Source organism: Columba livia, chromosome 2 (genome assembly GCF_036013475.1).
Source record: "Columba livia isolate bColLiv1 breed racing homer chromosome 2, bColLiv1.pat.W.v2, whole genome shotgun sequence".
NCBI lineage: Eukaryota > Metazoa > Chordata > Aves > Columbiformes > Columbidae > Columba > Columba livia.
In genome coordinates, this window is record NC_088603.1 from 137,194,720 (window position 1) to 137,338,898 (window position 144,179).

The 144,179-nt window shown below is 40.4% G+C and overlaps 4 protein-coding genes and 3 long non-coding RNA genes across 13 annotated transcripts in view; 3 read left to right on the forward strand and 4 right to left on the reverse strand.

Moving 5' to 3' along the window:
• Positions 1–4,335: 4,335 nt before the first annotated feature.
• LOC110355530 (uncharacterized) lies at positions 4,336–11,275 on the reverse strand. Its single transcript, XR_010470672.1, has 4 exons — positions 11,137–11,275; positions 10,743–10,801; positions 8,983–9,096; positions 4,336–5,937 (listed from the first exon to the last, which is right to left on the reverse strand). It is a non-coding gene; the product is annotated as an uncharacterized LOC110355530 (long non-coding RNA).
• A 33,786-nt stretch (positions 11,276–45,061) lies between these two features.
• Positions 45,062–68,240, forward strand: CIBAR1 (CBY1 interacting BAR domain containing 1). The gene is made up of 8 exons (XM_065053973.1): positions 45,062–45,196; positions 47,771–48,005; positions 50,676–50,744; positions 55,890–55,991; positions 59,630–59,734; positions 60,874–60,987; positions 62,522–62,641; positions 67,432–68,240. Exons 1-8 carry the CDS (start codon positions 45,165–45,167, stop codon positions 67,534–67,536), a joined length of 882 nt encoding a protein of 293 aa, XP_064910045.1. The 5' UTR covers positions 45,062–45,164; the 3' UTR covers positions 67,537–68,240.
• A 3,666-nt stretch (positions 68,241–71,906) lies between these two features.
• On the reverse strand, positions 71,907–78,447 carry RBM12B (RNA binding motif protein 12B). 3 transcript variants are annotated; one of them, XM_005499452.3, is made up of 3 exons: positions 78,190–78,447; positions 75,349–75,394; positions 71,907–74,619 (listed from the first exon to the last, which is right to left on the reverse strand). In XM_005499452.3, exon 3 carries the CDS (start codon positions 74,589–74,591, stop codon positions 72,495–72,497), a length of 2,097 nt encoding a protein of 698 aa, XP_005499509.1. In that variant the 5' UTR covers positions 74,592–74,619; positions 75,349–75,394; positions 78,190–78,447; the 3' UTR covers positions 71,907–72,494. The 3 variants fall into 3 exon arrangements, with proteins under 3 accessions (XP_005499509.1, XP_021136946.1, XP_064910044.1); XM_021281271.2 differs by having other exon boundaries at positions 78,202–78,385; XM_065053972.1 differs by lacking the exon at positions 75,349–75,394 and having other exon boundaries at positions 78,190–78,299.
• Positions 78,448–79,628: 1,181 nt separating this feature from the next.
• TMEM67 (transmembrane protein 67) lies at positions 79,629–113,546 on the forward strand. Of its 2 annotated transcripts, XM_065053969.1 has the most exons (28): positions 79,629–79,856; positions 83,662–83,750; positions 85,283–85,376; positions 86,891–86,990; positions 87,433–87,502; positions 87,683–87,757; positions 88,985–89,047; positions 91,312–91,466; positions 91,586–91,694; positions 92,639–92,725; positions 95,448–95,513; positions 96,900–97,056; positions 97,421–97,544; positions 98,699–98,804; positions 100,768–100,824; positions 100,920–101,018; positions 101,471–101,569; positions 101,925–102,011; positions 102,741–102,840; positions 102,936–103,075; positions 105,688–105,828; positions 106,292–106,372; positions 107,528–107,644; positions 108,938–109,054; positions 109,137–109,241; positions 109,604–109,706; positions 111,700–111,842; positions 112,381–113,546. In XM_065053969.1, the coding sequence occupies exons 1-28, from the start codon at positions 79,640–79,642 to the stop codon at positions 112,459–112,461; spliced, it is 2,982 nt and encodes a 993-aa protein (XP_064910041.1). In that variant the 5' UTR covers positions 79,629–79,639; the 3' UTR covers positions 112,462–113,546. The 2 variants fall into 2 exon arrangements, with proteins under 2 accessions (XP_064910041.1, XP_064910043.1); XM_065053971.1 differs by lacking the exon at positions 100,768–100,824.
• Positions 113,547–128,417: 14,871 nt separating this feature from the next.
• Positions 128,418–131,184, reverse strand: LOC135578852 (uncharacterized). Its single transcript, XR_010470998.1, has 2 exons — positions 129,649–131,184; positions 128,418–129,535 (listed from the first exon to the last, which is right to left on the reverse strand). It is a non-coding gene; the product is annotated as an uncharacterized LOC135578852 (long non-coding RNA).
• A 7,740-nt stretch (positions 131,185–138,924) lies between these two features.
• Positions 138,925–139,759, reverse strand: LOC110355521 (uncharacterized). The gene is made up of 2 exons (XR_002408254.2): positions 139,545–139,759; positions 138,925–139,384 (listed from the first exon to the last, which is right to left on the reverse strand). It is a non-coding gene; the product is annotated as an uncharacterized LOC110355521 (long non-coding RNA).
• Positions 139,760–139,891: 132 nt separating this feature from the next.
• PDP1 (pyruvate dehydrogenase phosphatase catalytic subunit 1) overlaps positions 139,892–144,179 on the forward strand; it is an 8,266-nt gene continuing 3,978 nt past the window's right edge. The window contains exons 1-2 of one of the 4 annotated variants that reach the window (XM_065053974.1): positions 140,320–140,475; positions 140,926–140,960. In XM_065053974.1, coding sequence (XP_064910046.1) covers positions 140,930–140,960 — 31 coding nt within the window. In that variant the 5' untranslated portion in view covers positions 140,320–140,475; positions 140,926–140,929. Of the gene's footprint in view, positions 140,045–140,288; positions 140,476–140,538; positions 140,782–140,925; positions 140,961–144,179 lie in introns of those variants that run through there. The other 3 variants (XM_065053977.1, XM_065053975.1, XM_065053976.1) reach the window with 3 other exon arrangements.

Here is a 144,179-nt window from a genome sequence, read left to right on the forward strand (position 1 = left end):
TGAGACAAGCAGAAGCCACTCCAAATGTGCGAACCTCCCTGTTCTCATCACACACACCAAGTTATTATAATAAATGGGGAGTGATGAGGCTTAAAAAAAAATAAATAAATAAAAGAAAAAAAGAAGAAGAAGAGGAGTAATATTGTTACAAATAGCAGCGTCATCCCCAGAGTACCACTGCAGCTCAGAGAACTGTTATTCTGGGAATGGCTCTGCTATTAGTACTAAAAATTAAGCAGTCTCACTAGATGCAGCTAACAGTTTTTAAACTGTCAAAGTGCTTCATATACAGCATCTCTGTTTCCCCATTCCATTTCCTCATTAACAAAGCCAGGAAAAAAATGACTGCAGTAATTAGTTCTCCTTTAGCTTATCTTTTTTTTCTTCTAATTACACTGGCTCCCCTCTCCCTGCCTGTATACATCAAAAAATACTCTCCAGCCTGGGGTGGAGATTTACGCAAGCCATGGCTGAAGAATCAGGACCAGTGTTGGAGCAAGGACATTCTTTTTCCTACACAATAGCAGCATCAGAGAAACAAGCCTGTTTCTTGAACACAGAAATGTTGATTGGAGCCAACACATTGGTTCAGCACCGCTGGCCATTTGTACTGGTTTTGGTTGGGATGGAGTTTCTCCACAGTAGCTGGTATGTGGCTGTGCTGTGGATTTGTGATGAAAACTGCTGGTAACACAGGGATGTTTCAGTTACTGCTGAGCAGGGCTTGCACAGCATCAAGACCTTTTCTACTCCTCACACCACCCCACCAGTGAGTGGGCTAGCGGTGCACAAGGAGATGGGAGGGGGCGCAGCTGGGACAGCTGACCTCAGCTGATCACAGGGATATTCCACACCATATGACATCGTGCTCAGTAATAAAACTAGGGGGCTTAAGGTTGTTGTGGGCTGCCATTGCTCAGGGCACCAGTTGAGAAATTGGCAGAGAGAAATTGTTTTATTTTGCATCATGTGTGGTGGTGTTTTGTTTGTTTGCCTCTCCTCTCCTCTCCTCTCCTCTCCTCTCCTCTCCTCTCCTCTCCTCTCCTCTCCTCTCCTCTCCTCTCCTCTCCTCTCCTCTCCTCTCCTCTCCTCTCCTCTCCTCTCCTCTCCTCTCCTCTCCTCTCCTCTCCTCTCCTCTCCTCTCCTCTCCTCTCCTCTCTCTCCTCTCCTCTCCTCTTCCTTTTCTTTTCCTTTTCTCATTAGTAAACTGTCTTTATCTCAACCCATTAATTTCATCACTTTTACCCTTCTAATTCTCCCATCCCATCCTGCTGGGGAGGAGTCAGCAAGCAGCTGTGTGGTGCCTAGCTGCCTATCAGGTTTAAACCACACCACCATTCCCAGGGCTTAGCTCCTTGCCCCCTCACTCTCCTTGCTCCCCCAGCCACACTCTGCTGCTGCTGAGCACAACAGCCACAGTGATGGACGCCAGTGCAGAGTGTACATCGGCGCCTCCATGCACTGCTCCTGCCTTCCCACACAGCTGCAGCAGCAGGTGTGCATGGAACAGCCGCACACCAACACATTTTTTGCACGCTGACTCCAGGCTTGTTAAGGCTTTTGTTAACACTGAGGTAAATAAGGATAATGTCCCTTCATCAGTGTTTTCCCTGATCTTTCCTTCTATTCTGGCTCCTCAACCACAAAAATGCCTGTTCTTCAGACACTACTTTGTCACTCAGTATTTCCAGGGGAAAAAAAAGAGAAAGGGAAGAAAATATTATTTTACAATTACCTTTACAAGATAGTAAGTGCATGCAAGGTGACAGGCTGAGCAATGATGGCAGTACAGCTGCTGCCTGTGCCTCACATCCCCTGTTCAGCCTGCACTCAGCCTGTTCATTTGACTTCCAGAAAAATACCATTTAAATAATTATGCACCAAAAAAAGCTCATTTGCACTGCACAATGCTAGATGTCATTTGATTCCACCAACCTGAGAGTTTTGCTGCATTGCATGGGCACCTATGCACCTATTCCTCGGATCAGCTGACTGAAGCCAGCTCTGCCGGAGCCGGGAGCGAAATCTCGAAGCTACAGAGGTAAGAGAGGGTAAAGAGAGGGGTTTCTGGTCGCGTTTTCGATTCCGCTACCCGGGAGTCCCCAACCTGATCTCCTTCTATGATCAGGTGACTCACCTGGTGGATGAGGGGAAAGCTGTGGATGTGGTCTATCTGGACTTCAGCAAGGCCTTTGACACTGTCTCCCATAATATACTCTTGCAAAAGCTGGTAGCCCATGGCTTGGACAAGTGTACTCTACGCTGGGTTAAGAACTGGCTGGAGGGCCGGGCTCAGAGAGTGCTGGTGAATGGGGCTGCATCCAGCTGGCGGCCAGTCACTAGTGGTGTTCCCCAGGGGTCAGTGTTGGGTCCAGTCCTGTTTAACATCTTTATTGATGATTTAGACGAGGGGATTGAGACCATCATCAGCAAATTTGCTGATGACACCAAGTTGGGAGGGAGTGTCGACCTGCTGGAAGGCAGGAGGGCTCTGCAGAGGGATCTGGATAGACTGGAAAAATGGGCTGATTCCAATGGGATGAAGTTCAATAAGGCCAAATGCCGGGTGCTGCACTTTGGTCACAACAACCCCCTGCAGCGCTACAGGCTGGGCGCAGAGTGGCTGGAGAGCAGTCAGACAGAAAGGGACCTGGGGGTGCTAATTGACAGGAAGCTCAACATGAGCCAACAGTGTGCCCAGGTGGCCAAGAAGGCCAACGGTATCCTGTCCTGTATCAAAAACAGCATGGTCAGCAGGACAAGGGAAGTGATCCTTCCCCTGTACTCTGCATTGGTGAGGCCACACCTGGAGTATTGTGTTCAGTTCTGGGCCCCTCAGTTCAGGAAAGACATTGAAGTGCTGGAGCGGGTCCAGAGAAGAGCAACACGACTGGTGAAGGGACTTGAACATAAGACCTATGAGGAGAGGCTGAGGGAGCTGGGGTTGTTTAGTCTAGAGAAGAGGAGGCTTAGAGGTGACCTCATCACTCTCTATAACTACCTGAAGGGAAGTTATAGCCAGGTGGGGATTGGTCTCTTCTCCCAGGCAGTTAGCAATAGGACAAGGGGGCATGGGCTTAAACTCTACCAGGGGAAATTTAGGCTGGATATTAGGAAGAAATTCTTTACAGAGAGAGTGATCAGGCATTGGAATGGCCTGCCCAGGGAGGTAGTGGACTCGCCGTCCCTGGAGGTTTTTAAACTGAGATTGGACATGGCACTTAGTGCCATGATCTAGTAAACGGACTAGAGTTGGACCAAGGGTTGGACTCGATGATCTCTGAGGTCTCTTCCAACCCAGTCGATTCTGTGATTCTGTGATTCTGTGTGAAAATGTCCACCTCTCACTGATACATATACATGATGTGCACGTACAAATCTCCATCCCTTCTTTCTGGAATAAATGTATAGCATTAAAATATAGGTGTCTCCCAGAATTTTTAGAAAGGCCTCAAGTCCAAAAAACTAACTAATGAGATGATGCCTGGGTAGAAAATCTTCGGCGCTATTTCATTACAAGTTTTATCATTGAGAGGAACAACAGGAGTGCCAGTCTGCACTAACTGGGTAAATCAGCTTAGTGGGAGTCATGTCCGTACACTCAAAACTTTCACACAAAGTACTTTCACGGAGACTGGCCAGGCACTGGATGGTTTGATGGCTGTTTAATTGATTGAGACACTTTTCATCTGGTAACCAAATAAGGAACAGTTCCACATGACATTATTAATTCTCTGAGTGCCCTATTAATTTCCCTGCTTTGCCGTCCTGAAGTGCTCAGTCCTCCTCTCCACTCAATAAATAAATGTCTGGAGAGCAGAAAAATTGCCATTGCTTGTGCAGACTGCCAGAGGATCCAGGGACCAGAGCAGAAGTCCTCTCTGGCATCTTCGTCTGCGTGTGAGGGCATTTCTTTCCACCTCAGCGTGCACAAGGGTGCACCTGAAAGCAGCCCCCTGTGCAGAGCAGCTGCAAGACACGGCTTTTGCTCTGTGCCCAGTTGCTGCTGGGAGGGCACGAACAGCCCCATTTCAGCCTCCGCCTCCGGTTCTGCCGTCTTCCACTGGCCTTGATCCTCTCTGCCACGGCCTCTCACCCCAGGAAAAGGGAGAGGAAAAGATGGGGGGGTCACAAAGGACATCTTCAGGGAACAACAAGGCAACCCTGCGAGCATGCCCCAGCCTGAGCTAAGCCCTCCTTCCGTCCCATGCCGGGGCAGCCACCGGTCATTCACTTCCACTGACAGTCACTGTACATGTCTTCTGCTGCCCTGCCTCCGGGTATGGTTTGCCCAGTCCTCAGTCTTCGGGAAAAGATGTGACAGAAAGCATTAGATTTTAATATAAAAGCCTCTTGACTGAGTTTATTGTGAAACTTTTAAAAGTTTTTGGAGGAACAGTCATACAAATGAAAGAACTGACCTCTTATAACATGGAATATCCTCAATTTACCATTGTCTTTGTAAATGCCTTTCTAGGAAGGTCACAGATCTGAGCTTAAAAAATGCAGACCTTTCAAGAAAAATACATGTTTTATTTTATTTTCTGTTTGTATCCCAGTTCTACAGACTGTTTCAAAAAGACGGACCTATTTTGAAATCACTATATCTTTGCAACCACAAACCACCCGTTAATGAAACTCTTATAGTCCGTACAGCACGTGGAGGGAACATAGAGCATTTATAAAAAGGTCACTAAAACTTGATAACTCATTGAACCCTTTGTAAATCTTTGTGTAATTGTAACATGCTGGATCTTTTTGAAACATCCTGTATTTAGGCAGGGTCTCATAATAATACTGTTGCTTTGAAACACTAGGTATTTTAAAGAAACAGTATTATACACATACTGATACAATCTTTTAACAGTATTTAGTTCAATTAACAAGAAAAAAATCTAAGATCCCAATATTATTAGAAGCATATATCTGCACCTGCTGTGCTCCAGGCTCCAGCTCTGTATGCAGAATTCTGCACAATCAGGATTTTCTAAGATATGAAAACAGAATGTTTTTCTCTTCAAATTTTGGTATCATAAGGAAGGCAAAAGATTTTTAAAATGTGCTAGATTTTGCTCTTCCTTGCACTAGTGAAAATCTAGAGCAACTTGAATTGAACTTTGTCATCCAGGACTTTCAGAGCAGCTGGGAGCAGAATGTACCTAGTTCTGCATGTTGCTTTGTATCATCACCGAAGAACTTTCAGCATTTTTGCACTTGTCTGTTTTGCAAAAATGTGCTTTTCTCTTTTTGTTTACAAAAGAAATTTAAGTAACACCATTGCTGAAGTTTCTTTGCCCATTTAGATGCAAGCATTATCACTGATGGTATCCGCACTCCACCAGAAATAAGATGTTTGGTCAAGAATAGAGGAGCATAAAGAAGATTGCTGGGAACTACAAACTCAGCTCCTTCCCCTGGTGTGAGAACTACAAAGCTCTCCAACTGTGATTAATGAGAGGTCTGGGCTGGAGCCTGTAGGGATGACAACAGGTTAGTGAATAACAAGGGAATGAGCTTATGAAGTAGAAAAGTAATTCTTCCTGTGCATTTCTCAAACTGCATACACCACACCTAATAAACAGCTAATCTATTTTAAGTGAGAATACTTCAGGAGATATTGCCTTTCTAATCACTAGGATGCCAGGCATCTTCACAATATCTTATGCTCCTTAGTTGTTCACCATCATTACACTTTCACTATGAGATTTAACTTTCCTCTGTCACACCAAGCAGTATTCTGAATTTATCTATATTTTTCGCTTTGCATCACTTGCCATTCTCAATAATCCAGTCCTCAAAGTCCAACTGGCAGCTTGTGGCTCAGGTTCACTCCACAGGTTTTTTCCATCCAACCTGCTATATCTTTCCTTAGGCAAAACAGGGATGGAGGTTCAGGCAGCAAATACAGTCCAAACAGCCAGAATTCTCCCCCTGCAACTGCCAGAAAATGATAGAGAGTGTTAGAGTGTGAAAGCATTTGCCTTTTTTATCTCTATGTTTCCTACTGGGTCACGTAATGTTTGGGAGGCAGAAGATTTCTGTGCTGTCTAGGCTGTACTAAAGCATGGTGATAGCCAAAGAGAGAAATTTGTGTACAGATCCATAACCTCCTATTTCCCTTAGTGGCTTTTGATAGTGACACCTTGTCATACACTTATTTGTAGCAAATAAATAAATATAAAATATTTCCCTTTTTTACTGCAGTTGCTTTCTGCTTTGGACAAGTGAGTCACTAACTTGAATTCTTCGGTCTGCTTGCCTGTGGGCTTCGAATGAAAAATGGTAGCTCAAAGAGGAGACTAAATTCTGATTTTCATAACAGAATTCTGAAATTAACCAAGATTTGAATGTGATCTGTGGGGTTTTTTTATTTTATTGTATTTAAATAACACCCTATTGCATTTCCATTCTACCATATTGACTCAGAATTGCCACCTTTTCTTTCCTTTGTCTTTTCCTAACCCTCAGCCACAATGACTCCATATTCCATCTGATGTCCTAATAAAATACAACTCTGTCATTTCAAATGTATTTCCCATTCCAAGCAGATGCTTCTAGTTTCAGTGATCTTACTAATAAAGAGTCTGACATCTGCATAAAACTGCCTATAATACATTTTCCTCCTCGTTTTCCTTTTAGTCACAGGTAGCATTTGGAAAAGCTGGACAATCCTAACAGATTTTGATAGTCAAATACCCCTCCCATGTCACTGTTTGAATACTGATCTCTTTAAACTCTTATATACATCTTTATCTATTCTGCACTTAAGCAAAGTCAGCAGTGCTTCCCAACAATCATGCAATAATGAATCCCATTACCTTCATCAAAACCCTGCCTTTCTGTAACTTTTGGAAGTCTCTGAAGCCCTTCAAAAAGCCATATTGATATTTCATTTGCTTTATTTTGCAGGAAAAATGCTAGACCTACATCTTGGATTGTTCATGCCCCTTTCCCTTTAATTTTTTCTCTTCCTGTTTTAATTTCTGCCTCCTTTTCTGCTCTCTAAGTCAAGTCATACAACAAGATTCAAATTATGTAAGCAGTCAAAAAGATCACACTCATATCACCTTTATTTTATGAGGCAAAATGGTTGTATAATAGTACCCAGTCGCTTCCTCCCATCATCTGTCTTTTACGTGACTTTTATCAGCACTCATCAAGTGCACCAGAGCCATCATCTAAACCCTGTACCAACTGCGACAGCTAATAACAAAAATCACTGCAGTCACCTGTTTTATGTTTGGGCTCAGGCGACAGAAATAGGTAAATTTTACATTGCATTTGTGGAAGGCAGGATCTGTTAATTTACACTTGTTCTGATCTACGATGCTGAAATCTCCCAGTCTTAGAGCTGGATTGGTGACACTGCAGGTTTGGTTTTGGGGTTCCTTTTTGTTGTTGTTGTTGTCGCTTTAAAAAAAAAGTTACACAGTGTTTAGCTTCATTCTTTTAACTCTTGGTCACTGACACCCTTCCAGTTATTAGCCTCTCCTGCAACACTGTGCCACTCAGTTGGCTGTCTCTCCTCCCGGTTTTATAGTTACCAACACAATTTTCAGCCCATCATCATCATACATTTATCTCTCTGAGAAAATCTACTTCTCTCTCCAATCCAGCTGTGAAATTTAATTTTCTAACAGTACTCACAGAAAGAAAAAAAAGTTGCAGGAACCTTTATAATCTTGAATATTTCTCAATATGTACAATAGCTTGTAGCCCATCAGTTCCAGCTGCAGTGTGCAGATGCCTAGACCACTCACTTTCCAGTTAAACTATACACTTTTTCATTCCTGGCTTGCTTATTTTCTTTCTCACCTTTGTGATGCCTCACTTCTGGTGTAGAGGCATCTTATGCATTTTTATAACTCTTGCAGAAATAACCTTTGTGCAGTTGCCAAGCCTGTTTTCCAAAATCACCCTAATCTGCAATTGATACCTGTTGGTTTTCACAGCAAAACTTAGTCACTCAAAAATAGTTTTAAGTACCCAGCTTCAGAATTACAATTAAAAAAAACCCCTATCATGTCTCTTTTTTTCCACACTATTACCTAGTCTGCAAGTTCAAAATTACATTGAATCTACTCATACTCAATATCGTGCAAGTACCTTTATGCTTTTCCTGGGTTCCTATTTGAAGAAAAAATCTACAGAGTGGCACAATTTATTAACCTCGGTTTACTGACTCAGCAATAGCAGTGAGGGTTCAGATTCTTACTTACTACTTTAAAATAAATTAATAGATTTACTCTCAGTTACACCACTTTAACACAAATCACAAAGCCTGACCTGATGTAGCATCTCAGGAGAATCTATAACACAAAAAAATCAAAAGATGAGCTGGCTTTCTTCCAAGAGGGAAGCTAAATGCCAAAAGAACAGGCAAAATTACCAGCATTAACATGTTTATAGCTTTTTATACTCTCAGCTGTGCCCAGGATCTGCTGGTTGTAGCTAAGGAAAAGCTGCTGCATAGAAATCAGTTTTCACTCCCTGACTCTGGATCTATTTCTACCCCACTCTCAGTTCCATCTCTATTAAAAAACACTTAGTACCACTCCAATTTTACATTTGCCGGCCTAAGACCTAAGGGAACATCTGCTAGTAAAGGGCAACCCCAGCAGAGCAGAGCCTCCTGATTCACAGAGCCCCTGTGATCCTGGGAGAGGGGAAAGGTTGGTGTGAAATCAAATATGCTGATCCTACTCCTCTAACATTAACGCCATCCCAGGAGAGGGCCACTTTCTGTGCTGCAAGGTGTTTTACTCAAGCAGATGCTGGAAACAAAGAAGAACCAAGGGTAGAAGCTCGATTGTTCCAGATCCTCACCAGGGGAGGCTGCATGTCTCTACAGCACAGTCACTGCTGGCTATCACAGCAAGCCACACTACACTTACTTACAATTATGTAAGCAGAACCATTTTTCTTTTGTTTTAGTTAGTTCTTTATCATGATGGAAAAAAAAAAAATAACTATTGTACTTACATTCTCTTTTATTCAAGAATTGGGTTCACAATTTCTGAAAACACGTTTTTACTTCATCCTCACATGGAAAGTTTACCCATAATGTAATAAAGCAAGCAGACACTTTTGAAGACTCTGTAAGGGTTTGAAAAATGAAACGTTAAAATTATCTGAAGTTTGAACTGGGATAATCTCTGAATTTAAAATTCCTAGTTATGCCATTAGATAACTTAAGACCATTCAAGACCTATTATCACCTATTGTGAACACAACAAAAAACTGGCTTTTAGGTTTAAAGCAAAACCGCAAAACCATCAAATTCAGATAGAAAAGCACTGCCCTTCCTCTACAGTGTGGGCAAAGGCAGGGAAGGGTTCCCCACAGTAGTCTATAAATATACCTTTAATCACAGACATAATGATGGCAATAAGGCTTGAGAAGTTAAACCAGTCTGTCTGCCAGCCAGTTCTTCCTTGCTCCTGGACATGCCAGCAGGAGTCCTAATTAGACAACACTTGTTAGCATGAGCCTGTGCAGGAAATGACATAAGGTGATCTAATGTTTCATGGCTGTGTGACTATAAAAACTTTCAGTCATCCAGATTCTGGATTTGAACAGACCTCCAAAGTTTTCTTTACTCCTTAATTCTCTAAGTCACCTACTCCCCCAGCCAATTTTAACAAGGTGTGTACTTTCACCACCTAAATTCAGGTTAACTCCTATTATATTCCATGGAAGTAAATGGGCTCTTCAAGAGAGTGATTTCTGAGGAATAAGGTTTGATTTATATCCATTTACAGAAATAAGCATTTAGGCTTTGAATGCTATATTCCAAGCCTAAATTGTAAATATTCAACAAAAGCTCTAACAAAAGGTAGACTACCTTGGTACCCTGTGTTGTTACAGCGTGAAGTAGGTGGGGAAATTCTGTGTCAACTAAAGGCAATAAATTCCTCCTGCAGTGCACACAGCCTTTCACTCAGTGAGCTTAGAAAGTTGTCCAGCCCCAAAATCTGAAAACCAGGGTTCAGGACAGGCACAGAAGCCACGTACCTGTTATGACTGCATGCAGTTCGATAAAATTGTAGGAGAACACAGATTTGTAAAAATTTTCCCAGAGAATAACAGAAAATTCTTAAAAATTATTCCAATCGTTTTCATGCTTGGATGGTATAAATTTAAAGTAACTCCACTGGAATTCATGGAGCTCCAGGGCTGTAAAATCTGTATCAGTGATCAGAGACTCCAATTTATTCATTTTGTGGCATATCTACCAAGTTTACTTCATGTATCTGACTAGACTTCTAGGTGTAATTTAACCAAGAGAATAAGCATTTTTTGAATTTGTAGGCTAAATTATTGCATGTCCTGGGAAATACTTCTGCCAGGTGCACTTTCATCTGAAGCAGATTTAGCTGTGGCATCACTGCTATGATTGTTGGCACCTGGCTCTTTATTGTATAACAATCTAGTAAGAGTTATGGCAAAAGAGAGAAACGGTTTTGAAACAGGTAGCATGCATTAGACTCTGGGTATGTGTAAACCCAACATATCCAGCTGCATTCTAGATGTTATAGAGTTATATATACCCACTGGAAATGTACCACAGTTCTGGAAGAAGTTCAAGAATCTCTGAACTTATATAAACCACAGAAGACTTGTTTAGTAACCAAAGTGGGGAAAAAAAGGGTTAGGATATCAGTAAATTTTTTTTGTTCTTATGTAACAAGGCCTTTTGTAAGCAATGAAACTGAATTTTCACTATGAAAGCCCTAAATTACCTTTCAAAGATGAAACTTGCAGAAAACCCATGCTGGAACAATCCCAGGAAAAAATTGGTCTAAAAGGCAAAACAGAGAGTTAATGAGTTAAAGAAAAAGAAAAATACATATTAATGGATATCTCAATTATATTTGAGAAGGGACATAACCCCAACAGTATATCAGAGTCTGTAAAACCGACAGCAGACAGAAAACAATTAAATACAAGAGAGAGTAATAATTCATTTGTGCATCCAATAAGTAGATAAGTACTTTATTGGTGTAAACTGTCCATTCCCAGTACATTAATTGAAATGAATGCATTCTATGCTGAAAACTCGTGCCACTTACAATGTCCTCTTCATTCCATAAAAGTTAGTAGAGCTGATGCAGCTCAGATTCTGATATGACTTACTCTGTTTTGACTTTGTATTTTTCCACAAACTCAAGTGGTTTTGAGAGCAGAATCAGCTCTTGTTGCTGAAGTGGTAAATCACACCTGAGATAGAGACAGATTAATTTCACAAAAGATAGATTAATTTCACAAGATACATCCACAACTATGCAAAGCCAAGTGCTGTTTTGTAACAGATCTCACCAATGTCTTACCCAAACATCTTGGGAGTCTTGGGGGCCTGGCAACGGTCACCTGCAAGGTCCCATGTGGATTCAGCTCCTTTAATTTTAAAGTTCACTGTTTCTTCCTTCTGGACACCTTTCAGCTTTCTTCCCAGTCCTGTCTTTGAGGCTCACTTCAGCAGTTGCTTTTACTTTCTCAGCTGTCACATTAGTTTCTATATCTTTCTAAGGACATTTTCACTGTATTTCCTGTTTTGTTCTCTGAGTTACATAACAGCACATGCCACTACCTATGCTTGACTTTTCAAGAAAAAAATGCTCAAGAAAATGTTATTATCTTAACTATAGCCCATGACAGCTGCCACCTGTTTGTCACACCTTCCTTGAAGGCCCTCTTGTAATAAATGAGACCATTATCAACGTCAAGGCCTGGCATCACACATGTCTGTGCCATTTAAGGCTTACTGGGTGGTGGCCAGTAATGGAGCCAACACTTCTTGGTGGCCAAGACAGAGGCTCTTTGGCTAAGACAGGAAGCACCTATCCAGCCCTGGTCCATGCAACAGGCTGTCGCTCTGATGCTTTGCTTGCTACAACCAGTAACGAGACATTTTTACATCAGTAGAGACGTTATTAGCATTATTAGCACTATTAGTACTGTTAGAAGGACCACAATGAGATCCTACAATGATATATTTGACATTCCAGCAGCTGTGGGTGATCACCCAAATAAAACCCCACTGGTGACACTGGTGACACTCTTCCATCTTTCAATTCATTTCAGTATCTGCCACTGTGATACACAAATATCAAGGCCATTCTGGCTGCTTCCATAGCATTTCTAATAGTTATTGAAAATTTTCATGTTCTAATATTTCTTTTACATGAGACAATTTTGTATCTGTTGCATTTGGGGTTATATTTTGATACTGGGTACAATATTTAGTGAGTAATCAACTAGAAAACGCAGGTGGTTTATAGAAAAATTGTGACATCCAATAACAGCTACACTGGAGTCGGTAAACATAGTTTGATTGGAAATGTCATTAATTAAATCATATTCACACATTATTCTGAAACACACATATCCTTTTCAAACATAAGCTAATGCTGTTTTCTTACACTTTTGCAGAGTGATCTCAAAATGCCATACCAGGCAATCACTTAACTGAGGACTTGATCTTGGATAAAAGTGAATAGTTTCCACCAGTCTGTACTTGCTACTCTTTATCCACAGCCAAATGCAACACAGTCCTTCTGATCTCAGTGGGAAGGACTCTGTCTCCATCTCAGTGCATCTGCTGGAAGTGCCATATGCCACAAGGAACAAGGGAGGTTTTTTTTTTAAAAAAAAAAAAAAAAAAATCTAATACTTTCAGTAATATTTGATCTTTTCACTTGTTTTGTTTTCCAGACAGGCAACACATCTCCTACTAACCACTGTTCCAGTACTATAGTTGGCTGTTGTTCAGTCAGGAGGCCTCAGAGGTCTTGTACAACACTGCAGCCTCCAGCTGATTGGCAAGGTCTCCAGCATTCATGCTCCTGGCTTGCCTGAGTTCCCCAGTTCCTGCTCTTCTCAGTGTCATGGCCAGCAAGTAGGATCAGCCAGACTTCATATATGAAGCAGGTGTGCAGCCAAGTCACCTATGCTGTGTCTAGGGTAGACAGAAAAGATGTGTCATGTAGCCTGAGTGCTGAGCATTGGACAAGTTTAAGCTTTTTAAAAAATTTTACTTTCATATTTCCAATATTTTTTCATGTGGGTTTCATACCTTGGCCAATCTGTGCCTCTATTTATTTGTCTTTTATTTAAATATGCACTAGGCTCTGACTCCTTTGTCAGTGTCGTTTCAACTGGGAACTATTACCTTTGCCTCTAAACTACTCACAGATGTGCAAGTTTAGTTAGGTGCATCCTATACTCCGTGCTATTCATCTACCAGCAATCAAAGGAAACCCTGAAACCACAAAAGTACTTGTGCTCAAACACTGCCAGAGATGATGTGAGGTTTATCATTTTCTCAGTTGCAGTCAGGCTCCATTTTCATTTTTTTGCAAAACAAAAGTGTAATTCGCAGCTTCACTAAAATATTTTCCATGCATTTAAATTTGAAAAATCGAACATTTTTTTCCTAGTCTTTCTGCCCCTTCTCACTTTTAGCTGGTAGGGCTGGCCTACTTGATATTTCTAAGTGGTCCCATTCTCTGAAATATCAGCATGTGTGTTTTTCCTTTGGCTCTCTGTTACTTAGTCTCCAACATTTCATTCTACCAGGTGCAACAAGCATTCTACTTTATCCGTCTTTTGAACATTTGCTTCTAATGTATGCCTGGCTACCTGGTGGTGTCTAGCTGACACTGTCTCTAACATGCCTTGAATCCATCTGTCTGCTAGACCATATGGTTGTAATTTATTTGGCAGCCACGCTCCTAATCGCAAATGGAGCATCCTCAAGCCTCTTCTGTTCCAGGAGATGCAGCAGTTCCTCATTCCACCATTAGGATTATTGGGAGAATCATATCTCAGGCTTTCCCTTGCTGCTTTACAGCCTCTCTTAGAGCCATCCTCAGCATTCAGCAGTTCTCTCTTGGGGATGTCCAGCCACATAAAGCCTTTGTGCGAACTCTAATGCCAGATGCAATCACTTATAATTTTTTCTGTGACATACAGATTCAAGTCATAGCCAGTTTCTGTCTGAGAAACATCTGTCCCATCGATGCCTGAGCAGCTGTGCTGGCTCTCCTGCTGTAAGCTGGAAATACTTCTGTCAATTGGTGAAACTATCACAAGTTTGGAATAAGAAGGGTCCATTTCACAATCTGTCTCATAGTCCAGAAATCCTCTTTTATTTTTTTTTTTATACAAGTTTATTACTTTTGTATGAGTACTACTAGTCATGGAAGTTATATTCTTTCTAACACACATCTCTACATCTTATCTTACACCATCATGCACAGCTCTGTAATGTCTGGGCTTTGTTGATTCCTGAATTTCCCTGTGGATGAGGTTATGCTATCAACCTGATTTGTGTGTGTTCAGGCACTGTCCAGCTTTTATATGTCTATAGACTTGTAACACCCTGCTACTTTCCACCTTAAATTTTCCCCTTCTTCCTAAATCAGAGAGGGTTATATTTCGTGCTTGCAATTCTGTCTTATCTGTGCTTCTTACTTGAGATGATGGACCAGGCTGTCTCTTAAAGACCTTTTGGCCTTGCATGCTGAAGCTAAAGGAAGTGTACTCTTTGCTGACTGCATGGCCTTTTCTACCAGATCAGGAGCCAGTTCTCACTACACAGTCTGAAAATAGGATTGTCACCATGGCTGATCCACCAGTGTGTCTTTCAATGCTGCCACCTGTCAGCCTGAGCATAAAGTGACAGCAACTTACCCTTAATCATTTTGCTCGTACTTACACTCACCATCACATGCCCCATGTGAGGTGTTCCCCCTCCATAGTGATCTGGCCCACCTATGAACCAACCAATGTACCTTCTGCTATTTTTGGCTCTGTCACTTTAATGGTGCCATCCAAAAAACCATGGTTTCTGCAGTTTTGGTTTGGGTAGGATGCACTCATGGTCTTCCATTCCTTTTGCTTGATCCATTACCAAGTCAAAGACAGAGACAGATTCAGAGACAGATCCTGACCTCCTGTTACAACCTCTATGTTCAGCAGAGACAGAGACCACTTGGTTAGCCCAGGGTTTGATGCATGACCCGTTTTATCTTCTCCTGACAACAGACGTATCACCAGGTATGCCACAGCTATGCCTCCTAGGTCACCACATGGGAGGGATATACATTTGAAGCATGAATTGCTAATTTCCAGTTATTTCCAATATCTTTTATAGTAATGTATGAGATAACTTCTCCTATTTCAAAACAAACTTATCTTAGCACTTGCACCTTCCTCACCTCCACAGAAGGAAATTGTGACTCTTCAAACCTCTAGTCCTGGAAGGTTATCTTGCTCAGTGCACTCAAGCTTCAAGCCCACCCAGAAACGGCCAATCCATTGCCAAAGTGATAAATGTGGGTAGTGGGCAGTCAACAGCTGAGATTAAAATGTCCATCCTTTAACAGAGAAGTTTTACTGAAACATACACAACTATGCAGAGCTAAGCAGTAATACATACCTTCTGTTAATAAAATCTCACCAATCTGTTGGCCGGATGTCCTGTGAGTCTTGAGAAACTAGAGATGGTCTACAGCAGAGATCATGCAGATTCAACTCCTTTAAGTTCAAAGCATTCACAAATTCTCTGTTCTGGTCACCTTTTCTATTTTTTTTTCCAGTTCTTTGTTTAAAGCTGATAATGCCTCTGCTTACCTCAGCGTCACTTTTCCTCCCTCAGCTGTTGCATTCCTTTCTTTATCTTTCCAAAGAGGCTTTTTTTGACTTTCCTTATCTCCTCTTTTGCTTAGGGAGTCTTAGATAATGCAATGGCAACAGCTACTCCTCTTCATTAGGGGAGAGGGAGGAAGGTTCAACCATAAATTATGTGAGCTGTTGCTTATGCTGGCTATAGGCTACTTGGCCTACAGCCTACTGACATAAAATGAATTCTAGACTAATTTCAGTTTAACTTTTAATTGTTTGAATCTAGTCACACTAACTCATTATTAACAACTCTTTGCTTCATCAGTATTTCGATAGACATCAATAGCTTTTAAAATCTAAGCAAATTGTGACTATATATTCTGTTTATGTGTTTTTCTGACAAAGTGTTTAAAGGATTCCTACTCTACAGATGCAAGAATTTCCTTTTATGTACGTGTCATTCATGTTCTATCATATCATATCATATCATATCATATCATATCATATCATATCATATCATATCATATATCATATCATCTGGATGCTTTATAACTATTTCTAGCTAGCATTTCATCCAGTTCATCTAATGCAAGTCTTATTGACTTTCCCAGGCTCATTCCCAAACTTGTTACTATACTCTTCCTTTGTGTGGTGGTTCTAGTTAGTGGCAGTTTCAATGTGAGTCACGTGTCAGTGCTGGAAGCTTTAACCAATACCCTCATTACTGGGTGTCTTCGCAATTCCTGGGTGTTCTCTCACACAGTCCTGCAGTTTTTTCACCTCTTTCTTTGAAAAAATTGTTCCCTGACAGTATTCTGTCTTTATTTGACATGAGTAAGATCCATGCAGTGAACTAACTCCCTGACATCTTCTGAAGGGAGGACCTATACAAAAAGTTATTCAGTTATTCAGCCTGTTCATCTGTCATAACCATTTGTTTAACTCTTCAAAAGCTGGTTAAAAACATCACTTCCTTTATAGATTTGTTATTCCTCATATAGGTTTCTTGTTGCTTGTGCTAATGGCTCGTCAGAGTGATTTACTATATATCATTTAAATAGGGGGGAAAAAGGTAAATCTTTAATTAGTATGTGCTCTAGACAACACAAGGAACAAATTCAAATATGTAAACACATGTTCAAAAACATGGAGAAGAAGAACATGCCAAAGAACAGCCAGCATGGATTTACCACAGGCAAATTCTGCCTGACTAACCTGATAGCTTTGTATGATGACATGACTGGTAGGGTGAGCAAGGAGAAAGCAGTAGAATATTAATAATTTATACCCTGACTTTAGCAAGATCTTCATCACATTTTTTTATGGGATCAATAGTGGGGCCAATACTGTTTGATGTGTTTATTAAAGACCTAGAAGACACTCTCAGTAACTTCACAGACGTGATCAAACTGAGTGCAGCGGTTGATGTGCTGCTGGTAGAGCTGCCATGCAAAGAGACTTGGACTGGTTTGAGAAAAGGGCTGGAAGGAATCTTAGGAAGTTCAAAGAAGCCAAATGCCAAGTCTTCCAATGGAGATGAAACAATCTCATGCAGCAGTACAAGCTAAGAAAAAACTAGGGAAAAAAGCAGCTTTGTCAAAAAAGACCTAGGTGTCTTGATGGGCAGTACATTGAACATCATGAACAGCATGGCCTTGCAGCAAAGAACAACACATGCCACTCTGTTCTAACAGGAGTGTATGCAGGAGGTTGAATCAAGTGATTTTTCCTCTCTTTGGAACTAGTGAGATCATATCAGAAGGACTGAGTCCCTTAGGGGTTCCCAATAAAAGAAAAAAATTGACATTCTGCAGGAAGGCCAGTGAAGGGCCGTTGATATGGTTGCACCTGGAGCACAAGATTTAAACAGAGAGGATAAGAAACCTGGCTTTGTTCCACCTAGAGAAAAGAAGGCTCAGTGAGGCATCTTACTGCCATGTTCAGCTACCTAATGGGAGGATACAGAGGTGAATGGTGATGCAACCAGAGGCAACAAACACAAGGTGGAACACACAAAATTCCCATTAAAGGTTAAGAAAACCTTTTCCACTATAAGGGCAGGTAAATACTGGACCAGGTTATCCCAAGAAGTTGTGGATCCTCCAACTCTGGAGTTGTTCAAAACTTGACTGGATGTGATCCTGAGTAACTTGATCTATTTGGACCTCCTTCAAACTTTCATGCCCACCTCCATCTGTAAGTATTATACATCCACCTTGGTAAGTCACAGACTGTTTCCACTTTCTCTGAGATCTTTCTTTCCAGTCCAAAACTCCCAAATGACTCCTATTCCTGTAACATGAATTTTTTTGCAATGGCAGGTGTGCTAGAAAGGAACTGGAAGACTGAGATGCTGCACCCCATTAATAAGATTCAACACCCCATTAATAAGATTCAAAAGTTTCTGAGAAGCAGGTGACTTCTCTGAGTCAGCAACTGAGTGCTTCTCAGCAGCTGTTTGTTATATATAGTCCCTATATATATTGTATCTAAGCTAAAGATGGATCAGGCATGTCTTTCTCCAAAGCAATCTTATTTCCTGCTAATATTTATGCCTAGCCTTCATCCTCTCCCATTACCATGATGGGTAGCACAAGGGTAGTGGGATAGTGACATAATTTTAGGAGTTCTCCTTTACACAGTTCAGATCTCATTCAGATCTCTTGTCTTTTGAAATTTTCCTCTCAGGCAATCCAGCACGATTTCTGAGTTACTCTGAATTTCCACTTTGGCAAATGAGAACAACACCGACTCTTCTACTACATCCATTCTCCCTCTGTTTTTATCATCACATTTGAAAGGAGAGAGAGATACCAGGTAGCTCCAATTGTTTACACAAGTTGTTATTTTTCCCCCCAGAAAAAAAAAAAAAAATAATAATAATAATTATATTAATACAAATCCTGTTAATCCAGCTACAATTCTTAAAGAAAAAAACATTCCCATTTATAGTCACACCTATAATGAAAAAAATAGCTTTCCATATCCTCAACAGTCCCTTTAAAGTTGGCATTACAATTAGCAAATCAATTCTCTTCTGACATGAAGAATGGATAGAATTTATCCAAATAGAGTAAACAAGTAGTTTTCTCTGCAATGGAGGCAGTAACCTCCTACTGATGTATATATCTCAAGGGGGGACACCTTATATGGGGATTCTTTGATGTCTTTTAAGAACAGTAGCCTTCCCTTTGGTCAGGTCCCTAAAAGCACTTCTTTCCTCTACAAGGATTTCTGTTTTTTTACAGTAGGTATAAGAACACAGTGACTGTAAGACTTCTACCCCTTTATTAAATTTGGAAGGGCTTGGTCACTAGATTGAAAAATTATTTGGGCAGACAAGCATTGTGACACTAAGGCACATGTATTCATACAAACACATTTATATGCCTGTTACAACATCTCATTTTCCTAAACAAGTAAAATAAAAATACCTTCACAGAAATGCACACAAAAAGTCCAGTGAATAATACTCATCCTCAATGCTTTCATTAGAGAAGATTATTTTCAACAAAACAATAATTTAGATATGATTATTAACATTTCATACAAGCAGACTACCCACCGCCTACTAACAGCAACAGCACGCAACTATGTTATAAAACTCCAGGAAACAACAAGAAGAAAGGCAAGGTAAATCTCCACCAAAAGTCTGTTATATTATTTAGTTTGTTATTTATATTATTTGTACTCTTCCAATTATGAAAATCCATTTAAGGGTTGACGAACCCAGCAGGTTTACAAAGGGTCTGTGTCAGCACTTCCAGCTACTCCTGCCCTCCCTGACAAACACACACAGTCATTCCTCTGAATTCTCGACTCAGCACTCATCACAATCACCCCCACTTCAGCTCTCCATCTAGCTGGAGAGGACTCCAGGCAGTAACATCGTCCTCTGCCCCCATGACCTAGGACAATATGGGACAGGCCACGACACCACCTGTGCCTGCTATCAAACTCATACTTCTAGCTGTACCCGTGAGGCAAGCATTAAAAATAGTTGGCAACAGTGACAGGTCTAAGTCAAAAATACATGGGAGGCTCGTTAAGTTTGCTCTGCTGTGTTTTCACTCAGTAATTTCCAGTCTTTCCTATGTCTGTTCAAATAAGCAGCCCATCAGCAAGTTTGCTGAGGATACCAGACTGGCAGGAAGGTTTGATGCACCAAAAGGCTGTGCTGCCATTCAGTGAGAGCTGGACAGGCGGGAGGACTGGGCAGAGAAGAACCTGATGAAACTGAACAAGGGCAAGTGAAGGGTCCTGCACCTGTGGAGGAATAACCCCAGGCACCAGTACAGATTAGGAGGAGACCTGCTGGAAAGCAGCTCTGCAGAGAAGGACTTGGGAGTTCTGGTTGACAACAGGCTGACCATGAGCCAGCACTGTGCCCTTGTGGCCAAGAAGGCCAATGGTACCTGGGGTGCATTAGGAAGATTGTGACCAGCAGGTTGAGGGTGGTTTTCCTCCCCCTCTATTCTGCCCTGGTGAGGCCACATCTGGAGTACTGTGTCCAGTTCTGGGCTCCCCAGTTTAAAAAGGACAAGGAATTACTGGAGGGAGTCCAGTGAAGGGCTATGAAGATGATCGGGGTCTGGACCATCTTTCTTACGAGGAAAAACTGAGAGAGCTGGGTCTGTTCAGCCTGGAGAAGAGAAGGCTGAGAGGGGATCTTATCAATGCTTGTAAATATCTCAAGAGTGGGTGTCAAGAGGATGGGACCAGACTCTTTTCAGTGGTGCCCAACGACAAGATGAGGGCCAACAGGCACAGATTGAAACATAGGAGGTTTCATCTGAATATGAGAAGAAACTTCTTTACTTTGAGGGTGACAGAGCACTGGAACAGGCTGCCCAGAGAGGTTGTGGAGTCTCCTTCTCTGGAGACATTCAAAACCCACCCGGATGCATTCCCATGCAATCTACTCTGGGTGAACCTGCTTTAGCAGATGGGTTGGACTAGACAATCTCCAGAAGTCCCTTCCAACCCCAACCATTCTGTGATTCTGTGATCATGTCCAGCCACTGACACATCTTCCCCACTGCCTGCTCACCGACCTGACCTTTTTGCTGCTGGTACCTTTGGGCAGTCCACATCAGTCAATGGAGACTGTGGGTGGTGACATCCATACAAACCAGACCTAGTCCTGGCACCGGGCTGAAAGGTTACCTTCTGTGTGTAAAATGAAAAAAGGTGAGGATCTTGAAGCACATTTCAGCAGTAAAACTTAAACCGATGTAAAAACTGATACAGGGGAATCACTGCAGACGTGTGCTGTGAAAGCTGTCATATCCACTTAAACCTAGCTTGCATCTTCTTTGTTTGTACCGATATCTACAAATCCTACCCAAAATTTAGTCAGTCTGAAAGTATATTTGCAGATAGATTTCTGCAGATTATGTAACAGTGCGACTTAAAATTGGCTTGGTTAAACTCATGTAGGTTTTGAGGCTAGAATAGGCATAAATTGCTAGTATGATCTTTCCAACTGCCAGAGTAGAAAAATTATATATTCTAAAGAATACTAATCATCTAAAAGAATTCTAAAATTATTCTAAGTGGAAATTATCATCTCTCTGGGAGATGAAAGTTATAGAGGAAAGCTTCATTAAAATGCATAATTAGGTACAGGAAATACAAAAGACTGATCATAAAGCAGCACAAACTAAAGCCCTGAACTACTGAAGGTATTCCTGAAGGATTATCCCAAAGTCTTAAAAAGGTGATTTGTATTTGATCAAGAGATTTTAAACCAGCAAAGAAAATGAGTAAAATTTAGGCTGCCGTTATGCCAATGGGAGCTTGGTAATTTAAGTGTTATAAGAACCTTGTTCTACATTTATAATATACAGTGAAATTTGCACATTGGCATTCAGGTTGAAAGCAGTACATATGCAACTTGAACTTATATTTATCTGCTTTCCTATAATTTCATAGCATGAAGGGTGTTCTTCCTCCAACCTTCCCTCAATCCATCAGCTCCCTCCTACTCAAGTCAACACTTAAAGTTCAATTCCATTATTTTTCCTTTGAGAAGTCTAGGGCAAGAGAGGTAACGAGAAGACACTGCACTGATGTATCTGTACCTCAGAGCATGCCCATGTTGCCCCGTTACTGTCCTTCTCTCTCTTCTCATGCATTCCCTGTTCTCTAGCATTCTAGCATTTGACAGGCATTTTATGTCATTGTGAATCCAGCTCTTAGGACACGGATGTGTTCTTGTTCTGGAAGGTGCCTGCAATATTCCAGATACTTACAAAATATGAAAGAAAATATTGTACAGCCACATCCGGCCACTTTATTTTAAATCCTTATCACCTGTGGCCAACAGTGTAAGTTTGGGAATTTAGCAGGGAGCTTAGTGAGTAAAGGAATTGATTAGAAATTAATTAGACCAACACACAACATAACACTTTGTTTGTCGGCCAATTAAAGTAAGTCCAGTTATTAGTTAAGCTGTTTACAAATCTGTAACTTCACTCTGAGTTTAGCTGAAAACATCTTTTACCATCAGGCTAAGACAAAGCCTGCTGAAGTTAATTTGGACAACAGCAGCACAGAAGAAAGACTGCAATTAAAGGAGCAGATATCACTTCCCAGGCTAAATTAAATACTGAAAAGATACCTGGGACAGGCTACTCATAACAGATTACTATTTATTTCCATCTTCAGTTTTTTCCTACTAGAATAACAGTGGTGCAGTTAAACAGACCATGGTCTATAGACATTTTAGCCCATCTTGTAGATTTTTTCACTGGTAATATCACTGTCTTTTGCATTTTGTGGGTTTTAGAATAATTTCTATTAAATATCTGTTTGACTAGTTTGACCTTACTCATTTCAACTCCCAGATTAACTTCTCCACGACATTTCAGTAAGGAAAGGCTTATTTTTGAGCCGCTGAAAGTGAAGTTGTTTTTGCTCTCTGCATCACAGAAGTAATTGAGTATCTCCTAGAGTCCCCAGTGCTGCGTGGAGAGCAATATGGTTCAGATCCTACCCCAGGTGATCCATAAGGTATGCTTTCCTTGAGGCTGTGGAGCAGATGCCAGGAGCCAGGACGCTCTGCACATATCCACAGGAAGCTTGCTGAAATAAGAAGGTGAGGACTGGGTGATTAAACTGTAGGTTTAAACACTTTTACAGGACTATCTGGCAAGGTCTCCACACTCCTACATCTCCACCAACCAAAAAGGAACTGATCTGAGCTTATCTTTCTTTCTGTGTAACACAGACCTCAGAAAACATTGAGAGTTCAGCATGTGACATAATTTTCTCTGTGCAACTTCAGTAACACAGCAGCTTCCTGCTTCTCCTGGGCTACATCTACACATTCTACTCCAAAGTAGGCTTCTTTAAGTGGCCCTTTGCCTTCAGCTTCTGACAATCCCACTCACCCCAGCTGGGGCTGAGGTCACAACCAGGCAGGACCACGGCAGCATCAGGCAGGCAGGCAGTGGCCCTGACACTTGAGCTATGATCATAAAACATTTCAGTGTCTCTGCCACAGCCTGCAAACCCTCACAAAGTGTATCCACATCTGCACCAAGCTCTGAAAGTACATGTTTGGATGTTAAGGGACCACCCCTTTGCCATTTGTTACATTGCATAGAGAGACACTGTATTTGATTTAAATATTTTTTCCTTGCCCTCGGCCTAGAAATACTCACTATCTCTTTTGTTTAATATTCTGTCTTAATGAAACTATTTCTATTTTACACATTTCATCCTGCTGCAGAGTTGTCCTTTTCTTTTACATACATATATTAGGTCTAATTTGCAAGTATATATAAAAATTCCTTGGGGATGAAAATCAGTCTTATCTTAAACTACACAGTACACTCCACGTATAACATTTTTCTAAGAATTGGTTTGTACTTCCCTACCTATCATTTATTAATAGGCTTATCGCCTGTATTCATCTTCAAATTCCACCAATTAACAGACTCAAGCCTGGAAACATTGTGGGTACAGCTTTCATAATGTGCAAAATCTGATAAGCAATCCATTTTACACTGAGGAATTTAACCCAATACCAAAGAGATTGTAAGAACAGATTTGTTGCAAAGACTTAAAATAAATTGATTTAGTTGGATGAGACAACTTTCACAGGCATTCACTTAAACACTGAACTTCACTAGCTGCACAGAGTTAACAAATGTGGCACAAAGCTCTTCAACTCCCACACAAGCTGACTCACACAAGATAACAAAACTATTAGTTCTTGAAAGAACTCTATATTTTTCTTTATTGTTCCAATGACTTCCCCAGTTCCGAGGGGCACAATTTCAGAAGTGTACACTATGGAGAAAGTGATGTTTGGAGATGGATGGGTGACCAGGTTATAAATCAAGGAAAAGAGTTGTGGTGACAAGTGGTTTATGTCACCATCCCAGCTGCAAAATTCATCTGAAACTCAGTAATTTATCCAGCTGTATCCATTATTTTTCCCACTAGCTAGCAGCCCATTCCAAAGCAACCACAATCATTGCCGTTCAGCTCCTTCTTTTTGCTGCATCCCTCTCATCTTTCTTTTTTTGTTGCTGTCATTTCAAAACTTGTGCTGCACATCCTCAGTTAATTTGCCCACACTAGGCATTTGTGGGTCCAAATGTTATTTTCTGTGACTCACATGTTTTCTTCTAATACTTTTTATCTCAGTTGCTCCACAGTGAAAGACTTATTTTTTCTGCTGGATCAGTATGGACCTGTCAAACACAAATCCTGAAGTTCATGATTTTTAAATGTCAAATTTAGATCAGATATGTCTTTGTCTTAATTTTTCTTTGTTCCTATTTTTGTTGTTATTCTCAATGAGAGTGCCTACAGTTATTTCTAAGAACATTATTTCTTTGCTTTGTGCAATACATCTGAATGTACCATTACTAAAAGCAGCAGCTTGCAAAGCAGGTAACATGAATGCAGCCTTGTGTTTTCCTTCTTTATTGTCTGACTTGGGTTCAAATAAAGATAAGTAACAAGACCAAAACAACAAAATCCATGGGTGTTCTCATCTTTTAGGCTGTGCCAAGCTGGGGGACCTCGGAGCACTTCCACCCTCCTTGGGCTGGAATATGAGCTCTGGAAATTTGGACTAGGGCAAAGAACAGGCACACACAGCAGCTCCTTCACCCTGACATCCCCTGTATTCCCTGGGGTGAAAGCCAGAAGACATGAGTCAGATCTACCCATGACCTGAACCTTCAGGGGGCTACGACTGTAGGGTGCTGCTGTGCCCCATGCACCGATTTGTTTACACACAGCATTAGAAAAATAAACCAAATTATTGAACTATATCAGATGGATTAAGTCTTATACAGGTTGCTCAACGAGAAAGTCAGGAATGCCAAATAGCAGTCCAGAACAAAAATGCTTATAAGAGAAAACCTAATCTTTTCCTTTCATGAAAGGAAGGACAAAAAACTGCTCAAGTAGAGGTTTGTGGAAAACCAACAGAGAGAGCATCAGAAAGGGGGATCCACAAAATAGCTGAACAGAGCAACCCAGGTGGCACCTGATGAGAAGCAGGTGCAGAAATTCCCTAATGTGTGAGTCAGGTACAGAAAGAACTGGTGGTATGTCTGAAATGTGAAAAGAAGGAAAGGATGGAAGAAAGAGATGGAGTTTGGACTGAGGTTACACTTGAACTGAGAACATAATGTGAATTACTCAAGGCTGGATGTGGTTACGGGGAAATTGCAGAAGGGGAGGGAGGGTATGCAGCAGGTTTTTGGATCCATCTCGTCATCAAGAATGAGAATTCTTGGATCAGTCTTGAAGAGGCTGAAGAGAAACAAACAAAACTCTGTGCTGATCTGTACATTGATATGTAGAAATAAGATTAACTGCAACTACCACTTGATCTATTGATTAGATGTCACCAGATGATGAACTGCGAGTTAATGGCAAGCTATTACCAAATTCAGTGTAGGAGCAGTGGAGTAAATCAATACATAGCAGATATCTGACTTCTTTTGCTGGTTTTGGGGGAAGGAAAACCTGCACGTTGCTACATTCTTTTAGGTATGTACAATACAGACAGGCACCTTAGGAACTGCATTTTGATCTTAGATTTCAGAGGACAATGAAATGTTTTTTCTCTGCTGAGTTCAGTGGGCTGACTGGACCATCATTATAACAGCCTTAATCCCAGAAGTATCAGCAGCTTCATTGTTCAAGCTACACAATGGATTTCTGTCTGAGAAGTAAAAAGCGGAAAGTCTGTACAGAAGATGCAGATAACACCTGGAACTTTTCCATTGCTGGAACAGCCAGCTAAAGTCAACTGTGGAATTCTCATTAAAATTCTGGAGCATGTGGCTTTCATTCTGTCCCTTATGCAGAGATTAGACCTTGCTGCCCTTTAAATTTAATTAATTTTGACAATGTTTATGACATTATTTCTACAAGGTGGAATAAGATCTCTTTTTTTTGCAATTGTCACTTTGAATATTTGGGGAGTTATAGCACTCTTATGTTGAAAATCCAGATTGAAGAATCAGCAATATCAGTGACCAGATGTCATACACTTCAGTGCTGGGAATAAGTATGATCTTATTGTCTCTCCAGGTTTAAAAACTCATTGAGATGACAAATATGGAAAGGAAGACATCAGTTCAAAATTCTATGGCTTCAAAATAACATATTTAATTGCAATAAACAATGGAAAAACATGCACATAATGCAGCAAGGCCAGTGAAAGGCCATCAATATAGTCAGGGGCTGGAGAACAAGATGTATGAGGAGAGGATGAGCAACCTGATTTTGTTCTACATGAAAAAAAGAACCTCAGTGGGGCAGCTTACTATTAATACTATCTTCAGCTGCCTGACAGAGGAGCACGGAGAAGATGGAGCCACTCTCTTCTCAGAGGTGAATGGTGATGCAACCAGAGGCAAGAGACACAAGCTGGAATACACAGTATTCCCATTAAAGATTAGGAAAACCTCTTCCACTACAAGGGCAGTCAACTACTGGACCAGGTTGCTCTGAGAGGTTACAGGTCCCCCATCTTTGGAGTTGTTCAAAATTTGACTGGATGTCACTCTGAGTAATCTGATCTAATTTGACCTGATGTCCATGAGTTTGTCTAATCTATTTTTAATGTGCTGATACTGGCTCCACAGACTTTTGTAGCAAGTAAATCCAGCAGTTTCCTGTCTTTGAAATAAAAAATGTATTGTTTCTTCTGTTTTAAACCAGTCTCCTATTGGATTCACCAAGCTCCCTGTATTTCTAATACTGAGCAATTAGCTAAAAAGCAAATCTGCATTCAGCTTATCCAACATCTCCAGTTTTCTAAAGCTTAATCATACTCCTACAGCTAATCATACTCCTACATACTCCTACAGTCTGAAGAATCATGGAACATCGAGAATCTCAGTCTTTATAGTTTCTCCTCATAATGCAACTACTCCATCCTCCTAATCATTTTAGTTCTCATCTTTGTACCTTCTCCATTCTGTCCTTGATATTCAGAGACCAGAATGGCATTCAGAACCCAAGATGTGGATGCTACAAGGTATTATCTAGTGATAAAATAACATCCCTTGACTTATTTTGGAAAACTCTTTCTGATGATTTCCAATATTCTGTCAGCTATTTTTGCTGATGCACATCAATCAAATAAAGAAATAAAATTATTTGGTTGAGTCATTAAACAAAAAATTATTAATCCCACCATGGTATGTATTAGTCTTCTGAGCTACACTGTGATCTTATTGATTTATCTCAGCCTCGGTCTTGATACCATCAAAGAGTGTCATGTTTTGAATATTTTTACAAGTTTTTCATGACAATGAACATATCTTCCTTTATTGTGAAGTGTCTGTGATAATCTTGAGTATCCTTCAGGTCTGATATAGCAGGAATCAGAATAGCAGGTAAATATGAAGTGTGAATTACTGCACTTTGGAGCTAACAATAAGAATTTTTGTTACCAGTTAGTTTACTAATACCAGAAGGAGAGAAAAAAAAAAAAAGACTTTTTTTTAACTGATTATATGGTTGATACTAATCAAAGGTGTCAACCCTGGAGGTGATTTTGTTTTGACAAAACATGCTATTTAGGATTAATCGGATAATGCAAAAAGAGGATTGGCACTACTGCCAATGGCAAATCCTGATTAGGAATGCTATGCATCAGCTCAGTATCTGTTTCCACAAAAACTGGAAAAGATGCTGGGATGGTCTGCAAGAACAATTGAGAAAGGAAAGAAAAGAAAGAGTCAAAGAGCTCAAATTATTAACCCAGCAAAACAAAGTCTCAGCTGAGATATTATTACCCTCTAGGGATATAAAAAGGGCAATATCAGAGCTGGAAAGAGCTATATAAATCAAAGCAAAACATCAACACAAATGGCCATGAATAAATTTACATCAGAAACTGAAGACCAGAACCAGAAGAAAGGGGGCAGTGGGTCACTACAAGAAGATTTAATGTGCAGTGACTTTTTAAATATTTTCCTCTCTCTTCAAGATCGTGTAGATTTGCTTGAACAATTCCTGAGAGGAATCACCTTCCTCAGCCAGGGACAGCCCGGCACCTTGACCCATTTGTCTGTCATAATGACTTTAACAACCAAACAGAAGTTTCTGCTGGGGGTACTGGCCTCATAAAGAGACCCCAGCAAACATTAGATGTCTAAAATTCCAGAAACTAGATAGTGAGGAAAAACAATAATCTCCCATAAAAGAATACAAGAAAGTACAAAAGGCTTGAAACAAGATGGATATTTTTAGCTTAAGGACTATGGATTGGGTCAATCTGCCAGGCCACTGCTGCCTGTATTTGTCCACAACTTGTTCCTCCCTCCCTCTAAAAATGATGCTGTGGTAGAGGAATTTTTCATCTCAGCTAGAGAAATTTGTTTAACTGCCTTCAAATAGAGAGATTTCAGAAAGCAGGCATGCACACACATGTGCAGAGAACCAGTTTTGGGAAATATCCTCTTGTGAAGGACAGGAGTGCTAAGCCTGCCCACCGTGCGGAGAGACTCTGACATCTGCTCACATATACTGACAGCCAGGACATCATGGAGAGTTCTTAAGTTCTTCCTTCCAAGCAGAAAATTAAATGGTGAACTGCAGAATGTGATTTCTCAGGAATATGAGAGGCCATTTACAGAGGAAGAATCAAGGATCTGGTTGTAGCAGTTATCAAACTAGAGACTCGATACATACCAAAAATCAAGGTGAAGTTCTGCTTTCACTTTAATTATTTTCATATTGTCTGCAAAGTTCATTTTTCACTCAAATATTTCACACCTCAAGTATGGAGAGGAGCATAAAGCTTGCACTATTCCTCTCCACATGCTGCAGAGTTCATTCTGGAAAAAAAGGAGGACCTTTAAATGTAAATTTTGTTCCTTACAGCTCCTGATGATTTTACAACAAGTAACATTCTGGAGCTTCTAGGAGAAACCAATAGCTTGTTTGATTCATTCTGCTACCCTAATTCAGTACCTCTCCTTTTTGTTAGAAGTTGTTGCAGCAAAATTATTCCCACTGCAAAACTGCTTTGTAACTTTTTCAGCCCTCTGTCTGTGCTTTTTAGTACATACAGCAGTCCTAAAGAAAACATGGGAAGGCAAATATCAACCTAGCATATCAGTTAAAGCCTACAAAGTGGGGACATAACAAGATAAATCCACTTTGGAAAGCCCCATCTTCAGATTTTTGTTTATTCAGTATTGCTCCATTCATCCACTTCAATAGAGGATTTCAGATAGTACAACAAATCATGATTATACATCAATTAAGTGCTGAAACTGACTCTTTCCTCATAGCCTGAGCAGGAAATTATCATCACTCTACTAAGAAATTTCACAAAAATCCTGTTTATTGAGCAATAGAAACTTTTTTTGGGGGGGAGGAATGTGCAGAATATCCTGTGAATCAGATAATTCTGCCTCTTGGCAACCTTTCAAAAGTTACCAAAATCAGGCAGAAAGTCAAAGTGTTATGAACTGGATGAGTGCAAGCCCTCCCAGGGAAGGAAGATAAAAGCTTGAGGACACATGTACGTGCCCTACAGGGAAGCTTTCAGATCAAGACTCCTTCTGACTCATTTCTGGTGTCAGCTCAGTGTAAGTTAATGATCCCTTTGATTTTTCAATAGAAGCCAAAATTCCTCTCAACAGATTACTAAAGCTGTGCATAGCATAATATTAGCCACATAATGGCCTGATTCTGCCAGTAGAAGCAACCAGGCTTGCTGCTCTGGCTGCATCTCATAAAAAACATGGGAGTTCCCTGTAAGTGCAAAAGTCTGCTATGAGGACTGCATCCCATAGGATCTGGGTGCCTTGGTAGGATCACTGATCGCTGAGGGAGCCAAGCTCAGATGTGGGGTCTCTAGTCTTACCTTCCTGCTGCTACAGAACTGTGACCGACACTAGTCATACACCAGAAACCCCATGAAAAACAAAACCTCAACTTTCAATTTCAAAGTTATCCTTCGCTTCGTTGCCTTCAAAAGAATCCACAGCAGTTGGATCTATTTTCCTGACTGCTTTCAGCTCTAATTTCATCCATCAGCCTTCTTTTGCTACCCAGCATGCCTCCTCTGTACTGCACTCAGCCAATGCAAAGCTGGCCGGCTGCCCACTAGGTCTTGCCTTCAATCTGTGCCAGCCCGGACAACTTGCAACTACCGAGGTTCAAATTCACAGCTCTGGCACGACACGTACACACAAAGCCAGTGTTCAGCAGATGCAAAAATCTCAGGCCTAGCTGGCTACCTGAAAGGAGCCAAGAGGGCCCCCCACAAGCTGCTGGAGACAGATCTCCTGCTGCACTCCCTGGCCAGCTGGGGCTGCAGACTTGTGCCTGTCAGCCTTGAAAAGCAAAGCCCACGGGAGGCATCTCAATGATCCTTCTCAGAAATTTGATGGCTGACTGGGTCCGGAGCAGAAGAAAAAGGGAGTATCAGGTGACTCCTTGGCAGAAGGATAACTGGTGGGACCCCATCAGAAGTTTCCCAGCCTTGCACAGAACGTGTCTCCCCAAGAAACAAGCTGCGTCCTGGAGCCCTCCAGCACCTCCAGACCTCTACACCCAACCAAGACTTTTCAACCTCTCTTGCCCGCCCAAGCCTCTTGCTCCTTTACAGCCAAACTCCCCAGCATCTCACTGCGCTTTCTTTGTGGTCATTGAAGTTACTTTCCATCCACAAAGACGAATATCAGTAAGTGGTCATACAGCTGCAATTTGAAAATAAAATGTAACTCCCCCAAAACAAACTAAGTATACTGATGAAACAGGCAGTTAGTTTAATTCAAAACCTGAGTGAAAATACCAAGCTCCTACTCGGAGAGCACAAGGTTGGCAGAAGAAAAAATCCCGTCTAGTTCCATTTTCTTTAGCAGACGAGTAGACCCAGTGCATCAAGTATCATTTATTATAATTTAATTATTCAGAGAAATGCCCTCTCTACTTTTATTTGATGCTACCCCAATAAAAGTCATTGAATTCTTTAAAAAATTAAAGTTAAGAACTTGTGAGCTGAGATGGTCAAAAAAAGAAACAGTATTACCTCATTTAAAAAAATAAGAAATAATGCTTTATTTTAAATAACATTTTATTATTTTTTTTAGCATATCATGCACTTTCCTGTAAAGCATGCATTCTTGTTACTATCCAATATGAAGTTAAATTAACACAAGCGTCAATTTATTATTTAAATGATACTCAACAGCTGTAACATAGTTCGCTCTCTTTTGCTTTTCTGATCAATTCTTAGAACTCCTTACATATACAAGCAAAATTAACTTAATTGAAGCTCAGCTTTAGCAGAATCAGCCTTTAGCAGATTTCTGTAAACTGTCCAATTATGTTTGCATTAGGAACAGATCCTCCTGCTGCCATTCTAGAGATAAGAAGGGACTTTGTGACTCCCAAAACAAGCCCAAACACTCAGCTGAATCTCTCAGAACCCACCATATTTCCAACCATGCTCATAATTTACTAAACCATCAGCGTTTTTTTCAAAATCACTTTCCATTTTTTCCCTCTTTTTCCATGAAGTGTCATTTACATACAAATGCCTATGGCAAAAATGGTCACACTTTTTGGCGGAATTCACATTGAATTAACAAATTATGTCTTAAGCTTCAGCATACACAAAACCAAACTGTTTCAATTTTAAAAGTGTATCCATAGAAATCTTTTGGTATATTTTGAAAGAAACGTAAGTAATAAAATGTCACTGGAAATACCTCTGTGTTTTCCCTATTTTCATTTTCCTGGAAGGATATAAAATTGCAGTTGTACAGTTCGTACCTAACAGCAATTTATATGAGATAAAAAACATTTTGAGTTTCTTTCAATTGCACAATATAGAATTAACCACCTTGTAGGGACATGCTGCATTTTTTCTTCGTCTTTAAGCCTGACAAAATTAAATCCCCCTTGTAATTCTTAAGCTCTTTGACAGATGCAATGTAGTATATCAAAACTTAAATTACACAAGCTCAAGAATAAATAATAATGTAGCTATCACATGTATTCATGTATTATGTAGTACATGAACTAAACAATTAGTTGAAAACAAATAACTTTCCAATTTTCCATTAATCTGTATATACTTTACTTCAGCATTATCTGTTACAAATGATACACTATCATGATGATGCATTATCAAAGTTCAAAGTTTGGGTGTAAATCTCTTAGAGCTGGAGACCCTACTAATGGGGTATTATTAACATCTTGAAAATAATCATGCATATGGTGAATGATTCTGCTTTAAACTGTTTAGTTAAAAACAATTAGGGGGAACATTTTGGTATATCCATTATTTGAGTTCAAAATAAAAACACACCCACTTCAAAAGTCTTTGTTTTCTCAGTTGAAAAAAGGAGCTAATATACTCTTAACATACTAAATGTCTGCTGTGCCAAGATTGATCATTTTAGCTAAGATAATCTTAGAAAAGAATACGAGTTTGTCATCTATATCACACAATCTCTGCAGGTGACTTTAAGTACTTTTGTGCATTTTTTGTTGACTCTTAAGCAATAACCTTGCAATTTTATTTTTATAGCCCTTGAAAAACTTCCATGCAATTTATTTGAAGCCACACTCAAACTTTTAAGACCTGGTTTTGCCTCACATCTGCCAGTTAGTCCGCTACGTTTAACTGAGAAACTTCTGCAGAAGGTACAGCAAGCCTGCAGTGACACGCTCCATCTCTGCCTTCACTGAACCAAGCGGCTCATTTCTCCTTTCCCGCTTGAAAGAGTTGAGGGTTGAGCATTCAGTACAAGGGCGAGAAGGGGACAAGACCCCTGCAGCCAGGGTGACAAACGCTCTGGGAAGAGCACAACCTCGAGAAGGCCAGGCCCAGCCAAAACAGCCCTTGGTACCGCATTTCCAAGCCTTGTGCCAAGCACTAGCTGAACCTCTGCAGTAAGCGCATTCACACAGCCATTAACACACCTGTATTTTTATTGAGCAACAGTTCCCTACCTAAGTTTAAAAAAGCATAGAGGCCAGGGTTAACACCATTTTTTAAAAGGCAAAAATGAACAACCATTTATCTTTTTTGTGTGGACTTTATTGCAACCTCAGCTAGAGACAAAAGAAAAATCTTTTATCCCATTATTTTTAGGGTATGGCATTTTCTTCTTAGCTTTGAGTTTAGTTTTTGTCAAAAGATTTTGGTTCTTTGGACTGCCTTGATCACTGAAAACAAGGTTTAAGCAACAGTTCAAATGCTTAGTGCTGCTTTTCAAGGTTTGTCGAGTCAACTTCTACCTTAATCATATAGCAAACCAGAGTCTGTTAAAGTAAGGAACCTGTAGAAAAAGATAGTGTAGCATGACTTCTTCATTTGATAGTAACATCTCTAGTAGAATTTGAAATGAAACCTTGTAGACTGTATAAAATAAAGTTATTTTCAATGTAATTAAGAAAAAATTATCTATTTTAATAAGTTTCTTTTTTAATTAGGAGGGGTTTTTTTTTAAGTTTTATATGTGTGTGTGCCTGAAACTCCAGCATGTACACATGGATAGTTTGTACATCATGGATAAAGTGGAATGAGTTTATCACAGTTCATGTTACAGTACAGCAAGACTGCCTCCACATGTGCTCTGTGTGAGATATTGGATGGATTTTTTAGGAAACTCGAAGCAGCAACAAAGGCTGATATGATTTCTTTCACTCCTGTCAGTCTGAGGAGTGTTGGTTTGTTTTTTATTGGCTTGTGAAAATGACCAGTTTTATTAAAGTAGAAGAACTGGCTTCCTGCTTGTTTTCAGTTTTATGCAATAAACCGGGAACCGATCACAACCATTTCTCTGTAGGAAACTGAAGCTATCTCCCACCCAAAGAAAGGTGCCTGTTGCAGGGACCTCCAGGCGAGCTGCCCTGTGCACAACACACATGTGTGCAGGGACACCCGGTCACATCCATCGGCCGCCATGGCCAGCGCACACCTGACGGGCCAGCTCTCGGAGCCAGCGCCGAGCTCCACACCACCTGCTGCACTTGCAGCTCTAAGGCAGCACACAGCAAAGCTGTCTCTTGTGCCCACAGCACAGCTCTGCCCTGATATAGCCATAAACTGGGAAGGTATTGACAGCTCTGAACTTTTTCCTTGGTTATCTCAGTCCTTAAGTTCCCAATTGCTTTGCATTTGAGCTCGTGCCTGTCAAGCTGGCTTAGTCACCATCTTCTGTATCAAAACGAAAGCATGGCTCTTTCAAAAGGGCTGACAACAAAATCCTCTAAACTGAATGAAAGAAAGCAAAACTAAAAAAAACCCAAAGACTCGACCTCAGCATGATCGTGTCTCTACAGCACGAGAAAGAAAAAAGTCACAGCAACTCCCAGATTTTTAAAGTATCCTCACTGATTCATGTTGAAGCCATTGCTGAAATGTGAATAAAAGATTGAGTCTGTTTACTGAGATCTATTCAAAACTTTCCCGATAGTTTAACAAATAATAACTATGAAAAACTCAGCTGGGTGGCGGCAGACATCCCCAAAGGTGTCTTCTTAATAAGGGAAGAGTTCACAGAGCTGCCACTGGGCAGCATATTCGCCCTTAAATACACCAAATGTGATTCCTGCAGGGGGAACGATGAGAAAAGCACCAGCACAGGCACTGATTCTGCTGGTGCTGCCCCACTAAGAGAATGGCAGATACAGAAATTTATTTTTAGCAGTCTGTTACGATTCGACTAGCACAAGGAACTTATTTGTTGAATTATCTTAAAATCAACACAATTCAGAGTAGAACCACACTTTAAACACAGGAAATGTTATTCGTTGTATATGTGTTGTGTTATTAAGCATAATTAAAGTTGAAAGCCACAGAACCACACTCAGTGCTGCTGCAAGACTATAGAACATTTCTGTGGCCAACACAATAAAATACCATATGCTGAAGACATCAGCAGCCAAGAAGTAATACATTTAGTAGCCTAAACTACAGCATGCTGTGGGCCAGTATCTGTACAAATATTTCAGAAAAAAAGTAACAAATAATTATTCCTAGAAACAACTACACCGCTGCAAACATCATCATTTCTAGATACACAGACTGCCAAAAACTAAACATAAAACTTGGACAAGAACAAAAGCTCTCTTTTGACGAGTGCACAGTTCTACAGTATTTCTCTATTTAAGGCATCTCAAAGATATATCCAGCTAAAGTATCTCACTGTTCGACTTTTTCTAGAAGTCTTGCTGTGATTTTTTCAGGCACTAAGTCACACAGAATATTCTATGTTCCCTTTGTACACTTCAGAAGTAGACAACAAAAGCTTCCCTCCCTCCCCCTTATGTTATGTTTTATTCATAACCATTGAAAAGAAAAATTGAAACTATGGTGAGAATCACTCTTTAGACTTTACTTGAAAATTGAATCAGAACTGTAAATGGTTACAGACACAGACACCCAGTACCAGAACTGAAAACAGAGCAAGAACTGATGCAGACCTGGAAAAGGCAGTTCCAGCACAATTTTTTAACAATGCAATTAAAATGAGATCTGGCTGGCAGCAGGGTTGCCACTGCAATCATTCACTGGTGAAAGGGGTAAGAGCTATCTCCGAGACAAAGAAAATACCTGTAGGCTTCATTAGACTCCAGAAGAGCCACAGTTTACAGCACGCATCCTTCTCCCAACAGTTCAGGACCCCAAGCACCTTCAAAAGAACAAACTCCTCTAGGAAAGGCCATCATTGGCAAGGGTTCCGTGAACATGACCCACAGTGGCTGCCCCTCAAGCAGAAGTATCCAATCTGATGCTCTGGGATGCTCCTCAGACAAAAGGGTTTCTCAGTCTGCTTTGGAACAATCCCATTTCTTGACCTGCATAACACTGACATCATGACAGTCAGAGCCTGATTCTTTTATATTGACTGTTATTTCTTATACTCTGATAACTGGTAACAATGCCCTCTAGGCCAGAGGATATACAAGCCGTGTTCCCAGCCAACAATGCAGATTTTGCATTATCAGAATGTACCAAACTGTGGCTGTTTTCAGTCTTCTACGTTCATAAGTAGCCATGAGGAATAAATCATACCTTATAGAAGCTTCACAGTCTCATCAGCTTGTATCTGCAGCCAGATTGTTCCCTACGTATGCGGAGAACAAAACTTAAGTTCTTCACAAACAAAGGGCCAAGGAGATAAAGAAGTTGCCATCTGACCAGCTCCCATTCTTCTAGCTCTGCACAAATTCAAATAATGTAATTTTGAGAAGAAACTGTGGGTTGTTTCTATGAGAAAAGGAAATCTAACTGAAAGTATCACAGAGGCTACAAAGCTAAAACAACTTCTATAGAGACAGACCACTGACCAAGAAAAATATTAATGTAATAGCTATGAGATGTTTAGGCAATTTATCACCATTGTTGTTACACTACTGGTATAAGCTTACATGTGAATATATTAGTGCTATGGTAAGGAGGGTTGTAGAAAAAGCTATGCATAAATAAAAGTAAATAACATTTAAAATAAAACTTTTACCTACCATCTTTTTTTCTTTTGACTGAATTGAGCAATGCTTGTTAATTTTTCAGTGGTTTTTTTTTCCAAAAGAGGGGGCACCCCCCAATATTCTCTATTGTGTGGGCAGAGAAAAAATCATTCACGTTCCTTTAACTACCACAAACCAAAACAGATTAAAAAACCCTAATGAGCTAATATTTGGATAAATACTATTACAATTATGTCATGTACTTTTTAATATCAGATGAACTGTAGTCTCAGAATGTTAATAAAAACCATAACATTTGCATCCATAGTGCACTCTGCTTAAAACAATGACTGATAACTGAAGTCCTACATATTTTACGCATGCTACTGATCCACCAAAAAAGTGGCGGGTGGGAAGATAGCAAGGAAAGCAACAGGGGCCTGATCCTGTTCCCATCAAAGAAAACGGGAAGTTTGCCATTAACTACAAAATGCTGGATTGTGCCTTTGGTTTGCTGGCAGAATTGTATCTGAATTTCGTAATTTCTCTTGTAACTAAAACACAGTCATTTGCTGCCCTCTAGAAGAAGACTGATGCATATACTTTGGTTTCCTTCACTACAGGCTTGTTCTTAGCTGTAATTTTTTAAATGCATATAACAAACATGCAGAACAATATCGAAGGACTGGAGAGATGTGATGAACTACAAATTTTAAAGTGTTCTCTGAATTCACAGTCATTTGATAGCATGCCTGATTATTCTGGTGGAAATGTGGAATGCTCTCATGTATTGCTCCTGGGATTATCAGAGTTAACTTCCAAGAAGAAATTAACTCAGATTATTTATTTACTCTGTTTAACAAAACTGAGGATCATGACTGCATTTTTTAAAGCACAACGCTCACCATACCAATACAGGCCACAGAAAGGAATGAGAGATTTATTGGATTATGCTGAAAAAAATCATTAAATAAGTAAGCAAGTTTCAATTATGTGGCATGTTTTAATAGTTAAATAAGTTTAAGAAGTGCTGGGAAGTGTCTGGTTTCCACCAAATCTCTGATGACCTAGAAATGGCTAATGAAATGTCCTTTAAATTTAAAGAAGACAATCTTTTAACCTTAGCTGCAAGCAGAAGTCAAAAAATCCAGGTGTGAAAGCAATTAATAAGATTCAAATTTCATCTATCATTCAATTATTGTTGCATAATCAATTAGAAGAATATACAGTTTTCTTCGGTAATTTCTTTTTCAATTTCACTACCATAACAAGTGGATTTTATGGGTGAAATATTCAAAAGTAGAAATATTATTCTTGTCCCATTCCAAAAACTGCCAAATGCCTTTTATTTAGATCTCACACCATGCTCATTACTACGTTACGTTCCCCAAGGTGTCTCACAGACCAAGTCTCAAGCAGCTGAAAACTTATTGGTTCTCCTTAGATCAGACTAATACTATCAGAAAAACTGCCCACTTAAGGATATCTGCACTAAGCTACCAAAAACCTGATGTATTCATATTTACCAGCCATTTTTAAAAAATCTTGTCTTGCCTCTTTTCACACTACTTAGACAACAAACACAAGGAGGATGGGCTTACAACTTTAAACCTGTAGTTAGGTAGTCATGAGAATCAAATTGCATGAGATTGTTGTGCTATATATCATTTTAGAGACAGATAGAGACCTCCAAATTAAGATTTTGGTTGGTGAAATATATTGATGATATCTCATTTAAATGTCAAAATTAGGTAAAGAAGCTGTTTACATCTCCCAATAAACATTAAATTATTAGTAATGCTAATGTTACACACTTTCCAGAATGAGTCTGAATATTTTGCTTTTGAAAAGTGCAAATGCAAGATTCAAGAACTCATTTCAAGTACACTCTCCTCCTAACCAGATTGATGCTACTTTTGCTTCTAATTAACTCATCAAAAATCAAAGTTTGTTTTAAACTGAGGTACACAGCAAGGTCAAGACCAAGGGTCCAACAGTTTAAACAAGATTTCAGTGAATAAAAAATAGTTACACAGTCTTCCAAATAACAGGACAAATATAGAGCTTAATTACTTTACTTTGATTATTTGAGTCAACTGCAAGGTCAGTAAATGCGTATACTCCCACACTAAAATGCAAGCAGAAGGTGGGTCATGAACATGTCAAGCCCTGAGCATACCAATCAAGACTAGCGTAAAGTTAACTATTCTAAATACCCTTAAAGAATGTCAAGCCAGGAACTCGGAAAGTTTTCCCAGCTTGCTGGCTGTGGAGTTTTAGCTAAATAAAGCAAGGAGTGGATGCCACCAAGTGGTAGCTGTTGTCATTTACCAGTATCTTCAGCACGACCTCACTTCAGGCTGCCCTTCAGCTGCAGAAAAAAGTATTCCTGGTACAGCAGTTTGTTGGGAACAGAATACTATTATACTATTATAAAAAGTGCTAATGACAGAACTGTCACGGACTTAAACAAAACCAATATCAACTTCCTTTTGAAGCCTTACAAAATACCTACAATCTTCTGAGAGCAAATCCAAGGTTGCCTGAAAGACCAGATCTGCAGTCTATGTGGACAGTGAACCTTCAAGAGGGCTCCCAGGTGCACCTGGAGGTTGCAGACCTCTAATGGATTATTTGAGTATATCTACACTGCTAAATGTTATAGGCCCATGAGACAAAACCAAGTATTGCTACTACTGGTGCTTCCAAATTGTTCTCTCTCAAGCAAAGTACAGGCACGGTGCTGGGAACAATTTACTCCATGGAATGATCACAAAAGTCAGTTGGTTGAAACTGCACCAGGTTTGCTGTGTCCGCTCTGTGACTGACTCCCTCCATTATCTACCATCCTCCAACATTATTGCAGCAAATTTTGACCCTCAGATCTCTCATGAACCACATGCCAGGACATATATAGACTCAGTTCCATGCTATAAGATCGCTCAGGAGGGCTATCTCATGCCTTTGCATAATTTCAGCCACAGCGGCACCACAAGAGACCCAGAAGAGACACCCTGACACACAGTATGGATGCAGCCGGCCTGCTCTACTACCAGTACTGAGCTGGTAATTACGAGGGTGTAAGACAACCCCTGCCACTTGGCGTTGGGGCCTCTGGGAAGCAGCTGCTTATAGGAGAAGCAATTTAGAAACATGCCCTGTCTACAATCACGTTCTTGAAGAGTGGTGTAGACATGCTTCAGGAATCCTGCCACGACCACCAGTATGAGTCTGACATTGAAGACATGAAGAAACTTCCACTGAAGATACTGCACCTGGTAAATGTTGCAGACGCTTGGTTCAAACACGAGGACCATCCATCTCGCCACTCTTCCAATCTCACTTCAGTTGTGAAGGATCTAGGAGAAATTCCCTGTCTGATGAACGGGGCAACAAAGAACTCTTTACTCTCCGATTTGCTTCTCAAGCAGCAAAGTGACTTGCCACCAGCTCTATATTTTAATATTAAATTGAAAAAGAATAATTCCAACTTGCTTGTTCTTGTTGACTCATACTCATTTCAACAATAAAACATCCAAAAAATAACAATTTCCTAATTGAAATTATGTACTACATTAATAATACAAGTGACTATTTAATTAATGTGTGTATTATCACAGTTATCTGAAAGCAAAAGGCAGATCAGGTTGCTTCTGGCACTAGCCTGAGGGGAATGGCAAAACAGCCTGGCTTCACTTCGTTCATCAGAGCCCCGGAAAGCAGCGCGGGCTGCTCCAGCACTACTACCACTGAAGGAACAAGGGATGGTGCTGCAGAACGAGTAGCAGGCCCACTCTCCAAAGCTTCTTTTGCTCACTGTCTATATCCTAATTTCAAATAAATCTTTTGCTTCTTACTAAAGATCCCCATGGAGAGGTGCAATTACAGTCTCCTTCCAAGACTCCCCTCTGCCCTGTGCCTACACAGCTCAGGAACCTTGAGCAGCCTTCAGTAAAGCACTCTGACAGTCTCATCTAGGATTTCTACAGTGCAACCAAAAATAACTGGAGCACCATTTGTTGACACTAATGAATTTGAACATTCAGAATCATCTAGACCACAGATCCAGAACACAGATGTTTTCCAACATCTACCCTGGCATATGAACTAGCACTCACTACACATAACTGAGATCATGGTCTGCATCACAACAAATGTGATTACCTTAAATAGAGTATTACACATCATAAAACAGTGTTGAGACAGAACATCTTCATCTGTCAATATTTGAGCAGTAGGTTGGTATGATAAACCAGAAACAATGTGGACTGGGGAAACTCAAGCAGATAGGGTCCTACTACGTAAACGAGAATCTTGGAAAAACAAGTCTGAAAGTGTCCTATAAAAAAAGTGACAGTAAGACTGACACAAAACCTTTATTTCTGACAGAACACTGAAAACAAGAGACATTTAAAAAAACTTGTATAGCAGCATGTTTCAGACATATTTTGCATTTCACCCTTGAACTCAGTTTGCATAAAGAGAAATGCAGGAGCAGAAAACACCCAAAGGTTATCAAGGAAGCAAAGAAAAGAACTCCTCTTAGTTTACAAAAAATGTAACACCGTGAAAGAGTGAGTGCCTGTACTGAGCAAGACCAAGATCCCACTAGCCCAGCATCCTACCTCTGACAATGGCCAAAGTTCTTTCAAAGAACTGAGAACACAACAGGCAAATGCATAAATCATCAAGAGGCTTCTACACTCGAAACAATATTGACAAAACGAATGACAGAAGGCTATACCAGCCTACGGGTATTAGCCTGAGGTAATGATGTTTTACTGTTTTTCTAATTATGTTGTCAATTTTTTCTCTAACAAACTAGCTGATTTTTAATTAAGATATGCAGAACTTGGTATTGGAGACCTGTGCATCAGGGAAGGACAGTTCCTGTAGCCTGCCTCTTGCTCTTGGGAAAGCACAGAGCCAGGAATAAGAGCCGGTCAGTTCCTGCATTAAGTAAAGGAACTGCAGATCCAAAGAAGTGAAATAGCAGAAAGAGAGGAACTGTCACAGCAGAAGAAAACACTTTAAATTATTAAATCTCAAAGAACAATCCCCAGCCCCCTATGAGCTAAACTCATGTGCTAAAATTGATGTTGTTTAACATCCAAGGTCCACAGTGACTGCCTTTCTACACATGTAACGGGATTTGATAGCATAGGTGGGCATGAAAATGCAAAATTATATTTTAAAAAAAGTTTAAATATTGTGAAAAATATTCTAAAGTTACAAAACACACTAGGAGAAAAGTCACACGAACATATAGGTAGCTCATCAATTATATACAGAGAGTTAATCACATAAACTGTAGTGTACAAATGAAACTCTGGAGCTGTATGGATGAGTTTCTAATTACTAAAGCATATAAATTAGTATCAGTTAACTTAAATGAAAGTGACTGAAATTCTTTTGGTATTTTACACATTGATCTAGGACAAACTCACTGACAAAATGTGAAATTCCAACCCAGAAAAATGGTTCTACCTTACCAATGACTAAAGTGTTCCCTAAATATTACAGAAGAAATTCTATCTCCATTCATGTTCTTGAAGTTTCCACAGCCATTCATACCCTGGTTTTGCTACCCAGCAATAAGAGGCAATTCTTCACCATTGCTGAAGATTGCTGGAGTTTTATACTCTTGTTCAATACAACAGAGAACTTACCCAAGTTCATTTAAGTCAGGAGGACTTTGTTGCTTATGCTCTGGAAGAATATTGGAAAACACTGTCAATTGGATATATCAGAGCTTCCTTATCTTCAGAATTTGTGATTTATAAGATGTCATCATCTTTAGTATGTTATTCAGGAAACTTACTTAGAGGTAATGAGCAGGAAATTTGGCATTACTTTCAACATCATTCTCCATAATTATTTCTAAATCATAGTACAAAAATATTTTTCCACTCCATGATTTATGCAGCTAGTGCTCTTGTGCACTCTCTGATGACTCAAAATTTCAACAGGCACTCATGACAATTTTTCAACTTTCTGTGCGCAGCTGGAGCTGGTGGGCCAGACATTCCAGGACTATCCGCAGCATCATATTAAGAACTATTAAGTCATATGCAAAATCAGCACATACAAATTAAGCTTCTTTAATGTCTATGCCAAGTCTTATACTTCACGACTGAAGCAGGTTTAGTTTGCAATAGCTGAAGATGAGCTGTAATTCCTTTTTTGTGACTTGTTCCAGTGACAACAACAACTTTGATTTTAATCACAAGTAACTTTTCCTTATTTTTCAAGTCTTTTACTCTCTCATTAAGTATCAGTCTCTTTTTCTCATTGGCCCATAATTTGAAGCAAGTAACTTTGTACTTCTTCTTACAATATTTATATAGCACCTCATAAAATATCATTCTGCTGTTTATTAAGAATTTCTGGGTGTTCTGGTACTTGCTTTGCTTGGGCTTGCCTGGATGATCAAGTCTAAACATGCTCTAAGGAGAATAAGTGTTTTTAACTTTCAGAGCTCTTAAGGGTACAGAAATAGGCTATAATTTGTGTGCCAGAGGTCCTGCTGGAGTACAGGGCCTCCTGAAAAGACACAACCATGGCAGGAGACCAGGAGATTGTCCAAAGAACATGTCAAAGGCAATAATTTGTTATTAAGCATCTAAGAGCAGGATACTATGAGAGCACAAAAACAGTGAAAAAAACACATTTAACAGCATAAGTCTTGCTCTGGTATGTAAATTGTTTGCATACAGGATAAAGTACTTAGAGTTAATTGGAGCTAGGTAGAGGAATCAGGACTAAAATGGAATGGTACGTCTCAGAAAGTGTGCAAGGTAAACAATATGCAGACAGTATGAACCAGACAATTGAAGGGGAACTTGGGGGATTTTCTTGGAGGGAAAAAATTCAAAACAAAAAAATCCATTCAGAGACGGATCATATTGCACCCAATAGCAAGCAGTGTGACATGGCAGAAAGATGGGTGGTAGAGCTGTCATTCAGTGGTAGTTGTGTGTAATGAATAAGATTTAAGACTGATAAATTCACATCTTGTTCCAGTGTGAGAAATAACAGAATTGCACATTAATGACAGTGATGTCACTATTACTAGGTCATTTACCTGATCTATTAGATAATTAATTATGGATTGATTTAACAATAAACATCATAGCCTCTCATCTCAAGCCTGCAGGCCTAAGACTTTAAGGCCTTCAGGTAACAGTGGTCCTCTCACCCCAACAGCCTCTGTCTGAAGGACATTTTGGGATTAGATGTATTAGTCTGCTACGTCCTTAAGGGCTGCAAACCTCTGGGGTGAGTTTTACCATTTCACAAATTTTCTTTCAGGAAAAAATGGCACCACTTCGTTTTAGCTTAGTTGGTGCAAACCACTGAAAAGATCTAAATAGAACCTCATTATTGGAAGAGTAGTTGGCTTTACATGAACTAAAGCTTCAGCTTAAGTGATCTAAATAATCAACTTTTAACAGAAAAAAATTATGAAAGGTTAAAAAACGCATCTTAACAAAATCAGTTTATATTCACATGTTCAGACAAGCCTATAAAATCTTCCCATGCATGCTTACACTTGTCTAAGTACTTAACTCTTGTGCATTTTTTAGTATTTTTGAGCGTGTTTGCACGGGGCACAGCACAGTTCTGCCCTCCTTCCTCCAGAGCCTCTTCTGTGTTCACCCTGCACAACCCCTGCTGGGGCTGACCCCGCAGCCTTGTTCTGGCGTTGAGGCAGGGTGATAACCACACGGTCCCAATGCATTATCCTTACAGAGAGGGAATTTGGGATTTTTTTTAAGTGCTTTTGTTTGTTTGTTTCCTGTTTTCAAAGACCTTTCCTGGTGCCCCATGGGATGTTCCCCCACGACCGCCCAACCCCAGCACTGTCCCTCAACAGCCGCAGGCCGCTGGGCTGCTTCCCTGGTGCTTTCTCACTTGCCCAGCCAAGACGTGCCAGAAAAACAGTATTCACCAAAAAAAATCTGATTTTTTTTTTTTTTTTTTTTTTTTTTTTTAAATGAGACAGTCTCAGCCCTTCCTGCTTTCTGTCCTATCATGATGAGGGAGCCAGGGTCTTCTCCATGACAACCAACGAGGGGCAATGGGTTCAAACTGTAACACAAGAGGTTCCACTCAAATAAGAGAAGAACCTTCTTCTCAGTGAGGGTGGCAGAGCACTGGAACAGGCTGTCCAGGGGGGTTGTGGAGTCTCCTTCTCTGGAGACATTCAAAACCCGCCTGGACACATTCCTGTGTAACCTCATCCAGGTGTTCCTGCTCTGGCAGGAGGATTGGACTAGATGACCTTTTGAGGTCCCTTCCAATCCCTGACATTCTGTGACTCTGCTACTGCGGGACTTCTCCTGGGGCAGCCAGCTCGGAAACGGGACGGCTCAGCCCCTGCCCACCGGCGCGCTCGGGCCCTGACGACCCTTCGGCCGCCGGAGGGGACAGAGGTGCGTGTCTTCATAGCCCGGCCAGCCCCCCCAGCCCGCCACGAAGCCGCCCGCCCTTACCCAGGCCTGCGGGGCGGGGGCGGGGCGGGGGCGGGGCGCGGGGAGGGCGGTGTCCATGGAAACCGGGCGCACGCGGAGCGCCGCCCTCCTTCCCGCCGGGCTGCCGCCGCCGCCATGATGCTGCTGGGCCGCGGGCTGGACGCCAGGTAACGGGACGGTGAAGGGCGAAGGAGGCCCCGGGTTGTCGCCGTTTCGTCGCTTGTTGCGGGTCCCTGCCCGCCCCCGAAGGGCTGCTCCCGGGGGGTGGCGGGGCGGGGGCTGGCTGCGTGGCCTGGCCTCGCCGGGCAGAGGGGGAGGCCGTGTTCCAGTCAGGGTACCGGGGAGCGGCGTGGGGGTCTGGGGCGATGCGGGCCCAGTTCCCCTTAAGGCAGCTGAGCGCCGTAGGGGTGGGGGATCCGCCTCTTTTCCTCCGGTAGAGGCCGCAAAACTTTTCTAGTTTAACGGGCTGTGCAGAGGTGAAGTAAAGACTTGGCGATTTTATTGGGCCTCTCAGTGACAATTTTGTGGCTGCCTCTGAGCGGTCACAAATAATTAGGAGGGGAGAAAATAAAACCTTTTCACACCCTCATCTAAGGAAATGTAGTGTTTCATGTCCCAAAATTCATTGTATGGGAGTACTGTGAGATCAAAATTGTAAAGCGGGTGAGGAAACATGCTTGTGGCTTCCCCCTGGGAGAGGAACACTTTCTGACATGAAGGCCTTACAATAAAATAGGAAAGATGTACCATTTTTGAGAATTTACCACATAGTATTAATTTTGAAAAACAACTGGGCTGCATCAAAAGAACTGTGACCAGCAGGTCGAGGGAGGTGATTCTGCCCCTAAACTCTGCTCTTATTTGGCTCTGGGGCTCCCAACGTGAGAAAGACATGGACCTGTTGGAGCGACTCCAGAGGAGGCCATAAAGATGATCAGGGGGCTGGAACAACTCTGCTTGAAGACCGGCTGAAAGAGTTGGGGTTGTTCAGCCTGGAGAAGGCTCCGGGAGCAGCCTTCCAGTACCTAACAGGGATCTACAAGATCTACAAGAAAGCTGACTCTTGACAAAGGCATGTAGTGATAGAACAAAGGGTAGTGGCTTTATACTGAAAGAAGGTAGATTTAGATTAGCTATAAGGAAGAAATTCTTCACCATGAGGGTGGTGAGACACTGCAACGGGCTGTCCAGAGAAGCTGTGGATGCCCCATCCCTGGAAGTGTTCAGGCCAGGCTGGATGGGGCTTTGAGCCACCTGGTCTAGTGGAAGGTGTCCCTGCCCATGGCAGGGGGTTTGGGACCAAATGATCTTTAAGGTCCCTTCCAACCCAAACCGTTCTATGATTCTGATACTTAATGACACCCTTACTTTCCCACTCACTGGGTGAAACCTTTCCTGTTCAAATGGTTCGATGCTCAAGCATGCCCTGGAAGACTGAACAACTTATTTGGAATGTTTTTTCTTTGAACAAAATCTCTCTTCAACAGTCTTCTAGACTGCTTGCCATGAAGCAACACAACTGGGATTTTGCCAGTAGAAGATCTTTGTCCTGAAATATTTTTCCCAAAGAGGTCTTGAAGAAAGGTGTTCTTCATTTGAATTGACTGCATTGTTATTTAGTCTTAAAGTATTAAATTTCTTCGTTTTTTTTTCTGATTTTCATGTGTTATTATCTTAAGTCAATATTTAAATATTGGTCAGCATTTGGACTTGAGATACCTTAAGGATATGAGGGAAGTTTTCATTTCTGTCCCTCACCAAAACAGTGGTATGAGTGAATTCTATTGCTGAGAATTCTAGCACTTCACATGAATCACCTCATGTAGACCATGGAGACTTCTTAGGACCCAGTATCTGGCAGTTACTATTAGTTAAATTATCCTGTAGTTGATTCAGTCAGATCAACAACAACTGACATTAATTCACTGACACTGATTTGGTTTCATAGTGTTAATATCACTGAAGTGTAACTAAAGCAAAACCATCAAATTATGTAGGACCAGGAAAGCAAAATATAAAGTGATATATGTAATTAACATTCAGAATGACTTATCTAGATCATTAATAATGAAACATACAGGCATTTGGTTCAAATAAAAATGAATTAAATTAATATGATTTTTTAAAATAATTTGATGCTGTGATGAATGTCCTTTCTGCATGTTTTAAGGTTTCACCTCTGTACTTGTGTCCATTCACTTTTCTTCTCTAATTCTCAGGGATATTTATCGTCTGTAGTGCTGACCAGGAGCAGTTTGGTACCTGTTCACAATTTAAAAAACATTTAATACCTTCACAGATTTGCCCTCTACAACCTATTTTCTCCAACCATTAACTTATCTGTTGAGATTGCAGGCTCCTGCAGGAAGCTGTATGACCTGATCTTGTTTGGACTGGCAGGTGTTCCTATGTTGGTAATTAATACCAGCAGTAATAGTGAGCTTTTGCTTAACCACAGGAGGAAAACTTCCAAGCCAATTTTTGTGATTTGGATTTTCCTCTACTGAATCTTTAAGTATAAATCCTGCTTTTTTTGTTTGTTATTCATTAATAAATAAGCACATGTTACATATGACTATTAAAACATTATAGTTTTACAAATAGATTTCTGGTTTGCACTGAAGTGAGATGTCCAAATAATGTATAAATTATTAATAGTGAAATTATATAGATTTTCTTCTGTATGTGTTGTAAACACTTGTCCTCTCCTTATTTTCCACTTATTTATCTTTGCTATCCAGGGACAATCAGACTAGACAAATACAAGATGCTGTTTCAAATGTGGAAAAACATTTTGGTGAATTGTGCCAAATATTTGCTGGATATGTACGTAAAACTGCCAGACTACGAGACAAAGCAGATCTTCTAGTGAATGAAATATATGCATATGCAGCCACAGAGACACCAAACTTAAAAGTTGGACTGAAAAACTTTGCAGATGAATTTTCCAGACTTCAGGATTATCGCCAGGCAGAGGTACAAAATTAAAGCTGTACATGTTGTGTTTGCCATCTGAACTTTTCAGTTACTTATCTGTGATTAAAAGGGAAAAGATACATTCTGCAGTCACAAGAGCAACATAGGAGAAAACACATTTAAATATATTAGTTGCAGAGCAAGGTAGGCTGTCAAAACATTTATCATTTACTCTGCTCTGGTAGCTTTAGTGAAAATTCTGACCAGTCCTGTTGAAGTCAGTGAAACTATCCATATGAGCACACACAATTTGAGACAGAGCAAATCTTTTGTTGGTCTTAGACTTTAGATGATGACTTATGGTTAATAAAGTGTTTTTTCAGTTTTGTAACTTCAGTTGTCTAGCAGCAGCTGAGGTAAAATCATTTTCCTTTTGCTGAGTCTGCTACCAGAAGTATGGAACAGAATACTAACTGGAATCCTTCACTGGGCACTGACAGCTTCTCTGAGTTGCTCTCAGGGACCACTGTAGATTGTGTAAGTCTGTAGTTCAATACTTGAAGTACAAACTTGATTTGGACCACATGTGAGAATTATAGTCACATTTCTGCTAGATCAGGGAGAGTGTAAAGAAAAGTGTTTATGCCATTTATGTGCAGGGGCAGTCAAACTGTAACTTATGATCTAGAATTACAAATGCTGAGACTTAAGAAAAAAATAAATTCATTTGCATGTATTCAAACTAGTTTTTGGAGTACATATATTACAGTATATGGAGTACATATCTTTCAGTAGGGCTTAGAATATTTCCATTTATAGTTCTGAAAAGCTAAGAACCACTATAATTTTAAAAAGAGACTGAAGTAGTTGACATTCTTGATGTTTTCAGATAGCCCTTTTTTTTAAGAAAAAAACAGCATTGCAAGGCATCTTTTTATATTAATGAAGTAGGGGAAAAAAAAAAAAAAAACCTGCCTGGATGCCTTCCTGTTAACATCATCCAGGTGTTCCTGCTCCGGTGAGGGGATTGGACTAGATGATCTTTCGAGGTCCCTTCCAGTCCCTAACATTCTGTGATTCTGTGAAAAAGGAAACCTTTTAATGAAGTTAATCTATGAAGTATCCAGTCTGCTAGTAGAAAGTCTGAAAAACAAGAAATACGCATGGATCTTTAACAAAGTCTGTAGGGACAGATTTTTAAGAAATAATAAGAACTCCAAGGGTGTGGATAGTGCAAATTTTTTATTTTATTTTTATTTCCCATAAACTCTTAAGCACCTGGTTCCAGCTGAGCCTCACATAGGTTCTTATGCTTCAATTGATGTAATAGCAATTTATCCCTCTGCTAATAGGATAAATTATATTATGGTCAAAGGTGTATGTGGAGTGGGACTACATCATCTCTCTGTCAGTTTTCACCTTTAAACTATGAATCTGTAATATTGAGGTACCTATGTAACAACTTGAGTTTTTCTTTCCATTTTTAAGTCTGACATTTGGCCTACATCTATCTACCCTGCCTGACCCCAAACCAGCACTGCCGCACCACTGCCCTTTGAAGAAGAAAAGGTGGAAGAAGCAAAGGAAAAGAAAAGCTTTTAGCCTTTAAATCAAGTTCTCCTTTCCTCATTAAATCCAAATATATAATCTCAGCTGTATTTCCTTTGGGCATCAGGTTATATATATTGACAATGAGGGCAACAGAAAATTAGCTTATAAGGGTTGTCAATTTCTGCTCTCCAGCTGCAGTGCTAGATACATAAATGCTGAGGTGTGAGGTACTTTCACAAAATGTGGAAGGGTAAGCAAGCAAGGTGGACAGGTTATTGATATGTCCTTATCATGTGCTTCATTTAGAACCTTACTGCCCTGTTCAATCTATTCTACTGGTAGTATAAGTGAAATTGTTTGATGGTGCACTGTTAGAGTGTAGTAAAGGAGAAATATTTGCTCGGTTGGCATAGATTTTGCCTGACTGGTGACTGCCAGTTTAGAGGGGACTGTATGCACCTGCAGTGTATGTAGAGATGTGCACTTTGTCCTAATTTGGACATAACAGTGATGGGCCAGATAACTTGCTGGCTTATGCTGGGGCCACTCGGGCAGCATTGTCAATTTTAACAAGCAGGCAGGTTTTATCCTATTGCCTGTCTGACCATATGTAGCTGTTTTTCTAACTAGGAGAGCTGAAACAAAAATTTAGATGTGCTCAATCTGTGAGAGCATTCATGCATTTTACAAAACCTGTTGTTAGTATTTTTAATATTTTCAGTATCTATGATGCTGTTTCCGTTATTCTAAAGAGCAGAAGTGTTGCATTTCATACAGTATATTTGATAGCAAAGATGGCTTAGTCCATAATCTATCAAGAAGTGTAGAGCAGATACACTGATCTTTAGATACAAAGCTACGGATCTCCAGGATGCAGTTTTTGATATGTTTAGTACTCAGTTGTTAGAATCTCTGTGTTTTATTTATCCTGATGTATTACCAATGAAGAAAAAGGAATTCCACTAGAAATCAGCTTGAGCTCTTCAAAACACAAGTGATTTTCTGGTTAATTTAATTGACTCTGTTTTTTGCAATAATTTTAAAATGTCTATCCCACTATATTTTCAGCATATATGGACTAAAGTCATGATAAGATGAGTCAGTAGTAAATTAGTTGTTTCCTATTTCTGCACACCATAGACACGGATGATTTTAGTGACCTTATGATTTCTTTTGTAGGTTGACAGGCTTGAAGCTAAGGTTGTTGAACCTCTGAAAAGTTATGGGACCATCGTGAAACTTAAAAGGGTAGGTTAAACATCTGTTTTCTCACAAGGTACAATTTGGTGTTCTGGCCAAACAGTTGAAAACTTCTGCTTTACAGGGGGGAGTGGTTTCTATTTTTCATATTGCAGTACTCAGTCTAACTAAATTATATAGTAATGCATCTGAATTGAAGCTATATGTATGTTGCAGGAAAAAGCTTTGATGTGAAGACAAGGATATTCAGACTCTTGGAGCACAAGCAAATGCTAAAAAATATGCATTGTGGATAGCATTAAACTTCCTGGATAGTGCAAATTCATGAAGTTTTTCTTTATAAATAATGTCATTCTTGTTATTATTACTACTATTGTTATTGTTGTTATTATTCAGAGTTCCAAAAGGTGAATTACATGTTTTATTTATCCTGATATATTACCAATGAAGAAAAAGGAATTCCACTAGAAATCAGCTTGAGCTCTTAAGTCATCTATATGCTGCCTTTAACAGCTTTTCTAACTTCGAATTGTATTCTACATTGAAGCTGCTGAATAGGTAGTGGACTGAATCCCTCTCCATCCTGCAGTCATCAGGATAACCTGAAGAGACACCAAAAAAATGAGGTCTCTTCATTCACTATATTCTGGAAACAGTGTATATAGGTGTTTGAAATATTCCCACAAAATATCTGTAAATTTCTTTCCTCCAGGAGGGATAAGCTTGAGCAAGTAAATTTTAAACAAGCAAATACTAGTTTTAGGATGAAAGTAGTTCTTCGTAATACTTGGATATTACATAGAGGATACCTTCATTCTCTAAATTCAGTCTGTAATTTATGTATATTTCTGTATCATAATCTACAAATCAAAAGGTGAAATGATGATATTTTACATACAAAAATCTTACAGTGTGTTCATCATGGTTAATTTGAGCACATTGTGGCATTGTATCTCAAACTAACATTTTTCATATGTTCTCGTATCTTTTCAATACGGTGAAGAATGGAGTACAGTGTTTGGAACTACTGCACAGCTATCTCACATGGTTGTTAGAGAACAATTAAGAAGGAAATGCCTCCTGCACTTGAGTGTGGTAGTCCTTAGCAGAGTTGTAGACTATAGTGCCTGTATTCTAGAATTTGGTATTTAATAGTCACTCTGAAACACAGTTTGTGAGGCCTAGAACTGAGTATTGTATAGGTCATAAGGTTGAGCATGGACAAGAAGTTTCATGTGGGTGTGGCAATAGAGTTGCTGAAACACAGAGCACTACAGCAGTGCTTGGGGCTTCAGAAGCATTTATGGTGCTGCCTTGAGGTGCATGGCCAGTGACAGCGAGAAAATCCTGAGAACAGAAGCAACTGGAGCCAGGTCATCCCTTGCAAGAGTGAATGGCATTTCCTGTTGTCTTTGCCTTTCAGAATGCCAGAAACCATTACATGTTTATCTGAGCTACAGTGAGGGGTACAAGAGCATTGTTAAACTGTAGACGTGATTAACTGTTTTATCAACATGCCTTTGAACCAAGAGAGACTTCCCTAAAGATGTAGGCCATTAAATTATTTTATTTCTTTCCCCCTGCCCATTACCATAAACCTTGGTTAAAACTTCAACTGTCTAATCTTCAGTTATCATCTCTAAACACTGGGACATTTTTAGTGAAAAAGGAAGTTTTTTCACTCATGTAAAACTAGCACAGGGTGCTAGTTGTAGGAGCACCTTACCTGTAACTACATTAGCTGATGGAATAAAACCAGGGTGAATATGTCATTATAGTACTTTTTTATAACGGGGACATTCGCACTGGTACTTATTGGATCTGTTCCAGGGTGTACACGAACTATTTTAGTGCTCTTTCTAAAAGGAACTGTTGCTATTTCTGTGGGGTAAGACATCAGTGTCCCATGATAGTAAATGTTTTAAAGAGACCCGGGTCAATCAGAATCGTGTTGTCCTTTAACTGCTAATGCAATACAATTTTTCATTCACATGTCCTGGTTTACTATGCTGAGTAGCTCTCTGGGGCAGGATTTGGCAGCTTCAGCGGATGCTACTATACTACTCTTGTCTTGTAATTCAGCTTAAATATAGGATTTTAGGATTTCTTTCTGTTTCACTGTTCTATGTATAAATCTTCACTTTTCTGCTTTTTGGCAACTCTGTTCCTAGTTCCTTTCCTTCATATAAAACAGGACATCATAAAACCAAGGTGATCCACGTGCAGAAGAAAGGATTGGTTTGCTTTAATAACTTCAGTGACTAAAGCAGGTAACAGTACAGTGATGAGTATCTGCCAGCTCATTGTCTGGTAGATGGACTGTAGCTGTACTTCTGTATGGTTTGAAATTAGATGGCTGGCCAGGGTTCTTACATGTGACTTGAATTCATAGTTTAAAGCCAGTGGGACTATGAATAATGTTAGATTCTGTACCTGTCCTTTTTCTCACTAGCTGTTACATTCCATTCCAATTTTCCTTGTAATTAAAGCATATTTTCCAAAGACATATAAAATCTTGGTCTGAAGACACTGGAGGGGAATGTATGACTGTTTGTTGGTAGTTAATCGTTACTTGACGTTTGTGGTGGTTTGTTTCAAAGAAAGACTTCACCTAATCTTGTTATATGTTCCATTGAAATTGAAGAGCTCTGTGATGCTCCATTTCTTTCTGGATTAACATTTAGATGCCAGGAAAACCATTTTTTCTTTCTTTTCAGTTAGCTGATAATGTAGACCTTAATTCTTTCACCATGACATTTTGCTCGGTGTTTGAGTATTTTTAAATGTTTTTTTCTGCACCCTTTTCAGTTTTTCAACATCCTAGACAAAATATGTATGTAACTGCACCCTGTCATTGTACATCCAAAACTTGTCTATAACTTCACCGCTATAGCCACAGTAACACCGAATCTTTGTCAGAGAAGTAAGTTTGATGGCTGTTGTTGCTACGGGTAACAGAGGTAGAGGACAGAACAGTGCAGTCCCTGAATTTTATAATGGTAATTTTAGAGGTTACCTTAGCCTTCTCAAGTATACTTTGCATGAAAGTCAGACGCTTTCTAGCCACAGCGTTAAATCTGCCTGGCTGTTCTAAATGGGCCTAGAAAGTCAGTGCTGTTAACAGGGCCCAGTCATTAAATAACACTAAACATGCAGCTGTGACCATTTGATACAAAACTGCTTTGTTCTATGGCAAAAAGAAATGTTTTTCTTTTCTCTTTCTCTACCTTTAATTTAAAATTTAAAATGTAAAGCAATATTTTTTTTTCTATTATTGCTTTTCTTGCATCAGCATGGTTTTCATAAGGGAGATAGTCCTTTCCAGCAGTCTTTCAGATGGCCTTAAAGGTGGTGTAAATTCCTTTTTGAAAGAACAGCAGCAAATTAGTTTTAGTGGGCTAAAGATGCATAATTTTTTTTATTATCAGAAACCAGCCCTGTGTCCCAAAAGATGAAGAAAAATGACAGTCACATCCACAAGACATACAAACAGACAGTAAGGACAGAAACAAGGAAGAAACTGTGTGTCTTGATCCTGACCTTATGTACAGACTCATTATTGAAGAAACAGCACTCTGAAACTTGGCACACTTATGCTTGTCAGTGACAACTGGTCACAGGATCACAGAACTTTTTGGAACAGACACATTCTTGGTTGCATGTCTTTCTGTGTGGATGTCAGAATTCTGAAATCTGGGGAAAGAGCACAGACAGCGTCCTGAGATTACAGTTTTTAATAGCTGGTCTTTTTAGAGAAAATGATGGTTTGAAATGCATGCCCTGCTCACACCTCAGATTTTGTTAGACTGATTCTTTTGGGTTGCCTTTCCACTTGTTCTAAGATACTGTTTCTTTAAATTAGAGCATTTCCTACACCAGGGTCAATGGAGTGATAAATATCTGACTGACAATTCTAGATTCCATTTATGCCAAACTATTTGCAAAACACAGTTTTATAGCATGAACAAGAATTTCAGAGTGGTGTGTTGTCCTGGTTTTGGCTGGGATAGAGTTAATTTTCTTCCTAGTAGCTGGTACAGTGCTGTGTTTTGGATTTTGTATGAGAATAATATTGATAACACACTGATGTTTTAGTTGTTGTTAAGCAGTCAAGGACTTCTCGGCTTCTCACACATTGCCAGGTGCACAAGAAGCTGGGAGGGGGCACAGCTGGGGCAGCTGACCCAAACTGGCCAAAGGGATATTGCACGCCACATGACATCATGCTCAGTATATATTTTGGGGAAAGCTGGCCAGGGACTGGCCAGGAATTGGCTGACGGGTGGTGAGCAATTGCATTGTACATCACTTTTAAAATATATTCTTTTATTTTTGTTGTTGCTGGTACTATTTTCCCTTTCTTTGCTATTAAACTGTCTTTTTCTTAACACTCAAGTTTACATTTTTTCTGGTTCTCTCCTCCATCCCACTTGGGGGCGTGGTGTGAGCGAACAGCTGTGGGTGGTGTTTAGCTGCCAGCTGGGTTAAACCACAGCATATGTAAACATTCTTAAATTGTCTCAAATCTTCCTTGAAGTACATCCTACTTCTCCTTTGTAAATGAGGAGCAAAAATATTTCTCAACAGTTTCTGCCTTTTCTAGATAAATAAATTTTATCTTCACCACCTACATCCTCACTAGGATGTATTTTGTTCCAACACCTTACTAACTGCATATGTAACTATGCAGTTTAACCTTCTCAGCCACGGATTTTCTATAACACCTTAAGCTCTGTGTAGCAGTTTCACATTCCTCATAACTTCTGATTGGTATTGACTGCAGCCTGTTTTCGTATTTTTCTTACTGATTTATTTCATGCCACTTTTTATTTCTAAATGCCACCTTTATTCCATTGCTGACCCTGGAATGGGCCTGTCTTTTTACTGCTTTTGGGAATCTCAGGTTTTGACTGTCTACAGTAATTTTCTTGGAAAGTTGTAAATATATTTTTCTGGTTTTCCCCACATTTTAGATTATAGTGTGTTCTACAGAAGGTTGTGCAAGGTGCTAAACTCTCTTGGTTCCATTTGACTTCTGTTTCAGGGGATCATTTAACAGCATAAGATCAGTAAAACCTGGTTTTGTTTAAAACAGAGGTCTTGTTCATGTTTTCTAGGCAATGCATGTATGAAAAGTGCATTTTGTGTTATCCTAGCTCTATTTCAAACATGTCTAAAACATTTTATTTCCAGGATGATCTTAAAGCTACTTTAACAGCAAAGAACCGAGAAGCCAAGCAATTATCTCAACTGGAAAAGACACGTCAGCGGAATCCATCAGATCGACACATTATTGTATCCTATATTTCTAGTGGTTATAAGAAATACTTTTAAAATGTCTCAGTAATTAAACTATTGTGTTTAGAAAGTAATAAGAGAAGACTGCTCTTTAGAAGGATTGTTTCCTGTGTTGATGCTGAATATTTCTTAAACTTTAGGATGAATTCCAGTTTATAATAGCTGCTTTGTTACTCACTGTCTTTTTGACTGAAAGGAAATGATGAAGTATTTGATACGCAAGAGAGGGAGATTGCATGTAGGAATTTGGAGGTTTTTGAAAATAAGTGTGATCAGTCAACTCCTTTTTTACTTCCATGATTTGTTTTATTGTTTTTCTCCCTGACATTTTGGTGGTTGTGCTTCCTTGTACCTCGATGGGGTAGGAGTTTTCGTCCAGCTGTGAGGTGAAGTGTGAAAGGAAGAGTCATTATTCTGTTAGTAGAGTATTTAACCAGACTCTTCTTCCTTTCAGAAGACCAGTGACCTTCCCCAGTATACTGTTCCATATCACAGAGAGAAAAATTAAACCTCCACATAATTTCTATTAAAATCTCATTGAAGTTTCAAATTCAGAAGCAATCAGAATATAGGAAATGCCGAAACAAAGGGGATCAAGGCAATCCTATTTCAGTCCCTTTATGCTTGTTTATTATGATATAGCATTTAAGTTCATGATGATGTGCTGGTTTTTTTTTTTTCCCCTTACACTCCAGCACTGAACTTGGGGTGAAGCAGCCCTATTCTTTGTGTGGATTACATCAACTTCATTTCAGATATTAGGATCTTTCTAGAGATTGGTGCATGGGACTGCAGAAAGCAAAAATTATTCTGACAGTCAAATGCCACCTAGGAGAATTACCTTTTACTTTTGTCTCTGCCAAAGAATTCCCACGTAAAACTAATCAAATCAGTTAAAAACAAGTTATGACTAATTAGAGTTCCTCATGTCATGAAGATACTCAGGTGTCAGCCCGTAGGGTTAGAACTTGAGCTGTAATGCAGAGTTCTCTTGCATTAGAATTAAGGGAGTAAATGCGAACAGTAAGGTATTCTCCCCAAAGGTAGACTGGTCCCAGTTTTCTCCCTCTTGTGCTAATTCCCAGTTGATTTCATGGGTATATGGCTGGCATCTAGCTTGTTTCTTCTTGTCTCTTTGCTAAGCTATTCCCAAATATCCTTCTGTGGGTTTGCTTCTTGTAACACCTGTGTTTTCTGTACTTAAGACTTTGCTTGGAGAGTTATTATAATAAAGCTCAGTACAGTCTGGTTTTGCATATGGCCAAAGGCAACAAATGCTACATATTTGCATTTTAAAGTGATCAACACAAAATACATAAAAAGTATTGGGAGCAGGACTATGTTCATTTGCTTTTGAGGATGTATTCATGTCAGCTTTTAGGTCAGAGAAAGGCTTCACCAGGTTAGTTAGTGTAGCTGATGGGCTCCAGCAGTGGTTCTCTTATTCATGAGCAACAGTTATGTTTCAGCAGCTAACAGCTATGGTCACAGAAAGCAACAGACCTGTACTCACTCCCAGATTTCAAGTTCATCTTATAAAATGAGAGTGTAGTACAGCTTTAAAAGAAAACCTTACCAGCTTTTTTTTTTTCAATGTAAAAATGCCTCTTTTTTTCCTCTTTTTTTTTTTTTTTTAATTTTTTTATTTTAATAAATAAATAACCAAACCCTCAGCCCAAGACAAACAGCTGTCCTGAAATATTTTGGCCTGGATACTTGAATTCTAGTAAAACTCTAACAAACTCTATGTCTTAGAGCAGGAAGGTTCAGACAACATAATAGCACCCTTCAAGTATACAGAAGTTTTGAAATATCTGAAGTAAATACTCCACAATATATTAAAAGAAGTGAAAACATTTATGAACATTGATTGTTATTTTGCCATTTTTTCCTTGACTACTATTTCCAGTCACAGGTGAGTGTTCCAGAAGAGAAAATACCAAACTGCTGTTTTGCAAACTATGCAGGTCCTGCAAGTTTAGACGTTTCACTCTACAACAAACAACATTCCTTTCCCAAAGCATCTGCGCACAAGATCTGGCCAGTCTATTTAAGATGGATTGAGAAGATACATTTGATTATCGTAGAAATAACATGCTGTATTCATATGTGTAATGGCTGCTTATGTATAACAGCAGCGTTCATTTACAGAAAGTGACTGATTGTGATAATTGAGAATGCACAAAATGTCTTTTCTTACTCTGTTTCCTCTGTTTTGGGCAAAGTCAAGACAGGGAGGTGAACACGTGATCTTATGTACTACTAAAGATCATGAGCCATTTTGTTTGCTCAGTAATGGCAGAATTATGTCTATGACTTCAAACCATTTTTGTAAGGAGATAGTTTGAAACTGATAATCCTGTAACATAAGGTTACCAGATTTCAATCAAAGAAAAAGAAGTAACAGAGCATACCTTATGCCTTAGGGTTCCATATACATATAACACTAAAAAAACTAGGTCATGGCAACTGGGCCTGTGGTGTTTATTTCCATTTCTGGGGGGAAAAAAAAAAAGTTCCTCTTATGTTGCAGTGTTGGAGAAATGGAAGAATCATACGTCTTGATCGTAGGATAAAATTACTTGTTCCATATACCATTTCCAAATCCCAGGACAAAATAGATTCCTGATGATACTCACTGACAAAGCTTCTAAGTAAATACTGGTCAAACATCATAGACTAGCCAAGACAGTAATGTATGGAAAATAAGTTTAGACACAAATTTTGCAGGCTTCAAGTGCAAGCTCTTACATCTTTACGTCATTATTTTGTAACGGTACACAGTTCTCAGACTTTACTTAACCAGAATATCTCCCATATCTTTATTTAAATGGTAGTGTGCATTTTTATACAATTCATAGCTCTATCTAATTAAAATACATATCTAAAATGCTTTTTGTAGTAAAAAAATAAGACAAACTCTTCATTTATGCAGTAAGTTGGTTGGTGTGTCCTCTTCCCTGTGCCCTGCTCAATGTGTTTTTTATAAAGTATTTTAATAATATAAAAATACCAAAAATATTAAATACCTGAAATGCTTTTGGATCTAAAAATGATATTAACTCTAGCCTGCTGATGAAGCTGCTGCTCTGTTGTCTATTTAAATAATTTATAAAAACTTACTTAGATGAGGTTCAGCACATGACACTGGAAGAGATTTATTCTAGACCCAACTCGTTGATTTGCACTTGAAAATAAAGGGTTATCCTTTCCACTCATCCACCACTCTGGCCTGTGCACTCCTGCCCCTTCCTTTACACCAGCTTAAAAAACCACAACTTTTATGAGTTCTAAACCCTTGTGCTGTGTTAATTCCCAGAACCCAGTCACTGTGTCATCAGCGGAGCGTCAGGGCCGGCTCAGTGGAATGAGCAGATGGTTATTACAGAAAATGGATTAGGGCAGCAGGACTTTCCTGACTGGCTGCAGGTAGTAATTTTTCATGTTTCAGATCAAAGTCATAGTGGTGTAGAAGGCATCTTTATTTGTTTATTAAGCTACAAACAAATTTACAAATACAGTAATTCAGATGTGCAGTATTTTGAAAACCCAGACTGAAATGTTTTCAGGGCAATTAGAGCAAATACCTTTGTATCAGACACAGGACTAATTTCACCTCTGTGTTACTTTACCAGGCTGAAAGTGAATTGCAGAGAGCTTCACTGGATGCAACTCGAACAACTCGGCAATTGGAGGAAACCATTGATAATTTTGAGAAACAGAAAATAAAGGACATAAAAGTATGTGTGCTCGTACTTAAGTATATGACATCACATTTCATCTTGCATAATAAAATTACTATAGTTACTCTTTGGCAAGATTAGCAACATTTAGTATTAACTTAGGCCTACATAAATATACATCTTGTGGTACTAACGAGTATGTAATAATCCAAATATCATTAACTTTGTAGTTAAAAAATCAGTTCATTATTCTTACAGTTTTATTTAATTCAGAATTATCCTGTATCTGATTAATGTCTGCACTTTGCAATAGTTGCTGTATTCTGCTTCACTGGTAGCTGCATGTGTCAGTGGAACAATATATGTGGATTAATATCAGCAAAATTAACAAAAATAGTGATAAGAATATATTTATCCATGCTGAAATTTGTGTTGGTTACTGCAGTTAAAAGTTCTGATGCAGAAAATATGAAATGTTCAGTGACTGCAAGTAATCAAAGCTTTAATTTCTCCCTTAATGTCAAACATTAAGTGGCTTAACTCCCAAAGACTATAGTGAAAAACACTTGCATTATGTGATGTCAAATTTAATTATAAAATTGCTGAAGTGAGATACCTTTTTATTGCAAGAAAAACTCACACTACATAGGAAAGAATGAAAGATAGATAGTTGAAAAACCCAACCAAACCAACCAGCACTTGATGTTAGAGTAGTATGGAAGAGTTGTGTGAGTTCTGAAGATGTCATCATTAAGTGTCTTTTAATATACAAATAGTATTACACAAACTATATAATTATCTGTAAATTATGTGTAGAATTTACAGATAATTTATCCCCAGTTAAAAAATGTTGCCTTTAATAAAGCAAAAATCTACTGACTACATCTCGCAAATACCTATCAGGGAATGTCAAGTGAGTTTTCGGCATGACATTTTCTTTATTCCTAATGAGCCTCCTCTTCGCTTTTCAAGCATTTACATAGAATTTAGTATGAAATGACAACTGCATAAGTGACAGCCCAGCCAGCATTTATGTTTGATTTCTAAAATTCAGGTCTGACTACTTAAAAGTACTAGGTATTGTGCAGTTAATTGTATCATATAAATACCATGTACAGAATTTAGTAATTTCTTGTATTTCAAGTGGAAATGTACTTTATTGTATTAAGAAAGCTTTTGTTTTCATTTGCTTTTAGAACATATTTTCTGAATTTATAACTATTGAAATGTTATTCCATGGGAAAGCTTTAGAGATATATACTGCTGCCTACCAAAATATCCAGAATATTGATGAAAATGAAGATTTAGAGGTAAGAGTGATTAAGATTTGCTTTTCAATTTACTTACTCCAGAAAAAGAGTTTTCACACTGTGCGGCTATACATATGCAGGCAGAAAATGCAACTTATATTTCAGGTTCCCAAAACAAACATCTTGTGTACCAAACCCTTTTTTGCACTTTTGCAGCAAGAGCATGCAGGTTTATAAACTCAGAGATTTTAAAAACTGAGAAGAATTGCAGTGGCAATCTCATCTTTCCCACTAAATACAGATAAGAGACTTTTCCTAAATTAACTGTCATTTATACTTCCTATAGAAAACCTCTGCAGTGAATCTTGTGCAAAGATGCACAGTAAGAGAGAATGTTACACTGCTCTGATAAGATGTTCTAAAGATTAATTACTTCATTAAAAATCTCTCTATTCGTTCTGAGTTTTGTTTGCTTGTTTTCATATTTCAGTTGTTTTTTTAAGACTGATCTAGAATTAAGAGACATTTGTTATCAAATTGCTTTTTTTTTGCCTTGTGGCACTTACAGCTTCAAGTCACCCTTTCTGTTCTCTTTAAGTTACATTCTCTCTTTCCCAGGACATGTTTTTCAGTCCTTTATTCATTCTTGCAGTTCTTCTGGATGTCTGGCCTATAAACTTACTGCCATGGAAATGTATGTTTTGTATATATGTTCAGCTTGTCAAGAAAGTTGGATGATTTTCAGTCTTTTTTTGCAAATCTTATCAGTCCTAATTTTATTTTTTCCATGGCAAAGTTCAGGACCAAGGATGGCATATTCAGTCAGCACAAGACACATAAAACCATGATTCTTCAGTGACAGTCACATTTCAGACTACTTGATATTTTTACTTCATCTAAATGATGCCATAGCAATTTTGTACGATTCTAGCTTCTTAATTATGATGTCGTATGGCAACCAACTAAAAAAATACCCTTTAAGCAAATATTTTACCTTTCACGACCAAATTTCTGATTTAATTTTAAATTTCCTGATAATTGGACAATATTTACTTTCCATAAATATATTGACTGACCATAATTCTACCATCTTCCTTGACTTTATTAATAAAGTCTTGCACAAATAGCTTGATTATTTTTAGTATCAGGCTGTTCGTCTTATAATTTACTCTTTTTGGCTATTGGAAATAACTTTTAAATATAATAGATATTATAGTCTCCACTGTATTCTAAGCGTTTTCCCAGTTTTTTATTGAGCTTCACATCGCCAGAATGTTTCAGATGACATTTCTCTGATGCAGCTGTGACTGGCAGCAAGGATTTGCTTGTGAAGGGGCTAAGAGTTTATCTTGCCAAGAAAGAGAGAGCCTGAAGGGAGTTGGCTGTGGTTCATATCTCTAGGCTAGCCTGAAACGCAGCTACATATGTTGGTGGGAAACCATTGCAATTTTCCACTTGCAAATCCCTTCGGATCTCTGAAGAACGTTTACTTTGACCACATAAGTGTGTTGATATGTTTCAGGTTGAGCAAGGATGTTGTTTCAACTAAAAGTGGTCAACGGCACCCAAGTCACAATTTTCTTCATTTGAACAGGTTTTTCGGAGCTCACTTTATCCGCCAGACTATCAATCTCGCTTAGACATAGTTCGTGCAAATTCGAAGTCGCCCCTGCAAAGAACTGGCTCCTTAAAGTCTTCATTGAGGACAATACAGGTAAGAAAAATTAAATGCTAGGTCACTGTATGACAAGAATGTCTTAAGTAGAACCTTTGCTAATGTACATAAATCCACTATCTTTACTCAGTTCAGGACAGTTAGGTTGAGACTTTCAAGAGCATAAAGATCATATTAAGCTTTTAATAATGCAGCTTCTAAATATAATTTTCATTTGAGGATGTCATGGTTTAACCCCAGCTGGCAACTAAGTACCACGCAGCCACTCACTTGTGCAGCCCTGGTGGGATTGGGGGCAGAATCTGAAGGGTAAAAGTGAGAAAATTTGTGGGCTGAGATGAAGACAGTTCAGTTAAAGCAAAAGCCCCACACACAAGCAAAGCAAAACAAGGGATTCATTCACCACTTCCCATGGTCAGCCAGGTGTTCAGGAAGGCCAGGCTCCATCACCCATAACAGTTACCTGGGATGGCAAATGTCATTACTCCAAACATCGCCTCCTTCCTCCTCCTTCCCCCAGCTTTATAAACTGAGCACGATGTCATATGGTGTGGAATATCCCTGTGATCAGCTGAGGTCAGCTGTCCCAGCTGCGCCCCCTCCCATCTCCTTGTGCACCGCTAGCCCACTCACTGGTGGGGTGGTGTGAGGAGTAGAAAAGGTCTTGATGCTGTGCAAGCCCTGCTCAGCAGTAACTGAAACATCCCTGTGTTATCAACACTGTTTCCAGCACAAATCCAAAACATGGCCCCATACCAGCTACTGTGGAGAAAATTAACTGTATTGTAGCCAAAACCAGCACAGGGGAAACAACAAAATCAGCAGGCAAGGAAAAGGATGATAATAAGTGAAACAGATGGAGAAAGTGCTACTACCTTGTGGAAAAATGTTTGACATGTTTGCAGCAATAAACTTGCAGACATTGCAAATGGCTAAATTTTTTTTTTTTTTAATTGAAGCCCTAATCCTGTAAGATGACTCTTACCAGTGTTTCAGTTAAAGACAAAGATGGCCTGATTTAAATGTATTCATCTCACTTTTCTTCTTTGGATAGAATCATGCAGATATTGTCTAATACTAGAAAAGTTTTCTTGACTTCATACATACCACTACCCCTTCTCTGCTTTCAACACAGAAAGGATCAGTTATTACAGTTGAGTTATTCTGTTGCTGAAAGTTTAAGTTGTGCCATCAGAAAAAATAAAAGAACCCAGTGATTCAGTGCATGAAGACCACCCTTAACTTTGAATAAGTTGCCTGTCCCCTCCATCAAACAAGGAATTTTCAGTTCAAGCTACTTCAGAAAATGCTTACCCACTCCATTTCATTTGAAGACCAGAGGAAACTGTCAAAAATCTGTTGCCATCTTCCCTGAGAACTTCCTACAGTGCTGTAAAACTGTATCGAGGGTATAGAAGCACCTGTAATTACTTTGAAGTACCACAGATAGCTATGTTTTGGACTCTCTGAGAAAAACAAACAAAATAACCCCAGCCCTGAAAGGATGTGCACTGTGATTTCTCTCAGAGATGGAGTGGAACTCAATTTTTACTAACTTGCAAGTTTACGTTATTCTTCTCCTAGACTTCTATTTTAGCTATAACTTCAGATGTTCATGTTCTCGTAACCTCTCACTGGAATACTTGAAAAGAACAGGAAGTTATCTAGACCTAGAGGGAACTGCAGTATATTTCAATATAATGTCTTACTGGGCTATGCAGTGTACCTGCAGAGGAGGATCACATGGCAGAAAAAAGGGGTGAAACACCTTACAAATGCAGTCACTGCACGGCACTAAAGAAGAGGCAGGCACCCTGTTCTGCACACGCCCCACATTGCCTTTCCTGATTCTGCATGCAGCATGATGCATCAGGATCAGTACCCTGTATTGCACCAAGGGCTCTAATCTCTGGAACCCACCAAACATCTCATTAGCAAAAAATGCTGCATTCAGAAAAATCTCCAGGTGACTTGTTTTACCTTTCTGTGGATCTTTCACTCTGAAAGTTTTCACAAGTTTGGTTTATCCTACATAATAATTTACTGACCATAATGCAGTACTCTGGAATTTTCAGTTTAACACAGTATAAATAATATGGGAAGCAGTTCACAGAATCAGACTAAAACTAGAGGGGCGGGGGGGAGGCAAACACTAACCTGTAGGTGGGGGGGCGGGGTGGAAAGTCACTGCATACCAGATGAGATAAACTGTGCTAGCAACACCAGACTTGTCTTTCAGAGGATTTAGCACATACCATCCTTCAATTTATTTCTGGTTCTGTGGAGTACCTTTTTGTATTATTTTCATATTAAAAATCTGAAGTAATTCCTGAGCTTGATTCATTTTTCACAAAGAGCTACTTCCTTTTAAAGTTCGGGTGCCTTAACATTTATGTCATATCACTTTGTCAAGCAACATGATAATCTAAGTGTGTCCTGCCACTCCTGGAGTGAGTATTCTGGAAGAAGTACAATATGCTAAATTATCAAAAGCAGGAATTTGCAAAGACCACTGATATTTTTGTATCCATCTTAATGCTTCTGTCCCTCAAGTCTTTTCCCCCTCAATTTTCTTTTTTTTTCAGCTCGCACTCAGACTAGCTGAAGCAATTGAGATTCTACTTTCTCCATCCTACCTGCCAGACTTCATTTAGCAGACAGTACTATAAAACCACGAGGAAAGGAGCAATGGGCAATCTTGTTAGAAAGAATTCATGTCCCAAGCTGCACTGACAGTACAACAACTTGCATTTTTTTTTAATTTCTGTGCAATTAATATGATCCAGAGAAAAAACTTCTGTGCACTAGGAAAGCAGTTTTTCGTAGATGGCTCTCCACTGTGAGAAAACCTCTTCAGGGATACAGGGCTTTTTTTAAACATTACTGCAGACACTTAGTTTTATTCAAAGTTCTGGAAAGGTTATTTAAGTTTTCACATCAATCCTTTGTAAATTGCTTCATTTTGCACTTGGCAGTTTATCTTCAGCGTTTCATTTTACAGATTCAGGTCGGTATGCTATATTTTAGACAGAACTATAGTATAACTTAACTACACAAGTTTTATCCACATGCATTTAATATAGCCAACTGTTTTGCACCTGCTCCTTAAGACAGCAAAGTATCTTCTTAACCATGGTTGAAAATGTCTGCACCCAGGTGTTCCAACACTGCCTGCTGTGTAAGATATGGGGAGAGAATGACCACATGCTTTCTGTGGTAGCACATGCAGTGAACTATGCAGTTTAACAGCTTAAGCAAGGACCATCATCACCCATGTGCAAACTTAAAATAATTCATTTTCACATAGTCGTTTATGATGAGCAACAAATTATCAGATTCCATTAATTTTTTATCCAATTATTTTTTGAGCATTAAATAATGTAGAAAAAAAAAAAAAAAGTACTGGTATGTTCTAGCTTTATGGCAAAACAACATGGGTTTAAACTGCCTAATTTCCTTTCTCCCTGTCCTCACTCTGATCCAGTTTGGTTCTTAGGTGCTTACCACCACCTCATTGCCACAAGTGATAACATTTAATTTACTATGTAGTTAATTACCGCATGGTCAGAGGTATTTCAGTAGTAAGCAGAAAAAAAGCCTTAAAGCCAAAATAGCACCTCTTATTTCAGGAAAGGGGAAGTTTTCATTTATAAATAAGATTGAAGTTCTACATAAGAATTTCAGATGCTCGTGTCTAGAAAAAAGAACTTGGAAAATTAGTCTATCATCTGTTGAAATGAAGCTACCTTAACAGACTCAATCTGCAGCACTCCTTAATCCCCAATTACAAATCAGTGTCATTGTCATTTTCTTCTTTCACAGAATGAAAAATTGCTTTTCAGGCATTTAGACTCAAGTTAACCCAGCTTCATCCAATTATTAACTCAATTTTCTGTTATGTTCAGATATTTGTAAGCAAGCGTTTGCTTCAAGCTAAATTATGTACTTTGTGAGCATCAACAAAACTAAGGATTTTTCTGCTTTCATTACTTCAATGATTGCAGTTTGCTTTATGCACACACAAAAAACTTTTGTTGCATACATAGTTCTATGAATTCTGAAATCTCAGAAGTCAATTTAATAACCAGCATTTAAGGACTTTTAAAATAGGGGGTTATTTAAAAAAAAAAAAAAAAAAAAAAGAGAGAGAGAGGGCAAGTTTTGTCTTCAATACTGAGTTTTATTATATTACTGCATGTGAGAAAACTCAGAAAATATAACCAAAATTAGAGCTACAGATGCCCTTGGAGAACTGCTGAACCTAATATCATTTTTCAAAAGCATTCCAGATGACTTGGATAACTATCTTTGAGTTTAATGTTCCTTTTCTTATGTGGGAAAAAAAATACATGTATTCTACTTAAAATTGTAAATGTTGCATCTTCTGTGAAGAATTTTTCTTCAATAGCAATTAAATTGAGCACTCATTAGAAAAAAGCATAGATGGCAGAATCTGTCAGATGAGATGAAAGCTTGGCATCTGGCACTTGTTTTTAACATTTAATGAACAAAAGAGGCATTCAGTATCATTCTGAAGGGCAAGTGCTGATAAGGAAGGAAAGAACTTCATATATGAATTCTGTTAAAGTTCTCAGAACTACATGGATTTTTTTTTAGTTTTTAAAAATCATTACTGTACTTGTATTCCATGCCATATATCATTCTGTTGGCACATTAATAGAAGTTGAGGGGTTAAGGAATAAAGAACTTCCTCCCTACCCCTAAACAAAATGCCTACAAGTGCTTAAACTGGAAATGCCAAGTGGAATTGTTTTTCTTTCGGGAGAACAAACACTTGATTTGCTTTCATTGGATTTTTGTTTTATCAGATTTCCAGCAGTATGCTAAGAAAAGATGAAGAAGAAGAGGAGGAAGAAGAAGAGGAGGAAGAGGAGGAGGAGGAGGAATTAGATGCTGCTAAGGAAGTGAGATAACAAAACTGTTTTAATAGGCTTTTTTTGTTGTTTGTTTGGGGAAAAAAAAATCTTTACAGAAAAGCTTTCGCCTGTTAATCAAAAACTTCACTGAAGCTGTATTTTTAAAACTCCAAGAGCAGCGAGAATTGGGACTAATACGGTAGTGCCAGAAATAAAACAACCAGTTCCAAAGAATGGAACAGAATCTGCTGAAAATGGACAATTTCAGTAGCTAGAAAATGAAATACTTAAATAGAATCCTGTATTATATTTGCATAGATGTTATATTGCAGTCATGTTTGCTTAAACTTACATGATGAAGTGTCCAAAAACTATACTGACAAGCGGTTATGAACATAAGGGTTTGCTTGTTAGTTTGCCAATACATTACCTTATTCTCTAGCTACACACCTCTTGGATTTAGTAAGTCCTCTAGCTATACATATCATAATTGGTTTTATACATCCGAAAGTAACTGTAGTACTCAAGAAACTGATTACAGCAACAATCCTGTTACATTTCATTACCCACCTTGGATGACAGAAGGCAGGGTGAAGTGTTTTCTCATTCTTGCTTTCCTCTGGCTTGACTGCGATGACTTTTGATTTCTTTACCCACACAGAATGAACATGAACAAATACGGACCTAGTCCAGTATCTACTCTTAATGCTGCTTTGCTTTTAAATAAAAGTGCCTTCATAATAAAAGTAGTTGATATTTTATACAGCTCACATTTATTATATTAGTTGACATACTATATATAGTTTGAATTTCATGTGTTTAACTGGTTGATTCAGTTACCAATTCCATCAGACATACAAGAAATTACACATTTTGGTGTAACTTCTTATTCTGTTTGGAGATGGTAGTTATGCACATTCATTTCTGTGTGGCATACAATTGTCTGCTAGAAAGCTGCTTCCATAGTTTATCTCCAGCTTTAGTATCTCCTAAATGTAGAAAGAACACATGTATAAATCTAGAATTTAAACTTGTAACTGGGAAAACAATCAAGTTATAACCAAATATTCTTTCAGTTAAGGAAATAAACTACAGAGTGCATTTTTAATACTGATGCTGCCTTTATCCACTGAAGCAAAATATTCCAATGCATACCTGTTTTGGCAGGTGAAAAAACAGGTTCTGCCAAAAAATTAATGTGAGGAAAATATAAGTGAAACTGTAAAAATATAGGGTTCTGTTTTACAAACCAGAATTACATACTATTGATACTGAACTACTGTTGACAAGGAGTAGAATGCTAATGATCAAAATTTTAAAAATATCTAGGTAACTAATTCCCCTCTACTTCAGTGAGTAGAGCACTTCAATAAATATTTGTATCACAACATCAGAATTACAATGATCACCACTTTACCATTTCATATTCAGTGAAGTCATGTAATCCAAAACAGATGGTGAACTTCATGACTACACCAGGTTTTCATATAATACAGATATATGCAAATAGCAATTATTTCTGTACTATGCCTTGAAAAAGGAATTCTGAATAAAAAAGGAAGCAGTGCTTAGCTTAGTTCCCACTAAAAGATTAGTAGCTAGGATACAGAAAGAGAATTTTTTTTTATCCTCAGCAACTTCAAATTCCTTCTCCTCTTCTGCCTTCACAAAAAAAGTCAACTTTAGGAATTACAAAAAATAGAAAAATACCGTGTTGGGCAACTTTGTCCTGTATATATGATGTCATAAGTTTACATGTTGGACAAAAATTGTGTGACCTCAAAACTATAGATGAAAAAGTCACCAATTTAATGTATTTTAAAACCAGAAGAACTCAGGATGTAGCTGCAGAATTAAATATTACCTATGACACTTTTGCAAAGATTTTTGTCATGGCGTCAAGTGCTGACAGTACTCCATTTGTTCATATATATTTTGACCACTGCCATGTAGATGATGCAGGCTTGTATCCATTCCTGCTAAGGGTATTTTGCCGCTCCACTGAGCATACTGGCCCATCCCTTTGGGACTAAGGATATTTTTTTTGTACTCACCAGACTGTCATATGGTATGGATTTCTTGAGTGCCTCAAGCTTTTTCTGTACATGATCACTATTGCTAGTTTTTGATGAGAGAGACTGTTCTCTTTTAAGTCATAACTTCTGGATTATGGTAGCAAAAGCAACTTCAGAGTAAGCGTAACTAAGGAAACTAGCTATATTCTTTATCAGCATCACAAACTGCAGCATGTCCTTTGTAATTCTTTTATTATGTGGATGGTACTTTAAAAGGAAGAGCAATAATTCAAGCCATGTAATCACAGACTGTCTCTGATGTGTCCTGAAAGTACAGTGCCTCCAAACCATTAAATACCTAATTCTGAAACCCTTATTATCAGGGAATGCTGTCACCACACCGTGCACCTATACTACCTACTCAGACAGAATCAGAATACCTATATATGCACATATACATCCCAATTGGGGAAAAAAAAAACATAAAAAAACCGCAAACAAACACATACTTTTTGCCTATCAATCAGACATTTCATAGAGTAGACTAGTCATAAACTCTAATCTGTATTTAAATTAAAGACAAACCAGCTATAAGGCAAACAAAAAACATTTTGAAATGCCTTAATTATGACCTCTGTCATTATAAGCTCTGTGACTTTTTATGCATTCAGTAGGGGAAAAAAAGAAGTTCACCATCTTCAAAATTAATGGTACTTTATCAGCAATTACTCAAACTTTCTTGATAATAGATAATGCTTTTCCTAAAAGATAGATAATCTCACACTTAACCACGAAAATCCCTACAAGATTCCCCTATCCTTCCAGCCTCCAAATCATTTTCTTGATTACAAGGATTCATGTGTGTGTAGCAGCACTACTTGAAAAGCATGGTAAAAGTTTACCAATTTATATAAGAAATTCAAACAAATCATCTAAAGTTGATTAACTTGCATTCACATTTACAAAACAGCTGATAATACAAAGGCCAAAATTAGTAAAGATGTTAGCTTACAAAAATAATCACAATGTTTTCAACATGATTAGGTCACACAAGTTTATTTTCAGGATTCTTTTAACAACTTCTTTTTCCCTGAAGTTTCTGTCTCCTCAATCTCTTTTGTAACAACTGTGAATTAAAAGCACTAATTTTTTGAGGATTTTTAAAATTTTAATTCCATTTAAATTCAGAGGGGGGTTCAGAACAGTATATTCTGAAACTAGTTCCTCCCAGACAGCAAAAAAAAAAAAAAAAAAAAAAAAAAAAAAAAAAAAAAAAAAAAGTAAGTGTTCAGAATTTGAAAATTTGGCCATGTTTTTTTTTTCCTCAGAGGAATTTACATATACAGACTTGGCATTCTCATTCAAAATGCCTTTTTCCTAGCACTTAGAGAACAAATAATATACAGAAGAAGTGAAGCTACACTGGCCACTTAAAGATTATAGAACAAAAAAAAATTGATTTAGTTTGCTTCTACTTAAAAGAGTTTACATGGAAGTTTAGTAAAGATGATGACTTGACCACAGGTGAGGGTGATCAGTCACTGGAACAGGCTGCCCAGAAAGGCTGTGGAGTCTCTCAAGATATTCCAAATCAAACAGACATGGCCATGAACAACTTGTAGTTGACGCTTTGAGAAGGGAGTTGAATTAGAAAGCTCCAGGTCCCTTCCAACCCCAGCTAATCTATGAATAGTGTTTTGGTACTGCCTGAGCAAAGGTTAAAATAAGTTTTCATCACCCAGTTGCAACTTTGTCATCTTAGTTCGAGGGAACTAAGAGGTTTATAAAATTCTTTAGTACTCCAAGTACTGTCTTATACATTTGCAGTGTCAACAGTGGTACAAAGTCCTTTTCCACACAACCAGTTTCCTACTAAGCCTGAATGTTGAAGATGCAGTTTTTCCTCAGAGGCCAGCCTTTATTACTTCTTAACATTTAAATATGCTAGTACCAAACCAATCATTCTCACTACTGACATAAACATTTCTTTTCTTAAAAAAGAAAATAACATAGTTGGTTGTCAGCTTAGTTGCAAGTGACAGATGTTAGTTAAAACTAATTAGAGATTGACCTGGAATGCCTCCAGACATCATTATCAAGTTAATATTCATATTACAAGCATGTGGAGACAAAACAAAGACCACTGTGAATACCCAGGCTGAAGATAGAATTCTTGATTTAATTCCAAGGTTTGTTTTCTGCCTCAAGGTACTACAGTGAGGCAAACAAGAAAATCTATCTGACTGATTAATACAGATTTTGCAGTCTTTGTAACTATACCTATTCATTGCTGTGTTTAATAAGTTCACTCTTACCATAGGAAGCAGCCAGCATCATTCTTGCCAAGACCCATGTATGCTGAGCATAACAGTTGAGATCATTAACTGTACAGGTTTAAAATATAAAGACACATTTAATGGCAATTTATTTTTTATTAAAAAAAAAAAAAAAGTTGCAAAGCCAGCTAATGTGAACAGGAAGCTCTTTTTTCTTCTTTTAATAGGAATGCCTGCAACCACATAAAATCAAAACCGGAACAGTTTACACCAAACAGTCATTTTTAATTTTATTAAGCTAACCTCAGCAAGAAGCATAATCTACTAATGCAGTAGCACTGAAGTTCTTCTATTTAAACCGTTTGTGTGGTCAATCAACCAGCGCTTACATTTTTATTTGATGCAAAGTCATGAGACATGGAATAAAAGCAAACTAAAAAAAAACCCAAAGCATTACAACTCCATGCCTTTATGCCTCCATGTAAGACATTCAATGTCCTCTAGAATTTCTGGGCTCTTCTCTGCCACAAGAAGTAGGCACAATGCAGTCTTATATCTCAACCATACAGATATTTCGACCAAAAGCTAAAAAACCGAACTAGATATTATTTACAACCGTTGATGGAAGCAGTTTCTTCTGCATCTTCCAGTAACTAAAAAAGTGAAAATAACTGTCAATACTGTCAAATCTAGAACGTCTTATTCTATAACATCTTTTCCTCCTTTACAGCAAGCTCAACTTAACTTTCCGTGGACCAATTGGCCTATCATTCAGTTCATTAATAGCCGCCATAGCTTCCTCATAGTTTGTCATAGCAATGATGGCATCACCAGAAGGTAATCCTTGTTTGTTGTACTGTACACAAACTGACTCTGGTATGACTCTGTAGCCATAGAAAAAATCCAGAATCTCATTAGGAGTAGCTTTAAAAGGTAAATTTTTCAATCTAATAGGAACACCATGTTCAGAACCACCACTGAAATTTGGATCCGGCATAAATCTTCCTTCAGGAAAACTTCCCATTTTATTATTCCCAAACTCCATTCTGCCAAAAGGTTCACCATCACCACCCAAATCCACGAGGGGTGGTGGACCTCTAAAATCCTCAGGAGGGCACATGAAGTCCTCAGGGGGGTGTCTAAATTCAGGATGCCTAAAGTTCCCAGGGGGACCAAATGAATGCATGCGTGGCCCTTGTGGTGGCCCGGGTGGTGAACCAACTGGACGGGAAAGCTCATCTCTGTCATAAGGATGTGAATGACTCCGCATGTCATTTGGTGCAGAGAATGGTACAGTTACACCAAACTTCTCCATCTGATCTTCAGATATAAGTCTTATTAATATCTCCATTCCCAAGAATCTTCGACGATTTAAATTTTCTGCTTTCATGGCTTGTTCTTCAGATTTAAATTTCACTAATGCTTCTCCCAGCCCAACTCCTTTGTCATCACAGAGCAAGTAAATATCATCTTCGTCAATATCAAATCTCACAAAGAACTTTTGCACTTCAATTTTTGACACATCAAACGGAAAATTCCTTACATAAACACATGTCTTAGGGCCAGAATGACCTTCCCGGTAACCTTTTTCTGGTATGGCCTGTCCAGGATGATCTCTGTCCTGTGATCTTCTCCTCTCACAAGAATCAATTATTTTCAACATTGACTTTTTTGAAATTGGAAAAATGTAAACAGGACGATTGAGCAGAACCTTTCTATGACATTCCAAAGCAGCCTGGTAATCTCTCTCACTCCTTAACAGGACAAAAGCATCTCTAGTCCTCCTCTGATGCTTATCTGTTAGAAGCTTGATTTGTTTGCTACATATGTCCAGATCAGGAAAAAAATCTCTCAAATCTCTCTTCTCCACATTAGTAGACAGATTTCTTAAGTGTATGTAATACTCCTGGGTGGGAGGTGAACGAGAACGTGTTCTTTGTCTCCTTGGTGATCTTGAATGAGAATGTTTCCTTGAATGCATATAGCCTGAACTTCTTGGAGAACGGTCTTCACACAAAAAGTGATCCATCTCATTTGGCATGTCCACTGTCCCACCATATTCAATCCATCGTTCCTCTGTAGATGGGCTTATTTCTATAAACCTCTGACCCATGTATTGTCTATGACGCTGAAGTCCTTCTAAGGCATCACCAGGCGTAGCAAATTTTACCAAGCAATCACCATTGCTTAAACCATTGCGATGCTTTATCAGAATCACTCCATCCACGTGTATCCCAGAAAAGAAAGCACGTACTTCATCTTCTGTTGCAGAGTAAGGTATACCACGTAGATATAGATAAAGATCATCTGGGTTAAATGGATGAGAACCCTTTCTTGACTGATAGCTTGATTTAGGCATACCCATATCACCATGTCTTGTGCCATTGGTATGGAATCCAGCCTCTGGATGATTTGGTGGACCATAATCAGGTTTACTCATTCCTTTTGGAAAAACCGGGACTACATGTGGAAAGTCTCCAACACCCGATGCACCAGAACCATTAGTACCTGTTCTTCTAGAGCCAGACATCATTTCTCGTCCCCCACGGCCAAACTGTCTCCGGCTCATTTCTATGGTATTCTGCATTTCTGCCTTGCTGCTGAGAAAGAGCTCTATGCGCGAGTCCTTGATAAACCCTCCTGAACAGCTCATGGCACGCCGTGCATCTTCATCTGTTGCAAATATAATAAAAGCCTCCCCAATCTCTCCTCCAATAATATGCACACCTCCATCAGGAATATTCAATCCCAAGAAGAAACGACGAATATCTGCAGGACCCGCAACAACAGGAAGCCCCTGTAAACGGATGACTACAGCCATGCTGAGCTCAACCCACAGCAAAAATCACCTGCAGACAAAAAGGTACACATGATAGCACGTGTTTAGTACTCAGCTGTTACAGTATCTTAACACTTTAGAAGCTAGAGCCTTTTTAATGAATGTCCTTGTCTCAATCATGAGAGAAGGTACCAAAAAACCCACAAGTTCACAAGAACAAGATTAAAACAAGATTCACTGAAAGTTGATTAGTCAGAACAGTTAGCTACTCCACCAGCACACGTGCACAAGTCTATCAATATTCCCTATCCTAAAGACAACAAAATCCACCTCAGTCACTTCTCACGATCCATGGTGCCTGAAGAACACCTAAAGTCTTTCATGGCATAGTTACTGTATGCCAGAGATCTCTGCCCAGTCCTCAGGAACAAAAAAAAATAATCCTGTTTACTTTTGAACAGGACACTTGTGAGTGTAACACCGAAAATACTAGACAATAAGAAGAGAAACGAAAAAGGATAACTACATCACTAGAAAATGAAGTAATTCACACACAGTGAGGACTTCACTGTTTTGACAAGCTGCTCTACCCAGTGATCAGTTCTGTTCAATAATGTATGTTTTCTCAGCGTTCAAAAATGTTGTCTTTTTCATGTAGTCAGAGTATTAACTGCAGCAGCCACATGCACTCAGGAGAGCAAATCCTAGTTCCCGGCCACAAGTCTGTGAGAAAAAAAAAAGGCTGTGCATGATCTTGTCACAATACTCAGTGAGAAGTGTTAAGCTTTTGGCAGCTTACCTGTTTCTGCTTTGGAGACCTGATAAATTCTGTAAAATCAACTTAACTGTGGAAAGAAAACGAAACATAATTAATGTCTGATATCTGTATTTTTCTTTACATACTGCACTACACTGCTGCAGTTCATCCATAGCAGTGGCTAATATTAAAGCCAAGCATGTAATGAACCCACAGTTTGGGATACTATGATGAACTCTTTCCATGTTCCATGATGCTATGCACTGCATTCTTGTGTTCCCATTTCAGAAGAACTTCAAAACATAAGCTGACTTCTCCAAACGCGGAAAACACAGTGAGATTACTTGGTCATCAGTTGTGCCACAGTGAACTGTTGAAATGAAACAGACTGAAAGTAAATCGACGGGAAAACTCTCAATTCAATTCTTTTGAGTCCTTGAAAGATGCGTAAGTCCATCTCAAGTTTACAGGATGTGTCCATTCTTCTGAAATCCACCCGCTTTCAAAGTTCACACCAAGAGTATGCTACTCACCAGTCCAGCACTGCACTTAGTGTACACAGTGAAGACACGCAAAAGAAAGAGCAAAACTATCTAATAAGGAGAAACTTCAGGGAGTGCTTCAATTTGCAATGCAAACTTTAATATTTTCCCTATATATTAGCTCCCTTTCAAACATAAGAAGAATCACTTGAATAAACTGACTTGAACATATCCTGATTTTCAACACTATCTAGCATCACACAATATATTACACAGAGCACTCTCAGAACAAACAAGCTTCTGTAGTGAATCACTACATCCCTTTAAAAAAAAAAAATAGAAGAGCCCAGTGCTCCAATGACAAGTGCTGGAGAATATCCCTTCTGCAAACCCCTTGTTCAGTAACATAAAGCACTGAATCCTGATGCCAAAATATCTATTGATCACAGTAACTATCACGCCACCTGAGCTTAGCAAAACAAGAGCAAAATCCAAATTCTGTAACTAACAGATTCTACATCACTTCCACACCAGCACTTTGTAGACACAACAAACCAAAACCAACAGCCTGTTTAATAACTGCACTGAAGATCATCAGCTCTCTGTATTTTTCTGGTGGGCTGACCTCAGCCAGCAATGACTCCTCATCCCCACCAGTGGGATGAGGAAGAACAAAGTCAAGAAACTTGTGGGTCAAGATGAAGACAGTTCCATCAGCGAAGGAAAAAGAAAAAAGTGGAACAAAAGAAATCACAGGCTGAATGATGCCCAGCCTGCCTCCGAACAACCACTTTGGAAGCCAATAAAAAATCCCTCCCAAAAAAAACAAAACAAACAAAAACCTTCTTCCTCTGCCTCAGGTTTTGTTGCTGAGCATGATATTACATGGCATGGAATATCCCTTTGGTCAGTTTGGGTCAACTGTCCCGGCTGTGTCCCCTCCAAGCTTCTTGCCTGCTCTGAGCTGCTATGAAGAACGTCAACTCCATCCCAGACAGACCCAGTACATTTTTTAACATATCTTCTCAATGGATGTGATGGCAATGCCAAAAGGCAAGGAGAATTCAAGGGCAGAATTTTCTTATAGGACCTTCACGTCTTGAAAAATTACATCCCTTGCCCTGCTACTTCATGATGTATTTAATCTGTAGTATTTCTGAATTCCACAACTCTGCATTCTTATCCCAATTTTCAAACAACATTCAGAACAGATCTCAGTATTTCTTCGATGACAAACAGCAAGTTCTCCACAATGAACCATGGATACAACACACGACCTTCAGTGGTGCAAACTAGACACGGTGATTCCAGATCATAATGTAATATTTAAGAAGTCCATAAACAGAAATGCAATTTCAAATAATTAACTTTTACTGACAATCAAGCACTGGTAGAAAGTGTAGACAAGCCATCCAACAATCTGAGTAACCAAAAAAAGTGCCTTTGGGATGGAAGTGCCACACAAAACTAAGGCCAAATCATTAAGCAAGCAAGGGCTTCAGAGAACAAGGATTTAGAAAACAGACTGACAACTTCATGTTACTAACTTAAAAGCACAGAAGCATGCGCACCATTTTAAGAAATTTTATATGTGAACTGAGTTAACTATAAAAGAGTACTATACCTATATTTCCACAGCCTCACCAAATTGCAAATACCGTTAAAACTTCACTAAAAAAATAAGCCAACTTACAAACACTGTAGAAAACAAAGCTTGCACAAAGACATCCTTAAGAGATTATTCTGCATGCAGTGAGTATGCAAACTAGAAATAACACCCACGGAGATACCCCAAGTATAATAGAACAATACAAGTGCATCAGAGTGCATCAGAGCACGATTCTTATTCTAATCCTCTTCAAAGCAGCCGCAGTAAGCTGTTACTACTGAGTTGTCTCATCGCTGAAGATGCGAGCGGGCTGTGTGCGCAGCCGGGCCGGCGGCACGGCCGGCCTGAGCGCTGCGAACTGGCTGGAGCACGCCCGTGAGGCGGCCCCGCCGGCGGCGCCGCTCGAGGCCCAGCCGCACCGCCCCTGCACCGCTCCGACCGCAGCCGGCACGGCCCGAGCCCGCAGGGCAGAGCGGGCCGCAGCCCAGCGCCGCGGGCGGCGAATCGGGGAACGCGGCATGAGGGGGACACCGCCCCGCGCCGCTGGCGCTCCGGGCCGCCGGAGGCCACTTGTGGTCCTGCCCCGCGGAGAAGCCCGGCCTTCCCACAGCACCGGGACAGGGCTGAGGGGCGGCACCGGGGAGAGAAGGGTGATGGGCAGCCAGGCGGCAAGGAAGGCCGCGGCCCGGCGAAGCGCCGCGCCGAGAAGCGGCTCACGGCGGGAACCCCGCGCCATTGGTTACACGCAGCGTCCCGGGCACCCGGGCGCTCTCCCTCGCGCCATCCACCCACCGGACACGCCACCTGGCCAGGCTCCGCGCCGAGCCCCGCTCCCTGCAGCTCCCGGCACAGCACCGCCAAAATGGCGCTCCTCGGCGCTCCCCACAGCGCTGCGCGGAGAGGGCGCAGTGCGCCTGCGCGACCCCCTCGCCTTCGCCCCTGCGGCCACGAGTCCTTCCGGCCCTCGGTCTCCGGGCGCGACCCTGCGCGCGCACACTACAAGCGCGCGGCGCCCCAGCCCGCCACCTGCAGGCGGGGCGGCAAGTGCCGCTGTCCTACCGCTCGCGCCTGCGCATGCGCAGTCTGAGGCCTGTGCCAACGCGCGCGCGGACGAGGTGGACGCTGGCAGAGCCGAAGGCGGCTGCGCTGCAGTTAGTGCGCATGCGCCCTCGTGCCGGCGGCCGTCCTTGTGGCACCCGGATTAAACCGAGGCTTATATAGGGGACAGTGTCGCCTAGCGTACTGTCACTTTGGCGTGTGAAACCTTTCCTTCAGTCTCTCGTTCCCATTAGCCCCGGTGCCTGCCCCGCTGAGGAGCTGAGGCAGAGAAGAGGGCCCAGTGCTGACAGGCCTGTGCCTGTGGGTGCCTCAGGAGGAGGAAGGGGGTGGTTTGCACCCGCGGCTTCTCAGCCAGTGGCTACAGACGCGATTTCTAACTCGCGGCTGGCTCGAGTCTGCTTTTAGCGGGGAAGAGGAGCAAGAAAGGTGTGAAGCTGCATACAGGGAAGACGAGAGGCACAGCTTGGGTTGTGTAGGAAGTTACGTTATACTGGTGTTTATCCCACTTGCTTTTCACAGAATCACAGAATGACAGGGATTGGAAGGGACCTCGAAAGATCATCCAGTCCAATCCCCCTGCTGGAGCAGGAACACCTGGATGAGGTTACACAGGAATGTGTCCAGGCAGGTTTTGAATGTCTCCAGAGTTGGAGACTCCACAACCCTCCTGGGCAGCCTGTTCCAGTGTTCTGTCACCCTCACCATGAAGAAGTTTCTTCTCAAATTTAAATGGAACCTTCTGTGTTCCAGTTTATACGCATTGCCCCTTGTCCTGTCATTAGTTGTCACCTAGAAGAGCCTGACTCCATCCTCATGACACTCACCCTTTACATATTTATAAACATTAATGAGGTCACCCCTCAGTCTCCTCCAAGATAAAGAGACCCAGCTCCCTCAGCCTTTCCTCATAAGGGAGATGCTCCACTCTCTTAATCATCTTCAGCTCTCCCCGCTGATCCCATTCAGCTCCATGTTCTAAACCACGCCAAACAAAACCCTCTGAACTTCGCTTCTCCGTTTTCAGCAACCCCACCCCCGCTGCCGTTTCCCGAGCCTTCTCCTGGCCTCTTTGTAGCCAAGACCCCAAATTCTCTCCCGGGCCTGCGTCCCCCGCCCTCTGCCCCGAATGCTTCGCCTCCTGGAACGGGCCCCTCGCGCTTGCCGTAGGAGAGGCGATTGACCAATGGGGACGTGCCGTAGGAGGCCGCAGGTCGCCATGGCGACGCCGGGGCGCTGGGCCGCCGCTGTCCTGCTCCTGGCGGTGGCTGCGGCGCCGCCGCCCGCCCGCGGCTTCTCCCTCCCGCTGCAGCAGCCCGGCGACTGCGGCGACGCCCGCTACTTCGACATCTCCCGCCTGGCCTGCAGTCCTTGCGGGGCCCACCAACGACAGAGCGCCGGCGGTGAGCGACACGGCCTTGCGGCTCGGGGGGAGGCGGGGCGGCCCGGGGTCGGCGGGGCTCGGGTAGCTCCGCGCTGAAATCTGCGCCCCCTACAGAGGGAGGTGCTAAATCTGAGCTCAGGTTTTGGCGGTCAAACAGCTTTTATCAGAGGCAAGCCTGAAAAGGCAGCGAAAAGGGCCGGGATCCCGCAAAGACATAATTTGCCACAGCACAACTTTAATCCCTGTGTCTGAGATACATCCCAGAGGAACGTCTGTAGACTTTTCTTTTTTTTAATCATTTGTCCTCAGGCATCTGCATGGTTATAGGTATTCACATCTTCATCAATAACATTTCATAGGGCCCTGAATTTATCTTCTCGAACTCTTCCATAATGTGAAACTCCTTGTCAAAACTTGAATGGCTGAGATATTGGGTGTCTGAGATCCTCAGGCCATGCACATGCTAATCCAAGTAGCACATGGAGCACTTGGAGCATACACAACACAGTGTGACAGTATTAAATGAAAAATACAGATGGTAATTCACTTTCTTTAGGAGTTAAGATGGCATGATAGTGTCCATCTTTTGTAAATACACAGTGCAAAAGAAGTGGGAGTTCCGTGTTGTGTGTACGGAAACAAATTGGAGACTAAGACCCAACAGCATCTCTCTTCAGAACTGGTACCTCAGATGCACTGATCTGGATGGCAATCTTCACAACTGCTGTGTAAAGGCTGGTCACCTCTTCCTCCACCGTCACTGATGAATGGGGTGGGTGCCCTGGTGGCAGAAGATACAGAGAAGGCAGAATTACTGAATGCCTTCTTTGTCTCTGTCTACTCTGCTGGAGGCTGTCCTGGGGAGCCCTGTACCCCTGAGACCCCGGATGAAGCCAGGTCAATGGAGAAGTTTGCTTTAGTTGATGAGGACTGGGTTAGGGAGCAATTAAATAGTCTGGACATCCATAAATCCATGGGTCCAGATGGGATGCATCCGTGCGTGCTGAGGGAGCTGGCTGAAGTCATTGCTGGACCGCTCTCCATCATCTTTGCCAAGTCTTGGGAAACGGGGGAGGTGCCCGAGGATTGGAGGAAAGCAAATGTCACTGCAGTCTTCAAAAAGGACAAGAAGGAGGACCCGGGTAATTATAGACCGGTCAGCCTCACCTCTGTTCCTGGGAAAGTGATGGAACAGCTTATCCTTGGTGCCATCTCAAGGCATATCAAGGATAAGAGGGTTATTAGGGGCAGTCAGCATGGCTTTACCAAGGGTAAGTCGTGCTTGGCCAACCTCATAGCCTTTTATGAGAATGTAACAAGGTGGATGGATGATGGCAGAGCGGTGGATGTGGTCTGACTTGACTTCAGCAAAGCCTTTGACACAGTCTCCCACAGCATCCTCACAGCTAAGTTGAGGAGGTGTGGTCTAGACAATAGAGTAGTGAGGTGGGTTGCAAACTGGCTTAAGGAGAGAAGCCAGAGAGTGGTAGTCAATGGTGCGGAGTCTAGTTGGAGGCCAGTATCTAGTGGAGTGCCTCAGGGGTCAGTACTGGGGCCAATATTATTCAATATATTCATTAACGATGTAGACGAGGGAATAGAGTGTACTACCAGCAAGTTTGCTGATGACACTAAGCTGGGAGGAGTGGCTGACACGCCAGAAGGCTGTGCTGCCATCCAGCGGGACCTGGACAGGCTGGAGAGTTGGGTGGGGAATAACCTAATGAAATTTAACAAGGGAAAGTGTAGAGTCCTGCATCTGGGCAGGAACAACCCCAGGTTCCAGTATAGGTTGGGAAATTACATATTAGAGAGCAGTGTAGGGGAAAGGGACCTGGGGGTCCTGGTGGACAACAGGATGACCATGAGCCAGCACTGTGCCCTTGTGGCCAGGAAGGCCAATGGCATCCTGGGGTGTATTAGAAGGGGGGTGGTTAGTAGGTCCAGAGAGGTCCTCCTTCCCCTCTACTCCGCCCTGGTGAGACCACATCTGGAATATTGTGTGCAGTTCTGGGCCCCTCAGTTCCAGAAGGACAGGGAACTGCTGGAGAGGGTCCAGCGTAGGGCAACGAAGATGATTAAGGGAGTGGAGCACCTCCCTTATGAAGAAAGGCTGAGGGAGCTGGGTCTCTTTAGTTTGGAGAAGAGGAGACTAAGGGGGGACCTTATTAATGTTTATAAATATATAAAGGATGAGTGCCATGAGGATGGAGCCAGGCTCTTCTCGGTGGCAATGATAGGACAAGGGGTAATGGGATCAAGCTGGAACACAAGAGGTGCCGCTTAAATTTGAGAAAAAACTTCTCAGTGAGGGTGACAGAGCACTGGAACAGGCTGCCCAGGGAGGTTGTGGAGTCTCCTTCTCTGGAGACATTCAAGACCCGCCTGGACATGTTCCTGTGCGACCTCACTTAGGCGTTCCTGCTCCAGCAGGGGGATTGGACTAGATGATCTTTTGAGGTCCCTTCCAATCCCAAACATACTGTGATACTGTGATCTTAAAAGAGTAATTCTGTAGTTTACTTGCAGAAAAAATGCACTGTAATAGTTTTCAGACCTCCTGATAATGTGGATGTCTAGATATATAACTCCCTTTTAGGCTTGAATCTTCCTCTACCTCAAGGGCTTCAGGGAGAGATAAGTTCCAGAGGGGGTTCAAGGATTTAATTTTTTGTGGCTGGAGCAGCGTAGGTAGCTGCTACTCAGTGTGCTGTTTGCATCTTGTCTGAGTTCTGAATTCCACTTGGGACTGCACAAGTCTACCCATGCACTCCATGACTAAATCATCACTGTGGATTCTGTTTTCAAGCAACGGGTCTAAAAATTTAGGTATCATCACAGTGAATGTCACAACTGGAATATCTTCATTGATCTAACCTGTTGGGCTTTTCCTTCTTTATATTAAGTATGAATGGCTATGGCTGATCATTTTGACTAATGTTTCTGTAAAACTGGTCTCATGAGGATGTACTTTGAGGTTATAAAGCTTTTCACAGAATTTTGCATGGGTTTTACATGCACAGTTCAACAAGCTTAAATAATAATAACTCCAGTTTATTAGTACATAAAATCAAGTTTGGTTTGTAGTATGTGTTTAAAAATACAGAGAGAGGTCCATGATAGTGAGACTGAAAATGTTTCTGAAAAATACAGTTGTTGAGCACTAGCAGATGTGCACTATGATGTGCCATGAAAGTAGTGTTTAATTTCATAGTAAAAGTTACGTATGTTCTGTTACTCACTGAAAACCATTCAATATAAAGCTTATTCCCATGCATGTTTTTTAAAAGCTTTGAGTTTAAAATAGCTTTACAAACTACAGTTGTATTTTGAAAAACCTCTGCACGTAAACATGTTTTGTTTTTAAGACTGCCTTCCTATTCAAAGGATAAAAACTGTACACAAACCTATGGTGTTTTAGAGAGGACGGGTTAGGAATGGCAGTGTGGCAAGATTTAGAGGGAGAGTTTATATCTGTTATTAGACCAACTGATATAGTTTAGTTTAAAAAAACTCACAAAACACAAGCTCTGGCTTCTTATTCCTCCCCCTCTGCCTTCCTCCTCCCTCCCCACTATATAAGTCAGCCCAGTAATATTTTCCTAAAGCATCTTTGTACAAACTGTAACATGATCATCATTTTAAAAGAAAGGTGATTTTCTTACACATCTCACTTGGGTGCTTTATTTGCCTATATAATAATCTATATCGATCTCTTGAGAACAATAGCAGTTGTTCTTAGTATTCTGTGGAAAAAAAAAAAATATACAAAAAAAACCCCATAGTTTTATCTAGATTAAAAGTGCATGTGGGATTTTTTTCAGGTAGTTCATGTGAATGTCAGCCAGGATACAGGATGGTTTCTAGTAATGGTGGGTCTTCCGTTATTTGTGAAAAATGCCCAGCAAATGTGGTAAGTATTGAACTTTTAATACTTTGTAATAATAATAATAACTATTATTATTATTATTATTATTATTATTATTATTATTATTATTATTATTATTATTATTATTATTATTATTATTATTATTATTATTATTATTTTAAATTTGCTCCTCAGTGCAAGTTCTTTTTTTGTTAATTTAAAATTATTTTGCATAATGGCCTTTGCCTGTAAATTTTTAAGACTGTGCTTATGGGTAGTAATATTTTTTCTCTTTGGAAGCATTATTACTATTATTTTGGAGGCATTTTTTTCATTATAAATTTGATCGCACAACCAAAGGAAGAATATTTTAAATGTTTCATTTCCTTCCACTGCTTTTCTTTTCTCCTTTGTGGTGTGTTATCCTTGCCCGGAGACCACTGTTTTACAGAATGCCAAAGATGCTTTTCAGCTCATAGGTTTCTCATTCAATTATTTATATAAATGCTATTGTTGTAATATTTAGGTTGTATCTTCATAGTTCCCGATACTTTATATTTTTACTTCAAAATGAGCTGCTGCTATTTTGTTACTTTAATTATATATATATTTTCAGTTTGGTCAGTTCTTTCTACCTTTCTTGGCAAACTAAGCTATGATTTTGGGTCATGTTCTCAGCACTGAGCCAGCAGCACCAGGCTTAACCAGCTCTTTCCCACTATAGTAAAAATATTTTTTCTCCAGCAAAAACAACTTTTCAGAGTGAGAGTCTTCCTGAATACTTCTTTCTCTCCAATAGCTGTAGAAGAACTCTCACGAGACCAGCTTAGTTGCATAAGTTAGGTGTTCAATGGCTAATGGGTAATGTAAATAATTTCCCTCTTCTTTCCATCTTCTTGCTATGTTAGACAAAGACACTGACAAATATCTATTGGTGTTTTGATCATTCTGCTTTCTCTTTCCTATAATGGTGGCATTCGTTTTTCATCCTGTGGCAAAGCTTATGTAATGATAAAATGATGATAGTGGAGAAGGGAATAACGTTCGTGTCGCCTGAGGATGAGCATTTATCTTCATTTTCCTCTTTGGTTTTGATCTGTAATGCAGCTACTTCATAGTATAAAATAAGTGTGGATGTGAACTGTTTGGGTACATGCAAAATTCCATGCAGTTATATAAGCTGCTTGACTTAAGACTCCTCCACTTCCATTACTTCTGTATACTTACGTGCAAACATGTCTACTTATTCATTGTTATGTTTATTGATTTTTTTTTCACTATAGAACCTCTGTATCTTTCTTGAAACCTTCCACTTTTAATCAACTCTTGTCTTCACTAAAGGATGCTAGCTAAAGGGTTCAGAAAAAACTTAAGAACACTTTTTTAGTCTATGTCTGCACAGGAATTACTTTTGCCAGATTGTTTAGCCTTTTTTGTCCATAAAAGCTTAATGAATGTTGTCAGTGCTGTATCCAAATACATTTTCTACTAAATAACATCTGGATCAGGGCTTGTTCACGGATATTGGGTGATGTCTAAATTTTTGAAAATTATTATAGTTTAACCTTTTGTTTTAGAGTGGAGTTACTCAAGATGGGTGGAATTGTATTATTTGCCCTAAAGGCCTAACTTCAGAAGGAAAATGTAAATGCCTGAATAATGAAATATTAGGTAAGAAATCTATATATCTATATATTAGGTAAGAAATCTATCTTAGATATTGAGTTTATTAAGACATGCTCTTCTATTAAATAAGAAAGGAAATTTAACATATGTTTACGTATCTAATGTAAAGATTCAACATCGCTCTTGATCTTAAACGTCATTCCGGAAAGACAAGAGATAAATCTGTACCATTGTTCATTGCAATAAGAACTATTATGCAAACATTTCAAAATGAATACTGGTGTATCAGTTCCTTTAAGCTGGTTGATGCTGGGTGGAGGCATTAAAATGGGGATAAAACCAATGTCAATATAGATTAAGAAAAAGCATTAAGATGTTTTGAAGGATACAATGCATAGGTCCTTCACAGTACAGGAATTATACATATATGAGTAGATGGAACAGAATAGCCTGAGCAAGCCAAGCAAACTACTGTGCATCAATCTTGGTGGCTGTCATACCTCCCTGAGACACACACCTGTATCTGTGATTTCCTGTGACATGGGTGTGCTCCCCTATATCTGTGCCTCTTGCCTGATGCGCTCTTAAAACTGCAGATAGATTTCAGTAGGCACAGAAAGTGAATTACAATATTAACTTCAGCATCTGTGTTAACTATATTTTGCGTATATTGCATAGTAAAAAACTAAGGGCAAAGTATAATTTTCATCAAGGGTGTAAAACAGAAAAGCTCCTGGGAGCTCTAGTTTTCCTTATTTTCAAAGAGACATGATGGAAAAGATTTTCCATGTGTCTGTAATTCTTTGAATAGGTATTACTAATGTCCTCTTTGGTTACATTTCAAATAGAGCATACTGGAGAATCACTGTTTTCCAGATCATTAATTTATAATTTTCCTAGGAATCTGTAAAAGAGTGAATACCAAGTCATCTCCCTTCAACTTTAAGAGAGTTACAAAAAACATTCTGAGACTTTATGGTAAAATACTGAGAGCAAAACTGATTCTGTAATCTAATACGCAGAAAGAACATTAGTATTGTAATTCTTTTGATTCTCTTTGTTGGTTTTTAGGGGTTTTTGTGATAATTAGACTTGAAATATCTTGCCAAATGATTTAATTGCTGGAAAATGCAGCTTTGAAACTTTGAATTTGTGACATTTGCATTAATCACTTCAGATGAGAATTAAAATTTTTTTTTTCCAGTAATTTGTAAACTTGATGTTTTAAGTTTTAGCTTTGGAAGGAAACCTTGGTTTGAAATTTACTTCAGAATAAATAACAAAGGAACACCAAAAATGGACATGAAATATCACATTTCTCGTTAAAACTCAACTGCATGTGCATAGATCTGAACAATTCACATTTATATGTACCAAGGTGCACTTATTTATAGTGGATGTTACTAGCAAGTTGTGCTCTTGATTTTTTTTCTTTTTTTAATAAAATCTTTGCATTTATTTTAGATTGCATAGATGCTATTTTTCCAAACTTTTCTTAACCCATGTGACATACTATGCATCATGCAATTTTATCACAGTTGTTTTTCTCTTCCACTTAGTGGAAAGAAGTGTCGATGGCGTTTTGCTGGATGAAGCATTGTGCATTCACTGTAATGGAAGCGAGCAATCGTTCTCTGCCTCAGATTCGTCAGGAAGTAGGTTAGTGTCCCTTTCCTTTTTTGATGATGAATTTGAACATGCCATATTCTGTTTAAATGGAACATTCTTGAGTCTGTATCTTTGGGATGACAGTTTTAAAAGCAGTGAATTAGAAATCCTCAACCAACCCCAAATCAAGCTCGATATGTTTTATGTTCACTGAATTCCTTTATGGCCAGTGGCTTGGTTTGTTAGTCTTAAGTGTGGCTACAAGAGGGACTTTGAATTGGAAGCAGAAACATAATTCTTATTTTGATAATCAATTATTTAATTTCTTCTTCACTGACAGTAGATACAAATCAGTAATGTCTTTTGGATTTCAATCCAAACTAGTGAAGATGCTTTGGTGTTATCAGGCATACTATGAAATCAGCTTTCACTAAGTACTAAATCTCAGAGTTAACTACATTTTAAGGACATTCTTCATGTTGGTGATCCATAGGTGTGTCAGATGTGAACAAACATTCATCAATGTAACCAAGTCTTGTGACTGCAGCAGCCCAAACATTTTAGTAAGTAGAAGAATGCTTATTGTATTGAAGCTCAGAAAAAGAAAAGTTATGCTGGCAAATGTATAAATTTTCATTATTATTTTCTCTCTGGGTGTTTTGTTGTGGTGGGTTTTTTGTTTGTTTGGGGTTTTTTTGGTTGGTTGGATGGGGTTTGTTGTTGTTATGTTTTTGTTTTTTCAGACTGGAGGATTGTGTTTCAGTGCTAGTGAAAACTTACCCCCAAAGGGGGTTGCAACTGTTCGTTTTGGACAGCTAGTAAGTGTGTTTATTTTAAAACATTTTTAAGCTATCTTGTTAATTAATTCGAGTTGTGTTCCTGAAAAAAAAAGGTGGTGGTTTGTTATCTGATCACAGTTATTGCAAAGTAGTTTGCATTAAGAGAGAGTGCATACATGTAGACCAGGAAACCATTGTTCTAATGGAATATGTTTAAGAAAATTAATGCCCTCTTCCAAACTGAAAAAGAGAAGTAATTTACATGAATTTAGTATCAAAACAAGTAGTATGTGGTCTACTGTTTTAATTGTAGGTATTTAAAACACACACTTGTATCACAAAAACATGCTGAAGCGTCCATGAACGCCCCTGGGCTTTTAAAATTTGTTTTAATTTTTAGTACATAAAATTATTGTTCATATAAAATGTTTGAAAGAAAACATAAAGACTGAAAAGACATTTTTAGCCATCAGATGGTTAGAACTGACAGAAGAAAATAAACACCTCTACAGTTTGAGATTGTGTATGAAATTGTTGACTTCAATGAATTGGCTAATGATTGAAAATATGTTTTATTGAGAAGAATTAAGGCAATTGCATTGTTTTAGCTAATGAACCAGTATTATTTGTGACATCTGCTCAAGTTAGTGCCGTTTTCCACATAGTTCTGAATTCAGGAAATGTGGCCAGTAAGTGTAATTTGTCTTTAAATGAATTAAAGACTACTGCTTGAAAGAAAGCAAAAAACATTCTTCAGCTTTCCTGGCAGCTAATATTGGTCTTGCTTTCTGAGAAAGCATTCTTCTAAATAATATTTTATTGCAAGCATGTCTTTTCAGTTGTTTACAGCATGTACAGAAACTATGTCTAGTTCATATGTGAGTAGTTATGAAAGGCAGGTTATGAAATAATTAATTTGACAAATTTGGTCCTGAGTTAAATTTGCCAGCCAGTCAACACTTTACCCTTGAAATTGTTAGTACTTCTCTAGTGCAGTAAAAAAAATCTCATTTGTCACAGAATCCGTATTCAAAACTTCAATATTTCTGCTCTTGTTCTGAATATTTTGTCTAATTTAGTGAAGTGAAACATTATTGCTTTATGGTTGTGTTTTGAACTGAGCTGATTTGATTTAGACATTTACAAAGCACAGAAAGCTCGTATTAAAAAATAAGGAGCACCTTTTAGCTGACATAGTTTTCCAGGCTGTTACATTATGGATAAATTGTTCTGAACAAAAACAGTGAAGCAGTTCCTTATTTACAGGGTATAACACTGACATCAGCATGGTTTCTGAAAAACCTGCAATCCTCAGCCTCTGCCTGTTGGGTGAGTTTCATTAATGTTTGCGGCTTGCTTTTTTATAGAGAAGTGATACTCTGTGTAAAAGCATGGCACTTCAGTTTTTGGAAGTTAGCTTGCTTATTTTTAAATAATCTTGTTTTGAGATGACAGTAGATAAGGAAGCAATATATAAGGAATGTTTAGAAAGGATAGTAAGTGCTAGTCAATGTTAGTTCAAGTCTCCAGGGTCAGAACTTTAACAAGATGAATGGTGATAAGCAAAAAATCCTGCAATAGTCAGTAGGTATGTGAACTGTTACTGAGCATATCCATTAAGGGAACACTCAGAAAATCAATCTTTTGCATAATCAGTATTGATTGGCAGCCAGTCTTTACCTCTTATTTGGCTTTCAGTTGAACACTTTGTTTTGTGATGGAGAAGGATAACTAGAACCATCCTTTTTAGCTTTGCTTTGATTTATATATTCAAGTGTTAGTTACTATTATATTGGTCTGGGTGGCAGAAGCCATGGGTGGAAGAGTGCCTGCACCAGCAGAATCATACACACTTGTGAAGGGGATGTGCTTTGGCCTCCATTTTACCAACCCTCTTATCACACATCCTCATTTCCCTTCCATATTCCTTTCCTCAAGATCAGATTTTAACTTCTCAGGTCCTACCTTTTCACCTAATCTGTCAGGACCCAAAGGGCTACCTCTCCTACAGGTGTATAAAGAACACAACAGTGAGTTCACAGGATTCCATACTATACAAGCACATGGATTCTTTTACTTCCTGCATTTCTTTATTACAGATTACTAAGAATTACTACTAGTAAAATGAATATGCTTATGATTAATAAAGCAAGTATATGTGTATTCAAATGGTGATGGCAAGTATATATTCCAATATTAGAAGTTACTACAAAATTATCACTAGTAAAGCAGCACATATGCTTATGGACAATTACTTATATGCATGCCTATGTAGATATATATTATTCAAAACAGTACCAGTACAGTGCTTACCAAACCCCTCCCAGGACTGGGGCCTCAAAATCAATGATGGACAAAGTCTCAGTTCGAAGATGATCCATGTCGCAGAGTCTGGAGTTCTCTGTGTGAGAGAGACAGACAGACAGACAGGGACAGATTCACTTTCCATTTTAGGTAAAAGATAAGTCATTTTTATTTCACAGAGACATAAGGGGACATAGGACAGCACCACCTGGAGCAGCCAATAGATGATGAGGTTTTATATTCTCTCAGGCCAGTTTTTATTTTGCCAGATTTTTTCTGCTCTTTCAGCTAGAACAGCAAATAGCAGTTGCTGATTTGTAGTTTCTTAGAATGTTTCCCTCTTTTCCAGGTGATAAGGTGCTGTTACAGCTCCTTTGTTTTGTGCTTATTGATGGTATCTCAGGATGTCTCTGGTGTTTAGGTACCCAGCTGTAATTCTCAAGGAAGTTTCTGATTCTGAGGCTGGCAGCTCCCTGGCTGGCAGGCATTCTCTCTGGCAGTATTTCATCAGCCTTCTGTTCAGTATTTTCCCAGAGCACCTTTATGGCCACTCCTGTCACCACCTCATACACACGGTTCTGAGATGTATTCTCCTACTTATCCCATTCCTTTTTACAAACTGAGACTATCCACATCACTTACATTAGTTTATCCTGTTTGCCGGCCTCAGCCTGCTCAGCTATTTGGAGGTGCTGCCTGAGTGTAACGTGCAAATGCGGATCTGATCCACACAAAAGCAATAGGTGTTGGCATGTTCCCACTAGTGCAGTGATCACCGCACACAGACACCAGGCATCGCTTCTGGCTATCGCATGGTTTGTTTACCAAAACTGAACAATGTTATAAATACAACATAGTTTGGACAGCAGGATAAAGTACTAAAACTGAAAAGAAGATATTTATTACACGTGACTATAGTTGTCACTCTTAGCTCTTTGATGGAGTCATCTTTGTCATACTGCCTAAGTGGTGTTAAATATTTTGATTCTTACTTCATTTTCTAAATGCAGATTTTGACATTTTTGTCACTTCATACCACCTAGCTGATGCAACTAAAATAATCTGAAAAAGTAAGAGCATTGGTTTCATGCTACCATTTGCAGACCTATAAAAATATAGAACCTGAATAACTGGAAGAAAATATTAGGTATTGAAAAAATGAAATCACTTTCAACTAAAAATGCTGGTTTAGGAGTGACTTATTAAAGACAGCGTGAATTTTATTACTACCTTGCCAAAAGGAGGGGTAAACAAATACTTTTCTATGTTCTTATGTTTCTCCACTGCAGTTGTACTCCAATCTAACAGCATGCCAAGCCCTTGGAAATATGTGTGTGATGAATATGAACTCTCTGAGTTCTTCAAGTACTGATGCCTGTGGTTTATTTCAGTATATTTATATCAATACAGCAAGGCTAGGCATTGTTCATTCAATATCCTTCTGGTAAGTTACCTTTTCCATAACTTCAGTCTTTAATAGTGTTTTATGGAAATTATTATTCTAAATGTTCTTTGATGCAAAACATTATGTTTCTTTAGAGAAAACATTGTAATTGTTTTCAGGAGGCATAATCTTCCGTGGCTATATTATGGTGATCAACCAGGATTAGCATCCCAAGTGCTTGAGGCAAGCCATTTCCCTACGACCTTCAGTTTTAAAGGAACAGATAAGGTAGGCATTGGGTAGCAGACATGGGGAAACACATGTTAGGAGGAAGACATAATCACATAAAGAGGTTTAGATTAATTGCACATGTGGCTCCACTAAAGATAATTTTTAGATGATTAGTGTAACAAAACTCAGTGTGACATCTTATGGAAGACAAAGGTGATATTTATGTAAAAATATCTCTAGGTAAGATGATTTTACTGACTTACACTCACTTGGTCACATATTTATTTTGCTTACGCTCTCATACCCACATTCTCATAAGGCCAAGATGTGTTTGCCTGAGTGTTCTGACTGGGCTCAATTGTGTGTGACACAGGGAACAAGGGGTGCCAGCTATTAAGTCCTCATTATGTCCCCAAGGTTCTTCTGGACTGGCGGTGATGAACTGGTAATTAGACAAATCTTTTATAGCTCTTAGGAATTAATAGTTGTTTTGGCATTGTCCTTTGCTTCAGAGTCTTGTTTCTTTCAGTTTCCAGTTTATGGAAATTTGGAGGCAAATTTGGTCTTTGTCTCTTCCCATTGTTTGAAAGATATACATCCTTTTGTCAGTTTTCCTGGTGAGCTAATTGGAAATAGGTATATGTGCTGTTGTTCTTCTGCCAAGGTACATGATCTTTTACTGACAAGTTGTCCGTGTCATGATTTTATCAGAACCAGTTTCTCAGCTTTATTCCTGGGAACAGTGTTCTTCATTACTGCTATCTGGTGTTTCCTTCTGTTGCGTCTGGTGCTTACACACACATTTCATAGAATCACAGAATCACAACTTTTTCAAAAGTAAACTACCAAAACTAAGATAAAAAACGTTAAATCAAAGGGAAAAAATTAAACATTATGTTGAACATTTTAGGGAAGCATCAAACAATGAGGCAGAAGTCCCTAAAATGTGTATATCTACTTTCTGGCAGTTTCATTGTTCCTTTATGTTTTTTCATTGTTAGGATGTAAAGCTGCAATTTATTGCAGCCTCATTTGATGCAGCAGGAAACTTTCTCAAGTGGCAAAATTTGGAAGGAGGTGTCTTACAGGTACATTTGATTTTCATTATCTTTTGTTGATACACTTAACATTCTGATTACCTTTAGCCAAATTAAGATAAAAGCCAAGAGTTTGGTTACTATAGTAGTGACAGTTCATAACATAACCATAGAGCTAGATTAGGGAAAATAACCCTTGATTCTTGCTCACGATGATCTCTACAAAATCAAAAGTATAAATTCAGCAACATTGCCTTCAGTCATTGAACCAGTACAAAATTGGAATATTGGAAAGCTCTGAAAAGCAGTGCTAGTCATTTAGAACTGACTGTCTCTTTCTTCCATTCAGCATGCAGTTAACCATGTATATAATTTATTATTAGCCCTCTTTTTCTTGGCAAGAAAAGTATATTCTTTAGCTCTCAGTCACAGTATCACAGTATCACAGTACATTTGGGATTGGAAGGGACCTCAAAAGATCATCTAGTCCAATCCCCCTGCTGGAGCAGGAACGCCTAAGTGAGGTCACACAGGAACATGTCCAGGTGGGTTTTGAATGTCTCCAGAGAAGGAGACTCCACAACCTCCCTGGGCAGCCTGTTCCAGTGCTCTGTCACCCTTACTGAGAAGAAGTTTTTTCTCAAATTTAAGTGGAACCTCGTGTGTTCCAGCTTGATCCCATTACCCCTTGTCCTATCATTGTTTGCCACTGAGAAGAGCCTGGCTCCATCCTCATGGCACTCACCCTTTATATATTTATAAACATTAATAAGGTCCGCCCTTAGTCTCTTCTTCTCCAAACTAAAGAGACCCAGCTCCCTCAGCCTTTCTTCATAAGGGAGATGCTCCACTCCCTTAATCATCTTCGTTGCCCTACGCTGGACCCTCTCCAGCAGTTCCCTGTCCTTCTTGAACTGAGGGGCCCAGAACTGGACACAATATTCCAGATGGGGTCTCACCAGGGCAGAGTAGAGGGGAAGGAGGACCTCTCTCGATCTACTAACCACCCCCCTTGTAATACACCCCAGGATGCCATTGGCCTTCCTGGCCACAAGGGCACAGTGCTGGCTCATGGTCATCCTGTTGTCCACCAGGACCCCCAGGTCCCTTTCCCCTACACTGCTCTCTAATAGGTCATTCCCCAACTTATACTGGAACCTGGGGTTGTTCCTGCCCAGATGCAGGACTCTACACTTTCCACATAGAAAATTCTGGAAGTGTGTCCCTATTGGATGTTGTCACCTGCTTTCACACATTATGAGAATACCAAGCAAATCAGTGACTATGCCACTGTGAAGAGAGATAGGAAAACTGATCTACCACCATATTTTCTTTTGTTCTCCTGGGATTTTTTGTTTATTTATTTTGGTTTTAATATAAAATATACACTTTGTCCAGCATCTGCCTGGCTTTTTTGTAACAAAAGTTATAAAAACTTGACAGGAGACTTTACATGGAATTAGGGAATACTGGCTAGAGGATTCACAGTACCCTTGAACACTCTACCCTCAGATTTCAGTGGTGCACACATTCTGCTCCAGCAGTAGCATGCTGTATAGGGTGGGAAAAATGCAAAGAAGAAGCAAGTGGACAGTGCAATAGTAATTAGCGTCAGAGTTAGCAGGAACTGACAGCTACAAAATGTGTTACAGAGCAGAATTTGTTTAGGAGTCAGTGGTGATCTAGGCACTCTCAGCAATTCTCTAGGTTGACAACAATAGCAAGAACAATTGGGAATTGTCTCATTTTCTAGGCTCTTTGTGGCACTCTTGAAGCGCGTCACTTCAAATCCTACAGAATCTCCAGAAGCACAGACGACACTCAGGATTTCGAGAGTGACTGCTCTTTCGTTATTGTCTCAGGATGAAGTCTTGCATCTGCCTCTCAAATTTTAAGGAAAACTAGTGTCTGAGAAAATGAGTTGCTAAGACTGTGCATAGAAAATGAGATATTCTGACATAGATTTTCAGGTTTATTGAATGCATTAATTTCCTAGAATCCAGAGCTTTTAGTAGCTACAAAAACTAAATGGGAAAGGAACAGCTTTTCCCTTCAGAGCCTCTTTTAATGTAATAGATTTTGTGCGATAGGACATCATGGTGCTAAAGCAACCTCAAAGCATAATTGTAGCAATTCCCAGAATTTCAGTTGCACACCGATAGAATTGTGGTTTGTGTAAACTGAGACTTAATTTTCATTTGGAGAAAAAGTCTGTGCCCTCCACTTAAGTGCCATGATCACTTAGTTGGAATTTGGCCCATTTTTCTGAGTTCTGCTTAGAATGACTTGTTCTTTGCAGAAAATGTAAAAGCTATATTGAAAAATAAAAAAAAAAAAATAGTGTTACTTGCCATTATAACTTTCATCATCTGAGAATGCTTGCTCAAGGGAAAGGGAGCAATATAGAGTTCGTTTCTTATGGGATTCCTGGATTTAGCACAAGCTACTGATAAAGGTAGCACAGTGGATTGAACATTCTGTCCTCAGAAGGGTTGTTTTTGCCTGGTTGGATGCTGCTGTACACAGATTTCAGCTTCAGTGATGGAACTGCACAATCCTATGCAGTGAGGTAAAACAGGTTTAGGAACATCAATATTAATACAATACATAATCATGTTTACTTTTCAAAGTCCATCCCTCTCTTCTTAAAGAATACAACAAAATATCTTCTGTGAGAACTGTGAATGCATAAAAATCTTGGGGTACCTCTGAATATTTCATGTAAGAAAAATATACCTTTGAATTAACCTAACTATAATTACGTTTTGTTCAGCTTTGTTCTGATACCCAGACTAGACTGGATGCAGCTTATACATTTGGAACAACTTACCAACAAAGTGTAAGTAAGAGATAAAATAGTATTCTAAGTTTTGAATTAAGTTGCTTTATATGTCATTAGTAATTCAGTGTGTATTGAAGAACTTATGGAGTTTAGCCATAAGGTGCAAAATGGACTTTCTTCTTGCGAAGCTGTTGCTCATTTTAATGTTTTTATTGTTGAGTGAAATAAAATTTTGATGAATCTTTGTTAAGTATTTTTACTTAGTGTTTAATGTTGTTTAATTCATATTTCAGTATTTCAGACAGAATGGAAACTTATTTTCTATTTAGGATCATTGAACTGGTCAAGTATAGCTATTCTTCTTTTGTGCTTTTTCAGATCTCATGTATTTGATTTATTGAGTATGTAGGGCCTGCTGTTAAGTATTAACAACAGCTAATATGACTGGGTTTAAATACAAACACCAATAAATATTAACTTACTGAGTATTTTTAATGTAATTATTTTCATGGATTGTAGGCATCACTTTTTTTTTCCCTACAGCTTTGGAGGAAACATGGTAGACATGTTAAATAAGTATTTCAAGATGGCGTGGTTGTTCACATACACAAAACACTACCTACTTTCACATCTAATTTCTTCACACTATCAGAGTGACTGAAGCTGGCAGGACCTCTGAAGGTCATCTTGTCCAATGCCCTGCTCAAGCAGGGCCGCCTAAAGCTGTTTGCCCAGGATTGTGTCCAGGCAGCTTTGAATATGTCCAAGGAGGGAGACTCTACAACCTTTCTGGGCAACTTGTGCCAGTGGTCAGTCTCCCTCACAGTGAAAAAGTGTTTCCTGATTCTCAGAGGGTTTCAGTGTGTGCCCTCTGGTCCTGTCACTGGGCACGACTGAAAAGAGCCTGGCTTTGTCTTGTATACCCTTCCTTCAGGTATGTGTACACATTAATAAGATCCCCCCTGAGCCTTCTCATCTCCAAGCAAAACAGTCCCAGCTCTTTCAGCCTGGCCTCACAGGAGAGATGCTTCAGTCCCTTCATCATCTCAGCAGCCTGTGCTGCACTATATCAAGTATCTCTGTTTCTGTCTTGTACTGGTGAGCCCAGAACCAGTCACTGAACTCCGTGACTTCAGCATTTGTGTTTCTGGACTTTAGTGTCAAATTTTATGTCTGGGAAATTTACTGGGATATTTTTTCCTAATCTGTTGAAAAATGTTAGCAGAGCTTCATTTCCCACATCAGTAGTTCTAGTCAATTGCAATAATTTACAAGAGGTTTGTATAAAAACTCGGTAATTGCTTGGAAATAGCCAGAATACTTTGTCTTTTGTGAAGAAGTGGGACAGATTCCACAATAATTTTGTAGGAGAAGAATCCACAACTTGATAAAATCATTAAATGGCTAAAGTGACCCTTTGTTTTAACATTTCTTTTCTCATAGTGCAAAATTTCAGTTTCCAAGATTTTATTGGATTTTGCTAATCCAATCTTTTATGACCTGTTCCTTAAATATAACGGTGACAATGGACAACAATATCTTTGGGCTGTGCCAGTTTTAAACTTGAATCTTCAATACAGTGAAATGTTTGTTAATCAAGGTAAGACTGTCATAGTAATATTTCTGTGAATTTAAATAATGTGAATAACTTTGAATAGAAAGCATTTGTATTAAAGATACCACGACACACCATAACTTGTTTCTGTTTCAAGACTTTAATATTTGTGGGCAAGTTCTGCTAGCGTTAAGTGCAAGCTTTGGTTGCAGACACCAGCCCACTCAATAATATGCACCAATAAAGTAGTCCGATTTAATTATGTCTTCGAGTTGAAAATAAGTATTTTTACCCTGGATACGGTTAGATGTATCATACAGTTATATGTGTCATTTCTAGTAGATTTCATTGTTTTTTCTGTGTTGAATTAGTTTTTTTTAAATTATGTGGCTATCATGTGTTTTCAAAGGCAGTAATATGAACAACTGGCTTTTGACTCGTCGATTTTTTTTGGTGGACACGCTAAGTGGAAAAGAGAATGACCTGGGAAAACTACCAAGAGTAATTCGAATTGCTAGCAAAATAACAATAAGGTGATTAATTGCATATGATATATACTGCATAGAAAGTAAAGCAATTTTTGTGCAATCTGCATTTTATTGTCTTAAAGGAAAGTTGCTTTATTATGTTGTTTCTGGTATGTCCTGTGCTGCTTTTTCCGTTTCATACTTGGAAATAGCAAGAGTTTCCACAGGTTGTTCTGATGAGTGAGTCAGAATACGTAACAGTGACTCATGGGGGTTAAAATTACTGTGATTACTTTCCAGTTAAAATGGATTGGATTGTGTATGCATAATGCAAGTTAGCAGGCATTCAGTCACCTTGTGGAAGCAGGTGTCATCTTGAAAGACCTAAAAACTCCTCTGTTAATTATTTTTGAATAGCTGACTATACAAGGATGCTATTTCATACTCTCTATTCCTTTTTTGCAGTATTTTTGCAAGCTGTTACCTATTCTGCTATACAATGCAAAACAGACTTGTAGTCATGTAACTGCAATTGTGAAACTACCTGTTAGGGCCATTATTGATGGTTAATCTCAGCTGGAATATGTTTTGGAAGAGCCCTTGTTTCTCCTCCTTTATGTAATGTCTTCCTTTGACATGACTGTCTGAAAATTGAGATATCCCATTTCCTTCAGTTCTTCTTCTTAACTTATTAGTTAAAAAGATTCCTGAGTAGCACTGAGTACTGATCATTACAAGTAATAATCCTGAAGATTTTAATGTACTAACTCCATTTGCTGAGAATTATGTATTACATTATTTCAAAAAATAAGGATTAGCTTATGTATCTTAGGAGAACACCCTCCTACCTTGGAAAAAAAGGATAATGCCAGAAATACAAAATATAGAAAAGGTCACCGTATAATGTTTTGAGAAAAGTTACTTTTTGGAATTGACTTTCATTGCAGCTATCATAATGTAAGCAGTAGGTAAACATTGATTCAGGTATTTTCTTAGAGTTTCCCAGCTTTTTCTATTTATATATTTGTGTACATGCCTTTGTATGCTCTGTTTGCTTTTAAAATGTGAATTGCTATGTCACGGGGTTTGAAACTCATGTTTTATTGATCAGGTTGTTCTGTTCATTTAGTATTTTCTTATTAGTACAAGTTTCAATCAATACTTTCCAAGCAATTAATCCATTTTTTGTATTAAAAGTGATACTGTCTGTATTTCTGCAGAATTCGCCTGGTATCCCCTACTCAGAGAGGAACTATCCACCCTCCTCTACTTACTGTTGCTTACACAGATGTGCTTGTCCAAAACCCTGAAACCCAGAGTGTGATGGTGAGATATTTGTGCTGTCTTAATTGAACTGATTTCTTAATCATGCTTTTAGTTTTGTTGGAATTCCAGTTGAGTGAACATGTATGGGGGAGTTGTAAAAATCTAATAAGCACTTTCTAGTTCTGCTCAGTTTTTAAGTTGCAAGTTTTCACTAAAACCTAAAGCTTTTAAAGCAAAGCAGTTAGAAGTATTTTCTTTTTCATTTATCTTGCACCTCTTTCAATGTAAAAGACTCAGAATTTTACAGTAGGTTGTATAATGCTAAGTTAGGCTACAGTTCAAATAAAATTATATGCACATAAAATAACATGAAAAGTACTCTATGCAATGCACTAAAACCAGCAATTTATGGAAGAAATTGAAGATTTTTATTTAAAGCGATGCATTTAAGAGGAGGCTGTTATTACACTGAAATTTCAGGTCACCTGTAGTTTAAGTTAAAATATTGGTAATTTATCTAAAGCACCCTTTAGTGTTTTGTCTGCCGTGTATTATTTTACAGCACATCTCTAAGAGTTAAAGTAAAATAATCCAAAAATCCTTAGCCAGACCAGTTGGGGACCAATTGAGGGGTTATTCTGAAAGCCACCACGTTCTGCTGTAGCAGGTGCAGAAGGGGCATTTCCTACTTGCCCCTTTGCCGGCCATGATGCAGCAGCTCACAGGCCCCATTCCAGTGCCTTGTTTACTCGTTAGATCACATTGCTGTAAAATTGAAACCATTGATCTTAATATAGTGGAATAGTCATTCTGTTATTAAAAAAATGTAACATTAACACGTTCTCTTAATCAGCCTTCAACAGTTCAGGCTTCCACTACAGATAGACATCTAGGCAGAAATTTCCAGTGCTAGAACCATTCCTTGCGTTCCATATTGGCTGCATGAAAGGAGAGACAGAGAATTAGAAAGACAGAAAAATCAGTCACACTTCTTCCCTGCCTAAATGATGTTTTTATTTAACCACAGAAACAGCACTTTTTTTAGAAAATAATTCATTCAAGTGGTGATGGCAGGAACAATTCCTTTCATTTTCTCTGTTTTCTGTTATACTATTTCACCTTTACCGATACATCTGATCTACTTAGGCATTGTGAATTTAACATATTTTATGCAAGACCTTCTTTAAAGTAAAAAAGATACATTGAATTTCATTCCAAGTTCTATAAACACAGAGCTTCTAGTAACTAAGCATATTTAGACATAAATCCAAGTGTGGTGATAGAAGGAGTTCTGACAGGAACAAATATTTTAGGAAGCGAAGCCAGAGAGGAGGGAGGATTAGTTTTGGGGAGGATTTGTACTTTTTTTTTAAACCAAATTAAAATACTATTTATTATCATACTTGTGTTAACTTGAGCCTTGCAGTGACAGAGACTCAGGCCAGAATGTTATAAAACCAAGACAAAGTTTTTCTTTTCCTTGTACAAATCTTTCAGCCTTAAGTAAAAATGGGTCTTAGGCTAGACAGGAATTTACACTAGAGGGAGCGATTTTGATGCTGCCTGGCAATTTTTATTTCATTCAAGCTGTAAAAAAAAATTGGTGTCTCAGCTATGTAAGAGCTCAGTTCTTGATTTTGCATATTGGTGTCATTACATTAAAGTTACTTGTAATCAACACTGATAAAAGGGAAAGTATCAAACCTTTGGGGTCTCCTTTCAGAAGGAAAAAAATTATGCACATTTTAAAGGATTGTGATTAGGTCCAGCTGCTAAGTTGCAGGTAGCAGGTGTCCATCTCCAGCATTACTGTCGGTAGAATCTGCACTAAGTGTAGCAGAGCATGTGTTAGTGCCAAGTCTGGCACTGGAGCACACCAGGTCAGATATATAGAGTAAAAGAAGATATATGTTGTAGTTGCATAGTAGCCCACCAAAAAAGTATATGAAACTACCGCTGTCTGGAGTAGTTGTAGCATTTCAGAATTTCTATCCATATTTACTTTTTGTATCTTAATATTCAGGTTTCCTTCTCAGTCAGTTATGAGATGGATCAGTCAGAGGCTCAGGTTCAGACTGATGTAAGTTGTATTGCCCCTTCATTTGTCGGTATAACGATTTATTTCTATTTTGTGTTTTTTAAAAATACATGCAAGTAATTTTTTGTTCTCTTCAGATCACGTTGGGTGTGTTGGGTGGGCTTGCAGTGTTGTGGTCCCTTCTCAAGACTGCAGGCTGGAAGAGACGCACAGGAAGCTCTATAATTGACTTGCAGGTATGAACAGCTGGTAGCATAAAAAGGGACACACCTTCCTCTCTTGAAGGAGATCTTTGCTGTAATATACCTATTCTGTTTCTTGTGGTAGCTGGAATGATTTCTAGCCTAGTGCATAGAACTGTGACCTAGAATTAGGTTCTCTTGAGGATTCCGATGTTGTTATTTAGGAAATACTTTTGCTAAAAGTAAAGGTATTTACAGAGATATTCTGATCAGTTGGGTGGCCTTAGTTTTCAGATTAATTCTTCTTGGAACAAAGACTAACAAGTAGGAGTTCCAGATGCTGAATATGACATAAAGATATTGACCATACTAGAAAAACGTTGTTCAAAGGTAATTTTCAGTGCTAGAGTTTCCTGTAGTATGAGCTGCATAACATTTCTATGAATGTACATATGCATTACTTAATCAGTTTCACAGATCTCTACAGTGTGCTTTTATAATTGCAGACAGTTTTCAAGTTCTTACTGTTTTATGCTGGAGACCTTGCCAACGTTTTCTTTGTCATCACCGTGGGCACAGGAATTTATTGGCTTGTGTTCTTCAAAGTAAGTGTTTTTCCAGTTATGAAAACCTGTTAATATTGCATCTGTATTTACACAAAAATTCATTTTCTTTTTTCCTTTTTTTATTTTTATTTTTGCCTTTCTGGTCAGACTATTGAGGCAAGTTCTATATCTTGTTTTGTTTTGTGTGCTTAAATTTTTGTGTTCACCTGTTTCTTTTCCTTAGGATTCATTGTGCTTGCAGTCTGCTTAATAGTCACTTAAAATATTTTAAAAATTCAAAGTGATTCCACATTAAATATTGATATTTTTCTGCAAAATGTGATTCATGTTTATGCACTTATAATGTTGTTACATATGCCAGCCACATTGTTTCAATGTAATTTCTCAATTACAGGCTCAGCAGTTTGTCTCTGTCCTTTTACCACTTCCATCTCAAGAAGAATATTTTGTTACATACATAGCGTGTGCCTTCAGTCTAAAGGTAAATATTTTTTCTTCTGGCATGAAAGACATTTCAACGTACACTTCTGCATATTTTCAGTAGGCTTGTTTTTAAACATTTTGTATAGTTCATTTTATTAGTGTATAGATATAAATAATTATTCTAAGAATTAAATCAGTTTTCCATAGACATTTATTTTGTGGTGACTCTATAGGGAAATAAATGTCTAAGAAAGATGATCTATGGAAAATTATTCTTTCAAGGATTAAGGTTCAAAGAAATCCAAATAAAATAACACTATATCAAGAAAGCAAGTGCTTTCTTTTAAAGCGGAGTGTAAGGGCTGTCAGTTCCTGATTAAAAAGAAGACATCAAAATAATCATGTTCAAGCATACTTCTAGAATTCAAATACCAATATTCTGTCTTCATGGGACATACAAGTATTTTACTAATTTTGGGTATTTTATTGAATTGGAATTCAGAATACGGGTTAATATGTCATGGGAAACTACTTAGTCATTTTTTTATAAATGTGTTACTTTTATATATTTTCTTTATTATTTTGCACATCCTCACGTGATTTACCATTACTCCAAGCTTTTAAGTTAAAAAAAAAATTAGCAAAAGTTGGTAATAAAGTTGCAGTCTCAGGTATAGTCAAGTGTATCAGTTATGTTTAATGAATGACATGCAATTACTGTTTCTTCATCCTTGGCTGTTTGTTGTTGCTATCCTTACTGTTTACATTTCTCCTTTTTCTTTCTTAGGCTCTACAATTCTTACAATTGCTGGTTTCACAACTTACTATAGATATTTTCTTCATTGATTGGGAAAGACCTAAGGGCAAAGTTCTTAAAGCGGTCGAAGGTAACTCAAACTATGCTTGTGTGTGTAAACAGATTTGATTAAATTAATACTGTCAAGTATTAACTTTCAGAGCTTTTTGTATGCATTCTTTTAAGGTGAAGGTGTTATTAAAAGTGCCGTGGCACCTGTGAGCATATGGAGGACATATTTTATAGCAAATGAATGGAATGAAATTCAGACAGTGAGGAAGATAAATCACCTCTTTCAAGTGCTTGCAGTTCTTTTTTTCCTGGAGGTATTATTACTACTACTACTACTACTACTACTATTATTATTATTATTATTATTATTATTATTATTATTATTATTATCTTTTTTATGATTCACAACCAGAGTGTAACGTAAGGGTCTGGTTTTTGTTTCTTGCTTGCTCTGTGGTAATAGTGGATGACCTTCAAGTTCACTTGAAAATGTGTAACTTAGTGAAATAATTACTTTAACATTTTAAAATGTATTTGTATGATGTATGTATAGGTCATTGCAATATTTTGCAATGTTTCATTAAGGAAGGCTTAAAATAAAACCCACACAAACAACCCTTAATTACCTTAGAGAACTTTGTTAGTTCTGTTTGGTTTTTTTAAGGTAGGGAGTTTCCTTAAGAGACTAATAAATCTATGTACACACTCAATTCTTTGTTTGCCTGCTGGCTCCCTCTTGCCATGGTTTATTTCTGGTTTCATATTTATCTGAACTGAACTTCCTTCCTGCTAATTTGCTGTAGTGACCTTTTATAAAGCAGGAAATGAAATGTGCCAGTTCTGTTCCTGATGGCATAACACAAGGCAGTATGCCTTCAGTTACAGTTTAAGGAGATATGAGAACTTCAGCTTCAGCTTTTCAAAACATTTTGGTTTGTTTCTTGGTAAGTACTTTTATTTTGGGAAGTATTCCTGAAGCATGTAGTATATAGATATTTATATGAGGGGGTTTTTACATATTTTTGATACTTTTATTCATTTTTTAGTTTCTGGTTTTGAATTTCCTATTTTTCTTTTAAATTAAATACAGAAAAAAAACCCACAAACAAAAAAACCCACACCAAAACAAAACAAAAAAACTTTTCTCATTCACTACATCAGTATTTTTGCTGTTGGTAAATACAGGGCAGGAACAACTTCTGTGTCATGTTCTAAGGAAGGAATGGGAGAAAAAAGAATGAGTATTCCTACAACTAATTAGTTTGCTCAGGTTACTCTTCATAGGCTCCTGATATTACTAGGAGGGAGAGGCTACTCTTAGTAGAGGGTGATTAACATCTTGCTCTATAACTCCTGCTATGAATTTCCCTCTGAAAAATCATTTTCTTGCCACTGATAGTGGAGGAAGTCATGAACGATACCTAAATAGGTTAATATTGGTATTTGTGAAAACTTCAGCTGATCTTTATAACTTTCATTGTCATGCTGGAGTCTGGAATGTAGTTGCCCTAGAAGTGTAATGCTCAGGGTAGATATAGCAGTTAGCTCCTCCCTACAGATAGGAACTTCTGTATTGCTCAAACCTGCTTTCTTGGCTTACCGGTTTTGATGGAGTGACTGTTCAGTTCTCATTAATCGTGATGACAGACTCTACAGTGGTGGAAAACAAGTCAGGAAGTGCAGTAGTTGGAGGAAGTTGGAGAGTGTGGCAGAAGGAGTCTCCCAGCCCTCGGGCCTCATGGCTGGCACTGCAGCAGCCCCTGGTTGGCACTGGGTCACCGTGGCAGTGTTGGCTACATGGCACTTTGACCGCAAAACTGACCTTTCCACTATTGTGCTGGGTCTGGCCGGGATGGAGTTAATTTTCTTCACAGCAGCCCATAGGATGCCATACTTTGGATTTGTGGTCAGAACAAGGCTGATAACACACCGACAGTTTTGCTATGGCTGAACAGTGCTTGCACAGCATCAAGGATGATCTCCAGAGGTCCCTTCCAGCCATAACCATTCTGTGATTCCATGAGAGGGCTGGGGTGCACAAGAAGCTGTGAGGAGAACACAACCAGGAGAGATGGTCCCTGCTGACCAAAGGGCCATTCCATATCATATACCATCATGCTGAGCAATGGAGGGGAGGGATTATTCTGGTGGCTGGCTGGGCATTGGTCTGCCTCTGGCAGGGAGTAATTGCCTTTGCATCTCTTGTCATGTTGTTTGTTTTGTTTTGTTTTGTTTTCACCACCTTCTTCCCTTTTCTTGGCTTATTAAACTGTCTTTATCTTGACCAATAAGTTTTCTTGCTTTTGTTCTTCCTGTTCCCCATCCTGCTGTGGTGAGGGTTAACCCACCACAAATATGGTGATGGTGCAGCTTCAGTTCTGAATTATTTTCATAAAATTCTCACCTCTTTGGTGTTTCAAGACATAGTGTTTCTCTCATCTTCTTTATCTGGGATTTTTTTTCTAGATTGTTTGCCTAAAATATATTCAGTCATAAAGACAACAGAGGTAAATATATTTCTGTTTAATAAAAACAAAAAAAATCTCTTTCTTACAGTCCCTACAGTAAAAAATTAACACTGGAATATATAGGACCAAAGAGCTGAAATTTGACAGAAATAATCTCTGCAGTCTAACAGTAGAATCTTTGGAGTTTTTCAGTAAAAATCAATGTTGGCCTGTTCTGAGATTTAGCTGCATGTGTTCTGAAATTGTGTCAACACATGCATGCAGTTTAATTATTTTAATTACGTTTCTTGTTAATAACACTGGATCACACGAGTGGGCTCTATCACAGTGAACATGCTCATATTCCCAGGTCCATTTTTCCGATTTTTTTCTTCTTCCTGTTATAAGGGAAACAACAGGGTAATAATTAATACTATTAATTGCCTCATGTTGTTATGTTGACATTCTTATCTCTTCAGGTGGTGGGATTTTCAAACCTGGCTTTGATGGATTCTTCTTCCAGTCTTACGAGAAGCAGCGACAGCTACATCGCTCCTTGCAGCCGCATTTTAAGATTTGGCGTGTCTGCAGCACTCTGGCTAGCCATTGCCTTGTTACAGGTATGTGAAACACGTGACGTACTGAATTACCATTTTCAGGCCAGTTCTTGAAAGCTAGAACATACCACCAGGCCATCCGTACCATGTATCATAGCATTGGGTAGACTGGTAACTGTTTTACATGATCTAGACTTGTAGCTACTTTAGCATGGAACACCTTTAGAGCTCAAAATTAATCTTCTGAGCTGTGAGACATCTTACTTAGTAGTCAGAATTTTAATCCTCCCAAAGATGTTAGTTTGCGCAACTACTTTGTTTTAAACGATTTTGAAGCATCTCCAAGTTCAAAATGAAAAGCAGGTTATTGCTACAACTTTACTTCTTAGAGGAAGGATGTCAGTCCCTTTTCATAGTCCAATGCAATGGTGGTCTGTAATTTGTGGGTGTTACACTGTGAAGCTAATTGCTTAATAAAGTCAAATCTGTTGAACTAATAAAAGAAAATTTGGTTGATTTCTTTCAGATTATATTTTTTTCTGTGTTTTATGAAAGATTTGTTGAAGATAAGATAAGCCAGTTTGTTGATTTGTGTTGCATTAGCAATGTAAGTATTTCTTTGTCTAATCTGTACAGCAGCAATTTTAATAGAATAACACAGAAGATAGTTTTAAGAATATGAAATAACATTTATTCTTTTAATTTAATCAGAGATGACTAGCTAACAGCCAAAGTCAGGTTTTTTGAGCTCACTTTATTGGTGCAATCTACAAGATTTCAGTTAAACTTTATTTGGAAAAAGAGTCTGGAACTATAGGTATCAATATGTCTTTTTAGACCTGTGATTTTTAGGTTGTTCTTGAAGTTAAATTGGTTACATATGCTCATACAGAATTAAAAAGTAACAAATTATGACAGAAATTAGGTGTGGAACCCTTTGCTGCCATTCTGTCTGCTGGTTTGCATTTTAGTACTTTTGTATTAGAGCCATGGCTGTCTTGGTTTTATTTAATAGCTTTATGTTCAGTTTCTGCTCCTCTCTTGTGGTTGTCCCTCAACCACTGAACTCCATGGTTGTCCCCCTTGGACAGTTATCACCTTTTTCATGCATTTCCACTTACATCTGAACTAATTCCCTTTCTCTAGTTCAAATATGGGTCTTGTAGCTCTGTACTGCGAGAATTCCTTTTTAACCAAAGAAGAGTGCAGTCAGAACAGGTTGGACCAGCTCATTTCTTCAGAACTTCTTAAAAATTTAGAGATTAATCATTTTTATCGGCCTTTTCAGCCTTGGTTATTCCTCTTCCATGAAACACCCATGTAGAGCATGGGTTGTAGAGAGAGTTAATTTGGGGTTATATGTGATATATAAGCATTGCATCATGCCAAATTAAATTCTATTAAATACAGTCTCCTAGGAGCTCAACTAGAGTCATGCATATACATTATGTATCACAGAAGTAACTTTTGAATCAAAATAAAAGCCAATAACTTTGCTTTAATTTTTTGGCTCGGTAGAATTAGGTACTGATCCTTGCTGTCATTAACTAAACTTGAAGCTGGTGTGTGTTTCGAGTTAAACATGGATAGGATTAATCAGTAAAGAGTTATTAAATATTTTTTTCTGCCATATTTATTTTGGTACCTGCCTACTTTGTATTTGTAGAAGGACTGGTCATGCTGATCTCTACTGTCAGTTGAAAAGTTCAGAAATAAAATGATAATGTTTAATTAAAGTATTCTTTTCCCCCATCTCTTTTAGATTTCAGTGTTTCTCTTGTCACACAGCTGCTTTGGTTATTATATCCACGGTCGCTCTGTGCATGGACATGCTGATACCAATATGGAAGAAATGAATATCAACCTAAAGAGAGAAGCAGTAAGTAAAAGTAGTAATGTTTATACCTGCTCTAATTATTTATTTTATTAAAAAGCTTTGCATTAAGGTCCTGCACTTGTGCATTACTTGTGTTCAGTGGTGGACTTGGCAGTGTTAGGTTAACAGTTGGACTCGATGATCTTAAAGGTCTTATGATTCTGTGATTACTTTCCACCAAGTTGCAACACTTTAAAAGATACTGGCTGTTTGTGTGTAAATATATGACTGAGTAGTGCTTTTAACTAGCTCTTCATCTTTCTTCTTCATTATTTCCTCTTCTCTGTTTCTCTTTCATTTCATAAATATACAATTCCTGTTTTTCTAAAAAGGTTTTTCATGTATTTAAGAACCTTCTTTTTGATATTGAAGCTTTTCATGAGCTCATGACCACATTCAAAAAAAGTGCATACCAAGAACCTTTCAATAATAGACAAGTCTGAAAAATTCCTCATACAGAGACTTCGAAAAACTTATTTTATTTCATCTATTCTTCTTTGGTGATTTAACCTGTTCTTTACAGAAGGTAATATGCATAAGTATTTTTTCTAGTTTGTTTTATCTTTGTGTCGTGGTTTAATGGTGACACTTTGCTGCAAGATCAGGCAGATGTAAAATATCTCATACAAGTTTGGAGCACTTTGCACTGCATTTCCTGACATTTTGCATCTTTGTAGGGATAAGTAGGAAGAAAGTACCTTAGACAAAGGATATTGCTATTTCAATGATAAGTGGACAGAAAAAAACATATCCCTGTGAAACTTAAATCTCAGACATTGAAATATGGAGGAATCTTTTTAATAATATGTTTTACTTATGTGTTCCTATAATTTTTTCCTAATTGCTTATTTTAATGTATTTTTGGAAAAAAAGCAGATGTTTTCCCTATAGAGTTGTCAAATTTTCTATTTTATTGGGTTTTTTGAGATTTATTAAATGTGACCTGAGAAACATATGGAAAAAGTCAGGAATCCAAAGCACAAAAAAAGTAGGACACATATAGAATAAATTGTAAACATAAAAGAAAGGGCTTCAGAATGAATGTCAAAAGCTGTATTGGAAAGTAGTGAACTGAACTCAGGTGGAAAGAGGAATATGACTTTGTGACAGCAGGGGTCAGGATTTCATGTCCTAAGAAAACCTTGCTAAAATAGAACTAAGAGTGTAGTGGATTCAAATGTTTAGAGATATTAAGTACTATGAGTACGTGAAAGAGAGGAAATTAAAAGCATTTGACTTTCTTGGGTCTATGAATGCCATTAATAATGTTAATCTACAATTGCTTTAATTGTATAGGAAAATCTATGTAGTCAGAGAGGTTTGTTGCCAAATACAGATGGCCAGACATTTCAGATTTCCATTTCAAGAAAAATGCGACTGCACTATGACAGGATTCATGAAACTCTAACAAGAGTAAGTAAGATATTTGTATTCTGTAAATGTCATTTAAAATACGTAATTCTTCTGCTGAAGTCATGGTCATGTTATATTTCAGAAACGTGGTCCCGCAAGGCTTTTGGACTCATCTGCAAATACTTTTGAACAAAGCACAAGGGCATACAACACAATGAACAAATTTCTCGGTTCTTTTATTGATCACGTATGTATATTGACATTGCTATATTAAGGAAAATATAATTATATTAAGTAGAGACTAAAAATTGTAAATATGAAAGACTGTATTTTCTCTTTAAGCATATGTGGTTAAAGACTCGTTGTTAAAGACTGTGTGGCAACTGGAAGAGTGCTTCATTCAAAAAAAAATACTGAGTACTGTCCAACAGGGCAGCCTGCTCTTAAAAATGACAAATCCTTTTTTGTTATCTACTTATTTTTGTCGTGAAGTAGATCAGTGCTTTTTTTCATTCATAAAGGACTTAGGTGGCTCTACTTCACTTTGTAACAAGCACTTTTTCTCCAAAGTCATAAACCAAGAAGTTTTGTTTTTTCCTTTTCTTATAGGTTCACAAAGAGATGGATTATATTGTTAAAGATAAGTTGCTGCTTGAGCGGATTCTTGGCATGGAGTTCATGGAACCAATGGAGAAAAGTATTTTTTACAATGGTAAAAAAATTTGTGACTTGGTATTTGTACTATTATAAGTATGTAGGTTTCTGTGTAGATTTCTTTCCCAAGGGTTAACAGTCTAAACTGGACTTTACAGCAGGAAAGGTCACTAGATGACCATTTGTAAGGGAGGTATTTAAGAAATGTTCTTCAGGCTACAGACATCCTATTTAGAATTTGTTGCTCACATGCAATGTTTTTCTTTTAGGCAACTGAAAGGACACCGTGTAGATATGTGCACATGTACTAAATGCTCCTTTAACTCACTCTCTAGATCAGATATCTACTTTGTAAATGGAAAGAAGGACCCACAATATTTAAATAGCTCTCTGTTATTTATTTTTTTTTAATATATAGAACTAAATCTCTTACCAAACAACTAAGAGTACAAAAGATAATTTCTTTACAAAGGATATTGATCACAGTGAGGATGTTTTAGTGGCAATGAAATATAAGCTGTGAACTTGGGCCTGATACCAATCTGCTTCCTCAGTCCCCGAGCTGTACAGAATCCATCAAAAATTACCTTTGAAAACCTTAGTTCCGACCTTGGTTCTTCCCCTAACCATAAGTATGGCCAACACCTGCATGAACACTAGACACTAACTAGTGATCCAAGATGATGCAAACCCTTGTTTTGAGACCCTCAAGTACTTGGCTCTCCAGCTTTGCTGTTCAGAAACTCTAAACCTTATCAGAACCATAACCCAATCCATAGGTGTTGCCAGATGACGATTACACATATGTCATTGTTCTTACCTAATAGCAATCCACCAATTATGTCACTGAGCTTTGCAGAACTTTCCCTGCTCTCTGACACTACAGATGCAAAAGCTGAATCCTAGTATGAACTGTAAACCTGACTGGTAATCAGGAATCCAGCACATTCTTTCAGACTAGCCATGGTTGTAGGCTGATATTTTTGCTCAGTCCAGACGTCTGAGCTACACCTAATTTATTAAAGGCCTAGGCTCTCCTCCCCTATCATGGTGGAGCACTATCTTTACTAATAAATGTTGCCAAGGAACAACTATCTGCCTTAAAAGTATAACTAGAACTTTCTTCAGCCTCAGTCTGTGACTCCACACCTTGCAATATCAGTCATCCCAAAACCCTGTTCTAAACCTCAGGTTTACTCAGCCATAGATATTGTCAGGTATGCAATGTCGGAGTTAGAATTGAGTAAGCATGATGTGTTGTCTCCAAATTGTGCAGCATTCAACAAAGGTTTGGTCTTTTTGACTGCCATTGTTTCCAAGATCATAATCAGAAGGATGGGTGTAAATATATGGCTTGGTGGTTTACACTGCCATGGCTCCCAGAAGTTTAGATACAAATCAGAATTTCTTGGCAGTAGGACATATGCAAGTTGTAATGAAAATAAGCTGTTTCAAATAAAACTTGCATTAGACATGTAGTAGGAAGAGGGAAAATAATCTGTTTTCTGTAATTATTCTACGTGTTCTTTTCTCTTTTGAAAGTCATGCTTTTTGATAAATAAAGAAGTGGATAAGTGGTCTAGACTACTTTGGCTGTGAAAAAGGTATTTTAAGCTTATAAGACCCGTTTCTGGGAAACTATTAACCAAAGGAACAAAGATGATGTTAAGTTGTGAAGCTACTTCTAAGTAAGCCTTTAAGCATATGTTTTTATTATTTTCTTGAGTTAGGGCCAGAGCTTACACTTGCTAAATATGTCAGTGATGAGGAAGTTACATCTGCATCTTGTTCAGAGTAGCTTTCTTAAACAATATGATTGAGATTTTGGGAGTGAATAAAGTTGTGTGTGGCCCGTGGTCTTTTCCTATTGTGTTTTTCAGTATTAAGCCATTTTATAAGTGAAAAGGTTTGTATCACTTTGCTTCAATAGAATGCCAAAACTGGCTCTTGCACTGACTTTCCTTTTTCTTACCAGCTTACTCAGCACAAACTGACACAAACTTGCATATCACAGAAATAATCAGTTTTCAATTTATTTTTATTTTCTGTAGATGAAGGGCACTCTTTCAGTGATGTTCTCTATTATGGAAATGAGACAACGCTGCTCATCTTTGATATCCTGTTTTTCTCTGTTGTGGATCTGGCTTCCCAGAGTTTTATTTTGGCCGCTATTCTAACATACTTGCAACAAGAGGTAAATTTTAATTTAAGAACAAAGCAATATTTTAAAAATATAGGTTAGTATGGAAGTTTATTTATTTAAGTAGAAAATTAGAGCAGTAGGTTAGCCGTATGTGGTGACAGAAGATTATACTGAGAGCTTATAAAATACTTCTCTGACTTTTTTGTCAAATAGGCTTCTGATAAATTAATTTTATTCACATGCCTGTCATAAATTAAGAGGCTACAAATAACTATCAATAGAAAACACAAGTGACTATTAAAACTAATCACACATAGTTATATCATATTTCAGGTTGGAAAGATATAAAAAATGCTGAACAAAGTTAAGCACCTAATTTACTCATGTTATTATGATTTAAAGATAGTATAAAGTTATTATATATAAGTCATATATATATAAGTTGTATATATATAAGTTGTTTTATATATATATATATAAGTTGCTATATATATATAAGTTATTATATATAAGTCATTTTATATTAAGTACTGAAACATACTCTTTTAAGAATTTCTTCTTTAATGCATTTTTTCTAAAATGTTCTTAGATATTTCGGTTTATTCGTAATACACTTGGGCAGAAGAATTTGGCATCCAAAACCTTGGTGGATGAAAGATTTCTCATTTAATTAAGAAGATGAAAAACTTTGTTGAGAAGTTAATAGGGGAAATTATGTCCACGATCAAAGCATCTCCGACCTGCAGATTAGTTGTACTGCACTTCTCAATAATAATAATGTAATGGTTTTGAAATGTATCGGTTTTGTATTGTGTGCTATTAAACTTTATGTATTTACAAATATTTGTTTTAATTCGTGAACACTAAGCCATAGGCCTTTAAAAGGAAAAGTACATGAAAATAAGACAGAAGTAAGCTTACTGTTGTTATTATTAGAGTAAGATAAAAGTTAAGGACCACTCACTTTGAGGCAAAAATTCGAGCATTCTGATTGGCAGGAGAGGTTGTCAACTCTTAAATTTTTGGAAAATTTCCTAAATCCCTTTTTTCATGTAGTTTATTTTGAGCTATATGTTTAGCAAACATATTCACAGTTTTACATAGCACAGAATTTGTTTTGAATTAAGTTATTATTTCAAGAGGACTTTTTAAATATCACTTATTTACAGCGACTCCAACTTGAAATGTTAACTTGTCTTTATTGTTTCATAGTATTATACACTTTTGTCTCTTCTCTTGTTTTTTATCATTGTTTCTCTTGGGTGTGGACTGCACATGACAAAGGTTCCTTGTGTTTGAAATACAGTAGTGTTACAACAATGCAGAAAAACAGTCAGAGGGGAAGTTAGAGGTATTTGGGGTTTGTGCCTGATCTTCTGTCATCTGATGCAGGATGCCCAGGGAAAAAGAGTAATTCTTCTGTGCTGTTTCCACACAAGTGAAATAGAAGTAATTGTTCTTATCCATTTAGAAGTGTTTTCACAGGTGCCTATATATGCTCATGTACCCCTGTGTCTCTAATTTTCTAGCTTTATTATTTTTAGGAACAACACAGAGACCATCATCATCTTATTGTCATTTTTTTGGAATTTAGATGAGTTAATAATGTTTCAAGTGCCACTTATGAAGTGTTAAGGGAGATTATGAATGGCCTTCAAAACACCTCAAAGTGAGGTGTCTACCTCCCATTTGTATCTCTGTAAAGTCTCCCTAGTTTTTTAAAATGTTGTTTTTCAGTAAATGATTAAACATGAATGGTGTTTGCTGTTTTTGTAACTGTTACTTGTCTTTAGATGATTCAACAAGGGACTTTCACCAGCAAAAACACTATAAAAATGCAAGTCAAGGTTAGCATGCTTGTTCCAAAACAGAGACTGAGGACAGGATGAGTTGGACCTAGCAGATTTTCAATGCCGACATGCTTATCTGAGTTGAAACAGCATTGTGTTTCAGATGGTTCTTGGCTTCATAAAGGGGAACATGTTCTCACATTGATCATATCATATCGTATCATGATATTTAACTTATGGACATAAATCTCAGGGACATTATTGCTCTGGTGCATTTGCTTTTGGCCTTGCAAAACCTTTGTATTAATAGCTTACTAGTCTTATATAGCTGTTATTAGCTGGTAGAATGTGTGTATGTCAGTAAAGCTGTGACAAAGTAGATAACTGCAGAGCTGATTTTCTGTGGGACATACATTTATTAGTGTGCAGTTTAGCATGGGTATTTCCATGTCGTGCTTTCCTTACTTTTGTCTGCTTCTGTGCACAATTCTTAGTTTGTTGGTGTACATTATGCCTCAAAAAAGGTGAGAACACAAAACTTCCAACAGAGTGAAATGGCCACTATAAATAAAATGAAGGTTGTTGCCTTTGTAGTGAATGTAGTAATTAAAGTAATTAGGGCCTGGATCTGTAAATACAGCCAAAAATCATGTTGTGAGGTTTCTGTCATAATTCCTGTCAGTGATCTACTGAATGCCAAAATGGTAATTTAAGCTAAAAATCCGAAAAATGGTCTGCACTAGGACATTTGCAAGGCAAAGTAAGGCTCAGATGATGCCCGTGTATTTCTTTGGTCAATATCTTTGCATAGCTTAACTAAACTGAACTTTCCAGATCTTGCAAGTCCTACTGAAATGCCAGTGTACACGAGGAAATATAATCTTTCTCATGTAACCATATTTGTTCAAGATGACTGATGTAACTAATAATAAAAGGGTGTAGAAACTTACTGTGGTTCATAAGTGAGCAAGTAGACTATGCTCTTGGATGACCCTAAGACAGGTCTTTTCCTACTGACACTTTGCAGCAATATGACTGTGCATCGTTGTCAGTGGTAACAGGCACACGCTTTTCTCTGTGCAGATTCTCATGACGTGTCCATAGTCATTAAGTTATTCCAGGGACCAGAACCACATTTCAGACATACCTCATCCAGAATGGACCCATTTACGTCTGACTTCAGTCAAAACAAGTAAAAAGTAGTAACCAGACCTGGGTAAACCAGCATGTTGCAGAATGTCTGCAAGCACAACAAAGATGCAGTTGTGCCATCTGTAGGCATCACTGTGTAGTTTTAATTCAGTTAGTCCCAGTACCAGCAGAGGTGGAAACCTTTCAGCACGGGCCTCTCACTCTGGACCCTGCTCTCAATGCTTTGGCTAACCAGGTATACCTTTCCATGCAAAAACTGTGCTTTGAGTTTGTTTTAGATATGCCTTTAATTATCTGCTGCTCAGAGGGCACGTGAAAGCTTTAATGACCTTGCAATTTGCAAGAACTACCGCTAAATGCAACTCTTGTTACATATAAATGATAGATTAATCTAAAAATGTCCTGTCAAAACAGTTCAGTTGCTTGTCCTCCTCTTTCTCCTCAGTGCACACACTACTCTGTTGTGTTTTATTTTTCCAAGTCATTTATCTAAAATGTTAATATAGCTAACACATGTGCTCTACGTGATTTAGGAAATAATTACAGGAATCAAAAGCTCCAGGAATTCATAGAAGCTTTTCTTCATTCTTGCTGTCCAGTGAACACCTGAAACGGGTTGACTGCGCTTTGTTCTCCTATTGCTTGATGTTTGTTCAAGAAATAGCTCCTATGATTTTGATTCCAACTTAATATTTTTCCTTTTTAAAACTAATATCCTTTTTAAAACTAATATGTGTCATTCACATGATGAGTGTCTTTCAAGTTTCTAAATGTTTTATTTTAAAATCGCACGGCATTTCAAATTCTCATATCTATCCCTCTGAGCAATAAAAATATTTTCAAGGATGGGAGGAATTCTTTTGTATTTGTTAAATCAGTTGACCTAAGCCTACAACATGCTTTCCCTTCCATGTACATGAGGTTTCAGAGTCGCGCAGGGGGCTGCTGCTGGCCCTGCAGCCCACAGAAGCTCTGCCAGGACAAGTGCAAGGAAGGGTTTTTGCAGTCGGTGTGGCAATGGGGGGTACAGTTTAGTACAGCCACAACTTTTTGCTGAGTGTCTTAGGGGTTATATGCCGAAATAGTTAATTCCACAAATATAACTCATATGCAGACAAGGGACACTAATTTCAATAATACGTTTGAAATTCCCAGGTTTCACAGTATCACAGTACGTTTGGGATTGGAAGGGACCTCAAAAGATCATCTAGTCCAATCCCCCTGCTGGAGCAGGAACGCCTAAGTGAGGTCACACAGGAACATGTCCAGGTGGGTTTTGAATGTCTCCAGAGAAGGAGACTCCACAACCCCCTGGGCAGCCTGTTCCAGTGTTCTGTCACCCTCACTGAGAAGAAGTTTCTTCTCAAATTTAAGTGGAACCTCTTATGTTCCAGCTTGATCCCATCATTTACTAGTGAGGACTTGAGTGATTTGGATTTTACTACAGCATTCACTGTAATGGCAGGTTTGTGGTGGAAGTAAATAGTAGCAGAGTTGGGAAGTGCAACTGGTGGGATGCTCAGAACTTCACCCCACCCATCAGATGCTGCAGCGTAAGCAGCACGACGATGTCACCCAAACCAAGCTTGTGGGCTTTTCTCTGTTTTCAGTCTGAAAGGGAGTGTACAAGCAGTATGTAACTAGGAAAGGTTGACATTGTGTTATATTCCTACAGCAATCATGAGTGAGCTGGGGTGGTGGAAAGAGGTAACTATCAAGCATCTCAAAACCAGTCGTCTTCAGCACCTGCTTTCCCCTACGTCTCTTCTTGTCTCTAGCCAGGATTTCGGTATCACATGCTTTTCTTCTGCATCTTTTCACCATTTCACAGTGCTACTCCACAGTCCCTCTCTCCTGTGCCTCAAGCCAGGGCCTCCAGGTGGTGCCAACCCCAGCCTCCTACTTGGCCCCACCACCTGCAGGTCCTGGCCCTGCCCTCCTGCCTGCCGGCTCTGCTGGGGCTGCTGCTGCCTGTCCCGGTGTCCCTGGCCACATGAGGGACACAGCCTGGCTGGCCTGAGGCTGAGGGGAGGTGGCCTTTGGAGGAGATTGCTGCCAAGCTGTCTGGCAATGAACTGCGTGCCAAGGTGTGCCTCAGCACAGCTCCTTCGGTGAGAATGAAAATACAAACATAGCATCATAAATCAGTTTAAAGGCATGAAGTCCTGACTTCTGTGTATGTCTAAAAGGAAGACAGAATGAAACCAAGACACATCCAAACAGAGCACTGGCTTCCTCCAGCTTTGCCTCCATTCTTGGCTACGTACCATCTCCACCCTAGCACTCCCAGCTTCCTGGTGTGACTCTTATCGTGCCACAGCAGACAGAAGACGATACCTGCCACGGCCGGTTTGGAAAAACACCATCCTCACTGGCCCACCACTGGCTGCTAAAGGCAGCACGGCTGTGGGTGTCACCGAGCTGCTGCCAGCCTCTGCGGGCAGGAGTCTGCAGGGAGCTCTGCGCTCTGGTGCCCACAGGGAGGACCTGGATCCACAGCTCGGGCTGGGGATCACAGAGTCTGAGGGCTGATCCACAGGAAACCCCACAAAGATTCATTTGCATCTCTGTAAGATGAATATTTCCATCTTATCCTGGCAGAGCTTCACTGAGTCCTGATGGTCCAGAGCCCTGACCATCTGCACCTGTCTCTAATCCAGACTGCTTTGCCAACCTACTGGTGCTACTCAAGACTTGTCACCTCCTTAGTTTTCCTGAGTAAGATCTGTCACAGCAGGAACAGCTGTAAACCTGGCAGCTGGGGAGAGGTGAGGCAGCCCTTGAGGTTAATTAGGAAATAATCAATATTTGAAGCTCACCTGTGGAATAGTTCTGAGGCTCAGAGTCTCTGCAGACATCCAGAGACAGCACCACATGAGTTGACATTGAGAATTTCCCTTTAAATGTTCAGAATTGTTCTTTTTTTGCCTGTGAAATCAGAGCCCACACCAAACAATCTCCTCACAACCTCATAACCTGCAGTGTTTATGGTATGAAAAGCAGAGGCTATATCTAAGCAAAAAGAAGGAAACATATTTGTCATAGCACAGTTATGCCTACAAAATACACAACAATTGAAGAGACAGATCTATATGGTTTCTTTTTGTTTGTTTGGTTTGGTTTGGTTTGGTTTCATAAGTGCCTACTATTGCAGCAGCTAGCGAATTTCCATTTTACAGCTCAGTGCATCAGAGTGGCAGAAAAGCTTATTCAGTATGAAGAAACTGAAATTAAAAAAATGACCTGTAACCCCGTGGTCTCCATGACCTTTCCACTCTGGTTTACAAGTGCAGAAAAATAATCTCCTCCAAATCATTTGAAAAATAAGTCTCCATTTCTTCCTGAAAATGCTGAATGGAGGTATTTGCTTTTGGCTTTGCCTGATCCCGGGGACAAGAACTGTTGCACCAACCTCCATCCTAAGCAAACAGCTCAGTCTCTCCCCGAGCCGGACCTAATCCCCTTTCCATCAGCACCCCGCTGCAGGTTATGAGGTTGTGAGGAGATTGTTTGGTGTGGGCTCTGATTTCACAGGCAAAAAAAGAACAATTCTGAACATTTAAAGGGAAATTATCACATTATATTGGAAGGTTGGAGTAGAGATGATGTCAGGAGAGGGACCTCTCAGGTGTTTATTACTTCCAAAGGCATAGAGTCAGAAATTAGTTTCTCTTTGTTTCACTATAAAAAAATTCCTCCTCATGTCTAGCCTGAATCTCCCCTCCTTTAGCTGAAAACCATCACCCTTTGTTCTGTCATAACACGCCCTTCTAAAACCTCTGTCCCCATCCTTCTTATAGGCCCCTTCTAAGTACTGAAAGGCCGCAATAAGGTCTCCCCGGAGCCTTCTCTTCTCCAGGCTGAACAGCCCCAGCTCTCTCAGCCCGTCCTCGCAGCAGAGCTGTTCCATTGCTCTGATATTTGGGGTCTCCTCTGGCCCCTCTCCAACAGGTCCATGTCTCTGCTGTGCTGAGGGCTCCAGAGCTGGACGCAGGACTCCAGGTGGGGTCTGACCAGAGCAGAGCAGAGGGGCAGTTTTGCTTCCTTGCCTCAAATACTGCAAGCAAAACACATTTTCCTGACCTCTTGTGCAGCTCACACTGCTCCCCAGGGGGTTATTCCTGACAGTATGAACAACAATAGAATGAGGCTTTGATTACACGCTTCTTGGAAATAACAATATTCGTTGCCCATACTCACCAGACATCAAGCCAGAAGCAACCATGAGGTAACGGAGCCTCTCTTGCTGGTGCCACCTGGTGCTCTTTGCTCCTCTGACCCTTTCCCATCATTTGTCATCACGGGCAATGCTGCACCCTGAGCAATCATTACCAGGGAAGGGCCAGGACTCTTAAAGATGCAATTAAGTAGCAGACACATTTGAATATATCTAGACATTAGAGGAACAGCAAGGAATTGATCCCCTCTGGGGAATGGCTTTTGTTTCCTGAAGCTTTTAGCGTTCTCGGCTTCCCCGTTCTCTGCAGCACTGCTGGGTTGCAGCTGCTTTAACTGGGAGAGCTTGAAATGGGTGCAGCAGGTGAGAGCAGCAGTTCGAGATTTTGGGAAGCACAACACACCTCCCTCCCCTAGTCACTGTCATGCCACCAGTAGTTATAAAAGCCTCACTGGAAACAACAGTGTATAATTAGAGGAGGTGGATGTTTCCACATTCTGTGCCTGTGTATATGCTGGTGTGCAAAATCCTGGCTGCTTTTCGCACCCTTCTGTCAGACTCTCAGCTCAGTTGCAGTCTGCAAGAAGAGCAAGCCAGCGCTGTGGTGCCTGTGCTCCAAAACAAACACCCCAGAAATCACCCCACAGCTGGGAATGAGCCCCGGCCCCTGACGCCGCCTGTGCGTTGGTGCTGAAATGGATCCAACTGGGAACGCAGCTCGGAGGGATGCTGATGAGAAAGGAGCCCTGTCAGGGTTTGCTGCCCCACAGGTGCTGGTGGCACCAGGTGAAGAGAGGAACAGATGGAGGAGCCAGGCCTGGGCAGAGGTGTCCAGGGCAGTGGGGACAGCGGGGCCCAGCCTGGCCCAGCAGCACTGCAGCAAAGAACAGCCTCAGCTCACCTCCAACAGCTCTTTTGGATGTTTTTTTGGATGGTGCAGGAAATATAAGGCAGACGGTTCTCATCTGCTCCTTCTCTGTATCCACTTTTCTGCGAGAAGGACATGCAGTAAATGTGAATGATGAACACACAGTACTGCTATGATCCCTGGCCGCTTGTCATCTCCCCATCTGACATGCTCCGAGCTGGGCTGAGCGTGAGGGACCCAAACCTGATGCAGCAGAGACACTTGCCCTGTGATGACAGCTTCTCACACGGTTTTGTGTTCAGACCTTACCCAAGAATCACGAGACAGACCCCTTTGTCCCAGCAAATACAGCATTTCTTGAGAAAGGTGCCTACAGTCCTGGATGGTGTCACCTTCAAGCTTTGCCCTGTGTGACAAAGGCTCAGGAGATCCACAGTGAATATATGACTGGGATCTGCAGGTCTGGTTTCTGGAAACTAGACCACTGATTCTCCTCTTTGATCCCTGGGCTCCCTTCTGGGTGTATGGCAGCATGCTTGGCTACCTGTGTGTGCCCGACCAAGGCAGCCTGATGTGCTTCCCCAGGGAGCTCTGGGGTCTCTGCAGCCACCCCCAGAGTGAATGAGGGACCTATGGTGAACCACCAACCCTCTCATTTCATAAGCAATTATAGAACCACAGAACGGTTTGGGTTGGAAGGGACCTTCAGAGACCATCATGTCCGAGCCCCCTGCCCTGGGCGGGGACACCTCCCACTACATCAGGTTGCGCAAACCCCTGTCCAACATGACCATGAACACTTCCAGTGATACGGTATCCACAAGTTCTCTGGGCAACCTGTTCCAGTATCTCACACTCTGACTCATGACTCTGCACCTGGTTTTATGACTGCATGAGAAAAAATGCTTTTCTGAACAAGTTGCTCCTGGCAAGCTGCTCTCTGCTGGATGCTGGCTACATTGGAGAGCATCTGCTTCCAGAGGAATTTAGACTGAATTTTTCACTTAGGGTGAAACCAGCAGAAATTGCATACACAGAGTGAAAAGGCTCCCATGATGTGGTAAACAGCGAGAGAAAGTGTGTGTGCATGTCAGGTGGAGGGGAAGATGGTGTTTCTGTGGTCCCTCCTGATGAACAGTGAAACCACCTGGAGCTCCTGCTAAGAAAAAGGGAAACTCGGCCACCTCTCCATGGGACATCTTAACAGGCCAAATCTCCTCAGTTACAAGCATTCTGAAGCAGAGTTTAAAGAAACATGGATTTATTGGAATAGATGTCATTTTAATTTAGGAAAAGAAGCCAGTAGAGGCTATGTTCATGCCAATAACACAACACTGCCCAGCCTGCTGGGTAGGTTTCTCACTGACAAGCCTGAAATTCACCCCGAGACATCCTGAGGACCTGTGTCTTCCACTCCAGGTCCATGCCTTCAGCTTAAGTTGCCCCTCAGAGCCAGAGGCAGCCCCCAGCACATGTCCTCAGGCCAAGCCAGGGCCTCGCTCTGCACAGCTGGCTGTTGCGGGATTTTTCCAGAAGTGTCAGAAACCCTGGGGATGGTGAGGGACGAAGCCTGATCCCTCGAGACAAACTGCCTGCTGTGAGAGAAACGCTCCTTTTCCCTCCCAGGGACTCCCCAGGAGCTGCCCCTCCTCTGCTTTCCCTCCGGTTCTTGCTGGGAGCAGCCAGGACCAGGGCCCAGCTCTGCGGGAGCACCCGCACCAGCAGCACGGCGGGGAGCAGAGAGCACCTTCCCACAGTGCTCACAACAGTGGTTCTGGGTATCCCCAAAGTGCTCTTTCCACCCTGGAACCACCTCTGTAAATAAATCTAATAGTTCCCAATGAGGTGGCCATGCTGGCACCTTAAAATCAACTCCCCTGGCCCCTGGTTGTTTGTAACCATTAGCCCAAGAGCCAGCTGGGTCCAGTTACCAGCCTGGCTGCAAGGCATTGCTTAAGAGTTTAAAGGAATGCTGTAAGCAACCATGAAACTGTCCCAAAGCTCACATCCCTGTCCAAAGTCTGGTGATGCTCCAGCTGTCTGTCTCCCTTGCAGCCAAGGACTGATTTTAGCTAAAGGAAAGGGAAAATCACCATTTGCTTTGGCCAGTGATGCTGGTGCTTCTAAACACTTTTCTCAAAAAGACCCACTGAGCACATGCTTAAACCCTACTGGTGGCCTGTTCCCCTTTGCTGCCTAATAGCACAGGCTCTTCCACAGTTTCCTCCTAAAATGTACATTTTTAGGGTTAATCTCTGAGCTGGGAAAGGTATGCATGCTCCTGACGAAGTATGCTGTTAATCAAACGCAATTTTTCTCTGCATTTACACACATGTAATGAAGGCTGTACTCAAGCCTGGAACAGAAATGCTTCAAACAACCTTTCTTGTTTGCTCAGTCCCAGGGCAGTATTGACTTAAGAACATTGTCTTGCCGGTGACCTGTTAGAAAAGTTTAAATTTCTTTCATAACCTGGAGAGAACAGGAGGCCTCTCGGTGAAGTCCTCTCCAGGGGCAGGGGCAGCCACTGTGCCCATTGATTCTGCTGGGAGACTGGACTGGACAGGTTTGTGTTCAGCAAACTGCAGGGCTCTGGAAAAGCACGAAGCAATGCAGCTGACAATTCCCATTTTGCCTGTGCCCGAGCACACAAGTTTAAATGAGATACAGCTTCAGGGAAGCAATTTTGGAAGGCTGAGCCCATGCTGGAGCCCTGCTGCAGTTGGGCTGGCTCTTGGCTCAGGGGGCTGCACTCCCAAAACACGGCAGAGAGCTGGTGGGGTGACTTCACTGCAGCCGGCATCTTTGGAGTGTGTGAAAAAGCAGAACAAAAGAGACACTTCTATGAGCTGTGGGGGCGGAGGGAGGAAGGGTGTTTTCTGGCACCCCTTCCTCCCTCCAGCTGCCCCTCCCACGCCTGCCCAGCCACCTCCAAAACGGCCCTTTGGCACTGAAGCAGCACTTTAGGATCCAACCCATCGCGCAGCTGCAGCTCTGCTGCCAGGCCAAGCTCTGCTCTGCAGGAAACTCCTCCTCGCTGCCGGAGGAAGAGGAGCCAAGAGGCTTTGCGCTACCAGCCCAGTGCCCAAGGAACATGGAGCAGTTGTCACACCACTCTTAGACATGTTGCTGGGGACTGCTTGGCTTTCACGCCAAACTCCTCTTCCCTTTGAAGCCCACCAGTCCACTCCTCCTTCTCTAAGGACATTTCCCCACCTTATGCACCTGCCTATCCCAAATACGACATTCCCGCCTACCACAGTGCTAGAAGACACTGAGAGTCCCCCTGCCTGCATGTCCTGCAGCAGCACAGGTGCCAGCCCTGCAGCCTCTCCCAGGGACAGGGCTGCCACCAGGAACTGGCACTGCCAGGCAGCTCTGGCAGCCACCATCCTGCGCGGTTACTCCCATGCTCAGCTGCTGACAGAAGTCAGGTCAGACAAAGCCAGGCTTTTTCTTGGACAGCAAGTGACTACAGGACCAACTTTGCCCTGGGGAAATTCTGCATCCAGGACTGATACAGGATTTTGTTTTGTCTCCAGGGATAGAGGGAGCTGGGGAAGGAGGGTAAAAACATCTGGGAATACAGGAGAAATGCCTCTTGATGAAGTTTGCTGTTGTTCTCCAAAAATGCCTGGGCTGAAGGCTGAAAGCAGTGGTGTGGCAATTTAACTCACATGATGCCACTGCAGCACAAGGAGTTGGGGATGCCTGCCAAGAATGGCAGCTGAAACACTCTGGGCTCCCCAAATACCTTGCAAAATGTTACGTCGCCTCTTTGCCGTCAAACCTCTGCCAAGTGCTTGAAGACTCCTGGGCAAAGACCACTCTGTGCAGCCTGCTCTTACACAGGGACAAGCTCCAGCCCAAACGTTGCCTTTCTAGGGGCGACCCCCGCACTGCCAGCTGGGTTCCAACTCTGAGGCTTCTTCAAAGCAAAGAGAACCGTGATGTCCTCCGACCACCCGGTCCATCGGACCATCAGTCCATCGGTTGCGTATCGGACTCTGCCACTGGCAGCTGCCAAGGGGACGATTGTGAGGCAGAAGCCAAAGGAAGAGCCTCCCAGTTCCGCTTGTGAAAACCTCTGTGTTGAACTCCAACCAGGCTTTTAAGTGCCCTACAAAAGCACAAAATGTGTCTTAATGGAACTTCAAAGTAACATGCATGGAATAGGATCTGATATTAGAGGGACAGGGTTAGGCATGAAAGATTACATGGATATATATCTGTGTGGCCAGAGAATAGCAGATTAAAAAATATATCAAACGCTGCAAAACATCAGGTTATAAAACTTGCCCCTGTCATTAAGTGACGTGAAATATCCAGTATTTTATTTGCTGTCGTGAATTTGCTTATGTTTATTTGCTTCAGCCAGGTCCATGCTGTGTCTTTGTCACGTCTTATCCTTGTGTCTGCCTCTGTCCTCCTGTGCTGTCGGTAACTCCAGCTCATCATTTCCCTGCACTCTGTGCCAGCGAGGAGGTTAAATGGACAAAACAGCAGAACTGGTGTTTCCAATGAAGAAAGTCTGATCCTGGAGCTAATTGAAAACATTCTCCCCGTAATTATCTCAAGTTGGTGTTGGTTTTGTAATGTTAGGCCTACAATAATTTCAGTTAAAGCCGTTGTATCATATTGTTATATGTATTATATATATGTATTGTTATATAGAATAACATGCAAATAACTCCAGGACCATCAGCTTCTTATCACTGCCATCTATGTCTTGTGAGAATTACTCAGAAAGTATGAAGTGAAGCAAAATAGCTAGACATTACCAATACTCCTGTTATTTTAGATCACTTACGATCAGAAATATACTTCCATGAAACAGCATGTTGGGGCCATACACCCACCTGTATACATATACATTCCATGTTTACACACTCGGTCAATTCACTGGTTAAAACCCCATTTTTCTTACCCCTGGCACAGCGAAATGTAAACAGGCAACATGTTTTGCTGCTCTGCTCCGTACATCATTGCCGAGCATCAGTCACAACAGGGTCCAGGAGTTAGCGCTGAGCTGGCAATTTTGCTGATAACGCAGGAGGCAGAGCATGCTGCTCGTGTACAGCCACGGAGCCTCTGCTGACAGAAGTAAAAAGGGGCTTTTCTCATTGTCAATAAACAATATGAAACTGCTCTGGAGATACATGAGCCCCAGTAGCCCCGTTGCATCAAGGGGCAAAGAAGGGGAGGGCCAGGCCCTTCCAGCAGCGGCTGTGGGACACGTGAAGAAGGATCTGCTGCCCGCCACCCCGCTCCTCTCCAGTCCTGGACAGGTTTGCAGGCAGCTGGTGGACCCTGGCAGGGTGACAACTGAGTGGGGCCACATTCCCCGGGCAGAGGAGCCCCAGGCTCGCTGGCCTGGCTGCTGTGGGCCATTGCAGCTCTGCCAGGCTGTAATGTACGTCACACAGCTGGAGTGAGTTTTTCCATCAGAATGTTAGGTTTTCATCAGAAAATGCTGGTTCACCAAAATCAACAGGCTTTGAACAAGCAGTTTCTTATGAACTTCTTAGAAAAAATAAATTGAATGTTTTTCAGGAACTGCTTCATCGCTTGCTGATTTCTTGAGTGGCACATGTTCCCAGAACTCCTTCATCTGCAGCTCCAGAGGCTCCTATTCTTTCAGATTTTTTATTTGCCAGGGCTAGGCAGCTTGGAAACACCTAGCAGGATCAAGGCTTAGCTCCCTGCAGCTCAGGGCAGAGCCTGGCATCCCAGGGGATACCACTCACATCAAGGACAGTAGGGTTCCCAAGGGAATGAAAAGCCTGGATGCATTTGAGAGGATCTGGATAATGCAAAAAGAAATTCCGGGGAAAAAATAAGTAAATAAATAAAAGGTTTACAGGAACAGCAAACCTTAAACAACCAACCTAAACCCCAAGATTTCCATTCAGGTTTCATACACATCTACAAATGTACCGAAATTTCATTTTGAAATTAGACATCTGCTTTGTGGTCTGTGAGGGACAAACCCACCACCCGTTCTTCCACCTCTGGGAAAGGAGAATACTCTGGGTTTGTAATTCTCCATCCCTTTCTCTCACTTGCTGCAGGAATGGCAGGTTTTCCTGCGTATTTCTTTGGAGAAAATATACTTCCCCTCAGTGTTGGCTTCATTGTATTAAGGGCACAAGATCAGTCTCTTTATCCAGGTGCTTATCTCTCCTGTATTTGATGTTTATAAGAGCTATTAGCTGATGATTTCCAAGGTGTCATAAAACCAGGTGTACTCCAGGGTGAAATTGCCTGTATTAGATCTAGAGATAGGTCAGAATAAGAGGTGTACTACTTCTACTGCAGTTATGATGGTCTCTTCTTCTGGGTAAACCTTCCACCACTCAGGGCAAGAATGGATGTCAAACTGGGCAGCTCTTTTAACACTGCCTGAGGGAGCAAAGGCTGCTCTGCAGAGTCCAGGGTCTTTCCACACAAGGTGACAAGCCCTCATCCCCCATTTCCCCACCAAGGCTGAGCTGTTCAGGTGCCTCAGCAGCACCGAGCTCAGAGAAACCCCATCTCCAGGGCTCACGCTAAAGATGACATTCAGGGGCACTTTGCAGAACTGCAGGTACCTGCCTCTGACAGATGCACTTCCCAGCCCCTGAAGGGATAAGGCAAACACTTAAAACCTCCCTCTAAAGTGCTTCTATTGCTGTTTCTGCCAACAAGGTTGTAGCATTGTGCCTCCAGCAGAAACAGGCAGAAATCCTGGCCGTGTTCAGTGTGGTGCTGGTTTTTGGTCCATCAGAACCATATGCAGCTCAGACAGCGCTGTTGCCCTCTGTAACCAGGTGGTCACTTAAAAACAGAATAGGAACAAAAAATAACATGTTTAGAATAGTCTGGTATTCAATAAATGAATATTCAAAAAATAAATAGATGACCTTTGGAGGTCCCTTCCAACTCAAACTGTTCTGTGATACAGGAGAGACAAATTCTTTGATTGGGGAGTGGTCCATGCTCTTCCTACCCTGATGGACATGGGTTTCCTGAACTCGGAGACACACAGCCGATCAGTCCTTCACCCCTTTCTCGTTGGTTCTCTGCTTTTGCTGTGTTTGCTGCTGGCAGAGCAAGTTCTGTGTTCAGCTGCTCACATCCAGGTGTCATGAGAGCTGGTCAGTCCCGTGCACAGACAACCAAGCCCAGAACATGCCTCACTTCCCTGACTGACCCCCCAGCTCCAGCACTGTCTCGCTCTTGGCCTCCTCAGATCTTCACTACAGGAAAATCTGGGCACTCCTCCCATTGCTTTGGTTTTAATTAAACACATGATTTTAATTCCACTCATTATTTTGAAGAATTTCAATAGCTTTAACTGAGATAAATACGCATTTATTCCTTTAAAATAGGTGTGGGTTTTTTTTAATCATATGGCTATTCGTCTTCCAATTACTCCATCAAGGCATGGAAAATTACAGATTTCATACACCCCATGTCTCAGATGAGGGCTCAATGTTAGTTTGCAATGAAGGATTAAATATAAAGCAAAGATGAAAGAGTAAATGCAGTCCTCTTGTGTTTTATACAGGAGCTGACCCAACTGTTCCAAGGCATGTTTCAGACAGAGCCATGCAAACTGATTTGGAAAGGAAAACTCAGCGATAGGCTGAGAGAATTCAGTGCTCACTGCAGCAATGATCTCCCTCTGCCTCTCAACTGAACTTTATCAGAAAAACAGAAACATCCTTAGTATTCCTAGCACAAACCAGGCTTGGATCCAAACATATTTTACCTCTGAGTAACTGGGAAAATGAGCTTTTCTACCACGCATTCTACTCCAGTGAGTCACCAAGCGGCTCAGCCCCCAGCATAAGGAGCCTTGCATGGCGATCCATCAGCAGCAGTGCTCAGCCAAGCATGTGCCGTTGCAGTGCATGGGCTGCAAGTAAACTGAAGATTTATTTCACTATGGGTGAAATGCATATTTCATTATGTCTACTGTGTAGATGCGACATGCGTATAATCTCTGAGAGGTGGATTTTAACATTAAAGCCCGGTAAATGCTGCTTTTCCTTAATGTTGCATTGAATGTCATGTTTAAAACAAAGCCCCGTTCATGGCAGTTTGTCCCAAACGGCCAGTGAATCCCTTCTGTAAGGGACGCACATGCCTTATCCCTGTCCAGGGAAAACAAAACAAAACAAAACAAAACAAAACAAAACAAAACAAAACAAAACAGGAAATATTCCCAGGAGGAACCGGAGGAAGGCTGGCAGGCCGGAGCAGGCGCTGCTCGCACTGGTGAGCACGGGGCAGACCCAGGTGTGCGGAGCCCTCTCACGCAGGGCAGGACGACCCCGCTCCCGGCCTGCTTTGTGATGACCCAGGAGCCTGGAAAAGCTCCCAAATCATTATCAGTTCTTCATGTGTCATTTTTGACGTGTTAGCAAACAGCTCACGGAGACAAGTTGTTCTGACAGTAAGACAGACACCTTGTCATTCCTCATCTAAAGAAGGCATTTGCTTTTCCGTAGATATTACATGGAGTCCTTGGTGATTCCTGCTCAACAGCCGCCATCTTAAGACCTGATCCAAATCACACAGAAGTCAATATTAAGACCCTCTGACTCCAGTCACACTGGGAACTTTTTTTTTTGTCAAAATAAACGGCAACATAATACAGGTGCTTACATGTTTAATACATTCTTTATAAAACAAAGTCATAGGCTTATCTGTTTACTTTATGGTGTATATTTTTGCAGCAAATTAAAATGCCAAATTAAATTTCAAGGACTAATCCAAGTTCTGCACAGAAGGTAGGCAGACTGGGTGCAGAAAGTATCATGTTGCTCAGTGGTTTTGGTGAAAACAAGAGAACGAGAAATGTCCCCCCTCCCACATTTGCTCAAGCATTTTTAAATGAATGACCAAGATCTTTCACATCGTGGCTAATTACAGAGATGGAAACATGTCTTTCACATCAGGAGGAGTGAGATAAGAAACTAGAATTACAATACAATAGAGCTCATTTCTGAACTCAGCTGTAACTATGGCAACCTTCATTCACACTGTTTAACCGAGGGTATAGAAAAATAGTGTGCTCAGAAAGTCAGAATAAATTGTCTAAATCATTGGCCTACAAACATTTCAAAGACATGAACTTTTACAAAAATTAAACTTTCTGAGAAGTTCGTATTTGCAGAAATCATTTGACGTTATCTCCGTATTCCCAGTTCTTGTTGACTACAGGGACACATCTTTCCAGCGTGGCCAGGCATTAAGGGAGATAGATACATCTCAAGATGACAGGGAAAGGAAAAAAAAAAGAGGTGAAATCTGAAATTAAGTAATAACATAAATTCTAATACAATGTCCTGTAACTGTGCAGTTAGGGTTAAAAGCTGGCACCGTCAGCAACAGTTTTTTAGTTTTTCTTCATTGCACAAAATCAAAAGGTGAAACTGGGACAAATTCTTCTCTCACTTAAATGCCTGTATTTCCCTCCCACCTTTGTTGGCGTCAGCAGCCTCAGCTTGCTGTGTTGTCACAGTCCCCAGTGTTCCCCTTACGTGAACTTGAGTAAGGCAGCAGTGTGGTATTAACAGAAAACACAACAAAACAGCAGTAATGATCAATATAGTGACATTTCATCTCTGCGTCCAGCTCCTCTGATGTCCTGGCTGCCAGGGAGGTGCTTCGCTCGCCGGCTGCTCCTTGGCACGTGGTGCAAGCCTGTCATTCAGCTCTGCTTCAAACAGCGCTTTTCTCTTCTTTCTGGTGCAGAAAGTGGCCATAGCTGACAGATGATAAAGGAAGAAAAATAGCAAACACCAAATGCAAACCCTTCCTCTTTACATATTTTATGTAGCTGCCTCGTTTCAGGCAGCTGGTAAACAAGCTTTCACTTACTCTTTGTTGGTGAACAAAAAAAGAGGAAAAATGCTCCAGATCTTGTATTTTCTTCAACATCCACTGTACCAATGCACCATATGGAAGCAACTGCACCACAGCTGTACTTGACAAACCCTTAAACTAAACCTGAGCCACACACGATTGGTTAGTGGAGCTTGGACACAAGAAAGCAGGAATTTCTAGTTCACAGGGCTGGGCAGATTCCCGGCAGGACTCATCTCTGAACCGCTTCTATGGTGTAATGGCAAAGCCGAAATGAGATCAGGGACATGTGGCTTCCCAACGTCACACTACACCTGATGGCTTGGGTTTGGTAGCAAGGCCAAACAGGCCTGGACATGATCACAAAACACAAGTTGGAGGTGGCAAGGCACCTGGCAGAATTACAGCTCTTGCAGATATGCTAAGATCCTGAAAATATGAGGTTATGGCACTGTGAGCACTGTAAACATGGCCTTGAGGAATGACCCTGGAAAACAGTAAAGTGTGGGGAAATAACCAGTCACACTGTGGTCCCCTCTCCTTTAATCAGGTTCTCCTTGCTTTATATATAAAATTCCTGCTCACAAGAGTGTTGGCATTACTGGTGTCAGGCATGCAGGGAGGCACTTGAGACGCACAGGTTTGTCCATTCTCATAGGTCATCCTTCAGTATTTGAAATGACCCTTCTTTTTTTTTATTTTTTTTTTTTTTTCTTTCAGGAAGACTTGGCAGCAAAACAACATTTTCAAACATTTCTTCCCTGACATGGCTGGAATAATTGGGCGCGAGCCTTGCTGCAGTAAGCGTTACAGGCCAAATGCTTGCTGTGCGGCAAGTCCCACACCTCCGAGCACAAGCTGGGCACGGGGAGAGCACTCCTTGTGCACATGGGAGCCCTAATATATCGCTGTCTGGAAGCAGTTCAGAGTTGTCGATGATGCAGATTCGCTAATCAAAACTCCACACAGCTGAAGGACACAGCACGCTGACCTTTACGACAGCCCCGGGAATGTTGCAGCAGCCTGAGATGACTTTGTAGAGCTGCTCCGGCTGCTCGAGTCTGAGCAGACCTTTTGCCGGCCCTGGTGAGGATACTGTGCGTCTTGAATAAAGCACCTTGTTTCTATGCACTTTTTAGAGAGAGGGGAGGAATTAGCTCTGACTCAACAGGCCTTTTGGATACCTTTTCCAGATTACTACAGTGGTTTCATTCAGTTATGCAGGCTTCAAATTAAAAGTTAATGAAAACCAACAGACTTCTCATTTCTCCTGAGGCACATTTTCTCCCTTATTTAGACAGCTGAGAGAAGTATGTCAGAAGAGGATTCCTCCTTGTTTCACAAAGGTTTCAGGGACTCTGCGAACTGCTGAGTAGCACATGCCTGCACTAACACCATTGCTGTCATTTTGAATCAGCCCTGTGCATTTTCCAAATGCGTGTTACAGCCACCACCCACACGGCAACACAAGTGCAAGTGAAGTAGCATTAGCTCTGATGGGCACCCTTTGTCTTCCGAGGAAATGACTAAATAGTATCCTCAAAAAGCTGACAGTTGGAGAGTAGTAGAAATTACAGACTCATGTTTGGCAGGGAGTCTCATATTCGCAGCTGTACTGACTGCCTGCCAGGAGCCATCTGCCTGCAGAACATGCCGTCTTACAGCGGCTCGACCTGGGATAGTTCAAGAGGATAAGAGCAGTGTTAGAGAAGTGAGCAGACCTTCTCTTTTCAGATTTCTTTTGCTTGGTTTTATAGCTCTCCTCCAGTTTTGCCAGCTTCCAGGTGGTAGCAGATTCAAGCAGTGGTTTCCAGATTAACCTAAGGCATTGATTTTGACTCTAAGTAAGGCATCCCCTCACTATTAACATGCAAGAAACACAAAGACCTTTGAATCTTATATATTTTACCCACTGATACAGGCAAATACAAAACAGAGAGGCTTGAACCTAGGAAAATCACTGGGATTTTTTTTTTGTTAAAGTCTTTAAACCCTTATAGCTTCATAGTCCCTGCTCTCCCTTATTCCAGCTCTCCTTTTATAGCTGTTGCTGTTGATCCTACCAATCATCTTGACTCATGATGCTGGGACTGGTTTTACTGCAATAGACTCAAGTATTATTCTTTCTACAATTCCTTTATTTAAAAAGACACAGATAAAGTTCTTGTTTTTCTGACCAGGCAGTCAAACAGCAAGAGCCCACCTATACTCAAATTCAAGCCTTTTTCAGGAAGCACTTTGTCCCAGTGTTCTCTTTTCTTTCAGTGTCATGTCCCTGAAATCATTTTATTGTGCCCTTTGCATTTCTACCCTTCATTTTTTTTGGGTTTTTTCGGTTTTTGTTTGAGTTTTTTTATGTGCACATATGTGACCACACAACTCATGGTTTAATCACTTTCTGCCTGTGTCACTTGCCAGTACACTGTATTGCCAGCCTGTATGGGACATGGTGTTACTTCATTTTGTGATACTGGTGGATACTCTGGGAGGTAGATTGTACTGTTTTGGTTTCCAGTAACCAGAGTCATTTAACTAGTTCCTCATGCTGAACCAATTTAATGTATTTTTTTTCTCATCCCATAACTTCCTCTTACTATTTTCAACAAGATTTGATGTGATCACAGGCTGATTACATTTTGCTGCGTGAAAATGGAAGCAAATCACAATTGCACACGTGGGATTTTGAAAATGGCCAAAATGATGTTAAGATAGCTGCACAGGCTGATGGAGAGAACAAAAATCACTATGCGGGGTGCGGCTCTGTGCTCCCTCCCTCCTGCTCCCCTGGCCGCGGTGCAATGCCCTTCCCTTCTGGCACAGCTGCCTGCACAGCTCTGCCTGATGAGCCCTGCCCTGAGCTGCTCTGGGAAATGATCCAAGCTTAACTGCGCTTTTGGGGTAGTTCAGAGCACTTCAGCTTTGAAGTAGGCTGGACAGACCCTTGCGTGGGTGGGGACTTGGAGGGCTTAGGCGAGGACATGAACGATGAAGCAAGAAAGGTCTTCCTACAAGCGAAGGTACGGCTGGGTGGCTTCAACCAGGCAGGTGACAGCATATAGAAACATACGGACCTGCCCGGGGGACATCCACAGTTACCTGTCATTGTGCCTTTCACCTGAATGGCATCGGTATGACTGAGCCAGGTGACACAAGAGCGTAGTGACACATTGCAACCTGGTTGTCCGCTGGGTGGAACAAAGCTCTCAGGTACACACTTTGACCATGAATCTAATGTTTTCCTTTGAGATAAAAACAGTAAGGGAGATTAATTACTGTGAGCACCAAAACTTAATGAGCACGAAGACTGTGCCTATGATGGCAGTATTTGTGAATGTATTTGTTTTCTGAGGCTGGGGAGTAAATATTTTGTTAATTGTCTCATGTGTGAATGCATTATTATATCAGCAACACGTATAAAAGAAAAGGGAATATTGTGTGCTACTGCTGTTCACTAAGGAAACAGAAATACTGACTTGAAGTCACCAAGTCCTTGATAACCAAAGCTGTAATTTAAAAAGTAAATGCCTTTCTGAGCTCATCTATTCTAAGCTGGATAAAGCCCAGCATGTTTCAGTTTTTAAATAACTCATTCCCATGACCTTTGCAACTCACCACCTTACACAACAGTGCAAAATAGCCTCATACACATGACTCAGGCTGCCTTAGGTTGCTGAAATTTAAGAAGGCAGCCTACATAACATGATCACAAGCAAAAGGAAGATAAAAGACTGATTATATAACATCCAGCCAAATCGGACAAACCTCTGCAGTTATACAAAGCTGTGGATTGCAGAGATGCATCTGAAGTTCAAAGAAGTTTTGAAAGAACAGCCTGATGGGGCCTGAGTTTAGCCCCCACATTTAGTATCAATGCTGGTGGAAGAAATCATCCTTCCTGTCAAAATGCTACTCTGAAACACTTAGCTCACAATCTGCATGTGTTCCAGGACATTTGAAACACATTGAGTAAATGATCACAGGGAAAGGTGCCTGGACTGCTAACTTGCAAGCCCAAAGTCATCCCCAGGAAACATATGCTGTGAGCTCCTGACAACAAGCAGAGTACCAGACACGCTTACTGAATATCTTCCTGGTGCCCCCAGGTCATTCTGGAGGTTCCTCAGAGGCACAGCCTGTCTGTGGGGAAATCTGTGACCTTGCACCACCTCCCTGGCCTGTGCCACCAGGACAGCATTGATCCGTGCAACTGAATATGCAGGTTATTCGGACTTGCAAGCTAAATCCAGCTCTGGGCTGGAATCCAGAGCCAAGGAAGGCACCCAGCTGACAATCCAGGACAAAACTAGAGTGGGGATCCCTAAATGACCTTCTAAAAAACTCCACAGGACTAGAAGGACACCCCTAAAGCAGGCCTGCTGGAAATGGTCACAGTTGGGCCTTCTCTTTTGATTAGAAGCCTGGCACAGGAGCACAGTTTTGTTCTGCTGAAATTGACAGGATCTTTCAGAGGGGGGAGTTTACCTCCAGTTCCTGAGCACCATGGACAAATGGTTGTAATACATAGCGTCCCTCCTTCTGCTTGATCCTATCTTACCGTGTAATAACCTGGTGGCTAAAGCTTAGTCCCTGTAACTGAAAAACACTGGTCTAATTTTCTCCTTCAGTCCACACCGCCTGTTGGTCCAGGCAGCGCTGTCACTGTCCGGCTGTAGGTCAGCTGAGGTGAGGACAATTCTCTGTCCCGCAGTGGGGGCTGGTCCCCGACTCACGCAGGAACCCACCGCTCCTGGCACTCAGTAACCCTCTGCTTAGGGCACCTATATGGAAGACAGAATAATTTATTGTATCTAGCCCTAAGACTTCAGATCTTTTAAAATTATTATATTAGCTATATATTGGTTAGACTACTTTCTCAGTTGTTTGTCTGTAGCTAGACCCAAGCTAACTCCTTTCCAAGCCACCAGGGAAGTATTTTCCTTGTTTTGAGAAGCACACTGTCTAGGGATGGGCACGCAAACCAGATTTTTGGTTTGTTGTTCAAAAATATAAACTAAACATCCAGTATAATGCAAACAGTAAATGTTTATGTAGGTGGGTTCACTTGAGACAATAACTTTATTTATTAACCAAGGAAAACATTAACCTAACTCCACTTTCTTCCACAGAAAAAAATAACAAATGCTTATATTTTTTAGTCAAACATGAATTTCAAACCCCAAAGGATATATCTGAGTTTTATTTCCCCAACATTCAGGCAAAGGTAAACTGCAGGAAAGTAAACAGGAGTGAGAAGGAGGTCACTTTTGTCTGGTATTCTTTCTAAACTGTCTTGTTACAAGTGGAAATGGGACCCAACCTAAGCCCAGGCCCCAAGACATCTAAGAGACTGGTTTGCAGTCTGCTCTTGGTTCTGAATCTGAATTTCTAATTTCATCCTCTATAACCACTTTCCACCCCAAAGTACACCCTCACGCTAAGAAGATAACACCAGTACTTCTAGTCTTTGGCACTGGCTGCTCTTCCTCATTGCTGGAGACATTATTGTTCTTTCACATTTGCCTGGCAAGATCTCAGCTCAAACCAGCCACTGTTTCTACAGACCATCCATTGCTTTTCCATCTCTTGACTCCAGTGACCTCAAGTCAAGATGAAAGGCTGTATCCAATTACCAGTTTCTGAACAATCTTTAATTTCAGAAGTATCATATCTGAAAAAATGAACCCAGGATATCATTGTTCCAGCAGTATTAGGTAAATCATTTTTTGTCTGTTGCAAAGTGTAAGCTATTATCTTTCTGGAAAAATGCAGGCAGATTCTCCTCCCAACTTTTCCCAAACATCTCCACTGCTTCCCCTGGAGTCTACTGAATCTTTTCCACGGCAGCCACCATATCTGCAAATGTAGTTACTTTTTCAAATGACGGTAACAACAAGATGAGCTACAGCTGGAAAAGAGATTAGACCCTTCAAAGCCAAAATAATTGTTGGAGCCAACTGCCTGATACCCTGAAACTGCTTCCTCATAGCACAGACATTAATAATGTCATAAATATTGTTCTTGAAGCTAGCAAAAAAATTATTTTCCAATAACATTTCCTTAATGGAGTTGTCAGAATGCTGTATTCCTCAAACTGGATAGCAAACCCTGAAAGACCAACCCAGGTAAATAGTGCAAGCTAGTGCACAATTCCTACCAAACGCAAAAAATGCTAATGAGATTTGAGGAACATAATAGGATGGTGCAAAGAAGTCCCAAGGGGCAAGAGGCAACAAATACAAGATGAGCAAGGAGAATTCAGACTAACTACAAGGAAAAAACGTTCACAACGAAAGTGGTGAAGCACTGGAACTGAGACCCAGGCAGGTTGGGGCACCTCAGTTCTCAGAAACGTCCAAAATGGGACCAACCAAGTTCTTGAACAACCTGACCTGGCTTTGAACTTGGTCCTGCCTTGAGCAGGGGGTTGGGCTGCGTGACCTACAGAGGTCCTGTCTGATCTCAGTCACTCTGTGATTCTATGAAACTGGATCCCAGCTGCTGAATGAAGCCAGACACACAGCTCCATTTCAGAAAGGAATGGGGAGTGAAGATACAAAAGGTCTATGGAGAGAACAAAATAAATCAAACTATCCCTGGGTCTCACAGTGATGGCAAAATACCCACTGAAAGCAATTGTTTCTGTGATTTCCCACTGGCCTCCCCTTTAGAAGGGGCAGGGGAGAGGCGAGTTGTGTGGCTCAGTCTTGCTGGCTTGCTGTAAGATTGATACTCAAGAAATAGTTTTTAAAAAATCACCCTTTGCAGGGCTCATTCTAAAACTTCTGGAACATTCACCAGACCGGGGAATCCAGCTGTGTTAAAGGAGGACAGAAGCACCACCCACAGCAAACGCTCCCCACGAGGGCAGCAGGATACATGAATGTGCAACCAAAACCTCCCTTGCCAGCAGACTGACAACCACGAGCTGTGGCCGTCTGCAGGTACTCCGGCTGCTTTGAGCTCTACTCACACACGTATTTTTGCCATGTAATGCTCCTGATTTCCACTAAAAATAAATTACTGTTCTGTGGAACAGCAGACATACATTGCTGTCATTGCTTCTATAATGCTTTCAGATGACAGAAATTAGTTTAGCCTTGTCCTCTGCTGCTTCTTTATGCAGTACATGGCATGTTTTTCTCCCTTATTTTCCCCTTTGTTAGGCTTTTCTTTCTGCTTTCAAAACTTGTACAACTCTGGTTTTTTTCCTGCTCCAGGCTGATATGGCAGCATGCCAGGTGGAAGTGTTTGATCTGTGTGCACAATTCTGAGACGGGTTTTATGAGAGACTGTTCTTTTCAGCAGGCGCAGAAGCAAAATGGCATTTCTGAAACAGTGTGTGCAAAGATATCATAAAAATGTTAAGCAGTCAGGGGATATAAAATCAATTGAAGTATTACTCTGTGTTCCTGAACTGGCTTTCAGTAAAACTGAACCAATAAAATATTTACACATTAGGCACAAGAACTTATTTAAACTAGAAGGTTATTACAAACACCCGATTTAACATGGAAATTGATTTTGATGATCTGTAATGGAGTTTCTCTGGAAATGTGTGTAGAAGGCTCTAGGGTAACTACGGCAGCACTTCAGCTGCAGCGATAAGGCACAGCTGCCTGCTGGTTCTGCAGCGCAGAATTACCCACTGGTGGCAAGAGGCACCGTAGACAAGAACTGGTGTCTATTGTTACACTCAGATTATAATCCTTCCCCCCAGGGAAAAAGAGACTTCCCACCCCTTGAAGTAGTTACCAGTAATTGCTTTTCCATCAGTCCTTGATGTAAAATGTTAAACATGGAACAACAGGTTTTTGTTCATTAAAATTATTTCTGTTCTTTAGAACCAGTGAAAAATGGACTGTTGCTCAAAGGGCACCAAATGGCCTTGGCAGCAGCAGGGTGAAGAAAAGGAAGACCTAACTTTCCAGCCAGATTGCAACATCCAGCTTCTGGCACACCAGCAAATTTGCATCAGCTTGAGCACCAAAATGTCAGCCAAGTTTAAGTACTTTGTCTTTCATTTGTGGGATTTATATGCAGCTGCTAAGGCCAAAATCTCTTCTTACTCAGTATTTTAAAATTCAAATTCTGACTTTTGTTCAGAGATATGTGGTACCAACAGGATAATGTGAGACAGGGGCCACAGCTTCCAATACCAGCTGTAAAAGTAGCTGCCCTCCTAGCCTTAAATCAGGAAGAGAAGGGAAGAATAAAGAAATAGGGAGCTATAACACTAACCTTTCCATTTCACAGCATGTTATGGGAATTGAACTTAACTGTCAAAAGGTGTTCTAAAGACTGAAAGTGCTAAATGCTAATTACTTAGTGGATTTTTCTCTCAATAGGCAATTCTATACAGTGACATTCTCTTCAGAACTCAAATGTGAATCCACCCTCCAAAACCCGTACTTCCAAACAGAAATACAAGGTGATCAGTGGTGGCTTCATCGCAATTCATTTCTGTATATCTACTCATACAACCATCATTCAAACACACCCAGGCACAGGTCTGTCTTCCTGCAGCTTTTACCCTCTGAGAGGGTAAGAAGATGCCTTAATTGTGCTGTCTTAGGTTAGTCTTTAAGAACATTCTGAACTTGGGTGCTTTACAGTCACTCTTGATGCAAGTAGAAAATTATATAAATGGCTGTTGTTACAGCACGCTTTGCCAATGTATTGCAAACCATGTGCTACCATTAAAAAAGAATTTAAATTATTCATCTTCCATGCCATTTAATGAAGTCCTTAACCTACAATGGTGTCTGTCAAATGCGTTTTTAAAAATTTTATTCTAAAAAAAGCCTCAAAGAAGATGATGGTGTACTGTTCTGGATAAACAAATAAATGTCATAAAAGTCACCCAGAACACCAATAAATGAACACTTTAACACTCTGTGGTTGCAACTGCTACTGCAGAAGACTTATATTTTGAAGGATGGCAACATTTTATCTTTCTAGCTGTTTTTTACCTAGAGGGTCGCAGGGCAGTACTTTCCATTTTCTTATACCCCTATTAGACCCCTTAGGTCTTTGAGACACCAAGTGTAGATTTTCCTTTGTTTCCTCTACTGACTTCAGTATACAGTTGTAAACATGATAAAGATGCAAGTATAGTTTAAAAATGTATATTTTGTTACAGCTTCTAAAGGAATGCTAATTTCAACACTCCACAGGCCAGCTGAACATCTGCTGCCAACAACACACAGCAAAGAGGGCATCCCAGCCACCCTGAAAATAGAAAGGCATGAGAGCACGTGCATCTATAAACAGAGAAAGAGATGATCAAAGAAATCAAAACATTGTTGACTTTATATACTTTCTGTATTCTAAAATTTACATGAGAAATAAGGCTGTCTCAGAGTACCTCAAAAGCGTATGTGAAATTGAACGTTGCTCTAGAGATGTGGAATGGGGACAGGATTGTATCTTACAGAGGGGAGAGGGAAAGAAAGGGGAAGGGAAAGGGAAAGGGAAGGCAAAGGCAAAAGGAAAGGCAAAGGAAAGGGAAGGGGAGGGGAAGTGAAGGAAAGGGGAATGGAAGGGAAAAGGAAAGGGAAAAGGAAAGGGAAAGGTGCAGCTCCTGCCACACTGGTAGGAACGACAGGTGCTGCTCTTCTGGAGGACTGTTCCTTCTTGGAAGCCATTGCCCTCAAACCATTCCGTGCTGGCAGCAGCAGCAGCAAACGTGGCTTTCTCAGAACCACAGGAGAGAGGTCCCTGGTTGGATGCAGCCCACGGCAGCCTGCTGTGCCTGGAGTGATTCCAGCAAAGACAAAGCACCAGGGAGCAGAAGAAAAACAGAAAAACCAAATGTTGCAGTACAAGCTTCAGTGGGCTCTTGAAGAGTTAACGTGCTTTGTGACCATTAAAGGGATTTCACAAACATTTCAAGGGGAAAAATAAAAACCCACCATATTTCACACTCTTTAAAATTAATTCAGTGTAGAACTCAATAGGCCCTACATAAGTTTTTGGACGTCTTCCCATTTTCAGTCTCCTTAACAGGCCATGTTCAATGATTGACTCCCGACCAAAGGAGCGTGGAGGACAGGTTGCTGCCACGGCGCCCACACAGCCCGGCCGCCGCGGCAGGACGGCGGGACCAGCCGCCACGGCTCTCCCTGCAGTCCGCGGCTCGGTGCCAGGCGCCAGCCGGAGCCCGGGGACGGCGCTGCTCCGGTGTTTGCGAATCACCAGTAACCACCTGTGACAACCGCGTAGCGCTGCGGGAGGAGCCGCCAGCCGCGGCTTCAGCGGCGCTCACTGGCCTCAGCCCCGCCGGGAGCAGGAGGAGGAGGCGAGGCCGGGCCGCGGTGCCGCAGCGCTGCCCGCCTTCGCCGCGCCTCACCCCACCGCCGTTCCTCAGGCGTGCGGCGGGGCTCGCCCTCCCACCGGTGACTCCCTTACGGAGGTGAAACTTCGGGCAGCTCCCGCGGCGCTGCGGCGGATGGAGGGCGGGGCTGGCAGGCGGCGGGGGCTGACGGGCAGGGGCTGTCCCCTCACACGCACCGGGGGGCAGGGGGTGTGCGGGACCGCGCCGCCGCGTTCGCGCCTTCCCGCCCCTGCGCCATGCGCGCGCACCGGCCCCCTCCTCTCCCTGCCCCCGCACTCCCGAGCCGCTGCCGAGCCTCCGTGTCACGTGAACTCCTTGCCCTCCCCGGCAGCCAATGGGCGGCGCGCCACGGGACCTTTATAAGGCAGCGCGGCGGCCGCGGGCGTGAGGTGCTTGCGGCAGCCGTTGGGGTGTGGGTCTGCCGGGTGTGGGTCTCGGGCCACTAGGTCTATCGAGCCGCTTCCCTGTTCCGCCCGGGGACCGGGCTGAGCCGTCCGGGAAGGGGCCAGGTCTGTGCCTGCGCGGCCCGGGCGGAGGGGTCGTGCCGGAGGCGGGCGGCTGGGGTGGGACGGCCATGTCGGGGCCGCGCGGCGCCTGAGGGAGTAGCGGGCTTCGCCACGACGCCCGGCGCTGGCGGGCGGGCGCTGCCCGTGGCGAGCGGGAGTGGCGCCTCGCCTGTGCCGGAACGAGAGCGGCGGGGGTTCGGCGCCCTGCGGGTGTGGACGCTGCCTGCTGAGCTCCCCGGGCGCGCCGCCGCGGGGCTGGCTGGCTCGCTCCTGTCGCCGGGCGGGCGGCGGCGGCTCCGGGCGGGCTGGGTGCGTGTGTGCGTATCGTCTTCTCTCTGTCGTCCCCCTCCGTGTCGGAGCTCTCCGTCTCTTCTAACAAACTCTCTGCCTTGCTTCTTCCCCCGCCCCCCGGGCTTCTGCTTTGTGGATGTTGGCGGCTTCTTGTTGTGACAGGAGAATGTGTGTGTGTCCTGGGCCCAGGCGGATCGGTACGTATCTCGCACCGGTACTCGCTGGAGCGCCGGGTTCGGGGGTCGGATGGGACCCGGGGCAGGGGCTACCAGGCTGAGACCCGGCCGCAGGGAAGAATTAACGGTTCCGCTGGTGTTGAATGTTTCTTGTTCCTCCTCCCCCCGTCTTCGTCCTCTCCAACAGACTTATTCGTTCAGCTCTGTCAAGTGTCTGAAAGGCACCTGGGGTGCTTTTAGCTGAAGCCGTGAGTGTCTTTGGCGTAGGTGTTTTGGAGGAACCTGTCTGTGCAGCATCAACTTGACTTAATAGTGGAGTTATAATAAGCATTTATTAAGACAAGGGGTAGTATTTTTTCCATGTTATCAGTGTAGTACTACAAAACATGTAAATTGGCCATCTGACTCATTATTGGCCATATTATATTTGTAGCCTGAAAAGTAACATTTGTACTCTGTTCTGAGCTTGGAGAGGTATTTAATACTGGCTTGATTCTAATCTCTTGACAAATCTTGATTGGATTTTAAAATTTCCACTTAATCTCTTTTCCTTCTCTTCCATGTCTTGATCATCCATAAAGAACTTGGGATCTTAAAGTAATTATTTAAGGGCTAGTTGGGATGTCTGGTTATACTTGGGGCATCCATGTTGTGAGCATAAATGGGAAAGGCTTAGAATGATTTCACTAAAGGTTGGCAAACTTGGAATTACTCTCCTACTTAATCATCTAGGATTTATTAAATCTGTTATGTGAAACAGACTGATATCTTAAGCTGACATGGATATACTGTAAATGATACAGGCCATGGTAATTTTGAGGTTTACTGCTTGGATTTCATGTAATATTTCATAAACTAACAATTAAAAATCAGGAAAATATCCTCTGATAGCACTGCAGAGCTGCTATAACAGCAGTAAATTTGTATTTTTGCTTCATCATGGAACAACAGCAAAACCGTCAGAACAGTTGTGGCACCACATATGGGTCAACAATAAACACGAATGCTTAGCATTGATTCAGTTGGAGTCTAATGGGAGACCAGTGTTGAAGCTGAGGTGCTGCTGTAGACCAGGCGTATCTGAAGAACCTTGAGGTTCCTGGTCTGTAAGCAGAATTTTTGCTTTTAATTTCTCACTTGGAGAAATATGCATAACTGTTACCAAAATAGCTCCTTTATAATAACGTGGCGAGTAGACTTTAAAATCTGTATTTGGAGCTAGTTTACTGCTGTCATGCTGTGTACATGTGAAGCCTGGGCTGAAGAAATAGATTTTTCTGGGAAGAAAATGGCTAACATAAATTTAGTCTGTATCTGGAAGTTGAGGCCAATACACTGCTGCTGAGTGTCTCTGTACAGCTGGCTGTGGTCCATAGGACTACAATCAGAGCTCCTCGTGGTAGCTGAACAACAGAAAACTGGCCAGTTCAGTCTTCATAGCTGCCAATGGGAAGCCTGGGAGAGGTCAGTGGACAAGAATATTGGGCAGTGTAAGTCAAGACTGGCAGTCACTCATTTGTGGGGAGTGAAGATGTGACATTAGGAAGCTGGTGGAATGGTAGGACATTAATTCTACTTTGCTTTCAGCACTTGGTATTTTGTAATAGACAGGGTTCACTGCTGGTTACTCAAGGAGATCAAACAAGCTTGGAGGGAAGAATATGACTTGCTTCCCTCCCTTGCAACACAGAGAATGGTGTGAAGCTTCACAGATTTCCAGACACATCTCAGCTGATCTAGGGGATCAGAATCCATGTAAAGCTCACAGAATAGAATGGTGACAGAACACTATTCTTCCAGTGTTGCATGATCCTTTAAATTGAATATTGGGCCTTACTGCATGTTTTATATGGGCTGTGCCTCATCTGAAATACTAGTATGCCTGCTTGACTAGAAATAATCTATTTAGTAACACAGGTATCTAGTACAACACAACAATACCCAGTTTTTCAGTAGAGTAATTAAATCTGAGATACAGTGGTGCTGACGGACTAGTGCTTATTACTGCAGTAAGCTTTCTGTAATTTGTAGTAGTCTTTTCTAGGAAGAAGCTTTTATGATGAAACTTGATCATAAAAGATGGAAAGAGAACTGAATTTCCCTTAATTGTGTATGCTTTGTACAAGGACAGAGTTTTTCCCCTATGGAACTGTTTTCTCAAGTATAACATTTTTAAAGACTTCCTGGTACTGAGGCATAGTGAATAAGGTGTTTAAGAGGCACTTACAGTAATGTTGGCGTTGGGTATGTAAATGTGGACAAGGAAGAGTATGTTAGAATAATCTTTGTTCAAAGGAATGAAAATTAAGGGAAGTCTTGAGATGTGGCAAAAAAGTAGTAGAATACTTTGCTTGGATACTTAATTTAGTAGTTTATTTTAACACTCAGCTAGCTTTAGACTATTGTGCAGAACTGTTGTAGTTGTGGAATCAAATGCATGTAGCTCTTCAGCTGAGTAGCTTTTAAAGGCAATTTATAATCCTACAACTTACTGGGGTAGATGAGCTGCTGGTAGGAGAGATGCATCTGCATTTTGCTGCTTGTATTTTTCTGATATGTTAGAAAATTGCTGCATAGACTGCTGTGGCTTTTTTTGTATATGTACACCACAGTGTCATACAAGTTTGAAGTTTTGTATGTGAAAGGGGGGAGAAGAAACAAAACCAGCTACTGACTTGTGATTGCCTAAAGAGTATCTGCTGTCTATGACCTACTGCTTGCTTTTGTCGTCTAAACCATCTTCATCTTGAATACAGTTGTATATCATCTCAAAGTTGTCTCTTGAGTCTTACTGTTGAACGGATTATCTCTTCTTCAGCCTTGTAGAAAGACAGTTTTCCTTTCGGTGTGCCTGCCATGTCTGGCTCTGTCAGCTGAGAAATTAGCAGGAAAACAAATATCCATAACAGTCTTGTACAAGGTGGCATTACTGTAGAGTGCCGCATGCTAACTCCTAAATTCTGTTCAAAGCTGCATTGTCTGCCTGGAAGATGTTTTCACTTTCTGCCTGCTATCTAACTTGGGTATAAGAGCTGAACTATCTTAAGTATGATTTAGCTTTTTTGTTATAGCCCAATGGATTGTCAATGAACAAGAACCTCTTAAAGCCTTTTCTTAAGACCTGTGAAGCTATGAACTCCATATTGTTAGGGTCTGTAAGTTTCTTGACACAGGGTTCTGGGGAAAAACAATAAATCTGTTAGCTGTCCCCCTAAGAATAGTTGTTCTCTTGTCTTTCAG

Bases quoted from the DNA above. Each gene is read 5' to 3' on its own strand.
- RBM12B (XM_005499452.3), bottom strand. From the start codon at position 74,591: ATGGCTGTAGTCATCCGTTTACAGGGGCTTCCTGTTGTTGCGGGTCCT.
- CIBAR1 (XM_065053973.1), top strand. From the start codon at position 45,165: ATGATGCTGCTGGGCCGCGGGCTGGACGCCAG. The intron at 60,988-62,521 runs GTAAGAGTGATT...TCATTTGAACAG, and splicing joins ATGAAAATGAAGATTTAGAG to GTTTTTCGGAGCTCACTTTA. The intron at 62,642-67,431 runs GTAAGAAAAATT...TTGTTTTATCAG, and splicing joins CTTCATTGAGGACAATACAG to ATTTCCAGCAGTATGCTAAG.
- TMEM67 (XM_065053969.1), top strand. From the start codon at position 79,640: ATGGGGACGTGCCGTAGGAGGCCGCAGGTCGCCATGGCGACGCCGGGG. The intron at 98,805-100,767 runs GTGAGATATTTG...CTTAATATTCAG, and splicing joins CTGAAACCCAGAGTGTGATG to GTTTCCTTCTCAGTCAGTTA. The intron at 111,843-112,380 runs GTAAATTTTAAT...AAATGTTCTTAG, and splicing joins TAACATACTTGCAACAAGAG to ATATTTCGGTTTATTCGTAA.